Here is a 144,179-nt window from a genome sequence, read left to right on the forward strand (position 1 = left end):
ATACTTGAGGAACTATAGAACACTCATGAAAGAAATTGAAGAAGACACAAAAAGATGGAAGACCATTCCATGCTCTTGGATCGGAAGAATAAACATCGTTAAAATGTCTATACTGCCTAGAGCAATCTATACTTTTAATGCCATTCCGATCAAAATTCCACCGGCATTCTTCAAAGAGCTGGAGCAAATAATCCAAAAATTTGTATGGAATCAGAAGAGACCCCGAATCGCTAAGGAAACGTTGAAAAACAAAAATAAAGCTGGCGGCATCACCTTACCTGATTTCAAGCTTTATTACAAAGCTGTGATCACCAAGACAGCATGGTACTGGCATAAAAACAGACACATAGACCAGTGGAACAGAGTAGAGAGCCCTGATATGGACCCTCAACTCTATGGTCAATTAATCTTCGACAAAACAGGAAAAAATATACAGTGGAAAAAAGACAGTCTCTTCAATAAATGGTGCTGGGAAAGCTGGACAGCTATATGTAGAAGAATGAAACTCGACCATTCTCTTACACCGTACACAAAGATCAACTCAAAATGGATAAAAGACCTCAACGTGAGACAGGAATCTATCAGAATCTTAGAGGAGAACATAGGCAGTAATCTCTTCGATATCAGCCACAGCAACTTCTTTCAAGATACGTCTCCAAAGGCAAAGGAAACAAAAGCGAAAATAGACTTCTGGGACTTCATCAAAATCAAAAGCTTCTGCACAGCAAAGGAAACAGTCAAAAAAACAAAGAGGCAACCCACGGAATGGGAGAAGATATTTGCAAATGACAGTACAGACAAAAGGTTGATATCCAGGATCTATAATGAACTCCTCAAACTCAACCCACACGAAACAGACAAACACATGAAAAAATGGGCAGAAGATATGAACAGACACTTCTCCAATCAAGAAATACAAATGGCTATCAGACACATGAAAAAATGCTCAACATCATTAGCCCTCAGGGAGATTCAAATTAAAACCACATTGAGATATCACCTTACACCAGTTAGAATGGCCAAAATTAACAAAACAGGAAACAACATGTGTTGGAGAGGATGTGGAGAAAGGGGAACCCTCTTACACTGTTGGTGGGAATGCAAGTTGGTGCAGCCTCTTTGGAGAACAGTGTGGAGATTCCTCAAGAAATTAAAAATAGAGCTTCCCTACGACCCTGCAATTGCACTCCTGGGTATTTACCCCAAAGATACAGATGTCGTGAAAAGAAGGGCCATCTGTACCCCAATGTTTATAGCAGCAATGGCCACAGTCGCCAAACTATGGAAAGAACCAAGATGCCCTTCAACGGATGAATGGATAAGGAAGATGTGGTCCATATACACTATGGAGTATTATGCCTCCATCAGAAAGGACGAATATCCAACTTTTGTAGCAACATGGACGGGACTGGAAGAGATTATGCTGAGTGAAATCAGTCAAGCAGAGAGAGTCAATTATCATATGGTTTCACTCATTTGTGGAGCATAACCAATAGCATGGAGGACAAGGGGCGTTAGAGAGTAGTAGGGAATTTGGGTAAATTGGAAGGGGAGGTGAACCATGAGAGACTATGGACTCTGAAAAACAGTCTGAGGGGTCTGAAGTGGCGGGGGGGTGGGAGGTTGGGGTACCAGGTGGTGGGTATTATAGAGGGCACAGCTTGCATGGAGCACTGGGTGTGGTGAAAAAATAATGAATACTGTTTTTCTGAAAATAAATAAATTGGAAAAAAAAAAAAAAAAAAAAGCATTCCACAGAGATACAACAGGAGATGCAAGGGCCCTGAAGCAGAAGAGTGCCTGCCATTTTCAAGGGACAACAAGACAGTCCTGATGAAGTTAAGAACATACATATAGAGCAATGACATGTCTAAGGCAGCTTCTGTTTGAGGACTAATAAACACTGAATCGTTAACTGGAGTAATACAGAAGTGGGCAGAGCGCACAGGATTATAGCTGAAAGAGTTTTGTAATTATTCTTATCACCTAAAATAGATTCATCACGATGAAACTGAGCCTATTAGAAATGACAGCAGGAAAGGTCTTCACAACCTGTCTTTGCCTGCACACAGTATACCCTTTAAAATAAATTCACATCCAGATGTTAACTGCAAGATAATTAAAAAGTTTACTATGGACTCTGAAAAACAGTCTGAGGGGTTTGAAGTGGCGGGGGGGTGGGAGGTTGGGGTACCAGGTGGTGGGTATTATAGAGGGCACAGCTTGCATGGAGCACTGGGTGTGGTGAAAAAATAATGAATACTGTTTTTCTGAAAATAAATAAATTGGGGAAAAAAAAAAAAAAAAAAAAAAAAAAAAAAAAAAAGAACCTTAAAGTTCTACTCTCATAGTAACTTTGAAGGATTCAATACGGTATCATTAACTATAGCCGCCATGCTGTGCATTAGATCCCTGGACCATATTCATCTTATAACTGAAAGTTGGTAGACTTTGACCAATATCTCCCCCATTTCCCCCACCCCTCAGTCCCTGGCAACCACCATTCAACTCTGTTTCTGAGTTTGATGGGTTTTATTTTATTTTTAAAATTTTTTAAAAAGATTTTATTTATTCATTTGATAGAGATCACAAGGAGGCAGAGAGGCAGGCAGAGAGAGAAGGGAAGGCAGGCTCCCTCTCAAGCAGAGAGCCCAAGCAGGGCTCGATCCCAGGATCCTGCGGTCATGACCCGAGCCGAAGGCAGAGGCTTTAACCCACTGAACCACCCAGGCATCCTCTGAATTTGATGTTTTTACATTCTGCATGTGCGAGATCACAGAGAATTTATCTTTCTTTGACTTATTTCACTTAGTGTAAAGCCCTCCAAGTCCATGCACATTGCTGCTATTGGCAAGATTTCCTTCTTGTTTTCATGGCTGAGCACAATTCCATTATGTATGTCCAATTACATATACCCCATCTTCACCCATTTATCTTTTGATGGACACTTAAATTGTTTCCATGTCTTGGCTATTGTAAATAATGCTGCAAAGAACATGAGGGTGCAGATATCTTGTATGTGTTTTAATTTCCTTTGGTTATATACCCAGAAGTAGGATTGCTGGATCATATGGTATTTCTATTTTTAATGTTTTTGAAGAACCTTGGTACTGTTTCCCAGAGTGGCTACGCCAGTTACATTACCAACAGCACACATTTTTCTTCACATCCTCACCAGCACATCTTGTCTTCTTGCTGGTAGCCATTCTAACAGGTGTGAGGTGACAGTTCACTGTGGTTCTGATTTGCATTTCCTTGATGCTTAGTGATGTTGTGCACTTTTTTCCTATAACAGTTGCCCTGTCTTCTTTGGAAAAAAAAAATGCCTACACAGTTCCTCTGTCCATTTTTTAAAATCAGATTTATTATTTTTTTTTTTGCTACTGAAGTATGTGAGTTTTTATCTATTTTGAATATTGACCCCTTATCAAATATATGGCTTGCAAATATTTTCTCCCATTCCATAGTTGCCTTTTCACTGTGTTTCTTTTGCTGTGCAGAAGTATTTTAGTTTGACGTAGTCTCCCTCATTAATTTTTGCTTTTGGTATGAAATTTCCTAGGAGGCAGAGAAGGAAGAGGGCCTGTAGAGAAGCAGGAACCACAAGGACAAAAAGATGGCAAGAAAAATTCTATTTTGAGGATATGGCTGACAGGATTTAGAAACTGAATGTTGATTGAAATGAATTACTGATGGTCCTCAAAACAAAACGAAGTGAAAACTAATGCTTTGATGATTCAAACAGATCTGGAACTTCCTTTCTACATATTCTCCTATGCTCTGGAACAACTGGATCCAGAGGAATTACAGTGCCTGGAAACAGGATACAAAGTAGTTTCACTCCCAAGTGCCTCACAAGAATGTGAACAGTAGATGGCACTTTTGTGTTATCCCTAAATTTTCAACCTTTGAAGAGAACTAACCTAAGAAAGACTCCTGTTAACATAAATACAAACTTTTTTGGTGCTCAAGTGGATACATTTGATTTCTAATTTGAGGGGAAAATTAGGAAAAGGAGAGCTAATTAAAGGATCTGTTTGTCTTAGGTAGTACCTTGCCTCCAATGCTATCTTGTAGATTTCCAAATAGTGTGAAATATCGTGGCTTTCTTCCAGATTAATACATTTGCAGTTTGGAGTGGTTCCAAGTTACCGTAGCAAGTGGAATTATGTGAATTCAAGCAGGCTTGAGGTCAGGTTAAAAAAAATAGCCCCCACTTTGGCCTTGTTTCCAAATCTCTGTCTCTGAGCTTTTCCTGTTTGCAAAGGTGGGGAATAACAAACAAAAACACAGCCAAATCAAATATGGAAAAGAACCATGGGAGGAACAGTTTGGACTACTGAGAGAACAGTGAAATGGAAACACAGATTCTTTTTTTTTTTTTTTTTTTAATTTACTGTTAGGCTAGATCCAGTATTTTACATGTTTACAATATGCCTGCCATCATGCAAAAGGCATCATGATGTAACTATGTACTTGGGGCAGTTAATTTCACATCTCTGCATATCAATTTCATCATAAAGAAACATGGTAATAGGGATGCCTGGGTAGCTCAGTAGGTTAAGCTGCTGCCTTCGGCTCAGGTCATGATCCCAGGGTCCTGTGATGGAGTCCTACATTGGGCTCCTTGCTCAGTGGGGAGTCTGCTGCTCTCTCTGCCACTCTGCCTCATTTGCTCTCTCTCTCTCTCTGACAAATAAAATAATTTTTTAAAAAAAGAAACATGGTAATAATATTATTCTTGTGAGGACTATGTCAAATTTTGTAAGTTACTTAGAGGAGTACTGAGCATGTACCGAGCACACCAAAGGTAGATGCAAAAAAGTTTTTAAAGCCAACTTTTAGGTGATGGGCCAGTAGGTGATAATTTTCCTTCTATTCAGTAGAGAACATGTATTTTTTTGGTAACTAGAAAGTTTAAAATCTTAAAAGACTTAGAGAAAAATCTGTATTTAAAAACTTCTCTTTTCTTCTGAACTAGTTTCTACATCCTTCCTTTTCCTTTTTCTTAATCGGCTATACCCATGATCAGACATATCCTATCTATGAGAAATCCAAAGGTCTTGGTCATTCTTCAGAGTTTCCAGAATTATTATTTTTGATTGTAGTCAAATATATATAACACCAAATTTACCGCTTTATTCTTAAGTGTACAAGTCACTGCCATGACATACATTCACAATGTTTTCCACCATCCCTAGTACCTATCTCTAGAACGTCACCACCTCAAACAGTAACTCTGCACCCATTAAACAATAATTCTCCATTCTCCCTTACCCTCACCAGCTCTGGTAGCCTCCATTCTACTTTCTGTCTCTATGAATCCAACTATTAGAGGTACCTCCTATACATGGGATCATGCAATATATGCACATTTGTGTCTGGCTTATTCACTTAGCATATTGTTTTCAAATTTCACTCATGTTGTAGTATGTATCAGAAATTTATTCCTTTTTATGACCAACTAATAATCATTGTTATGTACTTATCACATTTTATTTGTAGATTCACCTGTTAGACGTGAGTTCTTCCCACTTTTTGACTGTTATGAATAATGCTGCTATGAATTTAGATGTACAAGTATCTGTTCTAGTCCCCGCTTTCAACACTTTTCTTTAAAAACCTATGAGTTAACTTACTGAGGAACTGCCCAACTGTTTTCCACAGAGCTACAGCATTTTACATCCAAACCAGCATCCAGCATTATTTTTAAGAATGCCTTCAAGTCAAACTGAAATACTGAATCTAAAGTTATGTCCTAGCTGCTGAGTTGCTATGTACAGTATTTACTAAAACTAAATTCTATCACTAGGTAACCAGAGCACTTATAATTAAGAGATGCAGCACACCTTTCATCTACATCGAACATGCATCTTGCCAGGTGTGGTCCATTATGTCATTTTTTTGCTGTCAATAATGTTTATCTTATATGCAGTTTTCAGCTGAGTCCTTCCTGTTTTGAGGGAGGGTAAAAAAGGATACAGATTTAGAATTCGAAAATGTGACTCTGGGATCTTTGACAATTATAAATTGTCAGGAATATCCAGGAATGAAGTTTGTAACTTGTAAACTTCGGTAACATTTTGTCACTCTATCGACCTCATAGTGTTGCCGAAGCGCAGATACAATGTGTAAGAAAGCCTGCTGTACCAGGGCTATAGTTACTATGTGTCCTAATAATTTAAACAAGACAACAAGTTTCTTTCTAAGGGTTCCAACAGACTTTCAACATGCTGCCCTGTGAGTCTGGGGCTCTAAAGCAAACGGTAATGAGCAGAGCATAGAAACCCATTAACAGAAAAACAGTAAGTGGATGCGTAACATTCCTTCTTCATTCAAGTTCATCCAGCATCCATATTTATACCACAAAGCCTATTGCATCAAAAGCAGTGATTAAGTAAGTTAAAATGTGTCCTCCAGAGGCTTAGTTCCTGTGTGAATATTAATTACTATCGAGCTGCCCAACTTCAGCTCCAAACTCCCTTACCCGGTCATTAAGCATTTGCGGACCCTCTTCAAATTCGTGGGCGCTGTCTCTTTAACGTGCAGCAGAACTCCGATTGCATCGATCACAGACTCGTCCCCCTTCCTCCTATCGGTCTCATTTCCATCTCGGTGACTGCTCTACCTCCCAGTTTCAAGCAGAGGGGAGCGCGTGCGTTAGTAAACTTTGGCTTTCGTGGGTGGTCACACCTGACCCCGGAGCGTCCCGTTTGCCATCCCGCGGCGGCCGGGCTTCCGGCCGCGCCGGCGACGTCTCGGGGTTCGACTGGCCACGCCTGGAGCGCGGGGTTTGACTGGGCCGCCGTTGTTGTAGTGACCGGGAAGCGCCGCCGCTCTGAGCAGACGGTTCCGGGCGCCGCACGGTCCCCCCTCCTACCCCATCCCCTCCCTTCCCCGGCTCCCCCCGCGGGCTGGAGCCCGGCGCCGACCGCGCTTCCCATGGCCTCCGCCCTGGTAAGGAGGGGCTGGGGGGCGCCTCCCCGGAGCTGATGTCGCGGGCTGCGGCGCCAGGTCCGGGCAGCTTTCGCACCTGGCGGGAGATGGAGGCGGCGTCCGCAGCCCCGCCCCGAGAGCCCCTCGCCCCTCGCCCCGGGGCGTCCACATCCCACTCTCTGCTCCTGGGGCCGAGTTCTGGCCAGACCCCGGGCGCTCCTCCCCCGCGTCCCGGAGCCCCGGACGGAGCCGGGGCAGCCCCATGGCCCCTAGAATTCTCCGAGGGTTTCCGTGGAGCGCCTGCGTCAGAATCACCTGCAGGTTTAAAAAGTAGCGAAGCCGGGGCCCCGCCTGGCACCCGCGACTCGGAGCCCGCGGCCGGGGCCCGGGAACGCGCATTCGGACGAGCAGCCCCGGGGGGCGCCCAGCGGGCGCGGCCGACTCTGGGAAGCGCCCGCGGCGGGCTTGGCAGGTTTCTGCGCTGGAGGCCGGCGCCCGGCGTCCCCCGGCGGGGGTCCCAGCCGTGTGTCCGCAGGCTCCCGCCGGAGTGGCCGCGCCGGGGCTGGGCTCCGGGGGAGGGGACCGCCCTGATCCCGGAACCCCCGCGTCCGAGGTCTGCACCTGCCGGCAACCCTCGGCGACTTTCCTTCCCAGGAGGACCCCGTTCTGGAGCGCTATTTTAAGGGCCACAAAGCGGCGATCACCTCCGTGGACTTCAGCCCCAGCGGCAAACAACTCGGTAAGTGTTCTTCTCCCGTTTTGTGAGGACGGACATGCTCGCCTGGTCGGAAACCGTGCCGCCCGTCCTCCCTGCGCCGCGGGAGCACCCCCGGGGGACCCGGGCGGGGGTCGAGCGCGACCGGAGACGCGCGCACCTGGGTCGCGTCGGTCCCGCCCCCATCCCGGGCCTGGGGCCCGGGCCTGGCCGGCGACTTTCGCGAACTCACCACCAGGAGGAGTGAGTGGGAAGGGGAGGGGTTTGTCCTCGGCCCAGGGAGGGTGGGGTGCTGGCGAGAGAGTTTGTGAAAAGTTGTGAGAAGAGCAGGAGGAAGCGGGGACCGAGGCGCGGGGGCTGCGCCGGAGGCCAAGGACTGAGAGGTCTCAGGTCACCCCGGGGAGCTGGAAAGGAGCCGCGCGTCTGCGTCAGAGGAGGGACCCTCTTCGGAGTTCGTCCCTCCCTGAGCCTGGAACTCCATCTGCGGGTCCCCAGCCCTTCTGCGTGGTGACTCTGGTGGCCGCGTCGGCGCCCTGGCCGTGAGGATCCGGATGGCCGTGAGGTGGACCTGGGCAGGCAAAAGCTGCCTGTTGCTGGCGCTTTTAACAGTGGCCTATATCCTGGTGGAACTCTCGGTCTCCACTTTCCATGCCTCTCCAGCAGCCGACCTTGCCCGGGAGCAGGGGCCCAAACAGCTTTCAGACCCCTGGGAAAAGGCAGAGGATTTGTCTCGACCGCTCTACAAGAAGCCGCCTGCAGACTCCCATGCGCTTGGGGAGTGGGGCAAAGCCAGCAAGCTCCAGCTCAGCGAGGGTGAACTGAAGCAGCAAGAAGAACTTATTGAGAGATATGCCATTAATATTTATCTCAGTGACAGGATTTCCCTTCATCGCCACATAGAGGACAAGAGAATGTATGAGTGTAAATCCAAGAAGTTTAATTATAGGAGACTTCCCACCACCTCTGTTATCATTGCTTTCTATAATGAAGCCTGGTCGACTTTGCTCCGCACCGTCCACAGTGTTTTGGAAACTTCTCCTGCAGTCCTTTTGAAGGAGATCATCTTAGTGGATGACTTGAGTGACAGAGTTTATTTGAAGACCCAGCTTGAAACTTACATCAGCAATCTTGATAGAGTCCGCCTGATTAGAACAAATAAGCGGGAGGGGCTGGTTAGAGCCCGCCTGATTGGGGCCACTTTTGCCACTGGGGATGTCCTCACTTTCCTGGATTGTCACTGTGAGTGTAATTCTGGTTGGTTAGAACCACTTCTGGAAAGAATTAGTTACGATGAGACGGCAATTGTTTGCCCTGTTATAGATACCATTGATTGGAATACTTTTGAATTCTATATGCAGACCGGGGAGCCCATGATTGGTGGATTTGACTGGCGCTTAACCTTCCAGTGGCATTCTGTCCCCAAGCAAGAAAGGGATAGACGGAAATCGAGAATTGACCCAATCAGGTCGCCCACCATGGCTGGAGGACTGTTTGCCGTCAGCAAGAAATATTTTCAGTACCTTGGAACATACGACACTGGAATGGAAGTGTGGGGAGGTGAAAACCTTGAGCTGTCTTTTAGGGTCTGGCAGTGTGGAGGTAAATTGGAGATCCACCCGTGTTCCCACGTGGGGCATGTATTCCCCAAGCGGGCGCCCTATGCTCGGCCCAATTTCCTACAGAATACTGCTCGGGCAGCAGAAGTGTGGATGGACGAGTACAAAGAGCATTTCTACAATCGAAACCCTCCAGCAAGGAAGGAAGCTTATGGTGATATTTCTGAAAGAAAATTACTCCGTGAACGGCTGAAGTGCCAGAGTTTTGACTGGTATTTGAAAAACGTATTTTCTAATTTACACGTCCCAGAGGATAGGCCAGGTTGGCATGGAGCTGTCCGCAGTATGGGCATCTCTTCTGAATGTTTAGATTATAATTCTCCTGACAACAACCCCACAGGCGCTAACCTTTCCCTGTTTGGATGCCATGGTCAAGGAGGCAATCAATTCTTTGAATATACTTCAAACAAAGAAATAAGGTTTAACTCTGTGACAGAGTTATGTGCAGAGGTTCCTGAGCAAAAAAAATATGTAGGAATGCAAAATTGTCCAAAAGATGGGTTCCCTATCCCCGCAAACATTATTTGGCATTTTAAGGAAGATGGAACCATTTTTCATCCACACTCGGGGCTATGTCTTAGCGCTTTTCGGACACCTGAGGGTCGACCTAATGTTCAGATGAGAACTTGTGATGCTCTAGATAAGAATCAAATCTGGAAGTTTGAGAAATAGAAGAGCACAATGGCACTCTCTTCCTGAGCTTAGAGCTTCGGGAAAGTCAACGAGCTGGTGAAGAACCTCAGTAAAGACCGTATTTTATCAGAAATCACCCACTGGTCTTCTGCGAGAGCTCTGTGAAAGCTGTGTTTCCTTTGGTATAGAACACTGAAAGTGGGTGCATAGAGAGCTGCTGTTTAATCTCTCAAAGTGCCTTACTTGGGTTGTCTTGTTTAAGGGCTTTGTCAGTTTCTTCTCCTTAAAGAAGTTGACTGTGAATTGAGATACACAAAACATTTAAGTGACAGACTTAATAGTACAGAATGTAAAAGTCCAAGCAGAATGAGTGATGAGTTATGTTGATGGGTAAGTTCAATGCCCATCCTTTTAAAAACAAAACTCATAAATATGTTGTTGGAGCTATTGCTATTTTGATTATATATGGGTTTTGAATTTCTTTTAGCCAGTACATTAAATTTTAGGTGTTTTTTTCTTTAATTTTAATTTTCCTTTAATCAACTAGAAATCAAAGAAAGTTGATCTTAAGGAAAAAGGCCTGGCATAGATGTATGTTTCATTGGAAGAGGGCATTAGTTTGAATGTGAGTTTGCTGGTCTTTTTACCATGGAGACATCTCAGAAAAGTATACCCACATCTGAATGAAATGGGGAGATACTTACATTCCACGCTTGGTGAACTGGAGCTATTAGACTTCACTGATTTGTATTGATACCTCATATTGTTCTGATTTTGTAAGCTGTCCTCTCTGTGAACTCTTTTTCGTGTGTGGGACATTTTCTGTTTGCACTTCCTTAAGTTATGAATGTACTGGAGAAGGACTCATTCACAATACTGTGCTTCCCTTTGTTAATGCTTAATCATTTAAAGTAAACACAGTTGTTGGCTCTCTGAAGTTAAACCCAACTGCATTTACTGAAATGTGTGAAACTGAAAGTGGGTCTCATGCTAGAAAGGCTGTGGGATTCTTCTAGGAGTTCTTCCTAATTAGGACGTTTAAGGATTTATCTTAACACAAAGAAAAAGACTGGGCACTGGTGTCTGCTGCCTGGCAGCCTGTTTTCAGCACCTAGCACCAAGCCTGGCACTTAGGCAGCTTCCAGTAGTGGGTGGGTGGATGGATGGATGGATGAATGAATGAATGAGTGAATGAGTGAATGAATGGCTCAGCCATGGAATGTGATTTTCGTCCTGTCCTTTGACCAACTGTTTGGGCCTTAGTTTTCTCATCTGTAAATGTGGGTGCTGGATTTGATCTCAAAGATCCCTTCCAGCTCTGAAATGTTGTGATGACACATTACAGTCACTCTTGCAGTCTTTATAACACTTTATATCTCTTCACTTTTAACACAGGTAATGTGAGTGAACAACATTCAGTCCAGTTATGAAGCTGGAAACGAGGGATGGTTTTAAAATTAAGTGAGGTGAGGGTCGCCTGGGTGGCTCAGTCAGTTAAGTGCCTGACTCTTGATTTCAGCTCAGATTGTGATCTCGGGGGTCATGGGATTTGAGCCCCATGTCGGGTTTTGCACTAAGTGGGGTGTCTGCTTGAGATTCTCTCTCCCTTTGCCCCTCATTCCACTCTCCCTTTCTCTCTCTGTCTCTCTTTCTCTCAAATAAATAAATAAATCTCTAAAAAACAATTAAGTGAGCTGAGCTCAACTGAAGCGGTTTGGTTTGGATTGAGTGGGAAGTTGTTGTGGTCAGTGTTTGTATTCATTTTATTTTGGCAGTCATTGAACCAATTTTGTTTTTATCTTTACTCTTCAAACTCTAAAAGTAATCTTCTGGGCTAAGAAGACAAATATTTACTAAAACAAATTATCTGAGAAGTAAGCATATTTTTTTGAAGAAAAAAATATGTTTACTAGTTTTATTTTAGTGCTATATCCAGAAATCACAGGCTGAATTTAGAATTATATTAATTCACTTTGGTCTAAATTTATGGAAAATGCATACTCCATAGAAAATTAGATGACAGTACTCATAAGTAGAGTTGTTTTCGGTGTGTACATGATGACTAGAGAAGGAACTTTGCAGAATGTGAATTTAAGAAAAGCTTTTAGGGTAACCATTTCAAAAATTAAAAGTGTTATGTATCTTGAACAGCTTATTTCTCTTTTGCTTCTTAAAATGTAAGTGTGTTAATAACTTTCATTAAGTTATATGGCAACCTTAAAGTTTATCAAAGAAATGTCCCAATTTCATATGCACTGTATATGGCCATGGGTGTAATTTAAGAAGGAGTTATAAGAATACTCCGGATTTTGCAAAAATGGTTGTTTGACAGCAGTTGTTCTAAACCCACCCTCTCCTCTTGCCCAGTCTACTTTTTAATTTAAATTACCCCTTTTCTTTTTACTTATTTTTTTGTTCTTGTTAGCCCCCTATCAAATGGAAAGACTAAAACTGATGTATTCTGGAAGTGCTTACTGAAATTATTTTTGTTCCAGTGTCTTGCTGCTCCTATCAAAAGGTGAGGGGGGCATTGAAAAGCAAAGTACTTAATTTTTTACCTATTGCCTAAATTGTAGGCTGTGACCCATTATTCTTTTTGGAAGGAATTTTAGGATAGTGCTTTATTTATATCAATAACTTTAAAGTGTCTGATTCATCATTCCTCCTGATAGTGTAGGTAACAGAAGAATGAGACTTTCATATTTTTATCTTTAGGCATTTCCAATTTAATTGCAAAAACATACTGTAAAATTATAAACAAAATATATTTTGATTCTCTAATTCCAGTTTATTGGTACCAAAGCTGTCTTTTGCTGTAGACAATGAAGAGTTGACCTTTTAAGTTATTTAACATACTATTAACAGTTTCAGTGAAATATTTAGTAGACTAGAGGTTTCCATTTTAAATGGTCACTGTCATGTAGTGTCCAATTCTATGAGTAGATTGTCTAAATAGGCATTTCTAGCAGTAATCTTTTAAGCAAATGATAACCCAGTCATCGGCAGGATCTCTGTAACTCAGAATAACTTGTTTGTATGAGAAAATCTGTTTACTTCCCAGGGGTAGGCTCCTGCATATTCATTATATGTTGGCAAATCAAACTTTTCTAGGTTGACGTCAAGAGATTATTTCTAAGTTGTAGAGTCTTAGTGGTTTTAGGATCTCAATTTTAATGGATAAAATATTTAGTTTTGACTTGTTTGTCCATTTAAATTGCTGTTTTAATAATATTTTTAAATGAGCACAAAGAATATTGAGGTTCAATTAATCTCTTTTGAACAGTGAATTTTTTTCCTTAGTGATGAGCAGTTTCCATCCTTTTTTTTCCCCCTTTTGTTAATGGTTTTTGCAGTATTGATCAGACATAAAATAAAATGTGTGACGAATTATTTTTGCAAATGGATTATAATAATTTTAGTTTATGGCATCATTGTTTCTATGTACACATTTGTTGATGGTAAAAGAGGTGAGTTAAGCTTGTAATAATTTTGCTTGTTTGAAAATACAGACAAAATGTTAAAAAGTCAAAATTCCGGAATTATTTTGCAAGGTGTCATTAACCAACAAGCATTCTAAAGTGGTGTTAGCGCTATTAATGCATGCATTAATTACTCATAAACAAACAGGAAATGATCCGTGAGCTCTGGGACCTATTGGGGGCACATTAACACCAATTTCAAAATGCTAGGCCAAAAAGAAATATGCCTATTCTATAAACCACATTGCCTCACATTTTCCTTAACCTTCTCTCTGCATCACGCCATCCTAAGTACAATTCCTGTCTACCGGTCATATCTCTCTTCCTCAGGGATTCTGCCTAATGCCCTACACCCTGCCTCTCCTAGCCTGAGACACTGCCTGGGAATCACTATTCTAAGTGAATACTGGAGATTCACTATGCCAAGACATCAGAGGTCTTATAGCCACGTTTAGGATAGTTGAGCTAAACAAATTTTTACCTATCTTTTGTTTTGTACGTATAGTTTAAAGTGTTACTATAAATACGTATGTCATAATCTTGCTGTCTTACTAAGTGACGGCAACTCTGTGCAAATCATTTTATCTCTCTTTCAGTTTCATGGACGTGAGAAAAGACTGGGAAAATCATAGAAACAGTATATAATGTTTGCCAGGGGCTGGGGGAGGGAGAAGTAGAGAACGATTGCTAATGGCAATTTTGTTTTGTTTTGTTTTTTGGGGTTATTTTTTACATGTGTGTGGGCAGGGGGAGGGGTGTGATGAGAATGTTCTGAATTACATAGTGACAGTGGTTGTACAGCTTTGGGTAAAACACTGAATTATACACTATCAAAGGTGAATTTATGGTATTTGAATTACATCTCAATTATTTAAATTAAAAAAAATTAGAGGAAAAGAAGAGGCTGGAGCATTTCATGTATCCCAGAAAAGATTTCTGTGTCCCTCTGTGCCTATTAGACTTTAAAACAGGCCAGCAGGATTTATTAACACTTGAGTCATTTTGTAATTCAGCAGAATTAAGAAAGCTAATATATATGTGAATTAGGCTGTGAGTACAAATGAGTTTGTATTGGAATGTTTTCCTAAAACTTCAGAGAAAGCTCAATCAATCCTCTTGAACAGGAAGTAGGGATTATTATAAAAAGTGAAATGAGGGGCGCCTGGGTGGCTCAGTGGGTTAAGCCGCTGCCTTCGGCTCAGGTCATGATCTCGGGGTCCTGGGATCGAGTCCCGCATCGGGCTCTCTGCTCGGCAGGGAGCCTGCTTCCTCCTCTCTCTCTCTCTGCCTACTTGTGATCTCTCTCTGTCAAATAAATAAATAAAATCTTTAAAAAAAAATTAAAAAAAAGTGAAATGAGTTCCTGAATTATATAGTTGTCCACGACAGAACTGAAGAGTAACAGGTCCTCACAACTTGCTAATAATCAGACGCGACTTTTCCTTTTGTGCCAAATTCAATCACTTTCTCAGGCTGACCTGAGAGAGTTGTCTTCTGCAGGCCAGCGGTGTCCTTGGCTCTCTGGTCACCCTTCTAACACTCTCATTTGCATGTATATAATCTTGTTCAAAGAGGGAAATGGGAGGTACCTTATTTATTTAGTATTCCTTTATTTAGTTAACGCTACTGGTGCCAGATACTAGGAAGCACATAAATCATATGCCAATACAATGTGAAACAGGAAAAGAGGGGCATCGTATGAAGAAAAGGAAGAGTGCTTTGAGGAAGAACAGTGATGACATAAGTTTATGGGGTTAAGAGACACTCCTTTGTTGGAGATAGATTTCACTCAAGACCTGAAGGAGTTAGCCAGGCAAAGGCTGGAGAGAGAATAGCATACGCGGAAGCCAAAAGTGGGAAAGAACGTGTCCTTGATCAAGGAAATAGAAGAACGCCAGAGGCACCTGGCTGGCTCACTCAGAAGAGAGTATGACTCATGGACTCTGGGTTGTGAGTTCAAGCCTGGCACTGGTGTAGAGTATGTACATATGTACATAACGTACATACATACACAAACATTTAAAAATTTTTACTTAAAAAGAATTCCAGAAGGGTAAAGCCGGAGAACAAAGGAAGAGAGAGAGCTTTGGTAGATGAGTTTGCAGGAGAAGGCAGAGGCAGTTCAGCTAACGTCTTGGAGGCTAGAGTGGGTCAAATGGTAGCTCTTTAAACATGTTTCTGAAACCTGTAAATATAACCTTATTTGGGGAAAAAAAAAAAGTTCTTTCCAGATGTTATTAAGAATCTCCAAAAGAGATTATCCTGGATTATCTTGGTGAGTCTTGAATCCAGTGACAAGTGTTCTTATGAGAGACACACAGAGGAAATAGGAGGAGGCCACGTGAAGCCAGAGGCGGGGATTGGAGTCACACAGCCTCAAGCCAAAGAACTTCTGGAGGCCTCAGACATTGGAAGAGGCAGGGAATGGAATCCCCTTTAGAACTTTAGAGAGATTCCTGCCAACACCTTGATTTTGTACTTCTGGCCTTCAGAACTATACAAGAGAATTTCCTTTGTATTAAGCCTCTAAGTTTATGGCAATTTTTTTCTTTCTTTCTTTCTTTTTTTTTTTTTAATATTTTATTTATTTGACAGAGAGACCACAAGTAGGCAGAGAGGCTGGCAGACAGGGGTGGGGGGAAGCAGTCTCCCTGCCGAGCAGAGAGCCCGATGCGGAACTGGATCCCAGAGCCCTGAGATCATGACTTGAGCCCAAAGCAGGGGCTTAACCCACTGAGCCACCCAGGAACCCCATTTTGGCAATTTCCTATGGCAGCCACAGAATACTAAGAGGCCATGTTTTAGGATTTTGTTCTGAGAGTTATAAAAAGTTGTTGAGGGGTTTTAAGTAAGGGAGTGAATGGCATGATGTGATTTATCCTTCAAAAAGATCATTGTGGCTACTGTGTGGAGACTGAACTGTTAGTAGAGAAATCAGTTAGGAGCGATTTTAGTAATAACAGCAGGAGATGATGATGGTCTTCAGACTAGGGTAGTAATCTGGGAAAGAGAGAAATGTGGGAGTTATTAGCATAAAGATGGTATTTAAAGTTGTCAAAAATTCAGAAATAACAGATGTAAAACCAAGCAATCCCTGGAACAGTTGTTAATAAAAGTTTATTGTGTGCATACCATAAAGACAGTTTGCAAACTGGGAGCAACTCAAAACATGGCTGGCATGAGACTCAGAGGTACATTATGAAGCAGCTTTTATGGTAAGAAAGCAGTGACTTTAGTCTTCACACTGATTGCTTGTAATATTAGAATTCTCTTAAATGATAGGGTGTTGGTCTGCAGTTACCTTGGGAAAAAGTTCAAGTTTTGCTTAAGATTTCCAGGGACATAAGCAAGAAATGACCCAGGTCAAGTTAGTTTTACAAAATAAGCTAAATTAATCTTTGTATGACTAAATGGGTTTTGTCTGCTCAGGGAATTTTCAAGGCTGGTCTCCATTTGTTTTTGATTTTAGCAAAGTCATGGGAATATTTGAGGTCACCTGGGAAGAACATAGAACAATGAGGGCAGATGGGCCAAGGCTGAGCCCTAAAGATCTCCACCCTCTAGACCAGAAGAAGAATTGGCAAAAGAATCTAAGAAGGGATAATCAGAAAGAAAGGAGAAAAACCATGACAGCAGGGAATCATGAAAGCCAAGGTCCAGGGTGGGGTAGAATTGTTGAATTGAGAGGAGAAGATATTACACAGTCATTAGCAGGGGCGGCTGGGTGGCTCAGTTAAGCGTCTCGGTCTTGATTTTGGCTCAGGTCATGATCTCAGGGTTGTGCGATTGAGCCCCCCATCAGGCTCCATGTCATTAGGAGAGTGGGGAGGGGGCTCTTGCAGAATGAGGCACTGCTGGACAGTATGGAAGATCCATGTGAAATTAGTGGTTCTGAATTTACAGTGTTTCCAATCTGTTTCGGGTGCATCTAGCCCTTTTGACGGGTACAGATACCGTCCCAGGAAAGGCAGAGTGATTGGGACTTGGCTGGGGAAATTTGAAGGAGGGAGGGAGGGTCAAGGGGTTGAATATATGTGTAAGAGAAGGATTATCAGTTGGATAAGGAGAGAAATGAAGATTATTAAGTGGAGGGAGAAATAGAGAGAGCCTTGGGGAGAATATAGGTCAATGGATTGGATAGAATCCAATAGAAGTTACTTGACTGTGCTGTAAGGAATGCAGGTTGTCAGAGGATGATGGCTTTCGATTCGTGATCTGCGAAGTGTTCAGGTTCTGCTGATGACAAGACGCAGGGTGTGCCATGAACAAGCTGCGGAGGAAGCGCGGAAGTAAAGGGCTTTGGAGAGTCTTAGTTATTCCCTTAGTCTGAAATGCTCTTCACTCTTCACTTGGCTTGGCTGACTCCTTCTTGCCCTTGATGGCTCTACCTAAAATGCTAAGAATTAAGTATTCTGCCCCCCCACATTATTCTTTTATTTATTTATTTGACCGACAGAAATCACAAGGAGGCAGAAAGGCAGGCAGAGAGAGAGGAGGAAGCAGGCCCCCTGCTGAGGAGAGAGCCCGATTCGGGGCTCGATCCCAGGACCCTGGGATCATGACCTCAGCGAAAGGCAGAGGCTTTAACCCACTGAGCCACGCAGGCGACCCTCCCCCCCGACAATTGTTATTGGGACTTCCTGACTTATCTTTCACATCTGTTAGCAGAAGGTAAAATGGTATGTTTGCCTGTTGTTGACTTGTTTTCCTCCTCTTCATCTGAATGTCAGTAGCTCCCCATTTAGAGATTTTGTCTATTTTGTTACTTTGGACTTTCCCTGCCCTTGCCACAATGCCTTATGTATTATGTGGGGGTGAGGTATCTTTTGAAAGAACTAATAATATCGGGAGTTGGAGAGGAAAACTGTGACCTGGGGTAGGTGAAATGTGAAAGAGAAAATGATTGTCACTTGAAAGGCTTTCAGGGAACTTGGGGTTCCCAAGTTGAGAAGTTGAGAAGCGGTTGAGAAGAAGGGACTTTCAGGGAGGTGGTGGAGGGTATAAGGGAGATCATCTAGTGGATGTTCCTCTGGGCAAGTGGTAACTTTCAGAAAGCAGAGAAGGCATAGGTGTTAGGGTCACTAAAGGTCAACTAAGGGGACACCCAAGCATTGTGGGAGTGAGTACATGTGACTGATGACCCGAGGGGCTCAGGGCTTCAACTTCTGGTCATGACTGGGGGAAACAGAACAATAGAACATAACATTTATACTTGACAGACTTTTAGAAGGCTGGGTTTCACAGGGTGATTTGGGAAGAATCAGAGGAGAGGGGAATGGGAACAAACAGTAGCCTATGAAGTGTTTCCATTCCTTGTTCTAGATGAAGGTTCAGTGACTTTCTGAAGCTGTGTAGCCTGGCTGGGCCTGGTTTGGAGTCTGATTCTGGAGCCACATTTTTTGCATTAGGCTAGTTTCTCAGAGGGCAGCACTCAAGTTTTTTTAAACATTAGAAAGTTTTAAAAGTACTGTCATGTGGTTTGTAGAATCTGTGTTGTACTTTAGAAGTTTTTATTTAAATTTGTATAATTTTAACATTGAAGTTGTCACTTTTCCCCTTTTTTTTTTCCATCAAGGTTATCCTGTCATCAACTCAATTCCTATTTATTAGCCTTTGGGCTATTTGTAGAATAAATCATACTTTAAAAAAAAAAGTTAATTTCTTTCTTTCTTTCTTTCGAATAGGAGCAGAATGAAATTTAGAATTTCTAAGTTGTTTTCCTCTTGGTGAAATCATAGTAAAAGTTTGCCAGATATTCTTTTTATATTAGGGTTCTTGATGTCAATCTGTGTAGTACCTTTGTTAAAGTTTCTCCTACTGTTCTAGTTCAAAAAATTACTCCCAAGTACTAAAGTAATCTAGTGTATGCCCTGAAAGGCAGTAGCAGAGTGCCATATTTCTCTAGTTTTGAAGTACATCAGACTTAAATGAGAAAGTGGTTTAAAAAAAATTCAAATTCCTTGGTCTTACCCCAAATAATGCTTAATTTGCTAGAAATACACATTTTTTAAAAAACAATTTTACTTATTTATTTGACAAAGAGATAGAGAGGGAGGAAGAGAGGGGGCACAAGCAGGAGGAGCAGTAGACAGAGGGAGAGGGAGAAGCAGGCTTCCTGGCTGAGCAGGGAACCCAGTGCAGAGCTGGATCCCAGGACCCTGGGATCATGACCTGAGCCGAAGGCAGATGCCTAACCAACTGAGCCACCCAGGTGCATCTGGAAATAGACATTTAAAAATATTTATTTGAGAGAGAGGGAGGGTACACACGAGAAGAGGAGGGAGGGAACCTTAAGTAAACTCTGTGGGGAGCATAGAGCCCACTGTGGGGCTGGATTCACAGCTCTGAGATCATGACCTGAGCCGAAACCAAGAGTTTTGGAAATACATGTTTTAAAGATTTTATTTATTTATTTGACAGAGAGAAATCACAAGTAGGCAGAGAGGCAGGCAGAGAGAGAGGGAGGGAAGCAGGCTCCCTGCTGAGCAGAGAGCCCGATGCGGGACTCGATCCCAGGACCCTGAGATCATGACCTGAGCCGAAGGCAGTGGCTTAACCCACTGAGCCACCCAGGTGCCCCGGAAATACATGTTTTAAACAAGGTTCCCAGTAATTCTAATGGAGATAATCTATAAATGTCCCATGCTTCTCAAAGCACCAGGTTATTGATTAATTGTCCAGACTTTGGAGTCTGATTGAAATGGGTTAAAAATGGACTCCATTACTTTCTGCATCCATGATCTTGGACAAATTACCTAACCCTGCTAAGGTTTATTTCTTTCCTCGTCTATACAAGAAGAAGAATAATATTCAACCGTCTTATTATGAAGATTAAATAAAATAATGCTTATGAAGTCTTTAAAAGTACTTGGCCCATAGTAACAACTCAGTAAAGGTGCATTCCGTTATGAGTCCATCCTCATAGAGATGTGGAATTTGAATAAATTAAATTAAGTTTCTCCAGGTTATCATTACTAAAGATTATTTTTAAAGCACCCACAGCTCCTTTTAGACCAATCTTACACTAGTAAGATAATTACTTAGTGTCAGCTAGAAGGAAAACATGATTAAATATTCCCTCTTTCAGGGCAGAGGAATGTTCATTTAGTGCCATCATTTACTTATATTATTACACAGTGCTTGGAGAGCACAAACTAATTCTGAAGGTATTAGATAGGTATTAAAGTTGATCTAGCGAAGATTAGAATATTATCTTTTTATTGGGCAGCCTTCTCTCTTTTATCTAAGTTTATAGATATGTGTGCTTGGGAATTATATATATTTTTTCATTCCTTAAAAATAGTTACAGAAAACTCCTTCTTGTCAATTTCCTTAGAAGATGTCCTTTTTTATTTTTCCTTGGAAAAGGCAGCCTGGAGTCTCTCTTGTGACCGAAAGGCAAGCACAAACCTGGAAATGCAGAAGGAAGTACAAATTCAAGGTGCCCTCAAATTAGAAATCTGAGTTTACTTCTGGTAGTGGAGTACAAGTGGGACATAATTAGGGTCCAGAATATATAGAAAGACCTCTGAAATAGTTGAAAGATTCAATAATTTCTATATGGGGGTGCTTGGGTGGCTCAGTGGGTTAAAGCTTTTGCCTTCGGCTCGGGTCATGATCCCAGGGTCCTGGGATTGAGCCCCACATTGGGCTCTCTGCTCAGCAGGGATCCTGCTTCCTCCTCTCTCTCTCTCTCTCTCTCTCTCTCTCTCCCTGTCTCTCTGCCAACTTGTGATCTCTGTCTATCAAATAAATAAAATCTTTGAAAAAATAAAAAATAATTTCTTTATGAAGGTAACCTGAATTATTGGTATATGTGCTGCCGAAGCGAGCACTGAAGGTAACCTGAATTATTGGGACTCTCATGAATATGGGATAAAAAAGTCCCATAGGGATATAACCCAAATGTATAAAGTTGTGAAAGATACTATATTATGATCACAGACCTTTTTGTAAGTTTAAAAACATGTAGTCTTAGACCCATTCAAAATTCTTTTGGGAATTAATCATAGTGATATACTTGCACATACCAGAAATGACACATGTACAACAATATGGCATCGTTTGTGAAAGGGCAAAGCTATTCACAATTAGTCTGGTTAAATAAGTTAAGGTGTAGCTACACCATAGAATACTGTGTAGCTATTAGAAAGAAGAAGGCATCCTTCCATCTCTAGTTAGGAAAGGATAATTGGTAACTGAAATTGCCCTCCTGCCTGAAAACTACCAAAAAATGAGACAAAATGTGTGAGGCAACTGTATTCAGGCATTAAGCAACAGAGAGTGCAAAACTGTGGTGATTACTACAAGGAGGGAAACACACAAGGTGAGCCCACAGTCAGGTAGAGCCGAAGCGGTGACATCCTAGCTGAGCGGAGGCAACAGAGGTCATAGTTCTAGAAATGATTCTGGAAGGTAGTATCTCAAGAATGAATGACACTTATTAGAGAAGGTCACAGAGACTAGTTTAAGGGACTCTTGCCAAATTTCAGACAGTGTGAGAGTCAAAATAAATAATGATAGCTATGCAGTATAATCTGAGTCCATATTGATAAAATAAGTTAATGAATAAGTAGAGAAACAGAGGAAAAAGGGAAATTCTTCCTTGCAATAACAAATTAATTAATTATATATTAGTTCATTAGTTAAATTACTAATGTAATTTCTAATTAGTAAGTTATGGAAAGAAGGATGTGTTAGAAGAGCATTAAGGGTGCTAAAATTAGTTGTGATAGCTTATTAAGGAATAGGGTTTATCTAGTCCTAGAGTATCGTCCCCACAATCAACTTACTGATTACAGAGGGGAACAATACTAACTTCACTAGGCAAAACCACCTAAACAAAGTGATGAATGTAAATCTCACCCCTAATATGATAAGGGGCACAATAAAATTTGTGAATTTCCTATCAAAAACATATATCCTGACTCTAATAATAAGGAGCACCAAGAAGAAATTGATGAACACCCCACAAAACTAACGGGTCTGTAGTCTTGAAGAATATCAAGGTCTAATAAATAAATAAAATCTTAAAAATAAAGGGGGGGGTCAAAAATCTAAGGTGGAAGATACAAGGGAGTTTCTTATATGACCTTTGTAACTGTTCTGTAAGCTTGAAATTATCAAAATAAAGTTTTATCACAACTAGGGAGGAAAAAAATAAGACAGTTCTATGTACTGATAAAACACGACCTCCAATATATACACTAAGTGGGCTGGTAGAGAAGGAGATGCAGAAGCAAAATGCAGAATGGGCAGGAATCACATGTTACCATTTGCATAAAAAGGACATGTGAATAGACATGGATGTGTTTAAGCACACAGAAGGATATTGAAGCCATGGTTAACACTGATTGCTTCTAGGAAGGGGAACTGGGTAGCCAAGGTCTGGAAGGAGATTTGGGTAAATACCAGTGTCAGGTACATGTATCACCAATTGAAAAGATAAGACAATTCAACAACAAACTCAAAAACTGGAGGCAGCACCATTTCTTTCCAGGATATAGTATTTCTGACAGAGCAGACTTCTGAATCACTTCAGCTTTGGGCAAATCAAGGAGGGAGAGATCTTCGGTTGACTCAAGTTATTGCTACTTGAGGTGACACAGTAACTTTTGGACATTTGGAAAGCAAACATGTTCTCCATTAGTTTGTTCCTTGTTACTCCAGAGACCCAGCGCTGACTTAGGTGAGCGTGGGTTTTGTTTTTTTCTTTTGTCCTAATGAGGATTTCTTGAAACAGTGAATTATTGTTATAGAATATAAATAGTTTTTTTAAATGAGTAGATTTACTAGTTAACCTTTTCTCTTAGCTTCCTGCCTTTGACTTTTATCTCAAAGCAGACCAATCAGATGATGAAGCCTTGACATTTGAAATTATGTAGTAATGTTTATATAAGGTGTGGCTCAGTAGAAATGTATGAAAGCAAATTCCACGTTGACACTATGCAACATTGACATCAATAGTCCAATACCTTTTATTATCATGGTCTGAGAATTTGGTGGGAACAGGTAAAGAAGGAGGAAAAATTCAGAAGAAATCTAGAGTGTACCTTGAGCCACACAGTGGCGATCAGACATCTCTGCTTCTGGTGTCTCATAATTAATAGGGCCTCTGAAGTGCCACCTTGCCCAGAGGTTGGGCTGTCCCTGCCGTGAAGCACTTGTTCTTTCTGCTCTCTCACTTCCCTTCCGCAGAACAGCAAGCACTGCTTTAATGTGGGCCATGCAACCATCGACTCTAATTTTTGAGCACCCACTCTGGTTAAGATGGTCTTTTCCTCTTCTGATGAAACATGTGAAGGCTTGAGCCCTACCCTGTGTCACCTTCTCATTTAAGCTTCTTATTCTTCTCCCTCTGCGCCCACCTTACCCCATTAATTTTTGCATCACCATGAACATCCTATAACACCATTTTTTCCCAGACCTCTTATCATATTGTTAGGGACCCTGCAAATCTTCAGTGAGTTAAAGAATCAATCTCACGGGGCACCTGGGTGGCTCAGTGGGTTAAGCCGCTGCCTTCGGCTCAGGTCATGGTCTCCGGGTCCTGGGATCGAGTCCCGCATCGGGCTCTCTGCTCGGCAGGGAGCCTGCTTCCCTCTCTCTCTCTCTCTGCCTGCCTCTCCATCTGCTTGTGATTTCTGTCTAATAAATTAAAAAAAAAATCAATCTCATAACCCCGAGGTCATGACCTGAGCCAGAATCACAAGTTGAACCCTTAACCAACTGAGCCACCCAGGTACCCCTACCTTTAAATATATCTTAATTTTGACTCCTTCTCCCACTTCCATGACCTCTAGTTTAGTCCAAACAACCACTTTCTTCAATTTTGTCTCTCTGCCCTGTGTGTATTCTGCATAGAGCAATCAGAGTGATATTTAAAATTTTTTTCTAAGTATAAGATATGTAACCAAATTGTACAACTTGATAAATTTTCACAATGTGACATGACCGTTTAACCAACACCCAGAGCCAGTACCCCAAAAGTCCCCTGTGCTCCCTTGCAGCCACTGTCCTCCCTTCTTGTCCCCCAATAATCCATATACTGGTTTCTAACTCCATTGATTAGTTTTACTATTTCTTGAACTTCATATAAAATGAAACTTCATTATACAGGAGGTACACAGTGTGGATATATGACGTTTAGGCATCCATCTTTGATGGATAGTTGGGTTTTTATTTTTAGTCTATTTTGGATCCTATTGCCACAGATATTATTATTATGCATCTTTTGCTAAACGTACATAAGAATCACTGTCAGGGATGTATCTAGGAGTGGAACCGCTGAGTCAAACGGTCAATGTGTATTCAGTTTCAGCAGATACTCATAACAATTCTCTGAAACGGTTGTAACTCTCAGCATTAAGTGAGAGGTCCAGGTGTCCCACATCCTCATCAAGGTTCAGTATCGTTTCTCTCTTTCATTGTAGTCCTTCTGACGAGTGTGTAGCCAACTGTGCAGTGCACTGTGTTCATTAAACTTGCACTGCTGAGCTACTCATGGAATGGACTCCCTTTTCATATGTTTGTTGACCATTTGGGTATCTTCCTGTATGAAGTGCCTGTTTAAGCCCTTTACCTATTTTCTTGCTCTTTCTTATTGATTTGTAGGGCTCTTTACAGAATCTGTGTTCAATGTGTCTATCTTCTTCCACTCTGTGGCCTGCCTTTTCACTCACTTGGTAGGATCTTTCCATGAACACAGTTTCTTAATTTTGATGTAGTACAGATTATTGCTTTTCCTTTAGTAATTTAATCATGTTCATGTCCTGTTTGTTGCCTACCGCAATGGTCATGAAGGTATTCTCCAATGTTCTAGTCTAAAAGTTTTACCTATCCCATTTTTTAGATCTGTACTCTATGTAGAATTATTTTTGTGTTTAATATAAAAGGTAAAAGTTAAGATACATTCTTTCCCCTTATAATATCCAGTTGACCCAACATCATTTTTTGTGAAGACTACCCTTTTCTTACTGTAAGAGTGTTAATTTTCTTAACTCAGATCATGAAGTCCCCCTTACTCAAAATCCTTCAAAGTTTCCCACTGCACTTAGCATGAAATAGACATGTCTTCCTGTGGCTCTTTGCCTGGAATTTGCTTTCTTCTCAGCTTTTGCCCCACTGTTCTCATTTTCTACTCTCTACAGTGGACATGCTGGTCTCCTTGCTATTCCTCAGTCTTTCAAATACGTTATTGACTTGGGCAGTCAGGCGTGGGGTTTGTTCTGCCCAGAGAGCGTTCTCCCTCCACATGTCAGCCTGAAGCCCTCCTCACTGCACTCAAGTCTGTGCTCAGATGCCCTTTCCAGAGGCACCTGGGTGACTCAGTTGGTGAAGCATCGGACTCTTGGTTTCAGCTCAGGCCATATGATCTCAGGGTCTGTGCTCAGTGCGGAGTCTGCTCTGGATTCTTTCTCCTTCTCTCTTTGCCTTTCCCCACTCACACATACTGTCTCTCTCACTCTCAAATATATTAAATATTTTTTAAAAAAGCCCTTTCCCAGGGAGGATCACTAACCACTCCACGTAACACTAAAAATGAAGAATATATGAAAATCCTCTGAACATGTATGATACTATTAGTGAACTCGTTCCTGGTGATATCAGTGCCTGCCAGGCGGCCGCTCCATTCTGTGTCAGATCCGTGAGATCTCACTGGATTTGAAAGTAGGACTGATCATCTTTGCAACAGGCAGCAGTTCTTTTAAGCCAGTGCAGCTGTGCTTTCTTCATTGTTTTTAGAATTTGAAGAAGTGCTTTTGAAGACTTCCATTTTAAGAACTATGAAAATTTTGCTTCCAAAAACCTTCACTACTGTGTGCTTAAATGAATGTTAATTTCTAAGGTTTGGAATTTTGTGGATTTGCCCCCTCTTTTTCTTTTCTTTCCTTTTTTCTTCCTTTTGATGTTATTTGCTGTACATGCTGCACATCCAGATTGTGTATCAGGACATGGATTATTTTTATGCTTTCTTAGTGATAACTGTTGTTCGAGTACCACTGCTGTCTGTCATTGCACTGTTTGTTCTCCTGAAATCAACTACTTCTAATTCCCAGTTAAACAAATCATTTTCAGTTTTGTCTGTTGTCTTTCTAGCCATTATAGTCATTTGGAATAAAAATTCAATTTCAGTGAAAAAAATGGGCTAAAGACCTAAATATGAGCCCAGAAAGCATAAAACTCCTTTTAGTAAACTCTTTGACATCAGCTTTTAACAACACTTTTCTAGATATGTCTCCTCAGGCAAGGAAAACAAAAGCACAAGTTAACTATTGGGACTACACCAAAATAAAAAGCTCTTGCACAGTGAAGGAAACCACCAACAAAACAAAAAGGCGACCTAGTGAATGGAAGAATATATTTGCAAATGATATATCTGATAAGGGATTAATATCTAAACTATATAAAAGACTTATGCACCTTAACACCCCCAAAACAAATACTCTGATTGAAAGATGGGCAGAGGAGCTGAATAGACATTTTTCCAAAGAAAACATACAGATGGCCAACAGTCATATGGAAAGATACTCAACATCACTAATTATGAGTGAAATACAAATCAAAACCACAACGAGATATCACCTTAAACCTGTCAGAATGGCTAGAAATGAAAAGACAAGAAATAAGTGTTTTGAGGATACGAGGAAAGAGGAACCCTCTTGTACTGTTGATGGGATCATAAATTATGCAGCTACTATGAAAAACAGTATGGAGATTCCTCCAAAAAATTAGAAATATACGATCCAGTCCATTACTAGGGATTTACCCAAAGAAAATAAGAACACTAATTTAAAATGATAAATATACCTCTGTGACCTGCAGCATTATTTGTAATAGCCAAGATATGGAAGCAACCCAAGTGTTCACTGATAGATGAGTAGATAAAGATGTGGTACACACACACACACACACACACACACAGGAATATTACTCAGCCATATAAAAAGAATGGAATCTTGCCGTTTTTGACAACATGAATGGGCCTCAAAGGTGTTATGCTAAGTGAAATAAGTTGGATAAAGACAGATACCATATGATATTGTTTGTATATGAAATCTAAAAAACTAAAAAAATGAATGAACAAATAAAAAAAGAAACAGACCAATAAATATGAAGAACATAATGTGCTTGCCAGTGGGGGAGTGGGCACATTAGATAAAGAGAGGTTGGAGCTACAGAAAATAGAATGAATCATTTATTTGTAAAAGTCCTCTGAGCATGTATATTATTATTATTGAACTGTCTCCTCTATGATGTTGTGATTCCTTGAGGTTAGGGATTGTGTCTTATTTCTTTTTGTAGATCTTATTTGCAGCATAATACTTTACACTCGAACAAGGTCCTTAGTATAATGCGTGTGATAATACATCGTTTTCCCTATTTTGTCTATATTAGATCCAGATCATTCAGATTCTAATATAAATATTTAATAATCTTACGAATTGAGGTGGAACATGAGCTTTTTGTGTTTTTTAAAAAGGGGTTAGTATACAGCATTATAGCCTGAAACTTTAAAATTCACTTTAACTATTTTATATGGGAACAACGCATAGGCCAAGTCCAGGCAAATGTTATCTATGGCTAAAGAAAGTAGAAGGTTTTCAGTGGCTTTATATTCTCTTCTAACAGTAATTCTAGTTGTATTTCACAGTTATAAAGTTGCTTTTTTTTCTAGAATTCTGCAGTCTAGACAGTACTTCTCATTGATCTGGTTCCTATTATTGGTGCAATTTGGGGGCTACATGTATATATAAAATTTGATTTGGGGACAAGAGTTAGATTGATCTTTCATTTATTCATTTGTTCATTCTTTGTCTGAGGCATTTATTTCCACTATTGGTTGCATTTGTTTTTATTTTCTTAAAGCCTTAAGCTATGGCTTAACGTACACGATTCTTTGATTAATTGTAGAATGTCATAACAGCAGAAAGAGACTTTCAAGATCACCTTATCCATCTATAAAAGAAATTACTGGGTCAGTTAACAGAATGGGAACACTGTTGGTAGATTCAATTATTATAAGTGATCAGCTTCCTGAAGTTGATAGTGTTACGGGCATATAAGAGAGTGTCCTTATTCTTAGAAAAACACAATGTAATATTTAGGAATAAAGATGCCATGATGGTGTATTTACTTCCAAATGGTTCAGGGAAAGAAAAGTGTGTGTGTGTGTGTGTGTGTGTGTGTGTACAAGCTCACTTGCATATGGAGAGAAAGAGGGAGCACAAATGAGCAAAGAGTCAATTATAAACCAAATGGGGAACAATATTAACAGGTAGATCTGGCAAAGGCTGTATTAATCTTCTTTACACTGTTATGTGTTTCCTCGTAAGTGTGAAATTCTCTCCCATCTAAACAGTTTTAAATACTCATCGCAGCCAGCCCTCTCAGGAAAAGCATTCAGTCTATGTGACACAGAGGTTATGTAACTTTCCCAGTCACCCTGAGAGTTAGAGACGGAACCTCTCCGAGTCCCGCGGGCCGTTTTATGCTGTGCTGCCACCTTCTAGTAACTTGTCATCGCGCTCCAACCAGATGCAAGGGCCAGTAATCTCGACTTGCGGTTGCATCGGACGCAGCCAAACTTGCACATTAATGATGTAGCTCTGGGTGACTTTTAAAAATACTTTTTCCATCATCTGGTCAGCCCTACAACCCCCAGCCCCTGTGTTACCTGGACATCTTGTCTCTAGATATGGTGCCCGCTGTAATGAGACACGCCTACATTCGCATGTTAACAGTCATGGTTTGTTCTTCTCTCTCCTGATAGCTACCGCTTCTTGGGATACGTTTCTCATGCTATGGAATTGCAAGCCACAAGCCAGAGCTTTCAGATTTGTGGGTCACAAGGATGTTGTAACCAGCGTGCAGTTTTCCCCACATGGAAACTTACTGGCCTCTGCTTCACGGGACAGAACTGTCAGACTGTGGATTCCTGATAAGTAAGAGAAATAAACAAGTACCTGATGTGCTCTGGATTTAGGAATGTGAGCGCAAATGAGCCTGGCCGTTCCTTCTGCACTTCTTGGGAATGCCGGCGCTCCCAGTATGTGCACCGCCCCTAGTCGGAGTCACGTGCCGCTCCCAGTACGTGCACCGCACCTAGTCGGAGTCACGTGCACGACGTGTGCCCTTGTCGTGAAGTTGGCAGACTACCTCATACTGTTTTTTCCCCATTTTAAACTCATAATTATCTCTTCTTCTTGAAATCTATGTCTAACCATGGAAATATACTTAAGGTTTGTTTTTTGGTCTTTTTTTTTTTTTTTGGACAGGGGCCTGGTTATCTATCCCTTCATAAATCTATTGTAAACTTAAGATTGTCTCCCCAGAGAGACACGTATCGACATTATAACTGAGATTTCATAGTTTATTAACCTACTATCACCCATTTGTGGATTTTTGGGGGGCCTTTGGATATCTGTTAATCCCTGTTGCAGAACTGACTTTTGGTGCATATCATATTATTGGGCTCCGGAGTTTTCTGGCTAAAGAAAGTTTCTGACAAATACATAAATCACTGTGTTTGTGTAAAGTCCTATTCTAGTCTAACAAATCCCTCTTTAAGAGGCTTTTAAAATCCTAGCTGATGGCTTATCTATTTTAAGCAATTATTGAGCCATGTTTTTTTTAAAAAGTCTTTGAACTCTTTTTTTGAACTCCTTTTTTAATTATATGTTTTCAAACACACATGAAAACAGAAGGAGTAGCGCAGTGATCCCCGCCCCCCCATATTCCTCCACCACGCCCAGCAGCTTTCGGTGTCAGCATTTATCAGTGGTTTCACCCATGCCCCCGCTCGCTTTCTCTTTCTTTCTCTCTTTTTTTTTTAGCGAGAGTATTTTTAGAACAAATCCCACACACCATTTCCCGCCATAAATAAGAGTTTGAGCATTTGCCTTGGCGCTGCTGTGGCAGGACGGGATTTGTGGCGCGTGACTGAGCAGTCTCAGGCACCCCCACATGGACGTTCGCAGGGCATTTTCCTGCCAGGAGGCACTTTGTTTTCACCACCACCCAGGGAAACTCCGTGCTGAGAAACTGAACATCACCCTGATGGTGAAAACTACCCAAGAGAAACGGCGTGTTCTCTTGACGCTGTGGGTGGCCGGGTGCAGGGTGGCTGCGGGGGCGGGAGACTGGCTCGGAGTCCAAAAGGGAGAGTGTTTTCTAAAATCCTTAACTTTGGGGATTTAAGGCCAGTGGTTGTACTTTCTTCAGCACGACACCGCTCCCGTCTCCCACTACTAATTCAAGGAGCTCTCAGTGAATAAGCGCCATACAAGGGTAGAAATGCTTACCACGCACGGCCGTTAGTTGGTACGGGCTGATAAAGTGCCCCAGTTCAGCCTGGGTAGATGTCTCTGGTTCCTCTTTCTACATCATATCATCGTGGGCCAGGGAAATCGTGGGTCATGGCAGTGAGATGGAGACTGATTGCTCCGTATTGCTGTATAATCATCCTCAAAACTTGGCCGAATACAGTAACTGTCCTTTCCCATAATGTGTGGGTTATCTGGATGGTTCTTCTGCCCCATTTGATGTTAGCTATTACTCAGTTTCACTAGGCCAGGGGGTCCTGCACCCCACTCACACCTGCGGCCTGTGCCAGCTGTTGGCCAGGGCTCCCTGGTCCTCTGTATGCCCTCTCTGCGCCCAGATAAGGACTTCCTTACAGCCTGGCAGCTGTGTACTAGGACAGTAAAAATGAAAGCGACTAGGCCTTTGAAGGGCAAGGTCTGACACTGCCACAGTGTCACTTTTGTCTCATTCTGCTGGTCAGAGTAGGTCACAGCCAGCCCAGATGTGAAGGAGGAAAAATGGGTAGATTCCACCTTGTGTGGGGGTGTGGGGAGCAGCGTGTGGTGCAGGGATGAGAGGGAGTAGGCAGGCGGTAGCACTTGCAAACACCACACCTGGTCACTGGCAGGCCAGGGGAAGATAGTAGAACCAAGAGTGGAGGCAGTTCTGGCCCAGAGTCCATCACCATGGGCAGTCACGAGAATGTGGGCAGAAAGGGGACGTAAATGTGTGTGGGCACAGAACCACTATCAAGGCAAGGTGAGGACCTACAGAGCCATTAAGCAGTAGCACAAACAAGGCACTCCTACAGTGGTTTCTTACAGGCTTCCTGCTGAGACCGGGTCCAGGGGCCACAGCAGGCGAGAGCCAAGAGGCTGGCCCTTTAGAAAGACGTCCAGCCAGATAGCCTGATGGGGTATGGAGCGTAGAACTAATGATCAGGGCGGATTTGAATGATTCCAACTGTCTCCTGGCTTCCTGGTCATAGCGGATGCCAGTCTAGTCTTTGTCTTTTCTAGGCTGTATTCTTTGTTTTGTTTTTTTTTTTTTTTTTTTTTTTTAGATTTTACTTATTTATTTGACAGAGATCACAAGTAGACAGAGAGGCAGGCAGAGAGAGGGGGAGTGGAAGCAGGCTCCCCGCCGAGCAGAGAGCCCAATGCTAGGCTCGATCCCAGGACCCTGAGATCATGACCTGAGCCGAAGGTAGTGGCCCAACCCACTGAGCCACCCAGGCACCCCTCTAGGCTATATTCTTAAATTCGGGCCAAACTATACTCCTGACTGCCACCCATAGAGCTTTCCCTTGAAATTTCACTGGACTAGAGCCTGAATGCTCTTTCCTATTTAAAAAAATATATATCAATTTTAGTTTTTCCTGGTATAATATCATGTATCAGGTGATGGATGGAGCTTTATTACAAAGTCACTTTACATTCTACAGACCACTGGAAGGATAAGCCAGGATGGATCTAAGAACCTTAAGTTGTGAGTCTTCCCAGTGGAATTGAATAAAGTGCATTGAGCTTTTTATATGCCTGATATTTTGCTAGATGCTGATCTTTTTTTTTTTTTTTTAAAGATTTTATTTATTTGACAGAGAGAGAGATATCACAGGCAGAGAGGCAGGCAGAGAGAGAGGGGGAAGCAGGCTCCCTGATGAGCAGAGCCCTATGTGGGGCTTGATCCCAGGACCCTGAGATCATGACCTGGGCCAAAGGCAGAGGCTTAACCCACTGAGCCACCCAGGCGCCCCCTAGATGCTGATCTTATAGGGATGAATAAATCATCATTCCTGTCCTCAAAAAAAAAACAAAAACAAAAAACAAAAAACAACTACAAAAACCCCCCCAAACTCGGGGCTTAATACAAAAGAAACAGGTTTTTTTTTTTTTTTTAAGTACTGTATAATGTAATACGTAAAATAGATACAGCAGACAGGGAGCAGTTAAGCCTGCCTGGGTCGATCAAGGCGGCAGGGTGGGGGGTGGTGTGTTTGAGTGGAGGAAGTAATCCAGGCTGAGAAAAAGCAGCAAGTGCAAAGCCAGAGGTGTGTTTGAAGCTCAGGGATTGTTCTGAGTCCAAAGTTCAGTGTTAGAGCAGGATGCCTTGCTGAAGAGCTTGGGCATTGTGCCTTTTCTTGGAGCGCAGCCAGTGACACGTTTATGCTAAGATTTACATGCACAGAATGGCACTTTTAGGGAGGTAATAAGCACCGTATGTTGGGGACTAGAGGAGGATAGCAGATTAGAGCAGGGAAACCAGTTAAGAAGCTTTTGCGATAATCTCGGTGAAGGATATGGAAGGTGTATCTCCCTTAATGTGAACATAGCTGGGATAGAAAGAAGAGGTACTGGAAGGGTATTTGGGCGGTGATAGCACGGTCACTATCAATAGATGCATTTGTTGGTCTACTGAGTGTGGGAAGAGAAGGGGAGCAGTTGAGTATGACTTCTCCCTCTACAAATTCTGTCGCCTGCTGTTTTTCAAACAGTTACATATAAATGACTTTCTGAATGGGAAGACACTTGGAGGTGTCTTGGGAACTTTAGAATGCTACCACAAAGTAGTATTTCCCCAGTGCCACCTTTGAATTCCAGCTCTCTCTGCTAGCCTGCTCCTATTTTAAAGTTTTTAGTTTTGTTTTTTCCTGGTGCTTCTCCTTAAATGCCACACATCATTTTCTCCATCTCTTCTTTTTCTGTTCTCTTTTGCTCACCCTCGTCAAGAAAAAGAAGAAGCATCTGAAATTTCAGTGTTGAGAACTGTGTTATTACCGTTTGTCATTTGTTTTGCTTATGAGCGTAAGATTAAGTCTGGCCAGAGCATGGCCTTAGATATACCCCAGGGGTCTTAGTTCTCATTGCTGGTGGGTGCAAACACAAGTGGAAACAGGAAAGTCGGATCACCTAGAGCTACGTTCTGGAGAGGGGAAAATGGCATAAGGGCCATCTCTTCCCTCCCAACCCGAACTGCCAGTCCACACGTGACCTTAGTCCGAAAGCACTTCTTTGGAGCTATTCATTTAACCTGCCTTAGCTTTTCTAGGTTGCAGGTTCTTTAAACTATTTTTTGCTCTTTCTAGAGGAAGAACAGTAACTTAAAATTCATGGTTGAGATTTGTTCAAAATATTATTCTCTAGCTTCCAGTTAAAACAGCAACTTCATTTCTGGGTGGGACCACCAGGGTCTTTCCTGTTAAGTATCAGTTGTGACTCTAATAAAACCAGCTATAAAGAGTGTTGATGAAGAAACTTCTCACACTTTTCTTAATTTTTTTAGGAATTAAATTTTCATATATTTCAAAGTCTGTATGCTGGTTAGATGTTGATAATATTGAAACCCAGAGTTACAAATATTGAACTGTTTATTTCCAGGAGAGGGAAATCCTCCGAATTTAAAGCTCATACAGCTCCCGTTCGAAGTGTAGACTTTTCAGCCGATGGCCAGTTTCTAGCTACAGCCTCTGAAGACAAATCCATCAAAGTATGGAACATGTATCGCCAGCGTTTCTTGTATTCCTTGTACCGACATACGCACTGGGTACGCTGTGCCAAGTAAGTATGAAGTTTCGTCATAAGGTTTCCACATTTTTTCCCTGCCGTAGTTCATGTATACCCTCCCCCCTCCAACCCCCAGAAAAGGGGATTGAGGACAAATTCATTCGTTCGTTCATTCAGCAAATATTTATTGTGTGCCTGCTATTATGTGCTGGGAAGAATAGGAAACAAAACAGTCAGAACCTCTCGCTGTCATGAAGCTGACATTCTAGAAAGGGGAGACAGACAACAAACAGGTAGGAAAATGGATCGGAAGGGGGGGGCTGCAGTTTTAAACAGGGTGTTCAGAGACTGCGTAACAAAGAGGGTGGCCTTTGAGCTGAGACCTAATAGAAGGGGAGGGGGCAAGACTTGAATATATTTGGGAAAGGAAATGTCCTGGATACAGGAAACCAGTACAGAAGCCCTGGGGTGGGAGCCGGGGGGCTGTTCGAGGACCAGCAAGAAGGCTGGTGTGGAGCAGAGTGTGGGGAAGGAATTGGAGAGGCCCCAAGGGAAGCTTCAGCCAGGTTGGGAACAGCTGACAGGCACTGAGTGAGGCGAGATGCCCCTGGAGCGCATTTCATCTCCCTGACCAATGTTTTATGGGGTTGCTCTGATTTCTGTGTGGAAAATGGACTGTCAAAGTCAGGGCAGAAGCAGGGAGTGTTGCTAGGAGGTTATATGTAGTGGTTCACATCCGGGCTTGGACCAGAGTGGTGGCAGTGGAGACTTCAAGAAGTGGTTGGAGTCGAGACATAGCTTGAAGGGATAAGCAACACTACTTGCTGTCACAGGATGTGAGAGACCAAGAGAGGAACTAAGAATGACCACAGTCTTTCTCAGTAGTTTATTGGGACAAGTGCTATTGTAGGTGTCCCTTTCTGTTCTTAAGAACAGAAAGTACTTAAGAAACACACTGCTAAAGTACTTAAAATATTTCCCCAACTGCCATAGGAAGATAGGGCTATTATTGTTTTAGTTTCCCAGTTTTGCAGATAAGGGAACTGAGTTTCAGAGTTAAAATTAGCACTCATCTAGTTGAAAGTGATAGAAACCCAAAGAAACTATTTTTTTCCTCTCAAGGTGGTTAATTAGCTGATGTTTGTAACATTGGAGTAAAGACAGGGAACACCAGAAGCAGGGACTCCAATGCCTCCAGTGTCTCTGTAGGCCTCCCTACACGCCGGCTCTATTCTCTCAAACACCCCGCTGCTGAGGTCACTGCCAGCTCTTGGCGAAGTCCTCACAGCTCTGTGACTGGACAGGAAAAGCTCCTCCTAACACCAGTTAGAAAAATGCCAGGGGCAGCTCTCAGCTTGGATCCCGTGCCCATCCCTTCAGGCAGTGAGACACTGGTTGCGTCAGGTTAGGCAGGCGCCCGATGAGACCAGTGACCCCCGCTGGCTGAGGGGTGAGAGTACATACCAGCCATGCATTCTGGTGGTGGAGAGAGAGGACAGCTCGCCAAAGGAGGGGGCTAGCATAGTTATGGCCATTAGGGGACAATCTGTGAAGCTTGCAGCCAGCAGACTTGGTGCACGCTGGAGGAAACAATGTGTGACGGCATCTCCAGCCAGGATATGGGGGAGGGGGAGCCCAGCCCTGTCTGTCTCGCCTTACATCCCACGTTCCTGCTATCATGCCCTCAGTAGAACATTATTATTCAGGTGTTGATTATAATCAAGGGTAATGAATCTAAGGAAAATAAAAATAAGGTCATACTTTTAGTCAATAGTTTTTTTTGCCTTTTTTTTTTTTTCCCTTCAAAGGTCTCCGCTACTTTTGGCTCTTGCCATCTCAGTCTTCTTTCTTTCTTTTTTTTTTTTTAAGATTTTATTTATTTATTTGACAGGGAGAGATCACAATTGGGCAGAGAGGCAGGCAGAGAGAGAGAGGAGGAAGCAGGCTCCCTGCCGAGCGGAGAGCCCGATGCGGGACTCGATCCCAGGACCCTGAGATCATGACCTGAGCCGAAGGCAGCGGCTTAACCCACTGAGCCACCCAGGCGCTCTCAGTCTTCTTTCTGTATATGCCAGAGAGCTGTGTGGTCAAGAACCTGAGCCTGGGACCTAAATATATAGGTTAAAATTCTAGCCCCACCAACTACCAGCTGTGTGACCTTATGGAAGTTTATCAAACTACTCAGTGCCTTAGTTTTCTTACCTGTAAAATTAGGATAATAATAACCTGCTACACAGGTTGTCATGGTATTTAAATGAGTAAATATATGTGGAACTTTTAGAATCATGCCTCCCACAGAGTAACCACTAGATAAATCTTTAGCCATCCTCTTCCTCATCATCATTGGACATCACAATCTTGTTTCATTTTTAAAGATATTTTGAAAGTTGAGTTGATAATTCTTTTCTGCCTTAAGGAGGTGATGTGTGGTGGTCCTAAGAGGCTGGTCAGCTCATTTGTATTGATTTATTCAATGATGTTATGAACAGAGAATCGATTGTCTAGTGCATCAGACCTGGAGAACAGACAGAGGCACAGGAGACTAGGCAGGAGCCTGGGAGTCATTCAGCTCCCACTGGGACTGACTCTGGATATGTTTAGCAAAGACACTAGTTTCTGTTATCTTCATCAAGGAGCTCATCAGAAGCAAAAACATTGAATGATAGCTGTTATTTCTCTAGTGTGTCCTGAATGTCTCTGTTTCCTTCCTAAAATAATTTAAGGTGATTTATAATAAAGGTAACACAATCAGAGGGAATGAAGAGACGATTCTAACTAGAACCATGTAACCTTGCTTAGTGCACATCTGGCAGGTCTAGACTGAGTTTCCTGCAGCCAAGGTATTAATGGGATGATGGTGGCTGTCATACATTTGTATTCTCACAACAAAAAGAAATCCTATCAAGCTGTTCAGATAAGACAAAATTTTTCCTGTAGTAAATTCTAGGAGGTATTTTATTCCTTGCCCTTGTCCTGAATCATCTAGTATAATATACATGCAGAAGAAAAGTTATTGCTGATACAAGACAGAAGCACTTAGGAAATGTTGAAAGGTCACCAATAATGTAAAATTCTGGTTTTCAGAATATTCCTTAATGAGCATAGCCTGCTATGCACCGCACATCTGTGCTGCATGTTAGGTAGGTAGAGATCCACAGTCTGGGCCTCAGGGAGCTTTTATATTCTATAGTTCAATGGAAAAAATGGATACAAATTATACTTATAAAAATTATAAACTTAATGTATCCTGTGGGAAGGTGATGCACAGGTGATCAGGGAGTGGGCAGTGGGGCACTGAACTAGACCTGCACGAGGAGAAGCCGGGGAGGCATTTCAGGCCCAGCACCGATGGACGGGCAGGAGAAGAGGCAGCAGCGTCTTGTCAGATGGGGAAGGGTGGCAAGCCATTCACAGTGGAAATCAGCCAGAGGAGGCCCTGTGGCCTGGGGAAAGGTTTTGTGCTCTGGGAACATGAATTATTCAGCTGTTGCCAGGTGTGAGGAGTGAAATGACAAGTGGGGTGGAGTGGGGAGAGCTGGGGAAGGCTCATTGTCATGGATGTCCTGAAAAAGACTTTGGACTTCATCCTCCCTGTGACACGGAGATACTAGAGGGCTTGGAATGGGGAGGAAGCCTGATCTTTCTGGAGCTCTCGGCTAATTGGTCTTACATCCCACAGCACACTTGCTTTGGAGCGTTGGCATGAGCCAGGCCAAGACTCATAGGCCTCCCTGTGCCGCATCATTACTCTTCAGCAAGTCAGTCTACGCTCTCAGCCCAGTGGGAGGTGAGGGTAATGGGGCATCTCAAATAGACTGTTGTGGGGATGAGAGAGACTGTGCAGGCTGAGTGATGCCAGAAGCCTGCCATTCCTCCGGCTGGACAGCACTGGTTAGGGAGAGACTTAGGCATTGGGGAAGAGCCCCGAAAAACATTCTCCCTCATCAGTTAGAGAGGAGGAGGTGATGATTGAACCCTCCTTTTCTGTCTGCCTGGCATCTGTTCTGTTTTCTGGAGACGGTGCCAAGTTTTCCCCGAGGAACCAGTGCTCCCCCGCAGTCCCTCATTATGTGATGTACCATGCTGGCATGGCCTAATCTCCAGTCCCAGCGGAGGGCATTGAGCTCAGCCTTGCCGCCTGGAACAGGACATCTCCTGCCTGCAGGAGTTAGTGAGTCTTGTTAGAACGGCAGGCCCTTGCCTTGGGATTTCTGTGTCAGGCTTATTTCCTTTTTCTTTCCTTCTTTTTTCCCTTAAGTTTATTTATTTGTTTTAGTAATCCCTACACCCCAAGTGGGGCTTGAATTTATGACCCTGAGATCAAGAGTCACATACCCTTCTGACAGAACTAGCCAAGAGCCCCTTAGGCTTATTTAAACCTGTGGCTGCTGAAGGACAGTGCGGGCAAAGAGCTGACGGGGCATTAGACTGTGAGCTGGAGAGAGAGAACATTGCTATCTAATTACCTCTGCGGTTTCTGGAAAGGGTCATACCTGGTTTTATGAGCATGTGTTTGCATGTGGGCATGTATGTGCGTGTGAGAAACCAGCCTTAGAAATTCTCACTTTATTTTTTAAAGGCACTTTTTATAAGATGTGATAGTGGAACCGCATTTTGGAAAAGTGGGAGTTATTGTGGCACCCGGTGATGTAGCCTCTCCACAGATTTACCTTCCTTCCCCACTCCACCCCCCACCAGCACTCTGCATCTCCATGGAGACCCTGGTGAAATGCAGATCCGGTCACACAGCTCCTCAGGTTAAAACCACTCGGTGATTCCTTGCCCTGGCGCGTCTGCTCTGCCTTCCTTGTCTTTTGTCCGTGTCACCATCCCCTTCCTGACTCTATGCAGAGTTCCCATGTGCCATGTTCTGTTATGTTCTGTGCCTTTTCCACATGCTGCCTGCCCTGTCTACAGTGCCCCCTGAATCCACGCTCCCTTCACAGTCCTGCTCTGCATCTCTCCCCGCAGGAGAGGTTTCTGACTCTCCCAAGCCTAGCTTCTCCGAAGTCCTTTATGCCACTGCATTGTCCCTTTGAGGAGCTCTGTCTGCTTCAGCCTCTCTTCCCTGTCGGACTTTGAATTTCAAGTATTTTATTCCTGTTGTAGTCCCTTGACAAGCCCTGATCTAAATTCTGTAGCTACCATAGAAAGCAAACCAAAATTCCCAGTCTTGTAGAGTTCCTTCTACCAAAGGGAGGTAGACAATTAAAAAAATATGTTAGTGATACGTGCTTTGCAGAAAAATTCTCTAGGGTAACCAGATAGAGAGTGCTGGGGTTGCAGGGTGCTCTTACATCCCGGTGACAAGGCATCTCTGCTCAGGTGACCTTGCCTGAAGGCGGGAAGCCATTGGGGGTGGGGGGTAGGGGGCGGAGATGAGTGTTGGAGATGGAGTCTTACACAGTATGAGAAGCACGCCATGTTAGTGTGGAGTGGGGAAGGCTCAGAGGAGGTGTGTAAAAATGTGGGTTGAATGAATCAGTGAGGGGTGTGCAGGCAGCTTAGGTGGGAGTTTTCATGGGCTTCTTCAAGGAAGAGTCATTTCTGTGGATTTTTAATATATAAAAAAAGGACTATACATGCATGTTGTGATGGAGAATGTGTATGGGACTTCACTTTTTTTTTTCCCCAATCCCTGTTCAGATTGATAATTTTGTATTGAGCTCACCTGCTCTTTTATAGAATGCCTTATTCTCACCTTGCCTACCTTGTTCTGAGGTGGATTTCTTGTTTTCTTTTTTACCTGGTGTTTTCTTTTTAATTTATTTTTTTAAATTTCTCTTTTCAGTGTTCCAGAATTCATTGTATATGCACCACACCCAGTGCTCCATGCAATACATGCCCTCCATAATACCCACCACCAGGCTCACCCAACCTCCCACCTGCACCCCTTCAAAACCCTCAGATTGTTTTTCAGAGCCCACAGTCTCTCATGGTTCGTCTCCCCCTCCGGTTCCCCCAACTCCCTTCTCCTCTCCATCTCCCCATGTCCTCTGTGTTATTCCTTATGCTCCACAAATAAGCGAAACCATATGGTAATTGACTCTCTCTGCTTGACTTATTTCACTCAGCAGAATCTTTCCAGTCCCATCCATGTTGATATAAAAGTTAGGTATTCATCCTTTCTGATGGAGGCATAATACTCCATTGGAGATATGGACCATATCTTCTTTATCCATTCGTCTGTTGAAGGGCATCTTGGTTCTTTCCACCATTTGGCAACTGTGGCCATTGCTGCTGAACTTTGGATTGCAGATGGCTCTTCTTTTCACTACATCAGTATCTTTGGGGTGAATGCCTACTAGTGCCATTGCAGGTCATAGGATAGCTCTATTTTTAGTTGTTTGAGGAATCTCCACACTGTTTTCCAAAGTGGCTACACCAACTTACATTCCCACAAACAGTGTAAGAGGGTTCTCCTTTCTCCACATCCTCTCCAACACTTGTTGTTTATTGTCTTGTTGATTTTGGCCATTCTAACTGGTGTAAGGTGGTATCTCAATGTGGTTTTGGTTTGAATCTCCTTGATGGCTAGTGATGATGAACATTTTTTCATGTGTCTGTTAGCCATTCATATGTCTTCATTGGAGAAGTGTCTGTTCATGTCTTCTGCCCATTTTTGGACATGATGATCTGTTTTGTATGTGTTGAGTTTGAGGAGTTCTTTATAGATCTTGGATATCAGCCCTTTGTCTGTATTGTCATTTGCAAATATCTTCTCCCGTTTCGTGGGTTGCCTCTTTGTTTTGTTGACTGTTTCCTTTGCTGTGCAGAAGCTTTTGATCTTGATGAAGTCCCAAAAATTCATTTTCACTTTTGTTTCCTTTGCCTTTGGAGACGTATCTTGAAAGAAGTTGCTGTGGCTGATGTTGAAGAGATTACTGCCTATGTTCTTCTCTCGGATTCTGATGGATTGCTGCCTCACATTGAGGTCTTTTATCCATTTCAAGTTTATCTTTGTGTATGGTATAAGAGAATGGTTGAATTTCATTCTTCTATACATAGCTGTCCAGTTTTCCCAGCACCATTTATTGGAAGAGACTGTCTTTTTTCCACTGTTTATTTTTTCCTGTTTTGTCGAAGATTATTTGACCATAGAGTTGAGGGTCCATATCTCGGCTCTCTACTGTGTTCCACTGGTCTGTGGGTCTGTTTTTATGCCAGTACCATGCTTTCTTGGTGATCATAGCTTTGTAGTAAAGCTTGAAGTCAGGCAATATGATGCCCCCAGTTTTGTTTTTCTTTTTCAACATTTTCTTAGCGATTCAGGGTCTCTTTGGATTCCATACAAATTTTAGGATTGTTTGATCCAGCTCTTTGAAAAATGCCAGTGGAATTTTGATCAGAATGGCATTGAAAGTATAGATTGATCTAGGCAGTATAGACATTTTAACAATGTTTATTCTTCTGTTCCATGAGCATGGAATGGTCTTCCATCTTTTTGTGTCTTCTTCAATTTCTTTTATGAGTGTTCTATAGTTCATTCAGTACAGATCCTTTACCTCTTTGGTTAAATTTATTCCCAGGTATCTTACAGTTCTTGGTGCTATAGTAAATGGAATCGATTCTCTAATTTCCCTTTCTGTGTTTTCATTGTTAGTGTATAAGAAAGCAACTGATTTCTGTACATTGATTTTGCATCCTGCCACATTACTGAGTTGCTGAATGAGTTCTAGTAGTTTGGGGGTGGAGTCTTTTGGGTTTTCCATATAAAGTGTCATGTCATCTGCAAAGAGAGAGAGTTTGACTTCTTCACTGCCAATTTGAATATCTTTTATTTCTTCTTGTTGTCTGATTGCTGTTGCTAGGACTTCTAATACTATGTTGAAAAAGAGTGGTGAGAGTGGGCATCCTTGTCGTATTCCTGATCTCAAAGGAAAGGCTGTCAGCTTTTTTCCATTCGCTGTGAGTTTTTTGTAGATAGATTTTATGAAGTTCAGGAATGTTCCCTCTATCCCTATACTTTGAAGCATTTTAATCAGGAACGGATGCTGGATTTTGTCAAATGCTTTTTTTTTTTTAAGATTTTATTTATTTATCAGAGAGAGAGGGAGAGAGCGCGCACAGGCAGACAGTATGGCAGGCAGAGGCAGAGGCAGAGGGAGAAGCAGGCTCCCTGCCGAGCAAGGAGCCCGACATGGGACTCGATCCCAGGATGCCGGGATCATGACCCGAGCCGAAGGCAGCTGCTTAACCAACTGAGCCACCCAGGCGTCCCTGTCAAATGCTTTTTCTGCATCAATTGAGAGGACAATGTGGTTCTTCTCTCTTCTCTTATTGATTTGTTCTGTCACATTGATTGACTTGCGAATGTTGAACCACCCTTGCATCCCAGGGATAAATCCTACCTGGTCATAGTGGATAATCTTTTTAATATACTGTTGGATCCTATTAGCTAGGATCTTGTTGAGAATCTTAGCATCCATATTCATCAGAGATATTGGTCTGAAATTCTCCTTTTTGGTGGGGTCTTTGCCTGGTTTGGGGTTCAGGGTAATGCTGGCTTCATAAAAAGAATCTGGAAGTGTTCCTTCTGCTTCAATTTTTTTGAAACAGCTTCAGGAGAATAGGTATTACTACTTCTTTGAAAATTTGGTAGAATTCCCCAGGGAATCCATCAGGTCCTAGGCTCTTGTTTTTTGGGAGGTTTTTGATCACTGCTTCAATCTCATTATTAGGTATCGGTCTATTCAGGTGGTCAGTTTTTTTCTGGTTCAGTTTTGGGAGTTTATAGTTTTCCAGGAATGCATCTATTTCATCTAAGTTGCTTAACTTATTGGCATATAACTGTTGATAATAATTTCTGATGACTGTTTCTATTTCCTTGGTGGTAGTTGTGATCTCTCCCTTTTCATTCATAATTTTATTAATTTGGGTCTTCTCTCTTTTCTTTTGGATTAGTTTGGCCAATGGTTTATTGATCTTATTGATTCTTTCAAAAAACCAGCTTCTAGTTTCATTGATGTGTTCTACTGTATCTCTTGTTTCTATCTCATTGATCTCTGCTCTAATCTTGATTATTTCCCTTCTTGTGTGTTGAATTGGCTTAATTTGTTGTTGACTCTCCAGTTCTTTAAGGTGTAAAGAGAGCTGGTATATTCTGGATTTTTCAGTTCTTTTCAGGGAGGCTTGGATGGCTATGTATTTCCGCCTTAGGACTGCCTTCGCTGTATCCCGTAGGTTTTGGACTGAAGTGTCTCCATTCTCATTAGTTTCCATGAATTATTTAAATTCTTTGATTTCCTGGTTGATCCCAGCATTCCTAAGCAAAGTGGTCTTTAGCTTCCAGGTGTTTGAATTCCTTCTGAACTTTTTCTTGTGGTTGAGCTTCAGTTTCAAAGCATTGTGATCTGAGAATATGCAGGGAATAATCTCAATCTTTTGGTATCGGTTGAGCCCTGATTTGTGACAGAGTTTGTGGTCTGTTCTGGAGAAAGTTCCATGTGCACTCGAGAAGAATGAGTATTCTGTTGTTTTTGGGGTGGAATGTTCTGTATTTATCTATGAGGTCCATATGGTCCAATGTGTCATTCAGTGCTCTTGTTTCTTTATTGATTTTCTGCTTGGATGATCTGTCTGTTACTGAGAGTGTTGTATTAGGTTCCCTACTATTAATGTATTCATATCAATATGACTCTTTATCTTGATTAACAGTTGTCTTATGTTACCCATTGTTTTCTAACTGTTTGGCATGAGTGGTTCATGGGAAACTCTGCAGAGGCCTCTCTGGAAGAATGTTCTTTGATAAATAATTTGGTTAAATTTAATGAATAAGAATCTCATCTTTTGGGCAGCTTTCCATTTATATGCTTACAGCATACTTAGAGATTCCTTCTCATGCATTTATTGTGTTTTTTTCTTGGTTCATGCTATTGTAGTTAGATTAGCCCAGCCTCTGCAGTGTTTATGCAGCTTTCTGTGGGAACTTATTGTAGTTAGATTAGCCCAGCCTCTGCAGTGTTTATGCAGCTTTCTGTGGGAACTTAGCTTTGCTAGGGTCAGCCCAGTCCAGAACTTTATTCCAAAGCCCTGAAGGACCAGAAGTTCTATTTCACTTTTTACTCAGAGGTGAGAATGTTCTGAGGCACTGAGTCATGCATAATAAACTGAGGAGAGTCGAAACACAGGCCACATGCCCCTTTACTTATTTTCAAAGGGACTAGCATATTTGCCTGCTTCGGTCAAGGCCTTCCTCCTTCACTGACAAAGTCAGGATAAGGGCTTGAAGTGTCCTGGAACTAAAGCAAGAAATTTTGTTGAAAAATTATCTTGATGAATAGTTTTCTTGGGTTCGGACCGTGTGATGGGGCCATCTCGGCCACGTGCACACACCAGCCCAGGAAGCTACATGATTAGCTGGTCGGGTCCTCGACCCGCTTCCCAAGGCCAGGCAGGAGACACACTGACCACTCTTGCCTCCTGCCATTGCTGGACACCTCCTCTCTGGTGACAGGGTTACCTCTCAGGTGCAGCAGTGCGGTTGGTTCAAGTCCGCGGAGAGGCAGAGGCTCCCTGGCATGCGATCTGCTAATTCCAATGCCTATGCCCTGTTTGAGTCAAGATTCTCTGCCGCTTTGTAGGTCTTGTAATTTTTTTTTTTTTTAATTGTGTGCCCAAACACTGCCAAGTGTTTGAGATTACTCTGTCATCTCTAGAAAGTGATGAGTTTTGTTCTTGTAAGCAGTTAGCTTTCTGCTGGTTCAGCTAGATTCTCTTGAGGCTTGGATTTGGGCTCTTTTAGGGTATATCTAGAGTAGCATTTACATTTGGGCTTTCTAGGGCCTCAACCAAATGCCTGAAGCATTTAGCAAGGTCTGCCCAGAACTTGAACGTCTTTGAGTACTATGTAACATCTGGCATTTCTGTTCAGCTCTTAGTCTCTAGTGGTTGCTCTCTGTCAAGCCTTGTCAGAGCACAAGCAGCTTTGTATTTGACTAGACTCAAGGGGGCTTGGAGGCAGATTTTTGGAGGGTTTCTGCTCTTTGTAGCTCCTCTCTCACATGCCTCCAAAATTCTAGCCCTTTAGTCCAGTTCTGAATTCTGATTTCTGTTTCCTCTGCTCGGTCAGACTGGACTTGGACCCTATGTTCTCATGCCATGGTTTGGAAAATGCTTGTAGGTACGTATATGGGATAGATCTCATCCCATCTCATATTCCTTCTCTCGCAAGATTCACAACGCCGTGCCGTCTCTTCACTGGTGCCTAAAAATAGTTGCTTCATATATTTTGCCCAGTTGTGGGTTTGTTTATAGGAGAATAAGTCTGATAACCATTACTCCCTCTGTCTAGAAGTTCTGCCAAATGAATTTAGTGGAGCCTACCAAGCCAATTTCAAAATTCATATGGATGAGTTATATGTGTAAGAATAGCCAAGAAAAAAATGAGAAGAAACTTGTCCAACCTGCTGTCAGAACACAGTATAAAATTATACAAATTAAAATATGGTGATAATGGTACGCTATTAGGTAAATAAGTCATAGAAAGTCTAGAAGCAGGCAGATATATGCCTTAGATGGTGTTTCCAATAAGTGGGGAAGTGGATGGACTATTTAATCTATAGTTATAATTGGATTTCTGTTTGGAAGAATATAAAGTGGGATCTTTATTGTATACCATACATATACAAAATTTGTAGATGAATTAAACAGCTAAACATTAAAAATGGTCCAAAAATACTGCTTTTCCTCCTAATATGTAGGAAGTATATGTAAACAAATATAGAGGGTCAGCAGAGTTTTTCTCCTAAGTATATTCATTTTAATGTATGGCATAGACTTAAGTAATTAAAATTCTGTGTCTGTCTATGCTTGGTACTTACCATAATTTTGTTCTTAGAGCCTCTGTGTGGCATAGAGGTGGTACCTATTCATGTAAGAAGTGATGAATAGCTTGCTACGTTCTTTGAAGTGGCTGCTGTTTATAATCATACATTTTAATTCACAGAATATTTTTTTAATTCACAGAAATATTTTTAAGGTACACTCTCTATTAGGAAATATATTCATGCTCTTAAAATATAAATTAGTATATTAGTCTTTTTAGAAATCAGTTTGCAAAATCTATCAGGTATCTTTGTTGCATTGACTTCACAATTGGAAATATATTCTATGTAAATACTCTTTTATGTGCAAAAGAAAAAGCTTTGTATTCCAAGATACTGCTTTCAGTATAATTTATAATGGTGAGAAGTCGGAAAGAATGAATTTTTCCCAAAAAAATCTAGTTAAATAAACTTAAACTATTGTATAGCCATTAAAAGGGGACTATAGATAAGTAATGACATGAAAATATTTATGTGAGGGAGGGAGAGCAAAACTCAGAATTCATTATAATATAAAAGATAAAGTAGCTATCGTACATACAATGTTAAGTGTGATTTTGAGTGATGGGACGATAGACTATTTTTACTTACTGTATTTCCCATTTTTTTACATTCAATTTTTCTTTAATGAGTAATGAAGAAGACATTTATCATTTGATATCTATATCTTTATATCTATATATAAAATATGAGAAATATTTTCTCCTTCCAGGGGCAAAGAATTTTTCTAATAGGTAAAACTTATTGAAGCCCTATATTCTTTTTTTTTTAAGATTTTATTTATTTATTTGACAGACAGAGATCACAAGTAGGCAGAGAGGCAGGCAGAGCGAGAGGGGGAAGCAGGCTCCCCGTTGAGCAGAGAGCCCTATGTGGGGCTTGATCCCAGGAAGCTGGGATCATGACCTGAGCAGAAGGCAGAGGCTTTAACCCCCTGAGCCACCCAGGCAGTCCTGTAGCCCTATATTCTTAAAATCATGTGTACTCTAGCATTCTGTATGCTTTTCTATGGTATTTTCCATTAAAAATAAACATAGCCTTTTGAGACGTTTCCAACATTATCGCTTTTCCAGCATTAATTTTTAGGGGAAAAAAATCTACCTTTAATTTTCACTTGTTGGTAGTGTTACAAGTGATCTTTGACCACCTGAACTACAGAGGTTTTTTCCTTCACAGTGGTAAGATACATATATTATAGAGCTTACCATTTTAACCATTTTAAAGTATAAAGTTAAGTGTCATTGGGTACATTCATGCTGTGCAACAAATTGCAAAGATTTTAAACATCAGCTTTCATTGGTTATAATATTTTAAATTGGACCCAATTTTCTTTAAAAAAAAAATCTTTTAAATGCCTGAAATATTTACCTAGACCTACTCAGTGCCATCTACTGTGTCTGGAAGTGTAACAATGAACAAGACAGACGTGGTTTCTGTCTTCTTGGTGTTTACATTTGTTGGGGAAGACGACAGAATGTTTGGTTACAAGTGTGACCTAAGTGCGACTCTGAGCTACTCTAAGGACCCACATTGAGGAACTAAGCTGCGAGCGCAGGGGTGGTCTAGAAGACTTCCTGAGGAAGTGCTGCTGAGCAGGAGGCTTACAGGACAAGTAAAATCCTCTTAGGTTTTTTAAACTAGGTAAAGAGTAGGGGGCAGCATTTGAGGCACAGGGAATAGCACGTGAAGACACTTCCTGAGACAGGGGCAGGGACCTGGGAGGAGAGACATACGTGTCAGGAAGAGTACGCAGGATGATGGCGAGACAGGAGGGGAGACTCTGGAGGACCTGGTAAGCAGTGGGAAGGATGCCAGGCTTTTTCTCAAGGGAAATGCAAAATCATCAAAGCATTTTAATCAGAGGAATTTAATTCAGTGTTTAAGGATCACTTTTATTGCCTGCGGAGAATGGAAGACATTGCTTCCCATTATGGTTTGAAGAGACAGGGCCTGATAATGGATTGGAGTGGGTGGGTGTAGAGGAGGAGAAAGAGGCACAAAACATGACTCCTAGGCTTCTCAGTATTCCTTTTCTCTTACTGAAAAAAGGAATACTGAGAAGGAGCAGTTTGGGGAGGTAGACGATGAGTTCAGATTTGGACAAGTTCAGAGTTGGAGGAACCTTCAGGATATCCAAGAGGAGACGCCCAGTAAGCAGTTGTATTTATGGGTGGAGATCCCCGGAGAGAAGTCTGGGCATATAAGTGGTAAATGACCCAACAAGCATGTTCCATGGCATAGTTAAATCTTTTTATATCTCTTTCATCTGCTTTTTGTCTCTCAGCAGCTGTAGGAATAAATCCTGTTCCTGTCATTAACAGATGTGTTCTCTTCTGATGCTGACCAGCACTTAAAAAAAAAAAAGACAAACATACCGCACACACACAGATGTTTTGCTTATTTCCTTGAACTTCACCTTCAGTATGCAAACACAAAATCCCACCAAAGCAAACTCTGAGACTGCCAATATATATATTTTTTAATGAGTCTATGAAAGTTTAGGTCTGAATGCAATCCAAACTCCCTCATTATACAAATAGAAAACAGTAGCCAGTGTGGTTTTGAATTTCACAAGGTTACAGAGCTGGGTAGTTGCAAAATTGGCCCTAGAATCCAGGACCATATATTGACAGGGCAGTCTTATTTCCACTACTTTTTACTGCTTCCCTCTCCTATTGAATAGTTGCTGACTTCAGAGTACCAATTACTGATTATTTGTTTCTTAAGGGACATGGAACAGTGCCTATTCTGGTGTCAGAGCCCTGAAGGCTGGAATGGTCATTTTATAGAGTATTCATCCCAACGATAAGAAATTTCCAAAGGAAAATTTTGATTTCTTATGAACACTGAAACTTCTCATGATTCATGAACCCCTTTGGCTCTCTAATGAGTTAATAACTCTATGGCTATGCATATAATAATACAATTCTACATATAGTTTTAGGAAATCCATAGATTCCAAGTTAAAGAACTTCTGTTATATAATTGGGCTATTCTCAAGGACCTGTGAACCAGTTTTTCTAGAAAGAAGTCCAGTAATTTTCTGATTCTCTCAAATGAGTATCACTATGTTGAATTAAATAATTCAGTTAATTTCCCAGGTACCTTATAGACAATTCATGTGTGCTAATCCAGTAGTCACTATTAATTAATGTCCACATCAGTGACACACTCTAGAGGTTTTATTTATTTATTTATTTATTGAGTTATTCACCATAAAATACATCATTAGTTTTTGATGTAGTGTTCCAAGATTCATTGTTTATGTACAACACCCTGTGCTCCATGCAATACATGCCCTCTTTAATACCCACCACCAGGCTAACCCAACCCCCAATGCCCCCCTCCCCTCTAAAACCCTCAGTTTGTTTCTCAGAGTCCATAGCCTCTCATGGTTGATCCCTCTCTGATTTCCTCCTATTCACTTTTCCTTTCCTTCTCCTAATGTCCTCCATGTTCTTCATTATGCTCTAAAGTAAGTGAAAACATATGATAATTGACTTTCTCTGCTTGACCACTTCACTCAGCACAGTCTCCTCCAGTCCTATCCATATTGATGCAGAAATTGGGTATTTGTCCTATCTGATGGCTAAGTAGTATTCCTTTCCTGATTAAAACTCTTCAGAGTATAGGGCTAGAGGGAACATTCCTCAACTTCATAAAATCCATCTATGAAAAACCCACAGCGAATATCATTCTCAGTGGGGAAAAGCTGAGAGCCTTCAGCTGTGATCAGGAACACAACAAGGATGCCCACTCTCCGCACAGTTGTTCAACATAGCACTAGAAGTCCTAGCAACAGCAATCAGACAACACAAAGAAATAAAAGGTACTCAGATTGGCAAAGAAGTCAAACTCTCTTCGCAGATGACATAATACTTAATGTGGAATCCCAAAAGACTTCACCCCCAAATTGTTTATTTTTATTTAAAGATTTTATTTATTTGAGAGAGAGCAGGGGGAGGGGCAGAAGCAGAGGGAAAAGCATACTCCCTGCTGAGCAGGCACCCCCCCCCCTTCTAGGTTTTAAAAGGTGGTTAAATGGTGCTAAATTAGAGAGGTTGAAATCTGTTGATGTTCCGGTAGACATTTTATATACTCTTAACATTCTTAAAATTAATAACCCAGTTAGATGTTGTTTAAGCCCTGAAAAAGGAAAGAACGATCCTTTTCCCCAAAGTCAGGGCAAAGAGAAGCCTGTTTTATTGGGGCTATCCTCTTTTTGATGTGACTAATTTAAAATGAAAGGGGAGAAAAGAAGATACAAACCACTATCCACTAACCCCTCCCAAGGCAAACAACAACAACAACATTTTTGAGAACGTATGTTGGGATTATAAGGTGGTATCCAGAGGAAGGGGACAGCTTCAACCCTGAGTCCTCCTTTGGTTGTGTTGAGCTGGGGGAAGAACCCCTCGCTCCCCGCCCCCGCTGCCCTTCACTCTCGGCTTATCTGACTTCTCATCCCCTTCGTTTCTTTAGCACCTGGAAATTCTCCCAGGCTCTAGGTCCTCCCGCTCAGGATGAATTTCTAAGCCAGCCAAGATCCCTTCTTTAACTTTCTAGTGAGTTTCTTTAAAGTCCCTTTGCTCCATTCTAACTTCTACTGACAAATTGGCACCTTTTTGTTACAGACTGTTTTCTTAGCACTATCTAAAATGCTGTTATTTGTGTGCCCTTCCTAGAATGAAAAACCTCATGAGGGCCAGGATCTTACCAGTCTCCTTCACCACTTAATCCCCATTACCCAGGACAATGCCCAGGTTTTGGCAGGTGTGCAATAAATATTTGAATGAAAGGATGAATATTTTCCCCATAAACTCCCCAAGGACACTGACAGAGTCTAGCAGCACAGACAAGTTTTTATTAAAGGATAGTCTGGTGGCTAGCCTGCCAGTCATAGCTCAGTCACATAGCCTCCTCAGAACCCTGCCTCATGGTTTCCCTTCACCCTAGAACTTTGTGTGATTACCCAGAAGCCACACTGAACTGTGCTATAAATCATTTAGCCAGTTGAAGAAAGTTTCCTTTCAGGGACTTCAGCAGAGTGGCTGAGAGGTTTGGCTGTGGAGCCAGACTGCCTGCTCAGACCTTCCTGGCTGTAGGACTCTGGCAGTTTCCTGATCCTTTATGGGGCCAGGCATTCTCACCTGTAAATTGAGGATACCAGTAGCACCTGCTCTGTAGATTATTTTGAGGATTAAATGAGTTGCTATAGGTAATGTGTTAGGAAACATTCTAAGACATATGTGCTCAATAATGTAGGCAGGATAATGACGATAATGGAAGTGGTGGTATTTGGCGAGTAATGTCAAAGGGTGAGTGTTTTTAGACTTTATTTTTAATCTGGTCATTCCATTAGCCATTCTTTCATCATTGCTTTCTTAAAATGTATGAATCAAGTAATCTCTTAGAAATACTTTTTAAAATATTCATAGTAAGTGATTTTTAAAACAAGTTATTAAGAAACAATTGATTCCTTATATTAGTTGCATTATTATGCAAAATTTATTTCTATGAGGATACTGAGTAGGTGTTCCTTCCCCGGGATCTGTGTAAAATACATACCTGTTTGAAGCATTTCTATAATACTGCCTTTCATATGTGAATCTTCCTGACATATTTTCTGGAAGAAAAGATTAATAAAATATTATATTATCATAAAATCAAGTGGTGCCTGCATGGCTCAGTGGTTAAGCATCTGCCTTTGGCTCAGGTCACAATCTCATGGTCTTGGGTTTGAGCCCTGCATCAGGCTCCCTGCTCAGTGGGGAATCTGCTTTTCCTCCCTCTGTGCATGTGCTTTCTCTCTTTCTCTGTCTCAAGTAAATACATCAAATCTTCAAAAAAAAAAAAAAAAAAAGAAATCAAATCAAGCTGAACTACCCAGCATGGAAGGCATTTCCTTGCAAGGTTACTTTCCAGAATTTTATTTTATTTTTAAGATGTTCTTTATTTATTTGTCAGAGAGAGCGAGCGAGCATGAGCAGAGGGAGCAGCAGGCAGACGGAGAATCAGGCTCCCCACTGAACAAGGAGCCCCGATGCAGGGCTCAATCCCAGGGCCCTCGGATCCCGACCTGAGCCAAAGGCAGATACTTAGTCCACTGAACTACCCAGGTGCCCCACTTTCCAGAATTTTAAAAAATTATTTCACATAGAACTGAATTGTGCTTCTACGCCCTTTTTAAAAATATGGTCAGTCCATAAATGACAGATTCAAAGTTTCTGTCAGGAAGACATTTTTAGGTCAGTCTTAAGAACAGAGAGGGAGGAGAGAAGAGAGAGAGAGAGAACAACAACAACAAGAAGAAACTCTTCAGTTACAACCCACACCATTAATTAATGACCTTTACAGTCTTCTGGGCATAGAGGGAAAGTACAAAGAAAATTGAAACATCATCAGTCTATGACCTAAGTCCTTTTTTCTTTGTTTTGTTTTCGTTATTACTAAAGTATTAATAATAAAAATACTATTCATAGTTTCCTAATAGTCTAATTTTTTTTTTCTTGGTCATCTTTTCTTCTTTTTCCCCCCTACCACTTAGGGGAAAAAGAATAACCTCGAGAAGGTTCTTAAGGGAGGAGAGTGCATGAAAGCAGTAGATGAGATGTCTGAGAATTGTCTCATTTGTTTTTGAGTGGGTCATGTGGATGATAGGTGTGTCCATGAATGAGCATCTTCAGTTCTGTATAAATAAGCTATCCACTGGAGATTTCCGGCCTCCCAAAGTCCAGGAAGTTACGCTTAGGGATTTGATTCTTCTGTTGGTGGTATCATTTAATTTTAATCCTCAACATGCCAATCCATTTCTTCCCGAAAGCTTGACTACAGGTTAGTGGGATGAGTAGTAAAGGCTCTTGTAGGTCATAGGGATAGTACCAGAAAATGACAAAAGTAGAAGAAAGAGATAAAGAATGATTTTTTTTAAAAATAAGGTATTTGGCTTGGGAGGAGTGAAGAGTTGAATCAAAGACCTAGAACAAGTGCCATAAAACTAAATCATTTAAATCAACTAATAAAAGGAAAAAAGAAAGTTGGTTGGTCTGTATAGTGTATTTTGATATGGTCTGTCATTGTCATTTGTCCTGCTTATTTGTAGTTACAAAGATGGTTGTAGAATATGACCTTGCTACATGGTGTGGTAACTGTGGTCTCTCGTATTTAATATGTCCAGCCTGACGTGTGTGTGTCGGGGGTAGGGCATGTGAGTGACTTTCAGCAGCCTTTCACAAAGGCAGTCTTCTTTCTTGTGCTTTCCAGATTTTCACCTGATGGAAGGCTAATTGTATCATGCAGTGAAGATAAAACTATTAAAATTTGGGATACCACCAATAAGCAGTGTGTTAATAACTTCTCAGATTCTGTAGGGTAAGTCCATTCCCTTTGTGCATTTATATGGGTTGGTTTGCTAAGGTGACATTTCATTATTAAAATTCAAATAAAGAAATGAAGGGAAAGAAATCAGAGTATTAGGCTGCCTTATTCTTTCCTCCTAGGTTTGCAAATTTTGTGGATTTTAACCCTAATGGTACATGCATAGCATCAGCAGGTTCTGATCATACCGTGAAAATCTGGGATATAAGAGTAAACAAGTTGCTTCAGCATTATCAAGGTAACAATTTCCATGACAACAAAATCCAGTTGCCGCCTGCCCCTTCCAGGAAACTGTTAAGCCGCAGCCCATGCTTCTCAGAGTGGTTTGGCCCTCTTCAAGGGAGGCAGGGGGCTGCCTTTGAATGGACTCGACAGCAGTTAGTTCCATCAACAGCATGGTGGGAAGCTGGGACGGGTGTCAGAGTGGAGAGGGGTGGGGAGGGACCTCAAAAGTGATGCCAGGACTGCTAAAAAGAAGCTACAGTGAGATGTTCACAGGTTGGTTCTCTGCATAGTATGAGAGATAGAAACTAATTCTGAATTCCGAATCAGAAGTTTTGTGAGCACAAATAGGTGTTGTAAGTGGTGGAAAATGGCATCTTCCTGTGCCTATGTATTGAAACTAGAAGAGAAATGAGTTGATCTCTTGGTTGGTACTGGATTTATATTAAATTCACATTTCCCTTTTAAAAATAAGTATAATACTGTGCTAAATCCTTACAACAACCCTGGGACATATTATTATTATTACTATTATTATTATTACTATTATTATTATTGTTACTGTTATTATTGCCCCCATTTTATAGATCAGTAAATTGAAGCTTAAGGAGCATAAGTAACTTGCTAAAATAATTGCTAGAACTAGCTTAGGGTTATCTGTTTATAAAGTACGTAGAAGAACAGCCTTCTCATGGCTGTGTCATGCTGCCTCCTGTTGGAAAGATGGTGTCCAGGAATGAATTCTCGGAGAAGCTAGCAAGACTGCACTTCTGCGAATAGACTGCCACACTCTTCATACCCAAGCCTCAAGTCACTAATCGGTTATGAAATTTCATTTATACCATATGTGAGCTCGTTACAGTCCATTTTTGGTTATATTGTATTGGTAATGTGTCTGAAGACTTCATAGTTATGGTTAACTAGCTTATCCTTCATGACATACTTCCAGTTTTAAAGCTGTTCAGTCTCATTGCTGGAAGTTGAATCTATGATTATAAGCTACTTACTTGTTTTAGTGACCTATGTGGAATTTTGGTATCGTGGAGACATTGGCTTTAACGGATTATTGTTTTCAAGCTAATATTGCTAACAGGGCAAAGAGACATCTCTAGAATTAGAAATTGTTCTCTGAACTTGTTGCTTTTCTTTCCCATGAATTAGTTCACAGTGGTGGAGTTAACTGTGTATCATTCCATCCTTCGGGCCACTACCTCATCACTGCCTCTTCAGACGGTACACTTAAGATTCTGGATCTCTTAGAAGGAAGGCTCATATACACCCTTCAAGGACATACGGTATTAACACTAGGATTTGTGCTTTTTAAATAACATATATTTTAAGGCGTTGGCCCAGTTTATTATATATCTTTATGATCTTTCCAGGTATAGCTCACGTTACCATTATGACTCACATAGAATGTTTGCTTTCAGGGCTTTGTTTTTATCCTCTGGAAGCAACTCTTAGAAATATTACTTATTGTAATTCTTATCAAAATCAATGTGTATCTTTCAGTAGCCCTGAAACTAATCCTCCACTGCTGGCTTCCTCAGTATGTAAGGTAGATTTGCCTGATCCGATGGCCATGGAGAAGCATTTTCCTGACTTCGGATCTTTCCCCTCATGTGGAGGCTGTCCACAGCTCTGCCACTCAGCCTTGCAAGCCCTCTCACTCATTCCTTTTCATTAATCTGATTGGTGAGTTTAGAAGGAGAAAGTCAACAAGGAGAGCCCAGTGCCTTCTGTGAGGAGCCTGTCCTCAGTGTTTTTCTCTGGTATTTCTTGTGGGCATGCCTGCCTTTGTTCAGTCTTGCCTGTGACAGGGTACTCAAATGTGACTCATTCTGGGATTTAGTTCTTCAGCCCATTTGCCCACAGATAAAGCCACATTTTTTCTTTATAAGCCTTCAGCAGCAAGAAAGATGACATTCCTATGTGTTAATTTTTAATTGACTTAGAACCCAGTGAGGGAGAGGCTTGTTATTTATTGAGCCTGTTCAATCTCACATACACACACACACACACACACACACACCCAGGATACAATGCACTAAACAAAAACGGTTTTTAAGTGTAAACTATTCCTTCTTTCTGGGTAAATATTCAGACTTCTTAAATTTTTTAGAATGCATCCTGCATCCTCTTTTTTTGTTTTGTTTTGTTTTTGTTTTGTTTTAAGATGTACTAGGTACTTCCTTTTAACCAAGTGTGATCTGTTTATCTCCATAAATAGAATAGGCTTTGTGGTGTAGGGGAGAAGGGGTTCTTTTCTGCCTTCATATATCCTGTCTGGCTTCCTGCTTTGCTTTATCATTTGTTCTGCAGCTGTGTTAGAGCAAAGCAGGAATAGACACTAACTAGTTCAGATACATGTATATCCGTGGATTCAGGCTGAATAAACAACCAATAAAAGGGATCAAGGGTTAAAATATCCGTGGAATAATAGAGGGTAATAATAATTCAGAATAATAGGAAAAATATATTTTAGGAGGAAAACAATGTACACAAAGATGAAATTTTTCAGTCTAGAGTGAAGATGTTTAAGAGTCTATAATAACCCAAAAGTCTGTGTGATGATCTACTTGAAAAATACAAAATGATTTCCCCCCCAATTTTGCTTACACCAATTAAGGACATTAAGAACAAACCATCTAGTAATATATTTGAGATGAGAAAGAGTTACTCTTGATGGAAAAATTGACCTAAAGGCCATGCATCTTGTGACTTGCCCTACTCCACAGTCATTGCTTAATTTCAGGTTCTCACTACCTCTCACCTCGATAACTGCATTCATTTCTCAGTGGGCTCCAAATATTAATTCTTGCCCGAATTCATCATTCTTCCAGTCGTGATCCCAGTGTTCCACAGTCACAGCTCTCTGCCTGTCTCCCGCCCTCTGGCAAAACTCTCAGTGACTCCCTGTTCCCGCGTGAGGGGCGAGCTCTGCGAAGCCCTTTGTGGTCAGGAAATGGCCTTTGTCCAGATTACCTTACACACTTGTCATTCGGTTTCCGCTAGTGATTTGATGAACAAAGAGTCCAAAACCAGAAAATCTTAACAGACATTCTTATGCACTTACACGTTTAGAAGCTTTTCTTTAAATGGAAAGAAAGTGTATTTTCATAGTTGTATTAGTATTGCTTTTTTAATCTAGTATCATTGGTATGTGTTTTAATATAATTGGGTTGGTTCCTTGATTATCTTTACTCCGCCTACATTAGTTGGCACTGACTGGATAGGTTCTATCAGACTTACTGCATACATCGATAGATTATAGATTAGGATGAAAAATTCATACAGTCTTTCTGGCTAGAGAAAACAATACCAAGTGCTTTTTTTGTTGTTGTTTTTTTCAAATCTCCATTTATTTCCTAGGGACCCGTCTTTACTGTTTCATTTTCAAAAGGTGGAGAGCTGTTTAGCTCAGGAGGTGCAGACGCACAGGTTTGTAAATCTTTCAGCTCCTTCTCTGATTTGGTGAGGGTAAAGGGATCCAACATGTTGGCTAGGATTCTTACAACCAGCTCATTTGTAGGTGTTAAGATGATTATCACTGAGTTTATATTTTACTCTAATGCCAGGAAGTCTGCTGTCTCATTGCTGAACTAGTACCGGTTCTGACACTTTCTGGAACTCAAATAGTGGTTATTTCTTGTGCTCTTCTTGACACTTAATTATATGTGGGATTTCCTGAGGTCCCAGTGCAGGTGTGGCACTTCCACTTGAACTCTTTCTTGCCTCACCTTTTATCTCTAGGTCTTTTTTTCAAATGTTAAGCCCCTTGAGGATGATAAATATAAATTGCTCATGTAGCAAATCTGCATTTTTGAGGAAGTGTCCAAAGTCATCCATAGGCAGATGGACTGAATGAGGTGGGCTGCTAAGAACATGATTTTGAACTTTGAAAACATGAGAGTATTTTAAAGGAATGCGTTACTTTCTTAGCATAAATTCTAAATTGGACACGAAGGCAATTGAAAGTGCTAAATCTCTCTCACCCTTAGAAAAGTAGTAGTGGGAACTAGTAGCACAGTTGAAATGTATATTTCAGCCTTCCTAGTCTGAGGAACAATCATGTAAACTTTTTTTTTTTTAATTAGTTCTGTTGGTTTTATGTGCAAGTCAATTTTAAGTGCCAATGTATTGATTTTTTATAGGTCTTATTATGGAGGACTAATTTTGATGACTTGAATTGTAAGGATATGATAAAAAGAAATCTCAAAAGGTTACATTTTGATGCGTCACCTCATCTTGCCGATATATACCCAAGGACACCACATCCCCACGAAGGGAAAATCGAGACCATTGAAGTGAGTACTTTGCACCCCAGTCATCTGCCTGTTTGCATTTTGGGGCAACTGGTCAACTAGATGCTTGAAATTATACTTTATTATATAAAACTTAGTTATGTCTTAAAACAGCAGCTCTTTGAGAAACACTTATTTTCAATAATACAGCAAAAGTATAAGTAATGATAGTGTGTAATTCTGTTGAAGCCTCAGATTCATGGCTTGAAGGTCTAGAAATAAAGCTTAAAAGTTGTGTCAGTGACACAAAAAATTGTGTCATAGGAAATGAGAAATCAAACCTAAGGCCAGTGTTGACCCTGTAGCTTGAATTAGCTCATACTCTTCATGTGTTTAGGGAGCATCTGTGATGGCTATCACGAGAATGGGGCTGAAAGGCAAGAATTTTTATAACAGTTCCTGGAATAGGTATCTTACAGCCTCTTTATGACCATAGGAAAAAAAATGTGGACAGTAAAAAGAAGAGAATTTAGGCATTAAGCCTAATCACTGAGAATCATTTTACTATTTGCCTACTTTGTCTACATGTATTTTCAAATATGTAATTATCTATTTAGCTATAGGTCATTGTTGACAAGTTCCCCTAGGTCCTATAGATTTAAATGTTCTGCTCTCTTCAGAGTCAGAATTCATCTTTGCTGGATACTTGGCTAGTGTTTGTCTGTTTCTTCCCATTTTGCATAATTATTCTTAAGCCTCTTTCTCCTCCCAAGAGCTGATATTGGAAATCACTATTACCTATTTATCTGAATTGTTTTTCCATCATCAACAGAGCCTTGCTTTGCTTTGAGAGTAGCTGTTTTGAGTTCTTAACACTTACTCCTGAGTGGAAACGCAGTCACCCCACACACTGTTTACGTAGTGGGTCCATACTTCTTTCCACGGTCCTCATGCCTGCCCCCCAGTCCACGCTTTGACTTTGGTTTTGGTTAGTCACTGTGTGTGTGTGTACGTTTACGTTTTTGAAACTTTTTTGAGTTTTTTGGATTATTTTCTAGATTTTGTTTATCCTCATTTGGGGATTTCTATTCTAGTTTTTTCTTGGTTATAATTTTTGTCCTTCCATCTTCTGACCATCTTTCCAGTTCTTCTAAACAGATTATTTACCATGTCTTTACTGCTTGTTACTGTATCATCATGATTATTGATGATTATTGTATCTTTTTTTTATTTCTTTGAAAGAAATAATGTAATATAATTTGTGGTTCATCACATTTTTGTTTCAGTTTCTACAATGGAATTTGTGGATTCCCTGGGATCACATGTGTTCACATAATGTATATGTAAAATATATTTGAAGTCCCCTTTTCTTGTTTTACCCCAGCTGGTTATTGACTTGTGGTATTTTTTACTCTAGCATTTCTGGGGCTTGGCTGGGCTTGGTCCTCAGTGTCGATGCTGCCCAGTCATCCAGTCAGCCACCTTTCCAGAGTCATGGGGGGTAGAGCTGCAGGCTGAGCCCAGATCTCCTGGCTCCTAATTGAGTGGTATTTCCATGACACCACACCACCCCTGCAGTAGACACCCAAGTTATTTTCTCTGTGATTTGCTGTCAGCCCCAGCCCACTTAAGAGTGCTGGACTTCGTTGAAAATGTCAACAAGTTGTCTGAGAAGCTCGGCTCTGACAGCAGCCAGAAAGCAGTAAAAGTGGCTGGGCTGCTTTGCTTGGCTGGGTCAAGATGACCCCAGTCATGCAAAGTCACTCTCAACCATAATTTTCACATATACACTTGAAAAATCTATTAAAAACCAACCTTTCCTCCTGGAATTAGAATTCAGTCATACTGTACATAATGTCGAGCAGTATGACTGAATTATGTTTGTGGCCTTAAGAATGTCCGCCTCTGTGCTCCTCGTTTAAATGATCTATCAAGCACTCACGGCTGCTTCAATTAAGTACACAGAGTGACGTATATTTGTGAAACATCCACAGACCACGTGATATAAAATACCAGAGAAGTGATAGGATGCTGCATATGAACAACCGTTTGCCTTTTTTTTTTTTTCTTTTTTCTTGAAAAGTTCTTATAGTAAGCAAGGATGTAAAGTTTTCTGGACAGAGGATATCTTTAATATTAGAAATAAATGGTAAATATCAAATTTTTTTGAAGGCTTCAAGTTAATGTCCAAGGATCCCTCCTAGAACCAAAAAAACATTAATTTGACAATATCACCTAGGATGGAAGGGGACGAATCAGAATAGATGTTATACGACTATGTCCATTTATGATCAGTATATTTGACCTTGAACTGCTAAATGTGCTGGATTGATTTTCGCCCCTCAAAGATTTGGGCAAGGTCAGTTTATATATGATAGGCTACTCTGGAAATATTTGAAATTAGAAAAAAACTTTTTGAGGTCAGAATTCATGATAAAAAGGTATAAAAAGGTATTATTGAAAGATGTAGGAAAAAATGGCTCCTAAATGATTTTGTTAATTTCCCTAATTGGCTCTTTTTATAGTAACCATGAGTATTCTATTTCTGAGTTTGAAGCAACAGAAAATTCCTGTGGTTTATATTTTTGTGTGTTTTCTGTGAGGCTCATTTGAGTGGCATAATCCCAGCCTTCTGGGTGACAGAGGCCCTTTACGAAAGTGACCCATTTGCCAGCTTCTGTGCTTTGCTTGTTTGAAGGTGGAGTCTTAGGCCTGGGTTCCAGCTGAGGAAATGTGTAAATTACTAATTACTACATGGATAGAGAGGGTGATAGCAGGTTGCTTTTAGAATGCGCGAGAGAAGGCCACGTGAAAGAAAGCGCGCAGCATGCAGTCCGAGCTCCAGCTGCGCAGGACAGGTCCCTCCCATGTGCTTCCCTCTGGGCTGACTGCACATCTTTGTCGTGGCACTTCTGGCTCGGGCACTCCATCTTTTGTTTTTTCTTTTAATATTTATTTATATTTATAGTTATTTACTTATTCATTAAAGACTTTATTTATTTATTTGACAGAGGGAGACACAGCAAGAGAGGGAACACAAGCAGGGGCAGAGGGAGAGGGAGAAGCAGGCTTCCTGCTGAGCAGGGACCCTGACGTGGAGCTCAGTCCCCGGACCCTGGGATCATGACCTAAGCCCAAGGCAGACACTTAATGACTAAACCATCCAGGTGCCCCTAAATGTATAGATTTTTAATTTTGAGTAATCTCTACACTCAACGTGGGGCTCAAACCTGCAACCCCGAGATCAAGAGTTGCATGCTTTACTGACTGAGCCAGCTAAGGCACTGCATCTTAATTAAAAACGTGAGAACAGCTTCTTTCTTTTTTTGGTGGGAAAGGATTCTTAACTCAGAATCCTCGCTAATTCATGCTGTCTTTATCATCTTCAGACTGGCATGAGCTGAACTGCACAGTTCTGCCCCTGGATAAAACCAGATTTCCTTCTTGAAGGGGAACTTAATCTGTGTGCAGTACCTTCTTCTTTTGCATATTTTAATGGGAAGACAATAAAGCCATCCTAAGGGTCACAGGCACCAAAATAATTATTCTAGGATAACTGCAGAATATTGTAAGAAGGGATTATGGTAGGTTAAAAAGAAGTTATTAATAAAATAATTGTTCTGGTGGCTTTTAATCTTCTAGTACCCATTTGAGTTGATTTTAATCTGTAAGTTCTTAATATTGCACAGGAAATTCTGTGTGATATTTAACAAGAAGGAAACATTCCTTTAACTTAACCAGCTATCTCTATCATAATAATTTGTGACAGTCTGGCCATGATCCATTGTTGAAAAATGACCAATTTAAGTCTTCAGGTCTGAGATTGGGTTTTTATCTCAACCTTTTCTTAAGGTTAGAAGCATAATTTTGGATAAAAAATGATCACTTCTCTACAAATCTTGTATTTTATTTCTAACCATAGCATATGTTTATGTTGTTTCAGGCCTCAATAAATATTCTTCAGAGATTACATAATAATATTAGTAATAATAGCAATATTAAGTACATACAGAGTTACTCTAATTAGCCTATATAAGTTGTCATTAAATCTTCCTTTAAAGTTCTTTGAAGTACTGTTTTTATTCCTTGAGAAATTGAGGCACGTGTAAGTTAAAACTTAAAGTTAGTAAATGGCAGTGCTTGCATTTCAACCCAAACACTCTGGTTCCATTTTGTTCTTTTAACCATTTTGAGGTAATGCTTCAAAATAATCAAAATTAAATGCTGCTCTGTTAGCAGTAAGTACAGATGTGCTAGATGTTGTACTAGCTTTGGAGTATGCAACAAAGAACAAGATAGGCATATTCCTGTCCTTCTGAATTTTGTTAGTAGCAGTCCTTGTGCTTATGGACTCCTCAGTGTGGCGGTACACAGGGCCTCAGAATGGGATGCTGCACAAGGTTTCTGTCCTGCACAAACCCCTCAATGACACGGTCAGTGACAGAGAGAACTCAGCCCCTCAGAAGGCAGTCTACTCCACGTCAAGGCGAGTGTAGTTATGATGCGGTTCTTTCCCTTAATAAGGACAAAGAGCTAGGATGGACTGTTGATATTCCTGGAGGTTAGCTGGTGAAGAGCCTTACCAGAAGCATCTCCCTGCCCGCCACCCTACCCCTCACCCCTAGCCCACCCCCCACCAACCCTCCCCAACCCCCCCCCGCCACACCCACATTCTCTTTTGGAGAAGTCTGTAGAGTTTTACTCAGTAAGAACGTTCTGCTCCATTTAATGTATGTGGCAGCAACTTGTTAGTCACATCAAGAGTTTTCCAACTTGGAGAAGTTTACGGATTGCTCTGTGAGAGATGCTGTTTCCACGGGATTTAGATTTTCTGAGCAGTTCCAATTTCAGAGGGTAAAACCAGATTGTATTTTTCATAGGTAAGTGATTTCATGTCTACACTAGGTGGCAGTAGATAAAAGAGAATAAAATATCTGCAGGCACTCTCTGGCCAGCTAGGCTAAGATTGGAAGGGAGGTGTTTCATCCTCCGGTTTCTTATCGTGGCCTACCCAGTGGATTCAGAGCTGATAGGAGGAGGCTGTGTTTTCTGTTATCTGGAGTAGCCAGCAAGAAACAGAGGTGCTGATAGGCCCTGGTCCTCATCCTGCATGGTGCTAACCCCTTTCCTGGGACACAGACACTCCTGGGCACGTACCTCTAACACAAGTGGCTGGATAATTATAAAAGTCTCTTATTGTTTCCAGAACTCTAGCTATACCCATCAAACATGATAAGTGTTTTTAAAATCATTCTGCTCCTCTGTGTGTACACACACACACACACACACACATATTTATATACCACATCTTCTCAGCCATTAAAAGAAATGAAATCTTGGGGCACCTGGGTGGCTCAGTGGGCTAAAGCCTCTGCCTTCAGCTCAGGTCATGATCCCAGGGTCCTGGGATCGAGCCCCACATTGGACTCTCTGCTGAGTGGGGAGCCTACTTCCCCCTCTCTCTCTGCCTGCCTCTCTGCCTACTTGTGATCTCTGTCTGTCAAATAAATAAATAAAATCTTTAAAAAAAAAAAAGAAATGAAATCTTGCCATTTGCAATGACATGGATGGAACTAGAGGGTACTGTGCTGAGTGAAGTAGGTCAATCAGAGAAAGACAACTATCATATGATCTCTCTGATGTGAGGAATTTGAGAGGCAGGGTGGGAGGTTGTGGGGGGCAGGGAAGGAAAAATGAAACAAGATGGGATCTGGAGGGAGACAAACCATAAGAGACTCTTAATCTCACAAAACAAACAGGGTTGCTGGGGGAGGGGTGTAGGGAGAGGGTGGCTGGGTGATGGACATTGGGGAGGGTATGTGCTATGGTGAGTGCTGTGAAATGTGTAAACCTGATGATTCACAGACCTGTACCCTTGGGGCTAATAATACATTATATGTTAATAAAAGTAATTTTTAAAAAAATCATTCTGCTCCTCTTTCCCTGGGCTCAGCCCTTATCAGCACAGTCCTGGACTGCTGTAACCGTGTTCTCGCTGTTACCCGACGTCCTTCTTGGTGCTCTGCAGGCCTCTGTCAAATTCACCTTGCTAAACCGCATTGCAGGCCCCAGCTTCTCTGTGTCTTCCCCAGTTCCTTCACCCTTCCCAGCTTGCCCCTTGCCAACCTGTCTTATTACTGCCTTTTCCAAAAGGATCATGTCAGCATTCTGCCTCTGTGCTCAGGAATGCTCTTTACCTCACCTCTGTCCCAGGTTTGTTTCCTAAACCTTTGTTTTTAGGGATCCATCTTAAGCCCTTCCTATGTTTCCTCCATAGAAAAGGTTTTCTCCCTAAGTGCCCAGTCAACAGTTTCTTCTTTGAGGTTCTTGTATACTCATTGCTGGTACCATTCATTTGATACAGAGTTCTCCTACCTTTGTTGCCCTTTGTTAACTAATTTATATTCACAGTCTTTATAAGTATTTGGTGATGATGTGGTTTTATTTTTAATTATTTTCCTTTGGTCTTCTTGAATTCTGAAGTAACCTCCTTCAGAAGTAATCACCAATCTAGTTAGTGATTCCCTTGCTTTCATTTTTTCATATACTATAACATTTTAACCTATACCTAGATGTTACTTAGTTTTAGATGGTTTTAAGCTTTATAGAAATGAAATCATACTGAGTGTATTTCTCCATAAACTGCTTTTTTACTTAAAATCCTGTGGGGTACCTGGCTGGCTCAGTAGGTTAAGCTTCGGCCTTTTGCTCAGGTCATGATCTCAGAGTCCTGGGATCGAGCCCCACATAAGGCTCTGCACTAAGTGGGGAGTTTGCCTGAAATTCTCGCTCTTCCTTAGCCCCTCCTCACTGCTCATGTGTGCTCTCTCTCTCTGAAATAAATAAATAAAATCTTTAAAAAGAAATTAAAATCCTGAGAGTCATACATTTGGATTCTGAATTTGTACAAACATATGTTGTACATAGTTGTATTTCATTTATTTTCACTGCTGTATAGGATTCCAGTGAATGTAATTACCATGACTTATGTGTCTTTTCCGCTGTTGATACACATTAGGGGATTTGGAGCTGTAGCTTTTTTGTTTTGTTTTTTCCTCACCATTATAAACAGTACTGCTATAAACAAGGCTGGCATCATTGAGCTTTCTCATTTTCAGAATCTAATAGGTGTCAAGTGGCATTTTGCTTTAATCTGGTCTAATTACTAATGTTTCTGTAAACCTCTCCATATTGCTGGTCAACTGTTAGGTTTTCTCTTCCATAATTTTTTTTCTTGAGATCACTGTCTTTCACAGTGATTTGTAGCTGTGTAAGAAAAACTTACTTTTTCAGTTTTAGACCGCACAATCTGTTTCCTTTTCCATGATCAGATTATTAACTTTGTGGTGTCCATTGTTAAACAAGTTGTTAATTTTGATGTTGTCAGATGCATCAGGTTTTTTAAAAATTTGGTGGTGTTATTTTTTACCTTGTGGCTTTGCTTTTGCAGCTCTTGTTAAGATGTCTTTCTTGACCCCATGTGACAAAGATATTCTTATTTACCTTATAGTTTATAACTTCCTAGTTTTAACATAACATTTAGGTTTTGTAATCTATCTACTGTACACTTTTGTATGTCATATGGTGAGCCAGTTTTCTCAACTATAATCATCCTTCCTCTATTGATTTGTTGTGCTATTTTTCATATACTATATTTATTTTTTGTATTTATTTCCTATGTATATAGGGTGCCGTTTCTGAGCTTTTGGTGGTATAGCCTTCTATTTATTCAAGTCTTTTTAAATATCTATCATGTTAGTTTTATTATTTTTCCCATGAGATCTTACACATCTTTGTATGTTTATTGTGATGTATTTAAAATTTTTATGGTGTTGTAAATTATGTCTTTTTATTCTTTTTTAAAAATTTTTTCTTACTGTTTTTAAAGTAAGCTCTATGCCCAACATGGGACTTGAACTCACCACTCCGAGATCAAGTGTCGCATACTCTACTGACTGAGCCAGCAGAGCGCCCCATAAATGATGTCTTTTTCAAATTTACATTTTCTGTGTGTTGAAGTATAGACGTGAATTTGATTTTGTGTATGGATTTTGGATCTCATGAACTCTTGTTAGTCCTAATGATTAACAGTAGATTCCCTTGGAATTAAACCATAGATAATTACATATGAATGACAATTTTATTTCTTCTGTTCTAATTCTTACTTCTTATCACCTTTTATTCCTTTTCTTGTTTTAATGAACTGGCTAGGACTTTTTTCTGCATCTCTGGAGGTGGGTCATTTTATTTTATTTTAAAAATTCCTTTATAAAGGTGAATTATATTGATTTTCAAATGTAAAATCAACTTTTTATTCCTGGAATAAATTCAGCTTTGTCCTAATGATCTGTTTTTAATACATTGATAGATTTGATAGGCTAATATTATGTTTAAAATGTCTGCATCCATATTCATAAATATGGCAATATATTTAATTTTAGAGTATTAGGAAATACCCTCTAGGTTGTTGCAAATAGCATCCAGTTTCTTATGGTAGAAAAAACTAATGTTAACTTTTCTTATCTATATACACAGATTAATCCAAAGCTTGAGGTAATTGATTTGCAGACTTCTCCCCCTGTTGTGGATGTCCTTTCTTTTGATTCTACCACAGTAAGTTTTCTTTAACATTTAAGTGGCATTAAATTATTTGGCAAAATACATTTTCCTTAAAAAGTGTGTGGGAGGGGCGCCTGGGTGGCTCAGTGGGTTAAAGCCTCTGCCTTCGGCTCAGGTCATGATCCCAGCGTCCTGGGATTGAGCCTCGCATCAGGCTCGCTGCTCAGCGGGGAGCCTGCTTCCCTTCCTCTCTCTCTGCCTGCCTCTCTGCCTACTTGGGATCTCTCTCTGTCAGATAAATAAATAGAATCTTTAAAAAAAAAAAAAAAGTGTGTGGGAGAGGAGATAAAAAGTGGTCTAAAAAAAAAAAACTTGTACAGAGTCAATGTGCCTAAATAGCCACAAGGGGGAGCAGCACCAGTTTCTCAGAAAAGCCTTCACTTCTGATGACCTTAAACTCAGTCTAACCTGTACTCACTGTCTCATTCCCTATTAAAGTGCCATCCAGGTGACATTTCACTTTGTTGTCACAGAACAGATTTTCTTCTCTGTTAATTGCCTTTCAGAGATGCTAAACTCACTTATAGTTTTCTCCTGAGAAGCTATAAAAAGGGCAGTCCTTTCTCTTTGTCCATCCCTCTTGATGGTTTATGTGGGGATTAAGAATTTCTAGTACTTGCAATTTTGTTTATAATAACTATATACATATAATTTACTTAGTGTAAAGTCATACACTGAGAGTTTCAGCCTTTCAGTCTGAGTCTGTTGGCCTTTGCAAGGCAGATCATTACTTCCATCAGTTCCCACTAGTCAATGCAAAACTAGTCGTAAGAATGAGTGGGAGGAACAGCATGCACGCTCTGTGGTCACACTGCTGTGATGGTGTCAGTGTAGTTGAGTATTTTGGAGAAATTGTTAATGGGTGGCCAAAAAACAAACAAAAATGCTTGACCTTATGACATTACACCCTTTCCAGCAGATCTCAAGAATGGTGTTTTTGGTAGAGGAATTCTGTAGAGGGACTAGTCCGTGTTGAATCTATCCTGTACCAGAAAGAACTGTACTTATTGGGGCACCTGGGTGGCTCAGTTGGTTACCGTCAGCTCTGGTCGTGATCCCAGAGTCCTGGATCAAGTCCCACATCAGGCTCCCAGATCCGCAGGGAGTCTGCTTCTCCCTCTGACCTTCTCCCTCATGCTCTCTCTCACTCTTTCTCTCTCTCAAATAAATAAGTAAATCTTTAAAAAGCAAGAAGACAAACAAACAAAAAACCTGTACTTAACCCGAGGCAGAGAAGACTCATAGATCACTCATGAGAAGTTTCACAAAAAGAAATCCCCTGGGTTGGGGGAGGGAAGGTAACCAACAGGCTGATTGTCAAGTAGAATTGTCACGGAATCTCGGGCAGGGGCAGGTCCGTGGTCCTGTCTTTTGTAGTATTCATGTTTATAAAATCTTCCTCTTAGCACTTCTGCTTTAATAGCTTACTTATGGCATTAAAAATTAAGTGGACATCTAATTGTTGCCACATGGGTTGGTGGCTTATAATAGGTAGTCAGTAGATGTATATTCAATGATTTACTTGAAAAACATAAATTCCAGTGAGTTATGTTTTTGCCTCTGCTGTAAGAGGACCAAAAGAGAGGTGATGCCTTCTGATGAAGCTGTTATTCTACAAGATTTGTGTATTCCTGGCTTAGAAGTTATCCTAGATCATCAAAATTTGGTCTACATTTTGAGACTCAGGCTTCCTGCTGGTACCGTTGAAGTTTTGCAAAGTCTCGTGATTTGAATAACCCAGACTTTTTTTTTTTTTTTTTTACAGTTTGCTGTGCAAGTGGCCTAATTGCCACCTAGCCAGTGATAGCAGAGTATCTATCCCTTGATGGTGATCCAAAGGTGCCCAAGTCAACTAGTCCGTGTTATAGTAGCCTAACTCAGGGACTGCAGTGTATGTGAAATTCTGAGAGGACAGTTCTGTGTGACGAATACATGATAAGTTTGCAGCTATGCTAGTAAACCTTTAATAAGACTGAAGAGTACAAATATGTCCACATAAGGGATAATATAAGGTTGGATTATAGGAAATTGCCAAAAATAGTCTAATGTCAGTGATTTCCCATGGTTCAACCCAGTAGTGAGTATTACAAAAAAGTCTCTACTGTTACTTTGAGTTATGTGCTTAATGCTTCATAAAAATAAAACAGACCAAAAAAACACAGGAAAACAAAAATATATTTGCCATAAATCAGTTTAGGATTAGGCTAATGAAGTCCCATCTAGGTAGATTCTTTTATAATCTGGAAGATAGCTGGTTGCCTCCAGAGCAAGTTATAAGGATTCCTGATTTTATTTATTTCACTAGGACATTCTCTAAAGATATAAATATATGCTCATACAGCATCTTTTCTATAAAGAATATCTCTAAAACTTTTCCCTTTAAATTTTCAGTATACATATATATGTATCTTCCTTTTAGCTCATTGATAGATAATTGGGTAGAAAACTAAAGTGAAATCACTTTAAATGTTCATCTTCTCATTAATCTACTGATAAGTAATTCTTAATCTATAGTCTCTGTACCTTGGCTACTTTTCGTTTGCTTCTGTACAACAAACCAGGCACAACTGTAAAGGAGATTTGTTTCCAGTCTGGCGTGAAGCATAACTGCATTGAGTATTTGTGATTTGAACTTTGCATGTGATTATAATTTTAAAACCCAGAGAAATACCAGAAGCCAAAAACAAACAAACAAACAAACAAACAACCAAAAAAACCAAACAGGTGGTTTGGGCTTTTATTGTGGTGGTTACTCTTTATCTGGGGGATTTATTTGTTTGGTTTTCATAGAAGACTGGAAGAAATTTCCCTTGGAATTCATTGCATCAAGATGGGACATAAAAAAGATAACTCTTCAAGCCTTAATTTGTCATATTTCCTAGTAGGACAAAAGCCAGGGTTGTTACGATAGAAGTAGTTGCCTTTTATTCCTACTTTGACTTGATTTTATATTACATTCAGAATTATTTATAGATCTGAGAGTACGGGTATCTGGGCTCTGATGCTTTCTTTTTTTTTAAAGATTTTATTTATTTATTTGACACAGAGAAAGAGATCACAAGTAGGCAGAGCGGCAGGTAGAGAGAGAGAAGGAAGCAGGCTCCTTGCTGAGCAGAGAGCACGATTCGATGCAGGGCTTGATCCCAAGACCCTGAGATCATGACCTGAGCCAAAGGCAGAGGCTTAACCCACTGAGCCACCGAGGCACCCCGCTCTGATGGTTTCTTATTACAAGTCATGGCATACAGTATAACAGTTGGAATCTTCCCGGCTTGTACTTGTGCCTCTAAAAGCAGGCAGGACATCTGATATAATATTTCAGGATCAAAATAAGCCATAACCAATATGCATTTTTTTTTCAGATTTTATTTATTTGAGAGAAAGAAAGTGAGAGAGAGGGCACAGGAGCAGGGGGGATGGGCAGAGGGAGACGGAAAAGTGGACTCTCACTAAGCAGGGAGCTGGATGTGGGGCTCCATCCCATTAGGACTTGAGCAGAAGGCAGACACCCAACTGCTTGAGCCATCCAGGGGCTCCACCAGTCTGCATTTTTGAAGTTTTTCTATAAACAAACAAACAAAAACAGAATTGGGGGGACAGTTTGTAAAGGGACATACTGACTGTCAAATAGATATAATTTTTTAAATGTTGATCTCGAATCCCTAAATCTTCATTCTGATTGCATTCTTACTCATTATGTACTGATTTTTTGAGGGTTTTCCAGGATTCCATTGGGTCTTTTAATATTTTTTAATATTCTTTTAATATTTTCATTTATTCAGTTAGAACTGGACCAACCGTTTTAACATCATGGTTGTAGAGCAGCATTTAGCATTAGCACTGACATTGGATGTGGCCCTATGGGATGTTCCAGACCCTCCCCTATTCTCACCTCTCTCCTATAAAAGGCAGGCAAGATAGGAATTTCTCTTCTGTATCCTAACAAAGTCTTTTTTTAATACTGACTATAAACAAAATTTATTTTAAAATATTCTAGGATTATTAATAGGGACGCCTGGGTGGCTCAGTTGGTTAAAATATTCTAGGATTATTAAAATGTTTTATTCTAGGTCAACTGTATTCCTATGTTTGATGTATTAATTTTATTATTATTTGTCCTACAAATGAACAAAATGAGGTTGATAATCTTGCCAGTGTTTCCTCCGACTGATTGTCAAAACATGGATTCTTCACAGTGTTCTCATCTTCATTCTGGCAACTGTGTAGACTATGAACATAATGTGGGTGTCTTTCTTTAGAATTGGGGACAGTGTTTCAGGTCAGATTAGTTCTTTACAATAAATGAGAATTTGCAATTATATTATAGGAAAAAAGTCATGGGTTTACAGTCTTTTGTTGCTCCATCAGTCAAAATATATAAGATTATAGTACATGAAGACAGAACACGAGATGCTCAGTGAGCTGACTTCAAGAAACTTAGAATCTAGCCCAACAGAAATAAGAGTTTAGGGGCCCCTGGGTGGCTCAGTGGGTTAAAGCCTCTGCCTTCGACTCAGGTCATGATCCCAGGGTCCTCGGATGGAGCCCTGTGTGGGGCTATCTGCTCAGCAAGGAGCCTGCTTCCTCCTCTCACTGTGCCTGCCTCTCTGCCTACTTGTGATCTCTTCTGTCAAATAAATAAATAAAATCTTTAAATAATAAGAGTTTAAGAAATAAGCGACACTTGGAGTATAGTAGATACCAAGTGTATGTGATCGTCACGAAAGTTTATTGATGGAAGTACTCAGAAAATATCATTAATGGGCTGGAGGAAACTAGAGAATTTCTCTGGAAGGAATCTTTTGACGAGTTCTTGACCTCACCAGAACTGGATAGGATTTTAATGGGGACATTCCAGTTGGGGAAAGAGCAAGGTGTAGGTAGATGTCTCAGAAGTAATTGAAAATACATACCACAGCAATCAAAGTGCATCAGTCTAGTTTGGGATCTTTAAGTTGCTTGACTCAGTGGGTAGCAGATGTGGCAGAATGCCAAGAACATGCCTACCCACAACATATATGTCTCTTAATCCGTATTGTTGAGTAACTCTTCTGTGTCATTCATTGTTCTTGATTTTAGAAAAAGGGAATGAAACAAAAACACCTGCCCCCGAGTAGCCTGCTTCCTACATCCTAGTGGGGAAGACAGGCAATTCACAGATTAAAAGACAGACTGTACAAAAAGATAGACTGGTAGGGCGTAGCATATATAGCCCCCCGCCCCTAGAACGCAAAGGTATAGAAAGGGCTGAAGGCAGACAGGAGGAGGGATGTGCTTTAGGTACGGCCAGGATGAGACTCGCGAGAAGGGACATGTGAGAAGTGAAGGGGATAAGCCATGTGGATATCTGGGCAGTTACCCCCGCAAGTGGGAGCAGTGCTGGAAGGGCAGATTGGGAGTGAGAGGAGCCAGCAGAGGCTTTCCTTCAGAGGCGGAACCTGTTTGACTTGGGTTTTAGTAGGTTCACTGCAGCTATGACTGTGTTGAGAACCGGCCCGGGGGTGGTGGTGGAGAGAAGCAAGCAGACTGGCTAATTAATTAGGAAGCTACTGAATAGTCAGATGGCCGTCCGGAGTTCCTTGACCCACAGTGGTAGCGGAGGAGGTGGTGTAAGTGATCTGATTCTGGATGTGTTTTGAAGGCAGAGCCAAGAGGATTTCCTGATAGGTTGGATGTCAGCTGTGGGATTCCCTACCTCCTTTCCCCAGGGATGGGAAGGTGTAGCCTTGAGTAACCTCAGGATAGCTGAGACTATCTCCTGGCTCTGCGTCATTTTGCCAGCGGGATTGCTGAACTGTGGCTTTACCACATCCTTTTTTAGGCTCAGGAAAGCGATCAGATCAGTTGAATCTGATACTCTGCTGTTGCTGTGACTTAGGGAAGCGCAGTGGTAAAACACTCCTCCCTCCTAGACGTCATTGAGATGGGTGTTTTTCAGCAAAGCGCACTCATTTCCCTGTTGGAAAGACTTTTGTCTCAGCGTATTTTTAGGAAGAAAAATGCTGCATGCTTCCATGGAGATAGTCATATGGTGTATGCTCTCTGAAAAATATTAATTCATTGATAAAATATATGGACATACAAAGAGTAAACTCGCAGATACAGAGGGAATATTTCCATGGATGTTGTGGCAACAGTTTGTCCTGGTTACTGAACAACATTGTGTAACTAGTTCAGTTATTCCAGTTCCTAAGTGCTTATGTAAGCAAAGATTTGGAAAGACTTACTCAAAAGAACACAGTGTATGCAAACCTAAATATCTCAAAACTAAAATTTATAACTTTAAAAGTGTAAAATGGTAATATGCAATTTATTGTCCTCAGACTCCCCGTTTACTTTTCCAGGAAAATAAGTAAAAATCAGGTTGCACAATCCTCCTGCTTTCCCTTCTTTCCTGTGTGCTAACATTGCTGGATTTACATATATAAACCACCTCCAAATTTGGAGGCAGGGGAGATTCATTTTGAAGTTTTTAAACTTTGCTGTATTTTTTAACATAGCATTTAATTTGTAAGTTTAGTGCATATGATTTCTGAAATTAGGTATGTTTATAACTTTGTTGCTGCTTACTAAGCTTTAAGGAAACAGACATGTGAACCGTATCTGTAGACATTGGTTCAGTGGCCCTGTGCTATCTCTCTCCTGACCCTTGGTCTAAGCATTTGAAGGGAAATGAACATAGATATTTGTAGAATCTATATCCGGGCTCACTAGCTGGTACCTTCCACAGTTTGTCCACCTTTTATTAAAAGACTTTTAGTCTTCATTTCAAACAATAATGAGCCTGTTAAGTAGGACACAGTGATTTTTTTTTTTTTTTTTTAATCAGGAACTCCAAAAGTTAAATGTAACTCTTGAAATGCTTAGTAGGAATAAAAGAGGAATTCTCATCTGGGTTGAGAAGTAATTTTAAAACGTTGTCCTTTGAAATTGTAAGAAATGAAGTAATTAAATTGTCAGACATTTGAAAAAGAAGATATACATGATAATCAATGGAAGTAATGAAGAAAAATGGTTTCCCAGAACTATTACCATTTAGACGAAAACAGCACATTTTTTTTTTTCAGATACAAGTTATTTTAGAGATAGGAAAGAAAATATTAGAGATAGAAAGAGACTACTTCCAAGTTAGTTGTGTCTTTGCTTTTGAAGTATATTGTGACCCATATGTTAGAAAACTACCAACAGTTGTGGTTATGATAGCTGACCTTTAAAAAAATGTGTTTTTGGATTGTAAAAAGGAAAAAAAAATCCAACTAAAACTTTTTAACTTTTTAGTCTGTTAAAGGAACATGACTTGTTTCTTTTTCTTTCTTTTTTTCTTTTATTTTTAGATGACACATCTGATAATCTGTAAAGTTTACCAAGATAGTACAGCTAGAAAAAGAGATTAATAGTGTAGGTCAGAGGCTTTCTTTTTTCCTTCAAATAAAATATATTTTTAATAAAAAATCATAATGATTTTAAGTTCCAAGGTTTGACTTAGCTATATTGAAAAATATATTAATTTTTGAGTTTTATTCACAGTTTCAAGGTCACAGAGAAAGAAAGCTTACATTAATGTTTCCTTTCACCAAAAAAAGTTACACAAATTACATTTCAACAAAAATAATTTAAGACTTAAATTCTTCTCTATAAAATGTACAAAAGAAGAAAGAAAAAAAAAGGAGAGGCTCTCCAAAAAGATTTTATAAAATACGCTCTCTGGCAGCCCAACAGGGTACTTTTTTACAATTTCCTTTAGAAAATTAGCACGTTTCTGGGAACTGGAGGTGTTGAAGTGCCAGGTATTATTTCTGCCTTCCAGCTCCCTGAGATATTGTCTAAGCCGTGACCCCTAACTGCTCCAGTACTACCCGGGGTCCCGGGCCTGGGAATCTCAGCTGCACCCCCAGTTCGCACAGCTGAGCCTGAGGCATGCTGAAAATGCCCCACAGCTCTCTCCGCCCACACATCCAGTAACAACTGGTTCCTTCCTCTTCCTGTGGAAGAGCAACATCCTCTGAGATGAGAAGAAATGCACCCTGAGGAATGCAAGAACAGCAGTGAGCTTTTCACACAGGAAATTACTCCAGTAGCGCTCTGAAAAGTGCCTGTCTCTTAGACTGTCAGCCTGGAATGAGCTTCCTGCGGCTGACGGAGAGGATGGTTCACTGTGGAGCTAAACACCACATGCGGGTCTCTCAGAATTTCGTGGAAAATCGTGAACTCATTGTTCTGTCCATCCCTACCTATCTGGTTTTGAGTTATTTGGTGCTGCATACACGGGAAAGCTAGTTGGCTTTGCCCTTCTATTTAGACACTTGACAGTTAATTATTTGCCGGAAGTAATCAATAATTTGCTAATAGAATTTTCAGTCATTTCATTTCCATTTCATTTCATTTCATTTACCAATCAGGATTGGTAAAACATGTTAGGACTTCAAAGAAATTAAAACCCTTACAATTGGGACGCCTGGGTGGCTCAGTTGGTTAAGGGGCTGCCTTCGGCTGGGGTCATGATCCCAGGGTCCTGGGATCGAGTCCCACATCAGGCTCCTTGCTCAGCAGGGAGCCTGCTTCTCCCTCTGCCTCTGCCCGCCTCTCTGTCTGCCTGTGCTCACTCTCTCTGACAAATAAATAAATAAAATCTTTAAAAAAAAAAAAAAAACCCTTACAATCAGTGACGTGGCTATTAAGGCCAGTGCTGGTCCTTTTCTAGTTCCTCCTGTGTCTTTTCATTTCCTTTCTTTTACTTTCTATAGTGTAGGCATCAGTAGAAGGTAACATACTGTGTGCACAATCATACATTCTCAAACACAGATACAACTGTTGCTTTGAACCAACCAACCAACTCCTATCATTTACATTTCAAATGGATTTTTACAGTTGAAGAAGGTTTTAGTGTAACTTGACTTTTTTTTTAAACTAACTCCTATAGCGTTTTCTCTTTACGTGAGATAATGATGGCCACTACAAAGCCCAATTTGTATATTACATGTACATTTTAAATTGCTTTCCAAATCATTGCAGAATTTTGCTAGGCTTCAGTGCTTATGGTCACAAAATTCTTTTACTTTTCGTGTGTTTGTTTGGATTATTTTACTAAAGCACATACAAGTCAACTTGTTTGTTCTAAGTTGAAGGGGAGATGGAGAAGGAATGCCAGGCATTTCCTCTTCCTTTTCAGAATGTCTTTTTAATGAACATTCCTCTTCTCTCCTATGAACAAACCATCTCAAGTCAGCCAGGGGCCTCTGAGTGCCTACGGTCCAATAATCCAACACATTTCCTTTGTTCCTCCAGCGCTACTGAGGTCCTTGTTCCATGCATTTACTATTTCTTCTTCCCTCTGTGCTTTCTTTCAGCCTTTACAGACTTCCTAACCTGTTTAACCAGTTCCCTATATTAAATTCTATCTGTTAAAATAACTCTTGTGGTTTCTGTTTTCCTGTTGGATCCTGAATGATCATTCTAAAGATCCTAAATCATCTTTAAAAAATAATAAGACAGACTGACAAAGACTTCTATTCAAGTACATTTATTCCAGCATGACTCTTAATAACAAGAGGGTGGACACAACTCAAATGTCCTTTATGAGAGAAGTAAGGCTTAAATAGAAGGCTAGTATATCCATGAATGGAATATTATGTAGCCATACCATATTTAACAACAACTAAATACAATGTGTGTTATTCTAGATTTGATCCTGGGTCAGTGGGGAAATTGCTACCTAGGACATGATTAAGACAGTTGGCAAAAATGTACTATCAATATTAGATAATAATATCAATGCTGAATTTCCTGATTTTGATGATAATACTGTAGTTGTATGGGAGAATGGTCTTGTCCTTAGGAAATACCCACAATAGTAAAGAGGCATAGTGTCTATAGCTTTTCTCAAAAGATTCCAAAAAAAATTAGATGAACAGATAATGATATAGAAGATGTGGCAAAATGTCAGCACACGAATCTGCATGAAGGATATATGAGAGCCCTTTTCATTATTCTTACAACTTTTATATAAGCTTGAAATTACTTCAAAATGAAAGTTAAAAAGCACTTATATGTCTATTAGGGGTATGATTTTTATTTTTTAAAATATGATTTTTGTTTATCTTTTTATTAAGTGAAAAAAGAATATCACAAGCAATATGATTCTAATTTTATCAAGGGACACAAATATGTGTCTCCATTCAGTGGAATTCTTTCTGAGCATCTTATATGTCTTGGATACTAACCTGGGCTTTTGAAATTTACCCAAGGTCATCCAGCCAGTAAGTAACAAAGCTGGATTTCGAACTCTGTCTAGTTTTACAGAGTGTGCTTTTAACCACTTTGTAATGTGCATGTGTATGTTTTTAAAGCAGTAACTTTCCTAATTATACATAGAATGAAAAACAAGGAGAGAAAACACAAGAAACAAAAAGTTACCAGGAGACAACTGTTGTGAACATTTAAAATATTGTCTCCCAGGAAGAGGTTGCTGCTGTTAGATGCCAGAGGCCTGGAGAAGAGGCCCCGCCCTCCAGCCTCAAGAGTTCAGAAGGCAGAGCCTGCAGACTGAACCCAGACTTCTGAGGGCCAGTGGTCACCTGGTGCGAATGTCTCTGTGGGGTCAAGGCTGTTGCTGGGAAGAGGCTGAATGGAGCAGTAGTCAGACAGGGAGAGGGGTCTCTCCTGTCCCCTCTGACCTCTGTCCTCCCCATCATGGCTCCTTTTGGCAGATCCTATGAGGGAACCCATTGGCAAGAGGAAGCTGTAGTGCATAGAGGCCCAATCTCAGCATCACAGAATAGAGTTTTGAAGGGTGGATTTGTAACCAAGAAACGTATTCTATAAGAGGAATCACTGAATTAAGGATAGGAACTTCAAAAAAACCAAAAACTATAGGCAAATTCAGTCTAGAATGTGTGAATTTGGATCCCACTTGTTCTATATGAGGGTGCCCACTTAATATATTTTAAAACATATGTTATGTGCTATCCTTATTTAATTATTAATTGTTTAATTTTAAAAGTCTTTAAAAATCTAATAAGTAAGAGGTGTTTTTATTTTTTAGTGAAGTGAGCTTTTAAAATAATATTTCTGACAAAAAATTGGATATATTTTGTGTATATTGTGTATATATTAGGTATGTATATGCACATATATATGTATATATATTGTGTATAGTGTGTCTATTGTGATGTGTTCAGTGGGATGTTTTGATACATGAATACATAGTGAAAGAGGACTGCAGTTGAAGTAATTAACATATCTGTTTCACCCCATAGTTACCTTTTGTGTGTGTGTGTGGTAAGAACAGTGACTTGTGTGCTTCGAACTGTTTTCATGACTTCCGCTCATTCCTATTTCTCAGCGTTGCTTTTTTGTGTGTTTGCCCATTTTTCTTATTGTTTTGTTCATTTTAAAATTGATCCTTAAGTCATTTTAACTGATAAGGTTGACCATCTTTGCCATGTGCTACAAAGTTTTCTTTGCTATTTCTCCTTGAATTCTCTTTCTGATTTTTGATAGGTTTAGTTGCATTAACTTCTTGAAAAGTATCATTATTTTAATTTTATGATTTCTTCAGAGTTTTTGCAAAGAAAGTCCTTCCCTACTTCCCAAATATATCCCTAGCTACTCTTATTAAGTGTTTTTTTTTTTTAATTTAATTTATTTGAGAGAGAAGGGAGCAGGGAGAAGCCGAAGGAGCGAGAGAATAAGTGTGTGCAGGAGCTGGAGGGGCAGAGGGAGAGAGGCAGGCAGACACCCCACTGAGCTCAGAGCCCGATGTGCTAGGCTCTATCCCAGGACCGTGGGATCATGACATGAGCTGAAACCAGTAGTCAGATGCTGAACTGATTAGGCGCCTCTTGAAGTTTTATTTTTAGCAATTAAATCTGAAATTCTAGATGAATTAATTTTGGTGTTATAAATCACATATTTATAGTTAACAAAGTTATCCTCCATTTGTATTGTTTCTTTCCTCATTGATTTGAACCTTCTTAAAACTAAATCCTTATGTACTTGTCTATGGGGATTTTGTCTTCTGTCTTATTGATCTGATTGTTCTTGATCTATTTTCATACCTTCATTATTTTAACTTCAAAATATTTCATTAAAATACAGTGCACAAGTTTTCCCTTCAAATGTTTCTTGGATATTCTGACCTAGTATTTATCCATATGAACTTCAGAATTATTTTGTCAGTTGTCCAAAAACATTCTTTTGGAATGTTGATGAGAGTTGCATTTTATTTATAAAATAATTTGAGGAGATTTGCCAACTTTACCATCTTTATTTGCTTATCTAGGAATATAGTATTATTGGTCTGTATTTTAAAGTTTCACTGAATCAATTTAGGAGCATTCTCCTTACATGCCTGTGGTATTCACAAAAATAGTCACCATTTCTTATGTACGACTAAGCATTTTATTTTCTTACTAAGGATGCACATAGACTTTATCCACAAATTAGCTCTAAAGAGGTTAAGGTAGTTTGCCAAGGGATAGCTGGGTGGTTCAGTCAGTTAAGCATCTGACTCGTAATTTTGGCTCAGTTCATGATCTTCGGGTCTTGAGATCAAGCCCTAAATCAGGCTCTGTGCTTAGTAGGGTGTCTACTTGAGATTTTCTCTCTCCCTCTTCCTCGGCCCTCCCCTTGTTCACAAACTCATGTACTCGATCTCTTCCTCTTTCTCCAATAAATAAATAAATCTTTAAAAAAAAGAGGCTGAGGTAACTTACCCAAAGTCACACCAAATGGAAGTGATAAAAGCAAGGGCTCAAATGGGACTAAGTTCTGAGCCCACACTCACCCCCTGCACTCTACCACTCCCCAAAGAGTTCAGCTGCCCACATCACATTCATTCTAAATCCTAGTTTTAGCATCCTTAGTATCAACAGGGCTTATCCTCAGTAAATTTCCTTCACTGTGGTATAATATAGTAGCCAAAAAAGCCTGACGAGTATTTGTTTGGGGAGAAAAGGGGGACAAGTTTTGAGGATCCCAGTACTTGGTTGGGAATATATGGAGAAATGGGCCCTAGTGTCAATGCTTACAAGTAATCCGTTGTGGAGCCTACTTTGGGATTTCATACATCCCCCATTCCTATTCGCCAAGTACTTAAATCCTTGGCATATGCCAGGCTTTAACAAGCACAGATCCTTAACTTAGTATTGGAATCCTGACGGAGAAGAATTGTGTGTAGCAGACGCACTGTCTCTGACTGACTGTCCAGGAAGCATTCCCTGTTGTGTGCTGGTCACAGGTTCTTCCCACCTAGCTGTGTGAATACAGCCTCCTGGTAAGAATAGTTATTGAGGGGCACCTGGGTGGCTCAGTGGGTTAAAGCCTCTGCCTTTGGCTCAGGTCATGATCTCAGGGTCCTGGGATCGAGCCCCGCATCAGGCTCTCTGCTCAGCGGTGAGTCTGCTTCCTCCTCTCTCCCTCTCTGCCTACTTGTGATCTCTATCTATCAAATAAATAAATAAAATCTTAAAAAAAAAAAGAATAGTTATTGAGCTCTCCAATCTTTAAGTCTCTTTCCCAACCATAGAATGGCTTAACCTCCTTAACAGGGCTTTTTGGTTACTTTTCTTTGACTCCTCCCCCCAGGAGCCCAACCTTATCCTACTAGGATATTTATTTTTTTTGTTGTTGTTTTTTGTTTTGTTTTTGTCCGTTGCTTTTGAAGATCTTTGTGGCAAGGATCGTGAGTGCGTAAGTTTTCTTTGGTGCTGTCATTGCTATTTGTTCTGGTGGTTGCAGGTTTTATTTCCTTTGTAGAGTGGATGATGACTTCAGTTTCCATCAGATTTGGTTATGTGTGATTTCTATGAAGTGAATCCTGTTTTCCACTGCCTTTATTTTTAAACAGAGCTATGTTTTCTTGGTAAGTATCCTTAGTTTGCTGGGCTGGAAATCTTGTGGGCAAGGCTGGAAAGCTCATCTGAACTCATACTTTGTTTCTATTGATTTGAGGCATTTTTGCAAATATACATTCATTTGCAGAACCCGGGCAGTCTCCTCCAACCTTTTTTTATCTCTTGCTGTTACTATTGCTCAGATTCCAAGTACTTGCCGTTCCGAGGGATCCAGTCCTTCCATGTTCACTGCTCCTCGGCCCCCGCTGGTATCCCCTCTTTGGGAGCCATTATGTAACAGAGCTCTGTTTCCATGTTGTACCTTGTCCCCATAGGTGGGAACTTCCAAAGACATTTCCTAGTTCACTTGATCAAGTTCTGTTTGAAGCTTTAGGTTCAGTAAAATGGGTCTGTGCCCACTTTGTCCATTCTGTGCATAATTAATATTATGTAAAATGAATTAATTCTAAATGACATCTAGCATCAGGCAAATTACCATGCTGAGGAATGTTATTCCAATTCTGAAATATGCATTTTGAGGATAAGAATTAATAACAATGAAATTTGAGAATGGTAACTAAAATAATTTCTCATCTTAAATAGAACTGGAAATGCATTATTAAGACAAAGGGAAGACATTTGTGTGCTTTGGAAAACCCAATTGAAAATCTGAAAAAATTTGACTAAGCAATGTACTCTCCCAGATTTGTAGTTTTAGAAAATTCTGTGTACTTTCTGTATAATTCTGTACACAGTAAAATTACTGAAAAAAATTCAAGATGTTAATGCTGTTTTAAAAGTTGTTCTTTCTTTTTCAAGAAATCATTTCTATACTTATGTGTTCTGTGAATTATGAATGCATAATACTATGCCTCTTTACATTTTGGACACTGATGTACCAGAGAGTCACATCCTTTTCTCTCACCTCTAGAAAAGCAATTACTTTCTGGCCTACAACTAGATGACATGAACAATTGCCCACAAATAAGATTATTTATTTAAAAAATTCATCACCATTTTTCAAGTTGAGTATACTAGTAGGTTTACCAAACAGAATTGGGGGAAAAATTGTTTTAATTTCAAAATAAATGATCTCTTCCCTTAAGTATACTTAAAACTTGTTATGCAGAGAGCAACAGTTTTCTCTAAGGTATACTCATAATATTTTAATCAAGTGTTAATATCTTTTTATTTGTGCTACTATGTGCTTATGACTATTTTTATGTATTTATTAGTCAAGGGAATTGACATTCGTGGAGTTTATATCTCAGACTGTGTTTTGCTTATTTTTAGTGTTCACTTTGGCACTCCTAGGCAGTTCTCTTGGCAACAACGGTGTTTCTACCTGTCGTGTGTCTGTGCAGTTAAGCTCTTCCATTAGCTTCCCATCACAGCTTACTTCATGTAAATGTTCTAGATGTTGTATCCAGCCATTAACTTATATAATTTTTCCTATAGTATTTTTGGTCAATTTTTTTCCCTAAACACGAGAAAGAATAGATTTTATGAGAATCTAGGCAGTGAATTTTAATTGGAAAACAATCAGAGTGCACTAAAAGTTTCTGTCTTATCCTCCTGCCTCATTCCCTCCTGGTGCCAAAATATTTCTCACACCAGGGTAGGAGATTTGAATCTGGCCACAATAAGTAGAATTTACTTGATAAACTCTGTTTCTTATATACCCAGCACAAAGAATCTGGAGTACCTAGTAGACGGTACACGAAGACTGTGTCCAACCGTGCTTGTTAAAATGAACAAAAAGGCCAGTGCATGTGGAATCATTTACTCTCTGGCCATAGCTCAGCAGACCCCAGACAAGTGAATCTTGGGAAGGAATAGAAAATCCCTCTAAGAACCAACCACGGACGAGCTGGATTTCTGTAGGAGCTGAGCTCGGGGCAGTGAACCTTGTTGGGTTAGTGTGTCAGGAGAAGGCTTAACAGACATTGTTCATTCATTTCTCAGAAGAGATTGTGCCAGGTCTTAGGTGGGAACTGGAGGCTGGGGAGAAGGATGCATGTAGGTTGTAAATCTAAGCAAAAGCTATTGTGGAGAGTTACATGATATGGTGAGAGTCTGCATTGGGGACATTAGACATCATTAGATATGTGGATAAGGTGGAATCAGAGACAGTTCTTCTGGAAAGACATTTGCACAAGATATAAAACCTTGCTATTCAGGGGCAGCTGGGTGGCTCAGTGGGTTAAGCATCTGTCTTCAGCTCAGATTGTGAGCCCGGAGTCCTGGGATCAAGCCCCTGAGATGGGCTCCCTGCTTCTCCCTCTCCCTCAGCCACTCCCCCTGCTTGTGCTCTGTCAGGCTCTCTCTCAAATAAATAAATTCTTTACAAAATTAAAAAAAAAAACTTGCTCTTTAAAATGTAGTCCATGAATAGTCTGCTTGAACATCATCTGGGACCTTATTAGAAATGTGGATTCTCCAGTCCCATCCTAGACCCTCTGAATTAGACTCTGCATTTTAATAAGACCCACAGTGGTTTACCTGTACATTGAAATTTGAGAAATGCGATCTAAAGCTTCAGAGACAGTTGAGATGCGAGGGTTAGGAGTACTGGAGTGGTCTAGACAGAGTGAACCTTGTGTGTGAAGACTGTCTTGCAGTGGGGGGGGGGGTGAGCTGGGTATTCCCGAGGGACTGAAAAGAGGGCTGGAGCCCAGGGAGGGGTGGGAGCATGTAGTGTCCTGGCAGCCAAGAGAGGAGTGTTTCAAGGGCTTGGGTAGCAATGTAAGTGAAAGCCAGGAGAAGGACTGAAAAATGTTTGGTGAGTTTGGCAGAGATTTTTGGTTACGATTTGGAGGGCTTTTTTGATGCAATAATACAGGTGCAAGCCAGTCTGAAGAACAATGAGTGAAAACAGTGTCTGGGGGAAGGGGAAGCAAAAGAGACGGCTAGAATAGATCCTTCTTTCTTTCATTCAGTACATTTGCTGAACACTGTTATATACCAAGCAGTGGGAATGTACAGATGAGGGACTGTGTCCAAAAATAGCGATATATGCCTAAGTTGCTATGGGAGTCCAGGAGCAGAGTGGCTAAATAAGGAACGTGCGTGTGTGTGTGTACACATATGTGTGTGCAGACTAGAAAAGTAACATGTGGAACAAAAAGTTAATCAGAAATAGCCTCCCAGATGGGTTGATACCTGAGCAGATTCTTTAAGAATTTGCCTGATTATATGGGAAACAAGGACAGAGCTCAGTTTCTGCATACGCAAGAAGGCTTGAGAGGGCATAGTGAGTTCAGAATACTGTGGGCATTCCTGATTGGCTGCAGCACTGAGGGAGGGGCTTGAGGGATAGCAAGACACGAGGCAGGAGAGAAGAGATGAAACTGGGTCATCAATGACCTTGAATGCCCTCTGAAGGTGTTGGGATTCGCCCTGAGAAGTTCAGGTGGACCAGTGAAGGATTTTAAGCAGGAGAGTGACAAGGGAATTTGAATTTCAGAATAGGTACTCGGAAAACATGATAATGGAGGGGTGCCAGGGAGGTGAGACCGGAGGCATAGAAAAGTGGGGGCCAGTTGCAGCAGTAGACCAGATAGAAAGCAGGGAGTGCTTGATCGAGAACAGTAACATAGGGTATGGCGAGGAGGTGACTGACCTTAAATTTGGAACTGCTGAGTAAACAGTTTACCAAGATAGGACACAGAGCTTGGGGATAGAGCCTCCGGTCCAGATAGAGATGTGAGAGTCTAACTGATTGATCGAGGCATCGGGTCACACAGGATGACCCCAAACTGCACCCCGTGGTACACACTGTAGCGACTATGACGAACTGATGGTCCGCATGCATCCCGTCCCATCCATCAGGAGGGACCATCAGAAGACTGTTTACTTGAGAAATGCTGGTTATCTGGTAAACGCTATGACTGAAATATGAAGCAGCTAAAACTGGGTCTGTTGGGTGGCAGGAAATATTAGACATATTTTAGCGGTGGCGCGGCTGCTCCTTTCAGAACTGCCTGCCTCCTCCTGGGTTTGTGTGTGTGCAGCTTACCATGATTGCTAACCACTCTTTTACGGGGTTAGAGAATTGAGTTCCTATTCTCTCTGACTCATGGCATCTGTGAAAAGTATGTTTGAATTTTTATGGTATAATTTTTTTCAAGAGGATATTAAATCATTTATTAATTACGTGTACTATCTGTAATTTTATCCAATACCGTAATTCAGTTTAGATTTATTGCATAGGCTGTGCCAGCGATCGTATTAATAACCAGAGAACCAAATAAAGTCCTTCTGACCATGAACTCCGGGTGCCAACACATTAACTTGTCAGTTCAGCCATACCAAGGTTTCCGGAGACTGTGGCTTCTGTGCCCGAGCAAGTTGCAAACACATTTCAAATGGAACCTGGTATCCCCTTGAAGGGATTCTGACTTCACACTGTGAAGGTAGTTTACCAAGGTGGCTTCAGAGACTGACTTTACACATCACATTTTTTAAAAAGACACATTTATTCAGCACTACGATCAGACTATCTCATTTAGCAATTGGCAGCATGGGTAAAAACAAAAAAAACCTACATTAAAACCCTTTCTTGGAGTGCTTTACATCTTCCGCAGAAAAGAAGCTAAAATAACCCATTATACAATTAATCATGAGGTTTTTTTATCCACACGCGTGAGTATTATCTAAAACATGTCTTCTTTGTGGCAGCTTGGCTCTGCCACCACTGTGCTTGACCAAGTTCACAAACCTGTTGTAGCCTGTAGCTTCGCTGTCACATCTCTGGCTCTCCTCTCCTGCTCAGTTTTGTTTCCTGGCAGTCATGAAAACCTTCTGCCACTGCTGTCACTACTGCTTCTGCTGGAACCACCGTATCCACCTTGGTTTCATGGTTTGGCAAATGTTGGCCTCCACCACCTTAGAGACCGGAGCTTTAGCCTCCAAAATATCCTCCTCTCATGGGTCCAGATTTTGAAGATCAATTATTGCAACTGCCAAAATCATTCTAGCATCCACCGCCTCCAGAGTTGCGTCTAACATTACCAAATCCATTATAGCCATCCCCACTACCACCATATCCACCACCACCTCGACTGCCAGCAAAGCCCCCTCACCACTGAAGTGTCCTCCATGACCAAAGTTGTCATTCCCACCAAAACCACCTGCACGACCACCACCAAAGTTGCCAGAACTACTTCAACCTCTTCGACTGAATGAAACCCTAGCCACCTCTTCCTTACACAGGGCTTTTCTTACTTCACAGTTTTGACAATTCATGGTAGGAATTTCTCAATGACAGTCTTGCATACAGAGTCATGGTCATCAAATGTTATAAAAGCAAAGCCTCTCTTGTCACCACTGCCTCGGTCCATCATGACGTCAGTCACTTCAGTTTTCCCTTACTGTTCAAAATCATCTCTTAGGTGATATTCTTCAGTGTCTTTTTTAATGCCACCAACAAAAATCTTCTTCACAGTTAAGTGGACACCATGTTTTTGAGAATCTTCTCGTGAGGCAGCCATCTTTGGTTCCACAGCTCTTCCGTACGCCTTGGGTGGCCTTGCATTCATGGCTGCCTCCTCCTCCTCCACAGTGGCATACGTGGCAAACCCAAAGCCTTTGGAGTGCCTGGTGTTTGGATCTCTCATGACCACACAGTCTGAGAGCATTCCCTGTTGTTCAGAATGGTTTCTGGGAGTTTCATCAGTTGTTTCAAAGCTCACACCTTCGATGAGAGCTTCGACAGCTGTTGGGGCTCTGGGAGACTCTGACTTAAACATGATGGTGGCAGGAGGGGAGACCTTAACGATAGTAGTAGTATTTGTAAGTTATTTTCCTAGACCATCTTCCCTATAATTGATTAAAAAGAAAGAAAAAAAGGAAAATCTTTTATTATAAATGCAGTCATTATTTTTATAGTCTTTGGTTTCTGGGTTTCTTCCACCAGCAAAATAAGAAAGGGAAAAACACCTACAGCTCTCTACACACAAAAATCTTGGAAAGGAAAATATTGTATTTCTAGCAAACATACACTATTATCATAGCATCTTGTTTTCAGCTATTTATAATGAAATATCTGTTACTGAAATTCTACTCATAAGCTGTTCTTCCTGGAGGCTTTATGCCCTAATTTTTAACTGTGTCTATATATATAATCTTCATCAAGGGGTTAAATATTTTAGATGAGATTTATAGATTTAAATGCTTGATGTTAGATTGGCTTCCTGTATTAATTATTAGGAAACCATCTTTATCCATGAAAATGACAAGATCAGAATTTTTTAATAGCTGTTGGATCTTTGTCTACTAAATGTCTTTTTAAAATATTATGTACATTTTTCAGGCACCTGCCTGAAAATGGAAACCTTGTTTTTTGTGTGTGTGTTTTTTTAATTACATCTGAAAATGTCTTAATATTTTATTATGGATTTGTCAGTGGTTTTTATTTTAAGTGTGTATTTAGTGTATACTTCTTTACTATCAGCATTTATTTATTATGGTTCATCCATTTATTTGTTGAACTGCACCTGCATTTTATGGCTTATGACCTAATTTGAGAAAATAGACATATAAAGAGGAGAATTAAAAAACAAACAAATTTGGGATATACAGCATAGAGAAGTATCTTTAATTCAACAAATTTCATTAATTACGTTATGTGTTACTCAGCAAGTTGTCAGCTGTGTGAAGGAAGGTAACCTGTAGCTTCTGCCCGTCTAGAAACTTGCAAATTAGATTTTAGAGGACTTGGGGGAGGACACAATATGATGATACTGGTGATGGTAGGTAAGTGATTACAGACTCTACATTAAACTCTTTCAATAAATCTACATTCTCACAACAGCCTTATAATGTAGCTCAATATCATTTTCTTCATTTTATGGATGAGGGAACTAAGGGCTCTTAGAAGGTCAAGTAATTTGTCCATGGTCACATAGTTACTGCATAAAAGATACAGGGTTAAAAGTCTGTGTGACTTGATGTCCCATTCATATATGTCCCATTCATATTCATATATTATATGAGAGCACAGAAAATTATATGATGTCACAAATAGCAGAAATGTAAGGAAAAATTGATAATTGCCTTAAGAAGCAAAAACTAGAGATTTAGATGATGGGCAAGTTTCATCTATTTGGGGAAGATAAGGAAAGACTTCATTATTTAGCAAATGCAAATTAAAGTCAACTAATACAATGTACACTGTGTATATTGAATTCTCATAGAAAGCGCTCATTCTCTGTTTTTTGAATGATTTAATGAATAATTAATAGACAGAAGGGTGGTTTTCAAACCCAGCTGTGAATATATATTACTGTTACAATCACAGTTATTATTAATTGTACTATAATATTCACATTATGCTACATGATGAATAGAACAATAAGTAAATACAATATTTGCTCTCCAAAAGATGTTCTGTAAAGCTTGCCAGTTTTCTGAATGTAGCTTTGTTAAATGATTGGATAAATTCTTGTCTTAAAATTGCCTCTTCATAGCACTAAAACAAATAGAGCAAGGGAGCTAAAGTCTTATTCAGTTGACTAAAGCATGATGTACTTTGTGTGTACAATTTAAAAGAATTATCTCGTGATTTTTAACACCACAGCTCACTTCTTTTGAATCTGGCATTTGAAAAGTTTTGAGGAACAGAAAGTAGGCCCTCCAGGAAAGGCTTAGAAATGGTATTATTTATCTGAAAGAATAAGCAAGCTCAGGAAATAATATTTCAAAAATACATTCTAAATAATGTCCCTGATTCTTTGATAACTTTATGTTTCACAGAAATACTGAGGATAGTTATTTGAGGATTTATTTGACTTTTGATTTGGTTGGCTGTCTGTGTACCAGTCTTCCTCAACTTACAATGAGGTTACATCCCAATATACTGCATTTAAGACACCTAACCTACCAAACGTCATAGTTTGGCCTTGCCTACCTTAAATGTGCTCAGGGCATATTAGCCTATAGTCAGGCAGAATCTTCTAACACAATGCCTATTTTGTAATAAACTGTTGAAAGTCTCATGTGAGTTATTGAATACCGTACTGAGAGTGAGAAACCGAAAGGTTGAAAGTATATTGATTGCTTACCCTTGAGATCATGGGGCTGACTGGGAGTGGGGATCACTGCTGCTGCCCAGGACAGAGAATGTCATATCCCATGCACACTGCTAGCTCAGGGAGAGATCAGAATTTAACATTTGAAGTGTGATTTCTACTGAGGGTGTATTGCTTTTGCACCACCATAAAGTTGAAAAATTTTAATTTGAATCATCAGGATAAGTTGGGCTCTGAATGACTATTACAAATGCTAACCTGGTGGCGATGTGTTTGCTTTTATTTATTTATTTATTTGATAGAAGACACAGCAAGAGAGGGAATACAAGCAGGGGAAGTAGGAAAGGGAGATGAAGAATTCCTGCTGAGCAGGGAGCCCAGTGCGGGGCTCAATCCCAGGACCCTGGGATCATCTCGTGAGCCAAAGGCAGACACTTAACGACTGAGCAACCCAGGTGCCCCCAATGTGTTTGCTTTGAAACCACATAGACTAAAATTGAAATGATACAGAAAGTACAGAGTTTAAGGCCTTCATGTAAGGATAACATAAAATATAGAAAATATTCCATGTTTTTTGGAATACCAGGTTTGTAGATCAGGTGGCTCAATGTCATAAAGATGTTAGTTCTCCTGAATGAATCTATAAATTCAAGGCAATTCCAGTAAACGTTCCAGTAAGATTTTTAATGAAACCTAAAAAGTTGATTTTAAGGCTCAAATAGAAAAGCAAAGGGCCAAAAATAGCCAATTTTTGGAACAGGACAATTTTGAAGTAATATGGAGGTTGGAGGTTCATTAAGCTTAAATGTGGTGCTATTACAGGCAGAGACAGAGCCCACGATTGGGAGCACATAAACAGACCCACACAGAAATAGATGGTTGGTATATGAAAGGCCTGGCTTTGCAGACCCATGAAGACAGATTAGTCACTGAAGAGACTGTTCAATAAATGTTGCTGGGACAACCAGCTAATTGGAAAAAATATATAATTATTTTCATACTTTTAGCCACAAACAAAATCAATACCAGGGGAGTTAGAGGTTTAAATGTGAAAATGCTTCAGAACCTCTAAAAGAAAACAGAATGTATTTATACACTCCTGGTAGGCAAGGGTTGCTTAAACAAAATACAAAATACACAAATTACAAAGGAAGATTTGAACAATTTGACTAGACTTATAACAAAATTTTGCACGTAAAGAAAATCCCACGAAACAGAAGTGAAGACAAACCACAAAGTGGAAGATGTATTATACCTATAAACAACAAAATACTCGTATCCAGAATATACACAGAACTCTTAAATTTAAATCAGAAAAAAGAGGGCGCCTGGGTGGTTCATTGGGTTAGGCCACTGCCTTGGGCTCGGGTCATGATCTCGGGGTCCTGGGATCGAGTCCCGCGTCCTCCTCTCTCTCTCTCTCTGCCTGCCTCTCTGCCTACTTGTGATTTCTGTCAAATAAATAAATAAAATCTTTTTTAAAAAATAAATAAATTAGAAAAAAGAGAGGTAGACCCATTAAAAAGTGGACAAAGGATTTGAAAGGCAATTTACAGAAGAAGAATATACAGATAAAATATGCTTGTTAACAGTAATCATGGAAATGCACAATGAAATATTACTGATTTTGTGGAAAAAGGGGAGATTGACTTCTGCTCACACAAGAGTAAGTTTAGACAATGTCCGGACAATATTTTGGACAATATCTAATAAAACTTTGACTTAACTTTCCCATTCTAGAGGAACTCTCACACTCGTATTCAGGAGGCATAACACTGCTCATCGTAGCATTTAATGCAAGTTAACAATAGACAGAATATATAAACTGTAGAATAGTTTTCAATGGAGTACGATTTGGCAGTGAAAATAAGTGAGCTAGACTTCCCTGCATCCCCATAGACAAATCTAAAAACGGTTAACAAAAAGTTCTGCAAGGAGGCGCTACAAGACCATCTTATGAGCAGTTCTAATACATGCAAAACACTACTGTTGTTCAGGGGTATCTAGAGAGAGATAAAAATACCCGGGATGTGAACTGGGATGGTGGATACCACATTCAAGATGATGCTGTTCTTTACAAGGGAAGGGGAAGAAGATAGATCCAAAAATGGCACACTTTATTTCTTAAGATAGGGGAGAGGACTGCTTTATTATTCCTTATACCTTTTAATTGAAAGTTTTAAAGCAGAGTTGGAACTTAAAGGAAAACCAGCTCTTAGATAAAAAGAGAGAAATCACTGATTCATTCAAAGATGTTAGAACTGCAGTGAGTTTGCATTTCTTATTCAGTCACGTATTAATTTCCCTTGACTGCTGTTGTGCACACAGAGGAAGGGGCAGCTTTCTGAAAGGTGAACAGATGGCTCTTTTGAGACACGTGGGTGAAACTAAACCAAATATGGCTTTCCACGTCAAACTTCCATTTTTTCCAAGATATAATACTTACTTGAATATAAAACATCTTCAAGAAATACATCATTGTGTAATATAAGCTATTATTTGCCTCAAAATTTAGATATACGCATGCATGCACCTTTTTTTGAACAATGAGTGAAGCACCATGCTTTGGTTTTGCCTGATCGCGTAAGAAATGAAACAGAAGGAAATTTTTGTACAGATTTTATTTGTCATACTTGTATTCTGCACATTCATGTCTTCAAAATTAATAAGCTTCTCTAGAGATGAGAATAAAGATGAAAGACAAAGACAGTCGATTTGTTGTGGCAGCTGCCTTTTTCAAGGGGACTGAATTAAGCATTCAGATGTTATAGTTGATAGCTGCCTAAGAGTGTGTTTTTCAAGTCTTCTGACAAAAACGAAATTTCCAATTTGGTTTGAAGAAGAAAAATCAAAGCCCTCTGTAAAACCTTATCCCTAAAGCCTGAAGGCTCTTTCTTTGAGAAAAAGATGTATGATTTCTCCCAAGGGACAAACAGAAGTCTTTTTCAGCTCAGCCAGGGTAGTGTGAGAGACACAAATTTCACATGACATTCTCTGATTTTATCCCAGAGATATTTTTAGATCAGTAAGACTTAAGCAGGTGGGTATGTTTTTACAAGGATACGTTTACACGGTACGTTGTGCATATATATGAAATAGAAGACTTGCGGTTTTCTTCAGGATTTTCTTCCTAATGATTTTAGAAATTGGGACTGAATCTTTTGGTGTGGTCCTCTGACAATCCCACATGGGTGAGTGTATAGCTCCTTTTTCTGTTTTTCCTGATTGGTTCACCCATTCTTGGTTAACACAGGATTCTGACCTCAAAGAGAGAAGTAAAGATAGAGCAGCAGGGAGTCACTTCGGAAAGACAGCCATACTGTCTCTCTGTCAGGATTCTCAGATGAACTCAGTGACTGTCTGAATCCTTTGTGCTGATGGTAAACTTGGTGTAAAGCCTGCTAGTTTTTGCCACCACTTACTTCCTCCAGTCCTCGAATTTTGATATTTCATCAACCCCAGAAGGGTCTCCAACCCTGGTGCCTTTTCACTGCCCACCTCCTCTGTGTCCCTCTCTTCTACTTTAGGTTCTGTAGTCCATCATGATAGCCATGCCCTTATCCCTTCCTACCGCTGTTGTACCCACCTGAAAAATTTAAACCTGGTTAAATCTATTTCTTTGCCTACTGTACACCAACACCCAAGCAACTGATTTTGAGTAGACAGCCATGCTGACTGATTGCACCTTAAATTTATACAAAGTTCCAGGGCACTTAGTGCTGCCTAGCCAACCCATTAGCTGAGTAGTTATCCCCTCACTGTCCTATGACATCAGTGCTCTCTTTCTGCCAGAACTTTTCCATTAGCGCACATTTATACTGTATCTGCCGTCTTTAAAAAGGAAAACTTCGTTTGACCCCTCATCCCTGTCCAGCTCCGGTCACCTCCCTCTGCTCCCCTTTAAAGCAGAACTCCCCAGAAGAGTTGCCTACATTCGATCTTCATTTCTTCATTTTCCACTCTTCTGAATTCCCAGTTAAATTTTTGTCCCCACCATTCCACTCATGTCAAGGTCCCAGTGCTTTGTTAAAGTCAGTGTTTCTACAGCACTTGCTCCTGGTGATCACCCTCTCTTCCTTGAAACTCTTCTGCCCTTGGCTTTCTGGGCCACTACCTTTCCCACCTCATGGGCCCCTCATCACCTTTCCTGCTCCTTCTCTTCCTGCCTTTTGAAGTCTGCAGCTCTTTCCTTGTTTGAGTCCCCCTGAGTGATCATAGACCCATGGCTGTAATATTTACATGCTGAGGACCCCAACTTCAAGGCAACAGAAGTTATTATATTTGGGACTTTTCCAGACCTTGCTCTGTGTATCTCTTCATCTGGCTCTTCATTTGTATCCTTGACAAAAACTGGTGAATAGATAGTTAGATTGATTCCGATAACGCTCCACAACTTCTCCACAGAAATCTAGAATTATATACTTCCAGTGACAGTCATGACTTTTCCCTTTGGAAGTCTAATAGGTATCTCAAACTTAACATGCTTAAAATTTATTTTCCACCTTTCCTGTTTAAAAAAATACAGCTTCGAGGGGTACCTGGGTGGCTCAGTAGGTAAGCGTCTGCCTTCGGCTCAGGTCATGATCCCTGGGTCCTGGGATCGAGCCCCACATCAGGCTTAATCAATGGGGAGTCTGCTTCTACCTCTCCCGCTTGCTCTGCTTGTGTTCCCTCTCTCTCTCTGTCAAATAAATAAATAAAATCTTCAAAAAAAAAAAAAATACATCATCAATGAAGCTGTATCATAATATCATGTTACCCTGCTTTATTTTTCCTTCATAACCCTTGTCATTACCTGACATTATATCACATATCTGTATATTTATTTTCCCGTTTCACCCTCTTGAGTTTAACCCTGTGACCACAGGATCTCTCTTGTTTATTCATTCCTTATAGTAGGCAGCCAATGGTCCTTTAAAGATGTCCATGTCCCCATTTCTAGAATATGTGAATGTGTTTTTTTTACATGGCAAAAGGGACTTTGCAAATGTGATGAAGTTAAGGATCTTGTGTTGGGGAAATTATTCCGGATTATTGGGATGAGCACAATAAATCACTAGAGTGGGAAGGAGGAGGTATGGGAATTAGAGAAGGACTATGACAATGGAAGCAGAGATTAAAATGATGGGGTTATGAGCCAGGGAACACCGGGATCTCTAGAAGCCGGAAAAGGTAGGAACACAGCTCTGCTGGCTTGTCGGTTTTAGCTGTGTAAAACCTATCTTGGACTTCTGACCTCCCGAGCTTTAAGTTCATATACTTGTGTTGTTTTAAGCAACAAACTTGTAATTTGTTGTAGCAGCAGTAGGAAACTAACACAGTTTTGTATCTCTGCTGTTTAGAATTTTTTTGGCGTGTAGGTGCTAAATAAAATGTCATTTGAATGGGTTTTATGACTTCATTATTTTAGATCCCATATAGAGATTATTAAGTTCCGAATTCATACTCTAAATGTTATTGAAAATAAATGACCCATTCTTTATTTGGAAAATAATATCTACCTTTATTTTTATCCAGGCAAAAGATATTCTTTGTTATCCTAGTCTATTTCAAGGAGGCATTTCATGAGTGTGTGTAGTAATTTAAAAATCTCAGAATATCCGGAATGGAAAGGGCTTTGAAGGGCATTCATTTGAATTTCCTGACCTGATGTTTGTATATTTTTCAGAATATCACCAACAAATGACCATCCCATCTCTATTTTAGAATTTTCAATGATAGGAAACTCACTTTAGCTGGAGGGGTCAAAACCACCCTTAGAAAGGCTTTTCTGACTTTTGTCTGTTTTGTTCTCTACTCACAGAATTAAATCAAGACTAAAAATAGTAGTTCTAAGATCAAACTGACTTATTTTAACCCATTCATTAAAGATATATCTGAAGAGCAAGTCATTGATTACCTTTACATGTGAAATGCCTACTTTGCAGAGTCTTTATGCCAGGCCATCAGAAACCATCAGGTACACTGTAGGGGGAATGGTGAGGAAAAATCAAGAAGGGATCTGCAGATTTGCGGTTACGTGCTAAATGCTTCCACTGCTCCCTCACAGGAGGCACTTCAGACAGTAATTTTTAATAGAGAATGGGATTGGCTTAACTTTGGGTTTTTACTTGTCTCTCAAACTATCAAATTATTAATAATACTATTTTGTTGGTGCTTCACCTGATACAGGACAGTGAATTCAGTGAATTAGAACCCATGATTTCAGCCCAATAACTGGGGAGCCCTGCCAGCGTCTCATGGACTGTGCCAGAACCCTGAGGAAAAAAGTTGGGAAAGTGGTGGCTCCTGCCCTCAAGAGACTCTCTCACAAACTAGTTGGGAATGTAGACGTGTAAACGCAAATACAACAGGAAAGGACAGTGCCATGGTGAGGGAAGAGGCCCCAGGGATTAGTTCTAGCTGGCTCGCCCAGAAGGGGAGTGGGCGAGGGCCAGGCGAGGGCCCGGAGGAGGGAAGAAGAGGAGAGGAGGAAGGAATAAAATGATGCCTGAACTTCTGTGTGGAAAGAGCAGCACAGTATCGTGAATGTTCCGTTGTTAATTATATAAATAGTAATAGTTTAAATGTGGACCTTGATTACATCATTGAATGGTTAATTTCCTGATGAAAATTTGCTTGTAAATGCCACCATTTTCACTTTCTATTAAGGTACTTTAAAAAATTCCTTCTCAGGGCTCCTGGCTCGCTCAGTCAGTTGGGCGTCTGCCTTTGCTCAGGTTGTGATCTCGGGGTCCTGGGCTCAAGCCCCGTGTCAGGCTCCCCACCCAGCAGGGAGTCTACTTCTCCCTCTCCCTGGGCCCCTGCTCATGTGCTCACTCGCTGTCTCTCTGGCAAATGAATTGGTAAAATCATTTTTAAAAAATCTAAAATATTCATTCTCTAATGTAAGTGACAAATGAAAAATTACACATTAATTTTTCCATGGCGTCTGAACAATCTTTTAAGAGTCAGTTTTCCAGGGGCGCCTGGGTGGCTCAGTCAGTTAAGTGTCTGCCTTCAGTTCAGGTCATGATCCCACGGTCTTGGGATTGAGCCCCGTGTCAGGCTCCCTGCCCAATGGGGAGCCCGCTTCTCCCTCTGCCACCACCCCTGCTGTGTTCTCTTTCTGCCAAATAAATAAATAAAATCTTCCCAAAAAAATTTTTGTTTTTTAAAGAGTCTGTTGTCCCCAGAATGTCAGAGGTTTTGTGTCTAGCTCTCAGGACTATCAAATTGTTGGCAGTCGTCAACTCTGTATCTCTTACTTTGTTTTGTCTGCTTAAAGGGAGAGTTTTCTCAGCCACTCAGATTTATTCTGCACTTGGCGCATTTTCTGCATATTCTGCATTTCCTATCTTTGACATGGCCACCATGGGCCCATCCAAGGGAAACTTAGGGGTAGTGATTTCTCTGCCATCCTTCTGGATCAAGTGGTCTTTCAGAGAACTGTTAAGCTCCACAAGGGGAGGTACCACATCCCTCTTGCTGTTCTCCTGTAGCTTTAATTAAAGCCCAGCACAGGAGGCCTCTGTTTGCAGAATCAGTCAAGGAATGAGTTATTCTTACCTCACTGTACTTCAAGTGTTGGCAATAAAAGTAGGAGCTAAGGGAACCGAGTGTGGTTTCTTCCTTTCAAGGAGCTCCAGAGGGTCGCTCTTTTTGGCAGTCTTCCAGTCACGGGTGTGCTCCTGTTTGTTTTCCATTGTGCCCGCCAGGGATGCGCCCAGCCCCGCGGGCGTTCTAGGTCTCGCTCTGTCTTAATTCTCTCCCCACAACAGAATCCTCAAGAGCAGGCCTCGCACCATACTCCTGTTGAACCTCAGTCAGTGCTTGCTGTGGTGTCAGCGCTCAGTAGGCGTTTACCCAGGAGAAGAGGAGAAGCCACTTGGAGAGGGCCAGGGTGCGTTGGGAGCAGGGGGACGGCAGCCTCATCTGCTGGACTTCTGATAGCCCAGAATCTTCAACCTATTTTTTCCCTTCTCAACTGCTTAAAAAATTTCATGAATGAGTGCTTTGAAACTTCCCTAAGCCATGCATCCTTCCCTTTTCCTGTACAAGCAGGATGCAAAGTCAGAGTTGGTTGGTGGGAAAGAATCTGCTCATTTCGAGGTTCCAATACCTCTGAGAGACAGAAAGGGAGATACGTCAGTTGGCTAATGTTGTGGGATGTGGGATGGAGACCTCGTACTTTCCCCATCTCCCTGACGGTCCCCTTGGCTGTTTTTCATTCACCTCCACATGTCATATGATAGTAATTTATTTGTTGCTGGTCCCAAACAAGAAGACCATTATTAAGGCTGTATTGAGATCTTTTATGGCTTAGACTGAGGGACTTAAATCTTTCCTTTGTCTATTTCCTATTACCCTTTCTTCACTAACCACCCTGACTGTAAAACCCCAGAGTTCAAAGATGGTTGCTTAACTAGCCTGAGGCCTTTTCCCATGGGTGGCAGAACAGTTGCTGCAATACCCCTAGTGATACTTGCATGTACACTCGGAGGTGTGTCATGCCCCGTGTAAAAGACTGTCTTGGTTATATGGAGCATTTGGTCTCTGTCGGTGAGAACAGTAATAAAATCTGTATACAGGTGGTTACCATATTACTCAAAAATATTCAAGTTCCTGCTCAGTCCAGGGTGTACAGTGGTAAGGGCTCTCACTGCTCGGAGGGGTGCCTAACAGAGTGGCCCTGGGACCATGTGCTGAGGGAACAGAGAGACTGTGAGCAGACACACTTAGCTAGGTAGGAGTATGAAGGCGTGTTTTATACATCCTTTTAAAATAAACTTGAGGGCATCTGGGTGGCTCAGTTGGTTTGGCTCGGGTCATGATCCCGGAATCCCAGAATCAAGTCCCACTTCGGGCTCTCTTCTGAGCGGGGAGTCTACTTCTCCCTCTGACCCTCCCCCCACCATGCTCTTTCTCTCTCTCTTTCTCTCTCTCTCTCTCTCTCTCATTCTCTCTCTTTCAAATAAATAAATAAAATCTTTAAAAATAAAATAAATTTGCATTGCAGATGGTGGATTTATGGCTAATTTATGATAGAGGGAAACTTGAAAGTTTTCATCTTCCTAAAAATTGGCTGGAAACCTCATGGGGAAAGTGGCTTTGATCCCAAAGTTACAGTACCTAGAATATTTCAGCTTCTCTGAGATGTATGATTGGTTATGGTTCATACATATTTCCCATGTGTATAGACTGGGACAGGCTGTTCAATCTCTCTGTATCTGTTCCCTTGTTTGTAAAATGGGAATACTAGTAGAACCTTCCTTATGGGATTATTATGAGGATTAAATCAATTAATAGAGGTAAAGTACTTGAAACAGTGCCAAATACATAGTAAGTTCTATATGCTAATGGCCATCACAATCATCATCATCATCATTAGAAGTATACTTCCCATGTTTAAGGGAATCTCACTCAGGAACTCTCATATGATAGCCAAAAATGTGAAACTGATTAAAATCTTTAAAAAAAAAACCCTCTGTAATGTGTATATTTATATTTTTGCTTGTTTTCATAATAGTTTTAATAAGATAAAATTCACATACTATAAAATTCACCCTTTTAAAGTATATGATTCAATGGTTTTTGGTATATTCACGAAGTTGTGTAACCATTACCACTACCTAACTTTTAAATATTTCACCATTCCAAAAAGAAATTTAGAACTAACTCCGTTTCTCCCTTCCCCCTCCCTCCCTCCCTTCCCTCCCTCCCTCCCTTCCCTCCCCTCCTTCCTTCCTTCCTTTCTTCCTTCCTCCCTTCCTTCCTCTCTCTCTTCCTCTGCTCTCCTCTTTCTTTTCTTTCTGTCTCTGCGCCCAACATGAGGCTTAAACTCATGACCCTGAGATCAAGAGTTGCATGTTCCACCAACCAAACCAGCCAGGTGCCCCAGAATTTTAGAGTATTTTCATCACCATCATAGCATTACAGTCTCTCCCATTAGCTGTCTCCTCCTAGCTCCTGGCAACCACTGATCATACTCTGTCTTCATATATTTATCTACTATGACCATTTCATGAACATGGAATCATCAATGTGTGATCTTTATATATAGCTTCTTTAACTTAGTCTAAAGTTCTCAAGACTTATCCACATGGTAGCATGTATTAGTACTCCACCCCTTTTGTGAGTAAATAATACTCATTATATAGATATACCACATTTTGTTAAAACATTCATTACTACAGCATTTGGATGCATATGGAATGTTTTCATTTTCTTGGCTATCATGAATAATCCTTCCATGACATTCATGTACAAGTTTTATGTGGATGTATGTTTTCATTTTTCTTTGGTATATACCAAGGAGTTTAATTGCTAGGTCTTTTGGTAATTCTATGTTTAACTGTTTTCCAGTGTTTACACCTTATACAATCTCACTAGCAAATATATGAGGGTTCCAATTTCTTTATATCTTTACCAACATTTGTTATATTCTGTCTTTTTTGTTTCAGTCATCCCAGTGGGTATGAAGTGATATCTCATTATGGCTTTGATTTGCATTTCCCTGATGACTAATGATGTTGAGCATGTTTTCAGTGAGCTTATTGGTCATTTGTGTATCTTTGGAGAAACATCCATTCAGACCCTTTAACCATTTTTGAATTATTTTTCTTTTTATATTTGAGTTGTAGGAGTTACATGTTCTTTTTATGTTCTTCAAAAAATCTCTTATCAGGGTGCCTGGGTGGCTCAGGTAGTTAAGTGTCTGCTTCGGCTCAGGTCATGATCCCAGGGTCCTGGGATCAAATCCCACAGAGGGCTCCCTGCTCCACAGGGAGTCTGCTTCTCCCTCTGCCCCTCCTCCCACTCATTCTCTCAATCTCTCTCCTTCTCTCTCTAATAAATAAATAAAATCTTTTTTAAAAAAGCTCTTATCAAATATATGAATTGCAGATGTTTTCTCCCATTCTATGGTATATTTTTTTTCAGCTTCTTGATGGTATCTTTTGAAGTACAAAAGTTTTTAAATTTTTTTTTTAAGATTTTATTTATTTATTTGACAGAGAGAGGTCACAAGTAGGCAGAGAGGCAGTCAGAGAGAGAGGAGGAAGCAGGCTCCCTACTGAGAAGAGAGCCAGATGCAGGGCTTGATCCCAGGACCCTGGGATCATGACCTGAGCTGAAGGCAGAGGCTTTAACCCACTGAGCCACCCAGGTGCCCCAGTTTTTAATTTTTATAAAGTCCAATTTATTTATTCATTTAGTCAGTCATTTGTACTTTTGGTGTTGTATCTAAGAATCCTGTGTCTAATCCAAGGCTAGGAGAGTTTACTTGTATGTTTTCTTCTAAGAGTTGTATAGTTTTCATTCTTATTTTTAAGTCTATGATCCATATTGAGGTAATGGTGTGAGGTAGAGTCCAAATCCATACTTTTGAATTTAGACATCTAGTTTTTCCAGCACTATTTGTGGAAAACACTATTCTTTCCCCATTAAATTGTCTTGGCAGTCTTGTCAAAAATCAATTGATCATAAATGAAAGGGCTTATTTCTGGATTCTCAGTTCTGTTTTATGGATCTATATGTTTGTCTTTACACCCATTGCCATACTGTCTCGACTACTATAGTTTTGTACTAAATTTTGAAATTGGGAAGTGTGAGTCCTCTAAGTCTATTCTTCATTATTGTTTTGGCTATTCTGGGTTCCCTGCATTCCCTTCAGGATTTTAAGATCAGTTTGTCAACTTCTGCAAATATGGCAGCTCGGATTTTGATAGGAATATTATTGAATCTGTACATATCAATTTGGGGACTACTGCCATCTTAACAGTATGAACTGTTCTGGTCCACAAACATGGATGTGGATGCCTTTCCATTTATTTAGATCTTTAATTTCTTTTAGTGATGTTTGCAGTTTTCAATGAGCAAGCCTTGCGCTTTTGTTAAATTTATCCCAAGTATTTCATTCTCTTTGGAGCTGTTGTAAATAGAGTTGTTTTTTAAATTTTATTTTCAGATTGCTTATGACCATATGTTTGGAGGGCTTTTTGGCTTTTTATTGTGATAAAATATACACAACATAAAGTTTACCATTTTAATCACTTTAAAGTGTACAGTTTACAGACAGTAAGTATCACAGTGTTGTGTAATCATCGCCACTATCTATTTTGAGAACTTTTTCACCATTGCAAATAGAAGCCCTGTCCCCATCAAACAGTAACTCCACCCTCCCCCTCCTTCCGGCCCATCGTGACCTCTACTGTTTCTGTGTCTGTGAACTTGCCTGTTCTGCATACCTCTTATTAGTAGACTTGTGCACTATTTTCCTTTGTGTCTGACTTGTTTCCCTTAGCATAATATTTTCAGGGTTCATCTTGCTGTAGCATGTATCAGCATTCCAGTCATTTTTGAGGCTGAACAATCTCTGTTGTATGTCCAGACCACATTTTGTTTCTACACTTACCTGCTGATGGATATTTGTGTTGTTTCCACCTTTTGGCTTTTGTGAGTAAAGCTGCTGTGAACAGTGATGTATAAGTGTCTGTTTAAGTGTCTGCTCTCAGTTCTTTTGGATACATACCTGGGATTGGAATTGCCATGTCATATGGTAATTCTGGTTTAACTTTTTGTGGAACAGCCAGACTGTTCCGTACAGCAGCCGCACTGTTTGCTGCTCCCCCAGCAATGCCCGAGGGTTCCAGTTCCTCCACATCCTCACCCACACTTGTCGTTTTCCATGTTTAAAAAAATAATGGTCATCTTGATGTGCTTGATGTGGTATTTGTTTTTAATTAAGAACTAGACTGCATTGGGGCGCCTGGGTGGCTGAGTGGGTTAAGCCTCTGTTTCAGCTCAGGTCATGATCTCAGGGTCCTGGGATCGAGCCCCACATCGGGCTCTGCTCAGCAGGGAGCCTGCTTCCCCCTTTCTCTCTGCCTGCTGCTCTGCCTACTTGTGGTCTCTCTCTGTCTCTCTGTGTCAAATGAATGAAATCTTTAAAAAAAGAAAGAAAGAAAAAAGATTTAGACTGCATCTAAACTATCTTTTAGTGGTAAAACACCTCATCTAGCTCCAGCAGATGGGTACATACAAAGTGTATTTTATGTAAAAAGTCAAGGAAAATTGGAATTTTATCTCTTCATTCTTAGCTTTATTTTCTCTCTGTAATTGTAATTTTTATAATACTGTAGTTGGTAAACGATTAAATGTAAGCTGGGTATTTAGAAGGAAGATTATTAAATACTTTATATCTATCTATCTATGTATCTATCATGTTGAGGTTTGGAAAATATAACTCTTCCTATCTTTTCTGTGATGTCAAAGACAACAGATACCACCACTGTTAGAACCTTAGCAGATAAGAGCGAAGAGATCAGCGGATATTTCTTGAACCCTTCTTTATTGTCATCGGAATGTTGCCCAACGTCCTTGAAAAAGAAAACAGAAGACGTGAGTGACCTCCCTTCTGAGAGCCAAAGAAGCATACCGCTCGCTCTAACTGACGCTTTAGAGCATATTATGGAACAACTCAATGTTTTGACCCAGGTAGGCCAGTGTGCTTTGTCCTGAGGGGTAAGTTATACAAAACAGCCAGGTTATAGCGCCCTGCAGAACTAGCAGAGCCAGGAGGAAAGTTCTTAGAAAGGTAAGCTCGGGGTGGTAATCAATACAGCAAGGCAAGCTCTGCTGAGCTGCTCTGGTAAGATCTTGTAGAGGTAAGATCAGAGTCGGCGTGTGCATATGCATGTATGCATTTACATGCACACATGCACACGTGTGTGCACACAACGCTGCCCTTGTGCTCTCTCCACCATCTGGAGGCCGGAAGGAACAGTGGAGACTGGGAAGAACAGCAGTGGTACTCCATGCTATAAATGTAATACGATTCTGCTCGGTAAGGTTTTACCTAAAGATTTTTGATGTATTGTGCTCAGATCAGTGCATCATCAAAGAAATATCCAGGGCCATAAGAAAAACGATTAACAATTTCTGGTTAGAATGAAATTTTGGCAGTGCTTATAGTTCTTCACCTGAAGATATTCTTATTATCCAGGATATAACTTTCCTCATTCCAGAGCTGCTTATGTTGATGCTGTGTTCTTCTGGAGGTGATGGTTTTTGCATACCTGTTTTAGAATATTACCTTGTCCTTTGATGCCTTTTTACCTTTGCAAAGAAGGTGTACTATGGATCTTTATATATCAAAGGTCTTCCAACTTTTGGTCAGAAGATACAGGCGTCATGTAAGGGAAGGGGTATTGAAATGGTTACCTCAGCGGTTTCCCCTCCAGCTCTGCTGATTCAGTGTTTCCTTTGAAGACGTCTTATTGTTCCTGTATCTCTAGAATGAGGTTGCCTGTATCTGTCAGAGCAGACTTTGCTACAGGTTATACAGAAAGAGAGGCTATCATGTGAGCTAAAGAGATGTCAGTTCCTTTTCCAGAATACATATTTCAAGTTCAAATAGCTCTTGCATAGAAATCCTCTCATTCTGTTCTCAACACTGGCTGTGTATTATCGTCACTGGGGCGGTCATAAAGCTACAGATCAGGATGGCCAGTTCTCTTCTCCCGGCAGCGCATTGCCATTGGTCTGGGGCAAGGCCCTGACGTTTGTCCTTTTAGGTACCTCATATGATTCTGTTTTGTAGCCAGGGTTTAGAGGCAGTCATTAAATGAATACTAAAAACCTGTAGATGACATCTCAGGGCCTTTAGGAGTAAGGGCCATGTATGTGGATTTGGGGTCCTGACAGATTGTGGAGAAAGGCCACGTGAGCACTTGGAGTCATCACAAGATTTGTTCGGTGAAATCATATTAAAATCACTAGCTTTCACTTTGCAGTATTGAATTGGAGGTGACCTTCTCTGTATTTATCAGACATTTCTTCCCTTTAAAGACATCTTCCCTTTCGGCCTCATGCCAGCTTTAGTTTTGGTTGGCTTATTTCCCATATTGCCATGACTTCCTCACCTGCACTGTCATATTCAATGTCAGGTCCTTCTTAGAGCCTCTCACAAGTGAATCTTTCCATCCTCTTTTTACCTGATTCAGGGTTGAATGAATCATTTAAGATTTATTGAATGTCTCCATAATTTATAATTTTGAAATACTGGCTTTTTTTTTATAATTAAAGAGGTTAAAGCAAGCACAACACACTTGCAAAATAGAAACAGTGAATTTCTGGGCAGTAGCAAATAAAACAAACATGTTCTGATTCACTTTAATTACAGATGACTGAGCATCTCCTAACTCACTCATGGTATTTATAACTTATCTGCACTGAACTATAATCAGAAGTCAAGTAAAAGAAAATTACGTTTTCTGTGGTAGATAAATGGAATTAGCCAGTGTTAAAGATGTCGCTCTTATATACCTCAAAAGCTTTAGCATGTGAGATTGTGATAATGTATGCAAAGTATATGGCAAAATGCTTGCCCCCTATAGGTACTCAAGAAAGGATAGAAAATATTATTAGCATCATTTTTAATCAGCCATAGTCTATAGTAGGAAATATGAAAGCAATAGCTATTAAATTATGTTATCTTAAAAATTATTTACCTTCAGAGGACGATAGGGAATCAGTTCATTTTCTTGACACTTGCTGACTAAAATAACCAAGTATTTATATTGCCTTTCCTATATGAACTCTACCACTGGATTATCAAGGAGTAGATGAGGAAGACATCTCTTATTTATAAATTATCCCAGCTAATAATTTTCTAAATGATGGAATTAGAATATCATCATTTATAGTCCACAAGAATGAATAGTTGTAGGCATTGAGCAGGTCCAACATTATGAGAAAAGAAATGATCAAACCTTATTACATGCGTTCTGATGAAATAGATGTCTACCGATAGCTTTAACTTTCGGTCTTGTTAGATCCATAGTCTTACAGATCTCATCTGAGTCTAATCAAGCCTTTGAATCCAGCTGCCAGTTTGTAGAAAATACAGAGAACAGAACAGACTGACCTGCGCCCTTAGCATGCCGACCTGAAGATTCAGCCTGGTGGAAGCTCTGCAGGCAAAACTCTGTTCTCCGCAGCCTGAGTTTGTCAACAAAGCGTTTTATTTTATTATTTAAAAAGATTTTATTTATTTGACAGAAAGAGAGTAGGCAGAAAGGAAGGCAGGGAAAGAGGAAGCAGGCTCCCTGCTGAACAGAGAGCCCGATGTGGGACTCGATCCCAGGACCCCGGGATCATGACCCGAGCCAAAGGCAGAGGCTTTAACACACTGAGCCACCCAGGCACCCCAACAATGTGTTTAAAAAAAAAAAGTAAGAGGAGAGGATGAGCATCTGTCAATTAAAAGGAACTTTAAATGACATCTCAAACTTTGAAAATGGGTAAGACAAAATTATAGTGTCTAGGAATGTACATTTGAAAGATAAAACCTTAAAGAATGTAAGAAAGAAGTTACTATAATGGTCAGGATGGTGGCGGTTGTGGGGGTGGGGCAGGAGTGGGGATTCTGAGAGGCCCATGGAAAGAACTTGGGTGGCTGACAGAGTTCTCGTTCTTTTTTTTTTTTTCTTTTAAGATTTTATTTATTTGTCAGAGAGAGAGCCCACAAGCAGAGAGAGCAGCAGAGAGAGAGAGAGGGAGAAGCAGGCTCCCCACTGAGCAGGGAGCCCAATGCAGGGCTCTATCCGAGGTCCCTGGGATCATAACCCGAGCTGAAGGCAGACGCTCAACTGACGGAGCGACCCAGGCGCCCCCGAGTGCTAGTTCTTGATCTGGGTGCTAGTCATCAGGGTATTTTTCTCATAAGGATTCACCCAGAGACATGTGTTTTGTGCAGCTTCCTGAATTCACTTTATTTTATAATAAAACATTTAAAAGAAATCTAAAAGATCAAAGATGAAGTAGTCAATATCAAATTAGATTTGCGGAATTTAAAAATAGCCATGCATGTGCCTGTGCGTGTGCGTGTGCGTGTGTGTGTGTGTGTGTGTGTCGTCATATGCTCATTTATTAGCCACAGGAGGCAAAAGAGCTAAGATTCCTCAAGCCCTATGTGCCAGACACTTACGTAAGCATTTTATGTGCATTACTTCGCTCAGTCTTCCTAACAACCCTGTGAGGTGCTGTCATCATTTTCAAGGTGTGGGAACTGATGCCGGTCATTATAACAATTTAAGGGAAACCAGGGATCCAGCTGGTATAGACAGGGTCCATCGTGGATTGGTTGTGACCGAGTGACAGAGCTCCTGGGCTGGGCATGTGGCATCCCCCATCCCCCCATACTGCCGTGTAGCATGTGGGGCTGCGCACAGGCTACCTGGGGCCCCTTCCCTGGCATTGGTGCTTTAGGAAATCAGACAAGAATGGTCTGCAGAGGCCTCATCTTTTACTCTTTTCTCACCAAAGGCATCACTTCATCTTTTCCTCAAATTGCTTCACAGCGCTTTTTGCCAGTGATAGGGCCTAGAAGCAGAACAAGTTCTGGGGCTAATTTATGGCCCCTTCCTGGCAAAGGGGTGGTTTGCTGAGAGGCTCTCCTATGTAGAGATGACTGTCATTGTCCTCACCATTGGGTCACCAGGCATTGATTATTTTGTCCTCCTTTTACAGACTGTTTCAATCTTGGAGCAGCGACTGACTTTGACAGAGGATAAGCTCAAAGACTGCCTTGAAAATCAGCAAAGGCTTTTCAATGTTATCCAACATAAAAGTTAAATAGAAAAATGTGAACAGAGGCTTGATAAATGACCACATGTACCTGTGCTCAGGAAAGCAGTGCAAGATGGTTCCGGCACCTCGACCGTGTACTCACTATCATGGCCTTTCTTAGAAGGGCGAGCAACAGAACAAAAGGCAGAAAAGGCATAATTAATGACCAATTTAAATACACAAATCAATGGCAAGGACTAATTCAGATCATTAACATTTATGATTGCAGTAATAAAGTAATAAGTATCCAAGCGGCTCGATATTTCCCCCCATATTATTGTAAATGCCAGTTGTCATTTATAGTACAAATCCTGCCAGGAAAGTAACCAAATCTCCAAATTTCACTGTTAAATCATTTCAACTGACCACGTTCAGGCGATTGCTTCAAGCAGTGGATGTGTTCCCTTCATGAACAACACGCCTGGGGTGAAGTAATACAGTTACCTCTCCTGCATCCTGGACACAGGGAATGAGCCAGCAGTCTGGCTCATGGGTCTGTCAGCTCAGAAAAAACTTACTCTTCCTTAACCATGTCCCGACATGATGATCTTATAAAATTCCTAAAACACAGACTTTCCAAAGCAAGAACACACTTACATACGTGACACAGGGCCGTGGGTTTTTCATTTATGCTGTACACGGCTTATCCTTTGCCCTCTTGGGTGAGTGCCCGGAATGATTGGGGTTGTGCCCAGAACTGTGACCCCAGGTTACAAAGATGGCGCCAGTGGGATTTCCCTAGGCTCTGGTGCTTCAATGAGGCAACAGTGATACTTACAGACGTGCACACACACACACACACACACACACACACGTATGTCCACATGCTTCGAAATGTTGCTGCTCAGAGTGATTTTGGTGGCTGGGTAGTAAGTACGTATAATATTCACATCATTGTCTTCCTTTTTTTTTTTTTTTTTTTTTTTTTTTTTAGTGAATTTTGATTTAAAACAAAATGAAAATGAGCCTGACATTCCAAAAAATGCTCAGGGTGATCTGGTTACAAATGAAGAATTCTGTTTTATCTTAAAAAAAAAAATAATAAGAGATTAAATTGAAGAAAAATGAATTTTTGCTTGCTTTTCTGTTAACCTAAATCAAGAACAAAGGTGGGAGAGGGCAGTCTGTATTTATGCTGTCTGTAGGTAACATGGGGAAAATGCGATCTATGTTTTGAAAAAGAAGAAAAGGTCAAGTCCTATTTGTGTAGGAGTCCTTGTTGATAAAATTTTCCCAAGCAATTTCAATCATATCTATAAGGTGGTTTTTTAAAAAAATCATCTCGTTGTGTGTTTTAAGTGCCTTTTTATATTATACCAAGTGTGAACTTCTAGACATTTTCAAAAGTTTATAAAGACTAAGTGACATTGTATTTTTATAACCTCATTCAAAAGACTAAGAAATGAAATGTCATACCGATTTTTGTTTACCATTTCTTAAGCTTCAAACAATAAAGACATTTTACCTTTAAAAAAATTGTGCCTTTCTTTCTAGGTGGTTAAAACCTTGACATACGAAACTTCTTATTCAGCTCACCTTTCATTGTGCATAATAGTCTCCTGGAGCATTTGTCCAGGTTTCTTGGGCCCTATCCAGTTTGTAGGATCATGGGGGTCAGTCGGGCCCATCATCTGCATCTCTAAGAAACTCACAGGTGCCCTAGCTGCTTGTCGGCCTAAGGCCCACACTCTAGAAACCCACGATGGAGCTATAGCCACTTCTTAGAATGTGTGGTTGCCACATTCTTGCAGGTATCACAGACCTTTATAAGAGATCTAAAAACAGTGGTGATAGAAATTAAAATGTCTTGAAACTTTTTCAAGAGGGTCATTTTATAATCCCCCCCCTTTTTTTAAGCGTTTGCAGATTCTTTTTGCTTTTCCTCTGATTTCCAGCCTCTCCTCCGCCCCAACCTGCATATTCAGCTGCCTCATCAACATCTCCACGTGGCGAGTAGGCGGCTCTGAATCTGTTCTAAACCAAACTCGGCTCCCCCCTTCCGCACCACCTGCCAGCTCCTCCCCTAGGTCTCCTCCTCTGTCTCTGCAAGTGGCAACTCTCCCGACAGGCGCTCAGCTCAGGCTGACAACCTCAGAGTTAGGCTTGCCTGCTTTCTCTCACACCTCACATTCTACTCGTTCAGAAGATTTTGTCAGAATGGATGAAACACACCATCACTTCTCACTTCCTCCGTCACCTGCCAGGGCCTAAGCCACCGTTACCTCTTACTGATGACGACATCCACCTCCCTGCAGGCCTGTCTGCTGTCCTTGCAGTAGGCCAGAGTACTCACTGAAGAGCGAGTTTACCCATATGGCTTTTCTGCTCCAAACCTTCCAGGGCTTCCCATCTCAGCAGCGTAAAGGCTCAAGCCTTGGCAGTAGTAATGTGACCCCTACCCCCTTCTTGTGGAACTCCTCTCCCCCCTGCCTTGGGTCACTCTCCCTCACCGCCCTCTGACCTTAGTGGCCTCTTTGCCTTCCTTTGAAGAAGCGAAATAGCTCTTGCCTGAGGGCTTTTGTACTTGCCATTCCCTCCACCTGGAACTCTCCGTCCCCAGCCCTCCTAACATTCCAGCCCTGCTCACAGGTTGCCTTTTCAAAGACCTCTTTTTGTAAAAAATATTTTATTCTTGGGGCTCCTGGGTGGCTCAGTCAATTAAGTGCCTGCCTTCAACTCAGGTCATGGTCCCAGGGTCCTGGGATGGAGCCCCACATCAGTCTCCCTGCTCACCGGGGAGCCCGCTTGCTTCTCCCTCTCCCTCTGCTGCTCTCCCCGCTTGTGCTCTCACTCGTTCTCTCTCTCAAATAAATAAATGAAATCTTTTATTTAAAAAAAAATTATTTTTAAGCAATCTCCACACCCAACATAGGGCCCGAACCCACAACTTCATGATCAAGAGTTGCACACTCCGCAGACTATGCCAGGCTGGTACCCCTACAGGTTGTGGTTTCAGAGGTTGCCCTCAGTGACCACCCAGGATGAAATCATTCACTTCCGTTCATTCCCTGCATGTCTCTGGTCCAACATAGCTGGCAATACCATTGCAATTCTGCCCTTTCCACTGTGGCTCTACCTTCTCAAAATGCAAGTGCTGTCATCTCTAGGTTCCCCCACCAACCACATAGCAGATACTTGTTGAATAAATGAGAATTTTTACTTATTTGAGGGCTTTAAAAACATTTGTTTGTCAATTCACTTCCAGCTGAAAGTAGTTAAGACTAGGCTGAATGGACTGGCAGAAGTAACATAGGTAAAAATTTAGATGCTTGGGGCAGAGTGGGTATTGCTCTGGCTTGCTATTTGTTGTATGCTCAATAGGTACATGGACAGCCTTCTTTTTAAGACGCACACCCCCTTTTTAAAAGATTTTATGTATTTGAGAAAGAGAGAAAGAACATGAGCAAGGGTAAAGAGGCAGGTATCATAAGGAGAGGGAGAAGCAGATTCCCTGCTGAGCAGGGAGCCAGACGTGGGGCTTGATCCCATGACCCTAAGATCATGACCTGAGCCGAAGGCACACACTTAACCAACAGAGCCACGCAGGCGCCCCACATGCAGTCTTCAAAGCCAGAAAAACCTGGGTGTACATTCCGGCTTTGCTTTTCTCTAGCTGTATGACCTTTAGGAAAGGTATTCACAAAGCTTCATTTTCCTTACCTATAAAAGGTTGAAAATAATAATTATGTTTGTGAAATGATTAGCACAATAGCTGTCAGAGAATTAAGTGCTCAGTAAATGTTAGATATTAATGCTCTTTATTAATCATCTTGTTTCCCTGGACTGTATTTTCAAGTAATATGATTTCAACTGTAACTGTGGGAAGGATACAGGTATTAAGTGCTAATGAATGAAAGCATGGTATTTAATCCAGAATTAATGTTTTCCTTATTAAAAGTACAACAAATAGAATACTATGTAAAAGAAATTAGCCTTCCATACACAGAAAACCTCAGCCAAAAGCAAGTCTCTGAGCAATTTCAGAGGAATTCAGCCCAAGTGTACAAATGCCGTAATTATCCTAAATAGAGGCAGGGCAGAAATGAAAAGTGGGAGAAGGGACTGGAATGTGAACCAAGTGCCAGTGAGACAAAGACTTACCGGTAATTCATACTGTCCCTGCCCTTTGACATTTGGAAAACAAGTATCATTTGCTTTCTGCCTTTTCTTGAAAGACAAAGTGATCCAGAACCTCACCTAACCTTTCATTCACATGAGGAGCAAACTTGGTCTGTTGTTCTCAAAATAAATTCTGCGCATCTAAGAGGTTTGAAAGATAAGCCCTCTATCCATGGGTAGAAATATTTGGCTGCTGAGAGAAAAAGGACTCCAATATTTGGAGGTTATTGACAATCATGTTCAACTCATGAGCAAATTCAGTAATAAGTATGGATGGGTCTGTAATAGATATTCAAGTGGAATTATAGCTTCAATACATCGTATACTTCATATTCCACTATAGTTCATACAATGTCATTGCCTGAGCAAGTCACGAGGTTTTAGACTTCATGCACCAGAGGATTTATGAATGTGCATGGAATCTAGAAACACTGTGTAATTGTCAGGTTGTCCTCCCTAAGTCCCAGCTGGGACTCTCCGTCCCAATGGCAGCTTGGGCTCACTAGGAAAATAGGTCAGTGGCTTGCCAAGAGGCAGAAGTTAATGGGGGCAGAGAGGGTGTGCATAACTACATTTTTTCTTTGCAAAGTACAAAAGTTGTCTTTTCTTTTGGGCCAAATCTCAAACATGCTCCTATTAAAAATAAAGGCTCTGCTTTGAGGGTCTTCTAATAAAGTAGATTTCACAACAAAAGCAGCAGGAGAACTAGCTCACTCATCTAAAATTTCTAAATTTATAAAGCAAAAAGTGTATGAGAGGAAAAGGTGGGCAGAAATGCAACATAAATAATTGGGAGTATCCACAGCTCAGAAGTAGAATTTTAGTAATCCATGATATAGTCTTACACAAAACTAATGAGGCAGACTTAATGTATGTACAAAGAACTACATGGGAAGATAAGCAAATTTCTTTTTTTGGTCAAGTGGGTTTTTAAACAAAATTTGACCATGTTCTAGATTACATGATATAAAGGAAGTTCGAATGCTATATTCCATGTATCCCACAGAGCAAATCATAAAGTTAGAAATAACCAAATGAAATGCTCAATCACACAGAAAACACGGAAAAGAAAACTTAAAATCCCATACTACTTGGGGCAGTGAAGAAATTCCAAAATGTAATGAAGTGTATTTTTAAATGCAAATAGAATGTAACCCGTGAAATTAGATGGGATACCACTGTAACCATGAAAGTATGAGCCAAGAGTTTTCCTTAAAAATGTAAGAAGTGGGGGTGCCTGGATGGCTCAGTGGGTTAAAGCCTCTGCCTTCGGCTTGGGTCATGCTCCCAGGGTCCTGGGATCGAGCCCCACATCGGGCTCTCTGCTCAGCAGGGAGCCTGCTTCCTCCTCTCTCTCTCTGCCTGACTCTCTGCCTACTTGTGATCTCTGTCAAATAAATAAGTAAAATCTTTAAAAAAAAAATGTAAGAAGTGATCATAACAAGGTGAAAGGAAAATATAACAAAGTTCACATAAAAAATGGGGAAAATAGTTGGCTCTTTGAAAATTTTAAAGTTAAGCATTAAACAAAAGGAGAAGAAAACTTGTTTTATTTCAAAAGTAATTAATAAAAATGTGGCTAACTTAAACTTTGGTCCTTTGGGTTACCGTGAACATTTTTTTTTAAGGTTTTATTTATTTATTTGACAGAGAGTTCACAAGTAAGCAGAGAGGCCGGCAGAGAGAGAGAAAGAGGAGGAAGCAGGCTCCCCACTGAGCAGAGAGCCCAATGCAGGGCTCGATCCCAGGACCCTGAGATCATGACCTGAGCTGAAGGCAGAGGCTTTAATCCACTGAGCCACCCAGGCGCCCCCCCCAATGAACATTTTTAAAGTAAATGTCAGTCACTCATCAGAGTGAAAAAATCTGGAAAACAAATGTAATAGGAATGTGATTTGTGTCATTGTTCATTTCAAGATTTTTCCATGGCTCTCGGGTAGCGGCGTGTGTGTACTTTTTATTTAGCCTTGTGTTGATGGATGATGGGTATGTCAGGCTGCTGTAACTCCTTTGACACAAAGCCTTTTCTTGACTGTCATGCTCCAATTCTTCTGCAGACTCCTGGTTTGGCATAAAAAGTGTGGCTAGGACAAACTTGTAGAGTGGCACATTAACCTTCTGGGAGCAGGAAGAGTATTTTTAAGAGCCCCGTGATGGGTATTAAGGGGGGCACGTATTGCAAGGAGCATTGGGTGTTATATGCAAACAAGGAATCATGGGACACTAAAAAAAAATTCTTTTAATAAAAAAAGAGTATTTCTCTTTTGTCATATTCTTGGTACAAATGTATGATTAAGAAAATTTCATTCTAACCTCTGCTCCTTTCAGTTACTCAACACCATGACCGGGTAGGATAAGAAGGGCACTTAATGATTTTTAAATATCTTTTCAAAATGATTTTTTGTTAACAAAAGGATATCTGTAAAACCTTTTAAAAAAAAATACAAAAAAAAAAAAAAAGGCAGCATGCCATCACTTTGGGATGAGACACGTCTGTGTTTGCTAGGATCCTCCTGTGGCCCAGAGAAAGGACACCGCAAGACTCAGATGGGCAGAAGCTGCGGAGCTCTCTGCTGGGAAGGAGAGAGAAGGTCCGAGACTGGGGTGAAGGGCTTCTTGCTCAGTCAGACTCCAGGATATCTCGCATCTCATAATTCTCACGAAACACTATCTCCGCCTTAGGTTGTTTCCTCTGCTTAATCCCCAAAGGAAATCCCTTTGCTTTCCAGAGATAAAAAGTTAGTAGAACAAAGAGAAAGTCAGGGGAAGTGCCTGGGTCCCTTGCTCTAGAATTTCACTGAAGCCTTTCCAAGCCCCAAGGATAGACCCCGAGGGCCACACTGTTTATTCCTACACCTGGATTGAATATCAAGGTCTGTGAGAAGATGAATCATTTAGAAACCTGATGTTCTTGTAGGGGGCTGTTGCCTTTTGAGAACTCACTTAATAACAACTGTGTCAAAGGCAAAAATCACGTAAAAAGTTCAAAGTCGTTAAATCCTCTTTCTGCACTGCTTTCAGCGAGTGAGAGTCCAAGTGCCAAGCGCAGGGGGAGGGGGGTGTCTCCCTGTCACTGTGATGTTGTGATGTTGATCACTCTTTCTCTGAAAAGAAGAGATTAAAGACCCACGGAGTGGTGGGGGGGCATTGAAGAGAACAATTAAGGTGGCTTAAGGTGGCAGCTTTTACTCTGGGGAACACCTGTCTAAGACTTTCATCATTTTCCTTTCCAATTTCTCCCTAAACCGCGAGCGTCAGGCAAAAGACGCAGGACGGGATCTTGGACCAGGTGGGATCATGAAAGATGCATTTAAGAGGAGTTGTGGCCAAGGAGGGTCCTGACTCTTTTCCAGTACACTGCTTATTCAGGAGAGCGTCTGTAAGCTGGGGCAGGGGGGAGGGGTCGCTTGCAATGGGAAGAAGCAATGGGAAGTCCCTATCTGGCCGATGGAAGAAACCAGAGGCGATGAAATCCTAGACTCCATTTATTCACCATTAATATAAGCATTTGATGTCTTAGACTTTGGGTAATAATCCAATTGCTGTCCTAGAAGGGGCTCCTCAGAACACCCCTCTTGGTGTCCTTGTACCTGGCATTGGTCAAGTTGGCCGCTGGTGCACCTGGCATTGCCAGCGGGCGCCGGGCATACGGGTTCTGTTCCGCCTCAACGGCTTTTTGGTTTAGGTACCAATATTTATTTTTTTTTAAGATTTTATTTACTTATTTATTTGACAGATAGAGATCCCAAGTAGGCAGAGACGTAGGCAGAGAGAGAGAGGAGAAGCAGGCTCCCCGAGGAGCAGAGAGCCCAATGCAGGGCCCCATCCCAGGAACCTGGGACCATGACCTGAGCCGAAGGCAGAGGCTGTAACCCACTGAGCCACCCAGGCGCCCCTAGGCACTGATATTTAAAAATGAAACAACTCATGAAAATCCAGGTTTCTGGGTTCTGGTAAAAAACGGGAAGATCTGGTCCTCTATGATGGTCATTTAGTCTGGATTCTACATTCTGTTAGTCCCTACAGGTGGCCCATGTCACGTAGCATCCCCTTCCAGCCACCTTGTCTGCTTGTTTCTGTGGCCGGTCACTGCTCTGTCCAGTCGGTGTCAGAACAGTGTGCCTGTGTGGCTCAGAGGGCAGCTCTCACGATCCCGTGAACTCGGAAATGGTAGAAGTGAGGAAACAGCTCCTTATCTTGAGGAAACGGAAACTCAGGATAAATGTGTGCCAGGACCCAGGCCGTAGCCAGCCCCTCTCCGGCCCTGAGCCAGCCCTCTTTCCACTGGTCTCTGCTGCCTCCTTTACTTTGTATTTTAGTTCAAGACAGTAAACATATTTCAAAAACCATCAAGCTTTCAAATAATCATATGTTCAGTGGGGGAAAAAAAAGAAAGGAATATCCTTCTTTATGTACAATAGGATTAGAACAGTAGTACATAATGCATTGAAAGAAGACATTGGGTAGGGGCCTTAGGAAATGTTTTTTTCTTCTGTTTTCCAAACTTTCTTAAATAATGACATATTAACTTCTAGAATAAAATAAAACTCTCTTGTTAAGCATTCTGAGCTCATTGAAGCAGCTGCCTTACTGGTCCTAACAATCCCACTTCCCTTGGCCAGAAACTCCCTTCCTGGCTTCCCTTATAGCTCAGATTGGCCCACGTGCCGCTGTCCTAGCTAATGGGGTGGAAGGGGACGTCTTCCGGTGGCTCAGGATTTTCAGGACCTGCTGTCTGAAACACAGTTCTGTGAAAATGTCAAGCAAAATTCTGGAGGCAGAATTTTATCTTCTGATCTTGAGGGAACAGACCCTGAACCCAGTTTTAGATACCCCAGTGAAGAATGTCCTGTGGTTTATGTAATTAGTATGTTTTCTATTACTTGCAGCCAAAAAAGTGAATATTTTGAACCTTTGAACATTTGCATTTACATTTTCTATGAACATTTACATTTTCTTTCAGTTAATCCATGTAAACACATTATCCAGAGTTCAGGGGTTTTTTGTTTTATTTTGTTAACTTCCTTTCCCAATACTATCTAAGTAAACTGAAATGAGAGCCATTATTTCCGATAATCTCATCCAGTGAGAAGGGGTTGTCAGGAGATGAATAGAAGGCTCTACGCCGTATTCCGTTTAAGAGAATGCAGATAATCGTCCGTTTTAATTCAGGTCACAGGTTTGGTTCTAACAAGCTTTGGGTTTCATGGGGCTGATCAAGTAGAGAAATCTTTCCATCGATCATTCCGAAAATGGAAAGAAAATAGACATTTGGTTTCCTACAAGTATTCGCATGAGGTAAGTCACCCTGTGGATAAAACGGACACAGGCTGGAAGGCAGAGCTGTGAGAACAACCAGTGTCCTGAGGCCTCACTACCTTCAAGTGGTTCCCTTCAGCCTCCCGAATGGCTCACACAGCCTTGGGATATGGAATCAGCGTTAAATGGGAGGGAAAGCCTTCCATGGCCAAAGATCTCTGCAAAATACCAAATTACACAAAATGCAACCATCTGTAAAACATTTATAAACTAATGCATACTCTAAGTGTCCCGGAAGTTTGTCAACTATACTTAAACAACAACAACAACAAAAAAAAAACCCTACTTAAAATAAGGAAATAAGGGAGCGCCTGGGTGGCTCAGTGGGTTAAAGCCTCTGCCCTCGACTCAGGTCATGATCCCAGGGTCCTGGGATCGAGCCCCACATCGGGCTCTCTGCTCAGCGGGGAGCCTGCTTCCCCCCCCCCACCGCCTGCCTCTCTGCCTCCTTGTGATTTCTGTCAAATAAATAAATCTTTAAAAAAAAGGAAATAAGTAATTGTCCAGGAAGAAGCTAGGGTAGGAAGCATGATATAGACTTCTTCAATCCAAGGACTAGATGGGGTTTGGGTTTTGTTTTCATAGAACACAAATGTCTTTGAGGAACACGGTTTGGGACGCTCTGCCGAGTCCTTCATTTTCAGGTTTTACACCTTGGTGAGTGAAATAGCGCACAAGAGAAGAGAAGACAGGAAGCAGAATTTCTTCCTTCCCAGACCTACTGAAGAGCTCTCAGAACTGGCAAGACTTGCTTAAAGGGAACTGTGCCATGCTGGCTGTGAGCTGTCCTCTCCCCTGGAGCTTCTAGAAGCATCCTTGTGTTCTGACTCGGCAGGTCTGCCAGATCCCAGGCAAATCGCACACATGTGCATATACACGGTAGATAGATGCTCCCTATCTATATCTTCTATAGAATAACATAGATACAGATATTTGCCATTTGTCTTATGGTGATTGTGAACATTCTCATTTTAAGAATAATGGTAAGTAACCTAATGATTCTTGCTTTACAAGACTCTTTAACATTTCTCTTTTTTTACTTTTTATTTTGGAATAATTTCAAAAGTTGAAAGAGTAACATGAAGCCAGATACTTTTATTGTTAAGATTTTATTTTTGAGTAATCTCTTCACCGAAGGTGGGGCTCGAACTTACAGCCCTAAGATCAAGACTCATGAGCTCCACCGACTGAGCCATCCAGGTGCCCCAAAGCCATTTCCTTTTCATCCAGGTTTCCAAGTTGCTAACATTTTGCCACTTTTGCTTTATTATCATCTATGGATCTATCGTTCTTTCTCTATCTATCATCTATCCACCCATCTTCTGTCCGTCTCTCCTCTATCATCTGTCCTTCCCACATCTATTTTCCGGAAACAATTAAAGAGTTGCAGACAGGACGCCCAATCCCACTGGAAATGTCAGTGTGTATTTACAAGAAGACAAGGACGTTTCCCCCGAAACCACAGTTTAGCCATCAGACGAAGGACGCTCACACACAGAACCACCACGTGATCCACATATCTGGATTTCACCTGTTGTTCCGGTACGTACAGAAAAACACTTTTCTAATCTTCTGGATCCGGTCCACCATTATGTGTCACGTTTCCTTTTGATGAATCTGTAGTATTCCTCAATCATTCTTTATTTATCTTTCATGACTTCAATGTTCTTGAAGATGTCACACCTCTTTTTTTTTTTTTTTTTTTTTTTTTGTAGAATTTCTCTGAGTTTGGTTTTGTAGACCGGGTTTCTGTATGATACTATATGCATTTTGCCAGAAATATCACAGACGTGGTGCTGTTCCTCTGTGCATGTCATACCGAAGGACACGTAATGGCAATCGGTCCCGTTATTGACAACGTTCATCTTGATCTCCGGTCGGGTCAGGCAGGATATTTATTTATTTTTTTTTTAAGATTTTATTTATTTGACAGAGAGAGATCACAAGTAGGCAGAGAGGCAGAGAGAGAGAGAGAGAGGAGGAAGCAGGCTCCCTGCCAAGCAGAGAGCCTGATATGGGACTCGATGCCAGGGTGGGGCAGGTATATTTAAAACAACAGACGAGGTTAAATGCCACCATTCCGGGTGTAAGGCTGCCCTTGCTCCAGCCCTGCAGGAGAAGATGAGAGAAGAAAAGAACACAGGCTGGAAAAAAAAGCTCAAGAAAGTGTACTGAGGACAAGCAGGTTTTCTCGATCAAGAATTTCCTTGATCGTGAAGGAGAAGAAAAATAGAGTTTCCCTTTTTCTCCCTGCTAACAAAAAGGGGTGTGTTCTGGTTGACACATTCAGGAAGTATCAAGTTTTCTGTTAAACACATTATAAGACATGTATTTGCCATATCAAACCATGAGATTATTCTGGGTCATGTTTTTACTGCTGACTCAGTCATCCATTTACATGAATCAGTTTTAACCTCCAAATTCATCCAGTATAATCCAAACATTAATAGTGATAGTGCATAAGTTACGAATGGATCAGAGAAATGCCAGCTCGGGGCTGGAATTTGAATTCTGGAGCAACTGTTTCAAAGGTAAGTGGTATGTTGTGGGCAGAAGAATCCTCAGAACTACCGTGGGGTTGGGGGTGGGGGGAGCTGTGCCAGAGCAGGGGTCTGGGGCAGCAATCTGGTTAAAATAGGGATGGCTGGGGGTTGTTTTAAAGGTAGGTCATAGGCAGCGCACTTTTAAAGCTTAAATTTTGTACACAGGTCCAAAAGGTACTAAAACTGTCTAAATATGCTTTTTTATCCACCTTATATACTACTGAGAAAATGTCTATTACATATATCAAACAAGAGGATTATTTTTACTTGTAGTGAATGGCACAAGTCAATAGGATCAACAGAGATTGTGAGGTTCTTCCTGGCAAATTGCAGTTTCTTCCAACCAGCCAGTCACCATTATTCGAGCCCAACCAGTTGGTGGGTCATGATCCGAGCAAGTCTCCGAGCAAATAGGTCAAACATATGCACGCAAGGGCACCTGGAGGGCTTGATCGGTAGAGCAGGTGACTCTTGATCCCAGGGCTGTGAGTTTAAGCCCCATGTTGGGCATCGAGTTTACTTAAAACACAAACAACAAAATCAACAGATGCACACATTTTAGCTGGCTAATGCAAGGCAGGAGCCCTCGTGGCTCTGGACAGCTCCCTAGCTGTGGCTATACAGGTCAACCAGCATTTTACCAGACAATCATCTTACCTGGGATCTGCTTCCTGACACACCCACAGAAGGATTGCCCAGGCAACATCTGAGTGAAACCAGGCAGGAAGGGTCATCTGTGGAGTGGAGGGACCCCGGGCTTAAGAAACTCCAGGTCTGAGTGGGCGTGTGCTGCTGACCCCTGACAGTGTCCCCCGTGCAAGGTCAGTGGGTCCCGTTTCACCACTGCTCACTCACAATTTCCCTACAAACATTGTTTCTAACACTCTTATGTTCATCCACTACCCTTAACTGTTGACCCACAGAAGCAGGCTCCCTAGGCTAAGTAACCAACCCCAAGGTGCTGATTTCAATTAGGACTCCTCACATCTAATTCATCTCCCCTTGCATTGATTTGAGTTAATGCCCCCACCCCAACAAATGGCCTATATTATTTTACAATAGATTACAGATAAAAATATCACATCATTTTTGGTGGAAGTGGTTTTAGGGGTCATGGTGTGGCTGGTGGAGGCTGTAGGGAAGAACGTCCCCAGCCTGTGTCATTAGCAGGGTTAAGTTCCTTCGGTGTAAGGAAGCTCAGGGGAGGCTGAGGCTGCAGGACACCTTCAGTCACAGACACACTACAGGTGCCACATAGCAGAGATACAGGGGCACGTCCCCATGTTGTTGCTTCCTCATTACAAATCTCTGTAATTTTTACGGAAAGGTCAGAAAACACAGGCAACAAAAAGAATCAGCCGTCCATTATCCAATTCGGTGGGGGGTTTTCAATTTTAAAACAGAGATAACATAGGTAGAAGCAAATTAATATTTGTTTTCTTACAAACATGGAAGCTATCCTTTTTTTCTAAATATATGGTCAGTAGTTTTGGATAGCAATGTATACCTTTGAAAGGCTGCACTAATTAATAAATTGGTTAAATATAACCAGTCTGCTGTTGTAAGTCTCTTAGATCGCTTCTAACTTTTTGCTCTTACAGACAGCCCTGCCAAAGAATATCCTGGCAAAGTTCCTTGATCATTTTCTTGTCTTTCTTTCTCTTTTTTTCTTTCTAAGTGCTCTCTACACCCTGCACGGGGCTTGAATTCACGACCCCAAGATCAAGAGTTCCATGCTCTATGGACTGAGCCAGCCAACTAAGCCAGCCCTGATCATTTTCTTAACAAAAATTCCTGGAAGTGATGTTGCCAAGTGAAAGAGCATGCATATTTCCGTTGTCTTTCTTTAATTCCTTGTCCTGAACGAGTATCTGTTTATCTTCTTAATACTTGCTTCCTGTTTCAGTGAGAAATAGATGCGACCAGATCTTTTCCACTGCCCTCACCACTAGATCCACCCACCTTGCAATATGGCCATAAGCCGCGTCCTCCCTTCTCTTGCAGGAGACCTGGCCTCCCAGGGGGGCAGAGTTTGGATACCTCTTCACTGTTTAAACTCAGTCCTTTGGGGATCTCTGGTCTCGTAGCCTTAATATAGACGTGTTGACAAACTCACAGACCAATGTCACCCCAGTCCCAGGCTCCTTCTCCTACCTTCCCCCCGCACCCCAAATCCCACTGCCCCTTGACACTGCAAGTCTAGCACGCCCCAAGCGGAATCCCGAGTCTTCCTCCAGATCTCCTCCTCCAACCGGGGTCCTATCTCAGTCAGTGGCAACTCCACCGAGGCCAGAAACCTCAGAGCCTTGCTTGATCTCTCAGACTACCCATGCAAACCTGCAGCAAATCCCATCAGGCACACTGTCAGAATAATTCTGGTCCCACACCACGGTCACCACTGCCCTGCTCTGAGCCCCCAGAACGTCTTGCCCAGATGAGTGAAAGAGCCTCGCAGCTGGTCTTCCTGTTTCTGCCCTTGATACCCTGCACCATCAGAGGGATACCATTAAAGAATGTGCCAGATGCTCTCTTCTGCTCAAAATCAGACAATGCTTTCTGTGTCAGGATGGAACCATACTTCTTGTAAAGACCTTCGAAATCTCACATAATCAGTCCCCTTGCCTTGCTAACCTCAGGTCCTGTTACTTCCCCTGCTGTGCCTACTCTCCCCCCACTCAGGCCTTTGCAATGCTGTTCCTTCTGCATGAAAAGCATTCTCCCCTGACACCGAAAGCCTTCCTCTCTCACTTCCTTTCAGTCTTTGCTTAAATACCACTTTTCTCTGAGGACTTTCTTCTTTTTTTATTTTATTTTATTTTTTAAAGATTTTATTTATTTATTTGACAGACAGAGACCACAAGCAGGCAGAGAGAGAGAGAGGGAAGCAGGCTCCCTGCTGAGCAGAGAGCCCGATGTGGGACTCGATCCCAGGACCCTGAGATCATGACCTGAGCCGAAGGCAGCGGCTTAACCCACTGAGCCACCCAGGCGCCCCTCTGAGGACTTTCTTGACATTTACTCATAAGTCATCCCCTCCCTGGTACCCTTGCTAGACTTCTCTATTTTTCTCCAAATCACTACATATTTTATGCATTTCCTTTGTTGCCTAGATCCCCTCATTAGAATCTAAGTGTCATGAGATTGGCTACTGTGTCTCCTGTGCTTGGAACAACCCCCCGTATGGGACAGGTGCTCTATAAATGTTTGTTGAGTGAATACAGTTTTCAAAAAGAAAATTAAAAAGTGAGATAAGAGAATTTGGGGGAGGGGCCCCCATAAATTTAAAATGGCATATTAGTCAGCCATGAAAAGGAAGGGAATGCTGCCATTTTTTTAAAACGGGGATGGACCTTGAGGCCATTCTGCTAAGTGAAATAAGTCCAATGGAAAAAAACAAATGCTGTATGAGATCACTTACAAGGGGAATCTAAATATGCTGACAGAGAGACGCCTGGTGGCTCAGTTGGTTAAGCATCTGCCCTTGGCTCAGGTCATGATCTCTGGGTCCTGAGATGGAGCCCCACATCACACTTCCTGTCCAGCAGGGAGTCTGCTTCTCCCTCTGCCTCTGCAGCTCCCTCTCCTCTTGCTCTCTCTCTCAAATAAATAAAATCTTTAAAAATAATAATAATTTAAAAATAAAAATGCAGATAGAAGAGGGAGTAGAGGGTAGTTACAGGCAATAGTGGGCAGGGGAAGTGGGGAGATGTTGGTCAAAGGGCACAAACTTCCAGATATAAGTTCTGGGGATCTGAGCGCAACATGATGATTATAGCTAATAATACTGTGGTGTATACTTGAAAGTTGCTAAGAGAACAGATCTTGAATGTTCTCGCTCCAGGAAAGAAATGGTAATTATGTAACATGTTGATGTTAGTTCAAGTTCTAGTGATAATCAGTTTTCAAAATATATATTTATATGTCATTTTGCAAATCAACATGTTGTACACCTTAAATTTATACAGTGCTTTAGATCAAGTAGATCTCAATAAAGCCGGGGGGTGGAAATCACCCATAACCACACTATCCAGAGAACCATCATTTAAATGCATACAAACACCATTCTTTTTCCTAGACATAGTTTTAAAGCCTGCTTTAAAATTATTTGTATGTGTATAATTTAGATTTTAAACACATAGCCGCATATAGCCTTTTAGAAACAGTCTTGCTCGGGGTTTATGAGGGTCCCTTTTGACATCTTCTCCTCCAAAACTTGATCTTATCAGATTTTTTGTATGTATAATCCAACCAATATAAGTTTGACTCTGATCTTAAAGTCTTTCTAAGCTGATGGCTTTCAGTGGCTTCCTGGATTCCCCTGTCACTTTAATGGCTTGTCGTTGTACACACATGCACTTCCTTCGTCCCTAATAATTACAAGGATCCAAGGGAATGAAAGTTGAACACTCTCGCCAGAGAAAATTTTCAGAATTTGAAAATCTAGCTTGCTAAAACGGAAGGAGCCTGATAGTTTGAGTCAGGATGCATGGGTTAGGAAGCCTGAATTAGCCAAATACGGACAAGAGCTATTATTTCCTAGCGGATATTTAGGCAACTGTCATAAACCATAGCTGTGTCGTCAATGACTATGCATCGTACGACTCCAAAGGGTGCCACTTACACAGACCGCACGGAGAGGTCACCCCCTGGAGTTGGACGCTGTGATGCCCTCCGCCGTGGAGCGCCTCACTCTCCTTGCCTGGGTCTCCTAGAACCCTTTACACCTATTACTCCATTGTTGTATAAACTGGCTGTTTTCTTGTTCCTCATCCCTCTGAGGTTCTGTGCCCTCTGAGGAGAAGGATCATGTCATGTTCAGCTGTATCCCCAACATATTAAACACATAGTAGACATTTAATTAACCTTTTTTGTGTAAAATGAATGGAGCCAGAAACTACTGGCCATTTTTGTTTTGTTTTGTTTTGTTTTTTTAAATCTGGCTCAACCTCCAACAAGCCTATGATCTTGGGCAAAACATAACATCTCTGGCTTCAGCTTATTCATCTGTGACAGGAAAGACGTGGCACTCTCGAATGTCCTTCTGTACCTCTCTCTAGAAGTCATTCGTCTGTAGAAGCCCGGGTCTTCCCCTTCAGTCCCTGCCTGCACTTACCAGTAGCAACATGGCAGCTGCAAGTGTGCTGGGCTTTTGCACAAGATGTGAGAGCAAAACTGTGGAGCTCTCTGTAAGATGTAAGGACCAGATGATGGGTTTTGAACTTATATTTTGCTGGGACTGAACCTAAACGGCCATTTAGAGGCAAATTTCTCTGGTAATGCTGTCCTGATTGGGAAACACAGGCATTGCCCTCTGAATAAATCAACATATGTTAAGAAATACTTTTCTCCTTCTGGTTCCCTTCCTGTTGGCCTGTTGCCTTTAAATATGGGGAAAGATGGTAGAAGTACAGAAAAGCACATTATGCTTTCCCACTGATGCAGCGTCATTGAGTGCAATGGTCAAGAAAGAATTCTTGAGACTTTTTGGGGCAAAAACGTGCTTTAACTATAGCACAGGGACAGGATCCGTGGGCAGAAAGAGTTGCTCTGTGATTGTGCGGGGTGACTAATTATATATTTGGGGAAGTCTCTGAAAGGATTCCTCTACGTTCGAGAAAACTTCCCGGGTCCTGGTGGTCTGGCTCCTGTGGCCTTAAGGTTGCTTTTAGTCTCCAGCAAAGCATTAACTTGAAGGCAGCTGTGAGTCCCTTGAGGAACGTCCCACTTGGCAGGTCTTGGGTATTCATTCATGGCCTGCCAGTTGTAAAGAAATTTAATTTTACGTGCATTTCTCTTGCCCTGGTTCTCCTCATCACCACTCCCCAGGCTATGTTATCGAGAGGGAGGAAAAATCACACAAGACTGAAGCTGTTCATTGCAGGAATGGAAACGCATGGCCGCGGCCACCTAGGACTCTCCTCTGTCAGAGAGATCACCTCAGAGGGGAGCGCCGCCCACACCGTTCAGTCCTCAGTGAGTTTTTAGAGCCTTCCAGGAGAGAAAATGTGAGCCAGTGCCCTGGGTTTGTTATGTAATCAACCCCCAGTCAGTCAGAACGGTGGCTGTGGGGAGGGGTGGCGTCTGAAGGCCGACTTTGACAATCCCTCTTGGAGTCTTTGTAACTATCTTGCTGGGTTAGGTGTTAACATCTCTCAAGTGCTGAGGCCAGGAGCAAAAGCCAATCAGAAAACGTGACGGGCTTTCCCAGAGTGTTCGCACACAAGTTCTACTGTGTTTGAAAGCAATTACTTGACCTGGGAACGGTGACGTTCAACGGGGTAAGGAAATACTTTTCTCTGCCTTTCTCCCCGTCACGTTGCAGGCCTTGGCTGGGCACCTGGCTTTATCGCACCGTCTCCTTCAGGAAGTGTCTGCCTGTTCGAAGATCTCACCCGGGTTTGGAAAGTCCAGTTGGGGAACTTAACACAGGCCACTAGTTTAATTTTCGGACTGAATACGACTTGGGCCTTGCAAGCGAACTATCAGGAGCAAAGGTTTCCGAGTATTATGTGGTCGCTCCGAAAGCCCTGGTTTCATGGCCAAAATTCCCCACCTGGCTCCAGGATTTTTCTTTCTTCTTTCCAGAGGTGGGCTAGCGCCTCGCTGTTTCTACCCCAGGGCTCAGGTGGAAAGCTGCCTCCTCTGTCCTTTTAAAGCCATAACCTTGAAATGGCAGTTTTGAAGCAGCAAAACCTGTAAAACTTGTTTGGTGTTTCCTCTCTCCCTCGCTCCCTCTCCGTGTCTTTCTTCTTTCTTTTTCAGTGAGTTCGCCCTGTTGTTGTTGTTTTACCTCTCCTACCTCCTCCACCCTTGACCCCAGGCAGTGGGAAAAGGGGTTAGGATTTAACCATCCGTGAACAATGGCAATTTTGCAGTCTTGGAATGTGGAGGTCGTTTTCCAAAGAGGTCAAATAGGAGGCCAGAGGCAATACCCACAGCTTGTGCCTGACCCTCCCTGCAGAGGACCTCCACAAGGCTCACAAAGGTTTGTAAGATATTGCCCTGTGTGCCCACGAGGTATTTCTAAATTTTAATAAAATTAAATGGCTCAAGAGACAACAGTAACCACCCAACATTTGCCGTGTTTGACGTAGCTAGCAATCACATCAGTATCAAGGAGGCATTTTTAAAAAATGACTTTGTTTCTGTACGATGATGATTAAAACTTCTATTCCAGAATTGCTCAGGGAATTTTTTCTTATCCAATGAAATCATGATGGAATTACTGGGGCAGAGATTTCGAATATAAAAGGCAAATTATCATTACAAAGTTTAAGAATATGAAATAGCAGAAAGATGGTATTTGATGAGGACCGTGGAACTTCTATGTAAGTGATCTGGATGGTTTCTTTATGCAAGCAGCCCATACTTGCTTTGAGTCAAGGGCATGTTTGTCTGCCTGGGTCTCGGGTCACAGCAGAGAGCAGCATGCATGCATCTTTCCACCGCCACACAATCTTGCTAGTGCTGGTGGACGGAGCGTACCCGGGCTGACCAGTGAGTCAGCAGTGTCCCCCACTGTTTAGAAACACTCTTGAGCGTTTCAGCAAACAACAGGGACAACAGCAGACCCCTGGGGAAGAAGGCAAATGAAGAAGAATCTCTGGTCCCTAGAAAAGGTTATAATTCATTTGCACAAAAAGAAACCACCTTCAGGGGTGCCTGGGTGGCTCAGTCATTAAGCATCTGCTCTGGGCTGGCTCAGGTCATGATCCCAGAGTCGTGGGATCAGAGCCCTGGATCAGGATCCCTGCTCAGCAAGAAACCTGCTTCTGTCTCTCCTGCTCCCTCTGCTTGTGTTCCCTCTCTCGCTGTATCTCTGTCTGTCAAATAAATAAATAAAATCTTTTTAAAAAAGAACCCACATTCAAACAACTTCTCATCAACCGCAAGTAGAAGATTCCTAAGACACCCAAGCACGGGGGCCAGAGTGGGGGATCTCCGGGGTCGTCGTATCTGTCTCTGACCTGCACCACCACTAATACACACCGGCGTGCCTCTCCCCACCTCCCCTCACCTAGGTAACGTCCATGTATGCCAGCTTTTCCAGGAAACCTTCTGACACCCCAGAAAATGATGGTCTTTGTGCTTCTGCCCGTCTCTCTCCACGCTTCCCCTTAGTGCCTTTTATCAGGCTATCCTTTGTGTGTGGACTGTGACCTCCATGAGGGCAGTGCCTGGGGACTTACTCATCACGGCGTCGCAGGAGTGAGCCTGGTGCCCAGCATAGGAAGAACCCAGCCACCATCAGAGGTTATCAGGGGACACTTCTCAGAGGAGTTGAGTGTTGAGTACAATTTTAAGGGTGTGGAGCATTTATGGCAAATGTCAGGAGCTGCGTCCTGTCAGTCTCAGAGACCACTGTCCAGGGCCTTAAAGAGAAGAGGATCAATCCACGGAAGAGGAGGATAGTTGGAGGACTTGAAAGTGCTTTGTATTGTGGATTTGATGGGCAGACCGTGTAATTCTTTCTGCTACTGCAGGAGAGGGTGAGCCACTGCCGGTGTGCCCTGATCAGATTCTCACCAGAGAGTCTATATTCGGCTTATTTAAATCCCTCTGTGCTTTCAGTTTAATGCAGCATTTCCTTCATTTCCTGCCGGAAATCCTTATGCATATTTCAGCGGTGGCTGTGGACGGCTTCTCTGCTCTAGTAAACCTATCCGCATAGAGGTCCAAGCCGATTCAAGTTTTTCCTTAAGGATGCACGTTCTTTATCCCGAGCAACCTTAATCTCACATTTACTATGACTCAAGCATCATTTCTCATGTACTCTCATGTCACGAAAGCCTTACTGGAGTCCTGCAATCACAAGGGCACCGTCAGGAAGAGGAAATGAGCAGGGTTGTGAACCAGAACACGCTGTACCTTTTTAAACATTAACCATTGTTCAGGTCTGCAGACCTGGCTGCTAAAGGAAATGATGGGAATCAGGAATTAAATGCAAAATAAGATAATACCTATGGACAATTTTAGAGTTCTCAGATCTGCCTTGATTCGCTCAAGTTTTATTTTATGTATATTATATGTAATATACATATATAACACATATATAATATATATGTTACTTATAATATGTAACATTTGTAATATATATTATCTCTAACATATATAACACATATGTTATCTGTAATATAAATGACATATATATAATTCACACATTGAAGAAATAAAAGTATAACTAAATTGACTTCGTCTCTGAAAATAGCTCTGTGTGACCCATGTCATGTTCCAAAGAGTAAAGCAAGTGACAGCATTCAAGCTTGGATGACATCATGGCATTAGAACATTACTACGGAAAGGGCTTTTGTTTCTTGAGGAACTTTGCTTTAGGAATTAGAAGGAATTTGATAATCTTCGTGATATGCCAGCATAGCCTGGGCATATATGGGTCCCCGTTGACTTCTATAATTCAAGGAGCACTTCTGGTGCTGTTTTGATTTTGTTTATTTTTTCTATAAATGGGCATCATGGAAACTAGTATTTAAATTATTCTATCAGCCATGTGATGGCTGCAGTCGTCATCATTGTTGTCTGTGCTGTGCTGGGTACCATGCACATGATTTCGATGCCTTGGTTCATAGAACTTGGGACTTATTTCTGTTATTGTACTTCTCAAGGTGAACTAAAATATGTCGTCTAAGCATCTGCCTCCATGCTATCCCGGCTCCATAAACAGTCTCCCGAACACAGAGCCTGTATCTTCTTCATTCCAGTATCCTAGCACCATACACGTCTGGGACACTCAGTAAATGTGTGTTACATAAAGAGAAACAACCGAGGAAACAAAATCATAGTGTTTCCAGGCTCTCAAAAAAACTGTTTTTATATAGGGTTGTACTGCTTTGATCCAGTGGTATTTTTAACAACAAAATCTGGAAGCAAACTATTTTCAAGCTATAGGGGAATAGTTAAATACAAATAACAGCACAACTAGTCTGAGATATTAGAGTGACTTTAGAAATAAAAATTTCTGGAGAGAAACCTGGCAACCCTGAAAAACTTGTGGAAACCTCAGGTAAAATGTACTCAGCTATACATACAGTTTATATATAGGTGGTATAAAGGCAACCCTGTGAAAGAAGGAATATTATTTGTAGAGATGGAAAAAATGCCTGGAAAAAAACAAACAAACAAACCACACCAGAGTTCTGATAGCAGTCAAAATTGAATAATTATAGGTGCTTTTTTCTTCTTCTTCACATTTTTTATTAAACTTTCATATTAAAAATTTAAATAAAGGTTTTTCTTCCATTTTTTGTAAACACCGTTTTAAAAGAAAAAAAGAGCAAGGTTATCATGGGTTAATGAGATAGCAGTTGATATTTATTTAGCTGGTCCTCGCTGCCAAATCTGTCACCATAAACATGTATACCTGTCAGATTAAAAAGTTTTCCGAAATAATACAGCAAGAACACGTGGCAGTAAAACCTTTAAAATCCATGTCTCCCCCCTCCACCCCCCTGAGGGGCTCAAAAGACCCTTCTGGGTCAAATGTATCAACATCTCCGTAAAATCCCTCAAGATCAAGTTTGGTCTACATGACAGCTTACATGACAGCTGTCACGGTCACATTACAATGCAGACCGTGGAAAATAACAACACCAAGAGTCTGGTTGTTTAATCCAATCTGGTTGGGTTTATAGGGAGATAGGAGATCTAAGCACGACAGAAACACATTTACCGAGAAGGTGGCCACTATTCAGAAATATAAAGGCCTGTGTGTTGGGAGAGCTTCGCCTTCTGAGTCCCCATCAAGGTTTCAGGTCAGAATCTCTCCAGTCTTTGCCCCTTCAGGGGGTCTCTGCATTGAGGGTTCTTTTCCCCTTCCCTCCACCTGGCCACTTGCATTTTATTTTATTTTACTTCATTGTATTGTATTAATTTATGCAAAATATATATTGCTTTGCTTCTTTCTCCCCACTGCTCTTAGGCTTCCCAGGCACCACGCTCCCTGCGTATTTGCTCCCACAGTTCTACAGAAAACAGTGACATCGTTCGCAGCAAGGGGTCCTGTTAGCAGGTAGTCCCTGTCTTGGTTGGAACAGCCCTTTCTTGTGTGTACTTTGTGTAGCTCCTGAATTCAGTTGACCTTCATTGTCCAACAAGAGAGCTGCCCAATTTTTGGTGGGATAAAACTGGACCTTCCCACTGAGTAACAACAAAACAATAATAAATAAACACACACCCTAAGGAAGCAGTTGCTTGGTTCTGCACAAATCCTAAGAGATTATTTGCACCCTTCGGATTAATGATCAATGAATTAGCAGAATTCCTGATCCTATTAGAAATGCTAATCTCATGAGAACAGAGAGCGCCATTTGCAGAAGGGGCTGAGCTGTCCTGTGCCTGTCTCCATTGTCCTGGCTGTGTGAGAAACAAAGAGAAAGGGGAGGGAAAACAATATTTGTTCAGCACCTACTGTATTCCAAATTTGGGCAATGGGCTCTTGCATACTCCGGGTGGTTAATCTAAACAGCAATCCATCAAAGCAGGATAATGACCAGTCTTGTTCCTGATGAAAAACCTGAAGATCAGTGAGATTAAGTCACCTGAGCTGGGCCACACAGCTAGGAAGGGGCGAACTTGGATGTGCAGACTTGAACTCAGGATTTTATGAGGCCAAAGTCTGTCATATCCTCATGGTAGCAGTTGCAGAAATTGGTTAGATAGCTGACGGCAACAATCTCAGGCTATTAAAGACCAAAAAGCAAGGTACAAGTTGACTCTGCAAGGTTGACCCCCGTCCCCTGATGTCACGGACTCCAGGACTCACTCCCACACTGACTGGATGGCACGTAGCAAGATGAGAAGTCATGTTATCCCTGATAGACTCCAGGAACTCATGACCTTAGGAATCGGGACTTATGGCCGCTGCCGTAATTCAGACTAACTGAGGTTGTGTCATTTGAGTTGTGTCTGGCCCAATGAGTAGAGGACCAATGGAGCCATCCTTTTTTTTTTCTTTTTCAGTGTTCCAAGATTCATTGTTTATGCACCACACCCAATCAATGGAGTCATTCTTTATCCTTACCCTAGTGCTTCTTGGTTTGGGAATTCTACCATTAATGAAATCATTGGATGAGGCCCATAATGCCAGGTGCTTGGGTGGAGAAGCAAAGTGAGGAGTTCTGGAACAGAAACTTTACCTTTACCGTATGAACCCTCACCTTGTGTCCAGTCCTGTCTCTGTGTGTCAGTTTTCCTCTTGGTCCAATATCAGTAATAATGGGAGACTGGGAATAGGAGTTGAAACCAACCAGAAGTGGAAACCTGTAATTGGACTCAAATGACTGGTTTTGCAGAGCAATGAGCCAAACTAACTTTTAACCTTTAATTTTTAATAAACATTTAATTTTAGAATAGTTTTGGAATTATAGAAAAATTGTGAAGATGGTACAGTGATTTCCCATATCCCCCATGCCTGGTTTCCCCTAATGTTAACATCTGTCATCAAACATGGCACATTTGTCACAGCTGCTGAATCAAAAAGAATACACCATTATTTACTGAAACCCACAGTTGATTCAGACGTCCTTAGTTTTTACCTGGTGTCCTTTTCTGATCTGGGATCCCATCGAGGACACCACATTACCTCAGTTGTCATGCGCATCTTTTGGCTTCTCTAGACCTCAGACTCCCTTTGTTTCTGATGACCTTGACAGTTTGAGGATTACTGGTTAGGTAATTTACAGGATGCTTTTCACTGTGTTGCTGGGTGCAAGCTATAGGGTGTCTGATGTCTTTCTCATGGTTTCACAAGGATTATGGATTAGGGGGGAGGACGTCTACAGAGGTAAAGCCGCTGTCTCTTCATATCAAGAGTCCATGACCTAGCGCTGTTGACCTAACATGGATGTCTAAAGAAAATAAATCACGTGGTCAGTCAGTCTGAACCGGAGCTGGACCTGTACCTTTTCTAAAATGATCCAACTTGTGCAAAGTCGAAAGGAATCAATGTTTCATTCAGTCCAAGCCCCTGGTGGCAGTTTATACAATCTCCTTTTGCGACATTTGGAATCCCTAAGGAAAAACAACGATCTTAAATACAGAATGTAGCCAGGATGCCACGTAGGAAGAATTTTGCGGAACTGAGAGCCGAGTGAACTCTGTCGGTACAGAGCACCTGCTGTGGACACCTGCTGTGGACCCCCCCGCTGTTTAACCTCCAGCACTCTAGTCCCTAGAACACATCAGCAATGAACCAGACTCCCACATTCCTGCCTCCTTTTACTTGAAAACATTTCCTAGGAGCCTGTGCTATTACCTTGTAGGGAAGGCACGGGCAGATTCCCTTTTCATTTGTGTTGCATAAGGACATGATCATCATTTCAATGATTTAACCCTGATTAAATTTAGCTGTCAGCCTCTAAAGTTCTCTGAGAAGCTTTCAGACTAAGGAAGGGAAGGGGCAAGCCGGCAGAAGGCAGTCCGTCCTGTGCCTGCTGGGAATGGACTGTCCCACCCAGCAGCTCTGTGGGAGGGGGGAGCCCTGCCCTGCCTGTTACTTTTACACTGTTTTACATTTTTCTTTTTAAGATTTTATTTATTTATTTGACGGGGGTGGGGGGGAGGTGGGGAGAGTGCACAAGCAGGGAGAGCTGCAGAGGGAAAGGGAGAAACAGGTTCCCCGCTGAGCAGGGAACCCGATGTGGGCTCCATCCCGGGACCCCAGGATCATGACCTGAGCCAAAGGCAGATGCTTAACTGACTGAGCCACCCAGGCTCTTTTTCTGCTCTTTCTGTTTTTCCTTTCTCGGACAAGCCATCTTGTGTTTTTCCTCCTTTTGTGCCCCGCCTCCCCTCCGTCTTCAGCCTCCTGCTTTCACTGAACACATAAGGACTCTTCCCCACCCCACCCACCCCCAGTGCCCTTCCGGTGCTTTCCTCCGTGCAGTTAGGGAGAGTGAGGAGGTGGGACAGGAGTTGAGATGCGATAGCTCAGCCTTCCTCCCAGGAGAGGGCCCGGCGGGCCCATCTAGGGTAGTACACACAGTGCCACAGGCCTCCTCCCACGCCCCTCTGTGTGTGTGTGTACGTGTGTGTGTGCGCACGCGTGCGTGCATGTGTGTGTTTTGAAATAGTTGCAGGGGCCCATTGCATGTCAGTGTTCGCATATCGTGCTTTCTGTGTGCTCACCATGTAGAAAACTAAGCAGAACTACAGAATGACTTGAAAAGAGATCCTAGGAATCCTTGGAGGGGATTGTAGCCATTATGGATAGCCCTGCCGTCCACTTACCAGCATCCTAAGAGGATGTGTAAGAAGGTGTTTTTCATCAGGCCCATGGACTCCAGGCTTGATCGATGGTCAGGACAGATCTTAGATGTTCCACAATCACCAACTGCTTTGATCTCCCTACTAGTCAGAATACCCAGCTGGATAAATGGCATTAGTCTAAGCGTAGCTTCCTGGACAAATGGTTAAAATTGATAATGTCCTACATTTTTTTTTTTTTTTTTAGAAGCACAGTTGTTTCAGATCAATGGGGCTAATCTTGTGGAAACAACTAAGACTAAGCCTTTTTATAAGACAAAGAGCTTTTGTGTTTACAGGTTCAGATTTGGGAGGTAAAATGAGTTTTCTGGGAACTAAAAATGTTCCTTTTAGAGCTAATGGATTGTTAACATCCAGCGTGGTTATTGAGCTCTTTAAAAGAAAAAAAAAAAGGGAAGAAAAGGAAGACAGCCCCAACAACAAAAATAATAGAATCTGCATTATCACCATCAGCTTATTACAAGTTAACTTTCTGCTTGTGAGTTCTTCAACAATGACTCCCCTGACAGCTTGAGAAAAACGGAAGCTCTTATGAAACAGATGACCATTCTCCAGGCTTGCTCTTCTCAGAACACATCCAAGTGGGATCGGCACTCCTGTTGGAAAACGGCTCCTTTACGATTGTTTAGAAGTGTTTCTTATAATTGAATCAATGCCCTCGTCATTAGATTCTTGAGTTGACGGCATGGACTCAACTGTCCAAAGATATTCCTCTGTAAAGTTGGAGGCAAATACCGAAGACTCATTCTAGCTTTTCTTTCGTTGGGAGAAGTCCCGTGGAAGCAAAATCTCACTTGGCTGATGAGGACCTGTTGTGTGACTTGAAGCAGACCCTTCCTCCACCAGGACCTCTTGTGCTTTGTGCCTAAAGTAGGGAGTCGGGTGAAGGTCTGCCTTGAGTAGTCTGTGCCCTTAATTAGAACAGTGGTCAGGACAGAGGCTCCTGCAGTCAGATAGCCCCAGGGTCAGCCCCTGGCTCTCCCCTACATAGATTTTATGAGTGAGCACACAGTTCACCTTTTTTTTTTTATTATTTTTTATTTTTTTTTTTAAAGATTTTGTTTATTTGACAGACAGAGATCACAAGTAGACAGAGAGGCAGGCAGAGAGAGAGAGGGAAGCAGGGCCCCCGCTGAGCAGAGAGCCCCATGTGGGACTCGATCCCAGGACCCCGGGATCATGACCTGAGCCGAAGGCAGCGGCTTAACCCACTGAGCCACCCAGGCGCCCCCACAGTTCACCTTTGGGGCCCCAATTTCCTCCTCTGTAAAACTGTTGTAATAATAGCTCCTACCCGAACATGTTGGGATAAAGGTTAAAGGAGAGTATTACATAAAACACTGAGCCTAGGCGTGGGCTTACAGTAGGGGTTAGATAAACTTCATCTTTCATTAGCAGAGGACGTATTGTCCTTATATGTGCTGCCAAAGGGAGCACAGTAGAGGCTGTGTTATCACAACAAAGGTTTATCTGTGCGCCGTTTCTATCCTACTCTCATTAAATTAATCAATGTTATAGGGATGGAAGAATCAAGCCAATGGGTCACCGAGGGCCAAGGCTCTCACTGTTACAAATTTGGAGGAAGGGTTGCTGGGATTAATATGACAGCCTCTAGTGTATGATGCAGAACAGTATCTGAGCTTGTAGTGTCCTCTCCGGATTGCTCTATGACCATCCCTGCTGGGAAGGCCAGTGCCCCACTGGCCATGCGGTTCTGTTCCTCAGTTGTTTCTGAGCCAGGCAGAGAAAGCTTGAAAAGAACAGTTTTTGACCAACGATGGCAGCAGATTCTGGGGGTATATACTTTCTAGGAACGTGTGCACACCAGGGGATGTGTTCTGTGTCCCAAATCAAAATATCGTGTCCAGTCCCAACCAAACCCCCAGTAGCGAAGGACTTTGTGCCAGATTAGAAAGATGGCGGTAAGACAGGCAGAAGAGAAGTGCGGATGGCTGCATGGGCTGGAAAAGGGGACAGCCTGGCTGCAGGCACCTGAAGCTAGCTGGGAACGATGGGAAAGCCACGAGAGCCTCTGTCTTATCTGTGAAATCAGGGGAATATGGCGCCACCCTCCTCTCGGGACCAAACGGAAGGGTTTTGCACAAATCACAGAGCATTCTACAAAGGCAAGGAACTTGCTAGATTCCAAATGGGCAAAACAAAGAAATACTGAAATATGTCAGCGGAAGTGAGACCTTTCCTGAAAGATTTTGTTCTTTGAACTTGGAATCAACAGTTTCCTGGGTGATATTTTCTAGCCTGAAGTGTTTGTCCTGACTGCTCCTTCCCAAAAAGAACCATTTCTACCTGGAAAGTCAGGACGTCAGGCTCCCCTTAACCCGCTGGTTAGATGTAGGGGCTGCCCTGGAACTGAGCGGGTCTGAAATTGTGTTTGGTTCCATCTCCCTCCGTTGGATTAGAAACTCCTCAGGGGTAAGCAGGGGTAAGCCCCTTACCTACCTCGTTTGCCACTGCCTGGTACAGATTATAGTGCTTGGCACTTAGTAAGTACTCAACAGATGTTGACAGAAAGATATACAGAGACGCTGGATGCTGAAGTGGCACCTGCAGTGAAAATAAATTTTATTTCAACCAGTTAAGGAGGGAGGGATCTGGTAAATGTTTCCGGAAACTCCTCTCCTCTGGACGCCTTCCCCCTCCCTCCCTAAACTCCGTGAAGAGAAGGCTGGTTATTGCTAATTTAGGATACTTCGCAAATGAAAACTGAAAATAACTCCAAAAGCATGTGACGTCTTAGGGATACAAAATGCCATCGCCAGGAGATGTTGCTTATAGGAAAGTCAAATATGGTCTCTTTTCCAGTCGCTGTCGTGCAGAAGCAGTGGTTCCAGCTGACTGAAATTGCTGCCTCAAAGAAGGACTGAGGAGCTTCTGGGAACTTTAGGCCCCTAATGGAGGGTTGTGCTTTGAAAAGGTTCCCACGCAGTGATTTTTTAAATGCCTATTGACCTAACTGCAGTGGCTGCTTTCCCATCATAATCTGTTACATAATTACCATGCAACTTTGGCTCTGCCTCTTACAAGACTGATTTAAACTTACCCACCTAGAGCAGCACCACTGACCTTCTGCAAGAATCTGTGGAGCTTATTGGAATTACATTGGCAGAAGTAGAGAATCTGGTGATCTCAACCAGATTAATCCCGGGAGAATGGGGCTCCTTCGCCTTCCCAGGCTTGTGGGGATTGTCACAAAGCCAACGTATGGGATTTGAATGGCTTGAGAAAAAATTGAGCTTGGGGCCTTAGTGAATGTTTGACCCCACGTAACTCCTTCCACCTTCCCCAAATTTTAACCTTCAGCATTGCATATTGGAACCTGTAGCGTTTGAGAAGCTATTTTAGTCTGAATTCTGTGATGGAAATAACAGAAGCTAAATCTGGATATCTTCAATAAACAAATGAATTTATTAGAAGGATAGAGAGTAGCTCACAGAACAGGAGAAACTGAAGATCTGCTTCATGAGAGTTTAGGAGAAGCTCTAGGAATTCCAGGATTAGGGATAATGCAGGTTTCCTTGGCCGTTGTTACCGGAGTGAATGATCTGAGACCATTCTGAATTTTCGTGTACTTCTCTTGACATCAGAATTCCAGATCAGGAGTATCTGATAGACCTACTTTCAATCACGTATGCACCCTCCCCTTGGCAGCGTTAAGAGGAGGCCCATGATTGACAGGCAATTCTCCTATCAGGGAAGAGTCCTTCTCCAAAGAAAAATCAAGCCTCTCTGTCTTCAGGCTACTGTGGCAACATGGCTCCCCTCTGGAAGGGGAAGACATGGTGTAGTTCTGCAGTGAGAGGTGTGGAGGTGGCTCATACTATTTTTAGCTCACTGTCTTCCAGCTCGACTTCATACCTTCTCTCTCCTCCAAACCATGAATTAACACACTCGGCATTCCCACACCAGGAGAACATACGCTCTTCCCCAGGAACAATCTGCCATGTGTGAGCAGCTTAGAATTGGGGAGAACAAGAAAAGTGGGCAGGAGGAGTTATATTGGAGATAGACATGGGGATCATGCCCTCCTTTTGAGCTGTTGAGCTGATTTTATATCTCCTCAGGTCAACATGTTTTTTTAAATTATTGTTATTATTATTTAATTTGAGAGAAACTCAAATTATCTTTCTGCCGCAGTACCTTGAGTTTTTGGTGATTTCCTAAATGAGAAGAGAAAACAAAAATACAGTCATAGTCAATGTTTCTTTAATTCCTTTTTCTAGAACCGACCTCAGTATAATTTTTATTATATCACGTAATTAATTGTACTGTACCCAATTTAACATGTTCTTTTATTGGTAAGATAAACCAAAAAAGAATGAGCATTCCAGAGGAGAGGAAAAAAGTTATTGAGCAGAGCCCCTCCCCCACCCCGACCCCACCAGGCAATGTGCTCATTTGAATGGTTGCTGACTCTCCCATCTTAGATCTACTCTGTCCTGAGGTTTCCATATGAGTGACCTCTCTGCGATAGTAGCTAGCAACTTATAATACACTCAGGACTTCATCCCATGTACCCTGGAGTGAAACAAAAACAATGCCACACACTAGAGAAGAAATCTCTTCCAATGTCATGCCTCTGCAGGTTCTAGTTTGGGGAATAGCCGATTCTGTAGCTTTAGAAATATATATGGGCTTGTTTCTCCCTTAAACCAGTTAAAATTTTTAAAAAATATTTTATTTATTCATTTGAGAGAAAGAGTGTGAGGGTAAGGTAGAGAGACTCTGAAGCGGACTCCATGCTGAGGGCAGAGCCTAACGTGGGGCTTGAGCCCCTGACCCATGAGACCATGACCTGAGCTGAAACCAAGAGTCTGACACTCAACTGACTGAACCACCCAGGAACCCTTAGCATTTTTTAAACTTTGGTATGTTGTATGTAGTTCTGTAAAAAGTTAATAATTGAGTTCGATTCATGTTAGAGCCCATCATTACGTTCATTCTGCTTTTCTCTCCTTTTCCTTTCAGTTCAAATTACCTAGTCTAGCACTGCAAATTTCTCTCATGCCTGTCACTGTATGCCACCAAAGCAGAATGGAGCTGATGTTCCCTGAACACCTGTCACATCACAAGCATTTTGACAAGTGTTTTTGCATATATTATTTCATTTACCCTTGTAATATCTTCAGCGAACATATGTGTAACCCAAGATCCAGAGTAGTTTTAAAAAAATGTATCCAGGGTCACAAAGCCAGTAAATGGGTAGGTTCATATTGGAACCTACATCTGTTTGATTTCAAAACCCGTTCTTTCCATTTACTGTTTTATGTCAAGTAAGATAGTGAGATATCAGCTGATCAAGAATTACTAAGCATCCCAGGAACAAATGCGTGTTAGGAGTTCCTGAAGATCAAATGGCGACGGGAAAGATGGTGGAATGGGAGCAGAAAGAATCTTGTATTTGGCATATAGTCTCTTGGTTCTCTCTCTCTCCCTTTGGGAACACCAAGGGGGTGAGTGGACTGAGTACTATTGAGTTCAGTGTTGAGAGGTTAGGTTAAAAAGAAGGATCACCGAAGGCTGGAGGACAATAAAGTAATTCCAGAAGCTGATAGACTAGACAAAACAAAGCTTTCATTTAAATGGACATTGATTCATTCTTTCATACAATGTACAATGAATATTTACTGTGTGCATCTGAGAGAGGCCAGGCATACGAAGATGAGTAAGACATGGTTCTTCCTTCAGTGACTTCAGCGTCTATTGGGAAAGAGAGATAAGTTAGCAAGCTTACATCTTGTTAATTTATAAGTTAACAAAAGGATAATAGATACACTTCCATTGCCCTTGGGTACCCCTTCTATAATCAACATATAGTAGGCACATGCTGATTTTTGATCAATCATTATCTACTCCCTTCAAATTTTTTTTTTAAAGATTTCATTTTTTTATTTTACAGAGAGAGAAATCACAAGTAGGCAGAGCAACAGGCAGAGAGAGAGGGGGAAGCAGGCTCCCTGGTGAGCAGAGAGCCTGATGTGGGGCTCAATCCCAGGACCCTGAGATCATGACCTGAGCAAAAGGCAGAGGTTTAACCAACTGAACCACCCAGGTGTCCCTCCATTTAAAAAATTTTTTTCCATTTAAAATTTTTAAAAAAGATTTGTATTTATTTATTTGAGAGAGAGAGAGAATATAAACGAGGGGAGAGGGAGAGGGAGAAGCAGACTCCCAGCTGAGCAGGGAGCCTGACATAGGACTTGATCCCAGGGCCCTGGGATCATGACCTGAGCCAAAAGCAGACACTTAAATGACTGAGCCGCCCAGGCACCCCTATCTACTCCATTCTGATTTCCTTTTGAAGGATAATATCTCCCTCATTGGAAAGTACGTTGAAACTATTAAATCTAGGTGCCCTGAGCCCTCTACTCACCCACAAATAGCCACCTGACCAACTTGGAACAAATGTTCACTCTTTAGAATCAAAATATTGAAAAGAGGAGAGAGGGCACCTGGGTGGCTCAGTCAGTTAAGCGTCTCCTTAGGCTTAGGTCATGATCCTGGAGTCCCGGGACTGAGTCCCACCATCAGGCTCCCTGCTTGGCGAGGAGTCTGCTGCTCCTTCTTACCTCTCCCCTCTCATGCTCTCTTTCTCTCTCTCAAATAAATAAAATTAAATAAATCTTAAAAAAAAAAAAGAGGATAGAAAGCTAGGAAGCAGTTCCCCAGAAATGATGGAGGATCATTCATTTTGGCACAGGGCACTGATCACGCTGTTGAATAGCTCCTACACCGATCCTATCCCACTCCGACCACTTTCTATCAATTTCTGAGTCGTCTTGTCTATTCTGAGGATTGAATGAAATACTCCCAATAAATTCCCATTATTAAGCAATAAAAGATCCCCTTGATGAGGTATGGGTAGTAGGGGGAACATGGAAAGCAGGAAGACCAGTTAGGAGACTACCAAAGTAATTCAAGTGAAAGATGGTAACAGATTGAACTCAGTGCCTGGAGGAATGGAGAAAGTGAAGATGGATTCCAGACTCAAAGGAGATAGAGCAAGTGGGACTTGGTGACTACTGGATGTGGAAAGCCAGGAATATGAAGAGTAGGATGAGGAGTTTTTCAGTGAAACAGAGTAGGACAGCTCCCCTTACTCTTTTCTGTTGGTCTCGAGGGTATATTCTGAGTCAGCCTTGGTTTTGGCAGCATTTTCTTACTCGCTAAGACTGTCTTCTTCCCACTCCACCCTCCCAGCCTCGGGATGAATATCATTTCCTCCTAAAAAAGGTCCTCCCCATTATCTAGAAATCTTGGCAAGGGCACCAAATTTCTCTTTTCATCTGATCTCCTCAGCCCTGCAGGTACGTGTGCAGTTGGTTCTTAGAAACAGTCCTGGACAGCACGTAGTAGTCCAACATCAACAAGCAAACTCTAATGATGACTATATGTCACAAGCATACCTACTACATTTGTGATCCCATTTACATGCTCATCTCTGCAACCACAGCCCACGCAGTTCACACAGCCTCACCGATGGGGATTCCCAGAGTGCTCTGCGCTTACAGGCTTTGCTACAGAGGAAGGGTATTCCTGTGCTTGTGGTCATGTGGAAAGAATCCAACAGCACTCAAGAGTGCAGAGTTGGACTTGATGGACTGTCCTGTCCCTTCCAAAGGGACGGGCAGACAGCGACCTTTGTGAGTCAGTGCCCTCTCTGACTGCCTGTCCTTTGCACCAGTCTTTTGGACCAATAAATATTGTGACACCCATATCTACAACCTCTTATCTGCTGGAAAATAAGCTGGTAGGTAAGATGTGTGAGACACACAACATCTACGAGACATAGAAAGTCCTAGAAAGCCCCTAAGCCCTGGATTTGGGGAGGCTCACTTTTGAGATGGAAAAGATGAATTGATAGTAGCTCTAGCTGGATCTTTCTCTGGTTTCTCTTATTGGAAGATACTTTGAAACTTGAGTACCTTCAAACAAAGAAAGGTATAACTAGCATTTTCGCAAACATATTGCTAGTACTTGAAATATCCCATTATTTCCTGGGCAATCTTCTGAAAAATAAAAGCAAGGTATTGGTGTCTTCTAATAAGTTTTGGATGCCCGGCATTTTCCAAACTGGGCTATTGAATAGTTCCCATATTTCATACTGTCTAAGTAAACACTATGCTATAGACACTCTGATTATAAAGGAAATCTTGATGGAGGGGAGAAGCAAAAGAACAACATCCCATGTACAATTTCTGCTGTAAGGCAATTTCTCTGGGATGATTAGATTATTGTATTTGTTACAGCTTGATCACCTGTGTTTCATTTCAAATAAATTCTCTTCGGTCTCTTTGCCAACAAAGCGCATGTGAGAGAAATGCCTCAAAATCAATTTATGCCACTTCACTAGTTTTATGCATTTTAAATTTAAGGAAACAACAATTAGGATATTTGCAATGATGAAAAGAACTCTATTAAGCTGCCACAAATGTCAAAAGTTCCTGGCTATGCTAACACTTATGTAATTGTTCTGGAAACCCCACGCACCGGAATAGACCTACAGCACTAGGCATGACTCACCGAATATTTCTGTGCACATAGAAATTTAGAGCATCTCTCTAAAGTGCTCTCCAGTTGGGATTTATTTTTTTCAAAGGAAAAAAAAAAGACAAAATATGGTACATCAAATCCCAAAGTTCCTTCTGTAATTTTTTCGGAAAATACTGCCTCAGACGAGAGCACTGGAAGACGTTGCTGGTGTCACTAATAAAGCAGCGAGATGGGCTAGCATTAGAACGGGTTGAAACTTTCCTGAAAAATAAATAAATAAATAAATAAATAAAACAAAACATAACCCTCCCCCCCCAGAAGACATGTGGGCTCTCCAATTCCAAATGGTCCCTGTTTCCTCTTGTGACTTTATTCCTAAGTTTGGTTTTTGGAAAGTTGTGGCTGGTAGTGTATGACCGATGTCCTCATCTCCTGAGCGATGTCAAGGAAAATGGGTCATGACACAAACAGCTTAGTAGGACAGACAGGCTTGCGCCCACAAAGCCAAGGCTCACTGGTAGCATATGTTCTGATAGTTTCTATCGGACACCTTGTGCAAGTCTAAATTCTTACGGGGATTTACAAAAGCTTATGGCATATCTGTGTCCCCCAAAGCTGATGTTTGGTGGTACTTTGAATATCGAGTTAATGCACTCATCATCAGCTATAGTCATGGAATTGAGCATTCACTCAGTGGTGAGGCAAGCCAGTTTTGTGGATGGGAAGGTTTCAGGGGCCGTTCCCCCAGGCAGGTGGGGCAGGTTGTAGACTGGAGTTTTTCTTGAGGCAGGAAAGAGGCAGGTCAGCCATTTGCAGACCACTGGCAGGCCACCCTAAAGAGGGTGAAGAGGAAAATCTGGCGGGCAATCGCCTTGGATGGACCAAACAAACCAGGAGCGAGGCCCCCAGCCAAGGACAGGGCTTGAGAAGAGACCCCAAGCGCTGGGGAGGTCCGAAAAGAAAGAGCAGAATTCCGGTTTTAGAGAAACTTCGAAGTGAAATGTGGAAGAAAGAACAGGCAAACTCAGTTGCTAGGACTGGCACACCAGGCGGAAGCTGTAACAGGAATAAGGCAGACACCTTCCAGCTGCCAGTGAAACAGGAGCTCAGAACAGACTCGAAAGGCCAGCGAACCAAAGGATGAGCGAGGTGAGCTACTTGAGTTTCCACCGCCCAAGAGCAGACCGGGGCGGTGCCTGGGCAGGCGAAAGGTGGAGCCTGAAGCAGGGCGGGGCCCCAGGCAGGTGCAGGGCACCGCCCACACCAAAGTCCTCGTGGCCCCCAGCCCTTTTGTTTTCCTTTCCTTCCTTCCTTCCTTCTCCTTCCTTTTCTTAAATCTTTTAAGATATACTCTCTCTGCAACTCCCCCCCCCACCTTCTATTAGAAAAGGTTTTATTTATTTGACAGAAAGCACAAGCAGAGGGAGCGGCAGGCAGAGGGAGAAGCAGGCTTCCCATGGAGCAGGGAGCCCAACACAGGACTCCATACCAAGACCCCCGGATCATAACCTGAGCAGAAAGCAGATGCTTAACTGACTAAGCAGTGCAGGCGTCCCTCTCGCAGCAACTTTCAAATATACAATACAATACTATTACCTGTGGTCTGGAAGTTTGTGCCCTTTTGGCAAGCTGTTTCGTTACCCGAAACTCACAGCCCAGACTCCTCAGACTGACCATCTTTCATGGTTCCAGTTCTGAGAGCATCTTCTACACACAAATGGCTAACAGACACAGAAATAGATGTTCATCCTCATCAGCTATCAGGGAGATACAAATCAAAACCACACTGAGCTTCCACCTTCCACCAGTTAGAATGGCAAAATTGACAAGCAAGGAACAACAAATGTTGGAGAGGATGTGGAGAAACGGGAACCCTCTTAGGCTGTTGGTGGGAATGCAAGCTAGAACAGCCACTTTGGAAAACAGTGTGGAGGTTCCTCAAAAAATTAGAAATAGAACTACCCTATGATCCAGCAATTGCACTACTGGACATTTACCCCAAAGGTACAGATGTAATTAAAAGAAGGGCCATATGCACCCCACTGTTCATAACAGCAATGTCCACAATAGCCTAAACACGGAAAGAGCCAAGATGCCCTTCAACAAACGAATAGATAAAGATGTGGTCCATATACACAAGGGAATATTACTCAGCCATCAGGAAGGTTGAATACCCAACTTTTGCATCAACATGGACGAGACTGGAGGAGATTATGCTGAGTGAAATAAGTCAAGCAGAGAAAGTGAATTATCATATGGTTTCACTTACTTGTGGAACATAAGGAATAGCATGGAGGAGATTAGGAGAAGGAAAAAATGAAGAGGGAGAGAGGTACCATAAGATACAATGGACTCTGAGAAACAAACTGAGGGTTTTTGTGTGTTTTTTTTAAGATTTTATTTATTTATTGGACAGAGATCACAGGTAGGCAGAGATGCAGCCAGAGAGAGAGGAAGTTCCGGAAACAGGATCCCTGCTGAGCAGAGAGCCCGATTTGGGGCTCGATCCCAGGACCCTGGGATCATGACCTGAGCCGAAAGCAGAGGCTTTAACCCACTGAGCCACCCAGGCGCCCCCAAACTGAGGGTTTTTATGGGCGAGCCTGGTGGTGGGTATTTAAGGAGGGCACGGATTGCATGGAGCACTGGGTGTTACACGCCAACAATGAATCATGGAACACTACATCAAAAACTAATGATGTACTGTATGGTGACTAACATAATATAATATAATAAAACAAAACAAAACAAAGAGCATCTTCTGTGTGAAGCCCTTCCTGGCTCTTCTGGGTTCCAGGAGCACTTCACACAACTCTCTGTTGTGACACTTAACATACTTTATCTTGTCCTGTTTTCCTTTACTCCTTTCTCTCCCAACTAGCCTTCCAATTTCTTTCCAAATGAGTCCTGGCATCTCCTGAGCCCGGCAAGTGCTCAAGAAATATTTGATGATAAATAAATAGGGTGAACAAGTGTTTATTAAATTCAGCTCAATCAACCGATAAAGAAGGTAATGAATGAATTTATGGTTAATAATTCTATATATTGACAAAAAATATAAAATATTAACCGTAGGTAACATTTGTGCACTGCTTGCTGACTGCCCTGGGCTTCTGTGCTCAGTCCTTCATGTAGATTATCTCATTCATCTTCACAACCACCCAAGATGTAAGTGCTATTATAACACCCATTATACAGATAAGAAAATGGAGGCATTATGCTAACATCTTTAGGAACTCAGTCTGAACTGGGATATGTATATTCTACTTAGCAATAGAATTCCTCATTCCTTGGGCCTTCCACTTGCCACAGGGGATGTGGGGGCTGTTGGGGTGTTGGGAAGAAGGTGTGATCAGGCTCCGCTTGTCTCTCTGCTCCCCACCCTTCTTCCCCATGTCTTCCACTTGCAAGCAGATGATGTCCCATGCAGTCCTACTTCTCCTTTGATTTCTTTCCCTTGTTAGC

The 144,179-nt window shown here is 41.5% G+C and overlaps 2 protein-coding genes across 4 annotated transcripts; both read left to right on the forward strand.

The window, feature by feature from the left end:
* The first annotated feature begins 6,791 nt into the window (after positions 1-6,791).
* POC1B (POC1 centriolar protein B) lies at positions 6,792-107,421 on the forward strand. Of its 3 annotated transcripts, XM_044228797.1 has the most exons (12): positions 6,792-6,957; positions 7,591-7,675; positions 29,152-29,323; positions 34,061-34,240; positions 53,275-53,382; positions 53,511-53,626; positions 54,772-54,905; positions 56,983-57,051; positions 57,765-57,917; positions 66,390-66,467; positions 101,590-101,811; positions 105,847-107,421. In XM_044228797.1, exons 1-12 carry the CDS (start codon positions 6,943-6,945, stop codon positions 105,949-105,951), a joined length of 1,437 nt encoding a protein of 478 aa, XP_044084732.1. In that variant the 5' UTR covers positions 6,792-6,942; the 3' UTR covers positions 105,952-107,421. The 3 variants fall into 3 exon arrangements, with proteins under 3 accessions (XP_044084732.1, XP_044084729.1, XP_044084730.1); XM_044228794.1 differs by lacking the exon at positions 66,390-66,467 and having other exon boundaries at positions 6,871-6,957; XM_044228795.1 differs by lacking the exons at positions 6,792-6,957; positions 7,591-7,675; positions 29,152-29,323 and adding an exon at positions 29,589-29,620.
* LOC122892382 (polypeptide N-acetylgalactosaminyltransferase 4) lies at positions 7,965-11,441 on the forward strand. The gene has a single exon (XM_044228793.1). The coding sequence runs from the start codon at positions 8,203-8,205 to the stop codon at positions 9,937-9,939; it is 1,737 nt and encodes a 578-aa protein (XP_044084728.1). The 5' UTR covers positions 7,965-8,202; the 3' UTR covers positions 9,940-11,441.
* Positions 107,422-144,179: the final 36,758 nt, after the last annotated feature.

Source organism: Neovison vison, chromosome 12 (genome assembly GCF_020171115.1).
Source record: "Neovison vison isolate M4711 chromosome 12, ASM_NN_V1, whole genome shotgun sequence".
NCBI classification, from domain to species: domain Eukaryota; kingdom Metazoa; phylum Chordata; class Mammalia; order Carnivora; family Mustelidae; genus Neogale; species Neogale vison.

Coding starts and splice junctions, on each gene's coding strand:
- POC1B (XM_044228797.1), top strand. Junction 53,383..53,510: donor AACTTCTCAGATTCTGTAGG/GTAAGTCCATTC, acceptor CTTTCCTCCTAG/GTTTGCAAATTTTGTGGATT. Junction 53,627..54,771: donor GTTGCTTCAGCATTATCAAG/GTAACAATTTCC, acceptor CCCATGAATTAG/TTCACAGTGGTGGAGTTAAC.
- LOC122892382 (XM_044228793.1), top strand. CDS start 8,203: ATGGCCGTGAGGTGGACCTGGGCAGGCAAAAGCTGCCTGTTGCTGGCG.